The sequence below is a fragment of the Colias eurytheme genome, chromosome 1 (genome assembly GCF_061535395.1).
Source record: "Colias eurytheme isolate Ceu_HAF_F1 chromosome 1, ilColEury1 Martin Lab GWU primary, whole genome shotgun sequence".
In the NCBI taxonomy this organism is placed as follows: domain Eukaryota; kingdom Metazoa; phylum Arthropoda; class Insecta; order Lepidoptera; family Pieridae; genus Colias; species Colias eurytheme.
Genome location: NC_142980.1, coordinates 5122760 through 5266938, shown reverse-complemented (window position 1 = coordinate 5266938; position 144179 = coordinate 5122760). Strand labels below are relative to the sequence as shown.

General features: G+C 34.4%; 3 protein-coding genes across 5 annotated transcripts; 1 reads left to right on the top strand and 2 right to left on the bottom strand.

Annotated features, from left to right (window-relative positions):
- Positions 1-3091: 3091 nt before the first annotated feature.
- On the bottom strand, positions 3092-33348 carry LOC149910988 (uncharacterized). The gene is made up of 5 exons (XM_090107084.1): positions 33132-33348; positions 32361-33001; positions 22098-22124; positions 21594-21719; positions 3092-3163 (listed from the first exon to the last, which is right to left on the bottom strand). Exons 1-5 carry the CDS (start codon positions 33256-33258, stop codon positions 3092-3094), a joined length of 993 nt encoding a protein of 330 aa, XP_089963210.1. The 5' UTR covers positions 33259-33348.
- A 3247-nt stretch (positions 33349-36595) lies between these two features.
- On the bottom strand, positions 36596-37027 carry LOC149910987 (uncharacterized). The gene has a single exon (XM_090107076.1). It carries the CDS (start codon positions 37025-37027, stop codon positions 36596-36598), a length of 432 nt encoding a protein of 143 aa, XP_089963202.1.
- Positions 37028-44753: 7726 nt separating this feature from the next.
- LOC149910986 (homeobox protein caupolican-like) lies at positions 44754-137569 on the top strand. 3 transcript variants are annotated; one of them, XM_090101633.1, is made up of 6 exons: positions 44754-45178; positions 108065-108433; positions 121503-121615; positions 127122-127429; positions 132692-133277; positions 135428-137569. In XM_090101633.1, the coding sequence occupies exons 1-6, from the start codon at positions 45086-45088 to the stop codon at positions 135429-135431; spliced, it is 1473 nt and encodes a 490-aa protein (XP_089957759.1). In that variant the 5' UTR covers positions 44754-45085; the 3' UTR covers positions 135432-137569. The 3 variants fall into 3 exon arrangements, with proteins under 3 accessions (XP_089957759.1, XP_089957767.1, XP_089957775.1); XM_090101649.1 differs by lacking the exon at positions 44754-45178 and adding an exon at positions 83972-84223; XM_090101641.1 differs by lacking the exon at positions 135428-137569 and having other exon boundaries at positions 132692-133281.
- The last annotated feature ends 6610 nt before the right edge of the window (positions 137570-144179 follow it).

Here is a 144179-nt window from a genome sequence, read left to right as displayed (position 1 = left end):
GATCGATCAGCATCAGATCGACAGTGTGGTCGCGCAATGAACTAGCGATTAGCATTAAATTATTTAGAGACCTCACAATAACCGAGTCCCATAACTCTAAGTGAATTTATGTTTAGACAAATTCACAAATGCCCGAACCCGTTTTAGGGTCAATAAAACTATTCGACTTCCGACCACTTTAAAGTGTAAATTGTTATAGGTCATTTTATTTTGGCGTCGTAAAAAGCAATTTTGTGTTCTGTGACCGGACGCCGCTGTATTCACTTACCTCGACGCGTATGGTCGCTCATTAACGAAAATCACTTTAGTTCAGCTAAGTGAATTCACTTACGGTGTAGTGTTGTGCAGGTGACACTGTTTGCGCAACATTTTTCTACGCCGTTGCGTCATACGAAGTTGGGTGAAACAAAGTTTTTCCGACACGTGGAAATTTGACTTCAAAAAAAAGAGGAGGTTATCAATTCGGCCAGTATATTTTTTTTTTGTTCAGATAGTATAAAATGATGAATGATAGTGATAACATTTAATACCAAACGATGACGTACAACATACAATAACTTATCTTGTTTTCTAATAATTTATGCGATATGATTTAAATACATTTCGTGTACAACGTAGGTACTTTTAGTATCATTATTCAGTTAGAATAATGAAGCTTGCTATCATAGAAGACCTACTTCTACTAGAATATATTAAATATGTACATATATTACGAATGCGTGTATCGAATACAAACAGTATTCGTGCAGCTAATTGCATCCAAATTATATTCATTCTATTTATATTATATTTAGAATTTTAAATATTCTTCTATATAACATAATATTGTTCTTATCACAATAAATTAATGTCAGTTTCGACTTCTAATGCGTTTTTTGTACTTCCTACATACAAAGACTCACATGCAAGACTTACTTCCGACACGAAATAAATCAATACAATGTAGAAATCTATATCAAAGACTAATGGTCCGCCCCGGCTTCGCCCGTGGTACCCACATGTTTAAACTATCCTATCTCTCAAGTTGGATCGAACTGCACATGGTGTGCGAATTTTATTATAATCGGTTAAGTGCGGTTTAGGAGTCCATTGAGGACAAACATTGTGACACGAGATTTATAGGTATATATTAAAATATGTTATTTCTATTTATTTCCACATTTAAATAGGTCCTTATTTTTTGTAGCTTAATTTTGTGTTTTTATAGGCTCGTATTAGCATAATATTTCGTTCACAAGGACCCACAAAAACGGCTTCGTGGCTTGAAATTGACAGATTGGCTAGTTTTTATAAGTAATTAAGGAATATTAACCAGGGCGTTACAAACCTTGATTAGTATCTAGTACTAAAGTACAACCACCTTCAATGCCACTCACGGGATGGTTACGGTTACGGTCACTGTATAAACACCATGACCGTCTCCTTGTATCACGCGACATTCGTTAGGACATCATATAAATAGGCTATCACGTACAATACATATGTAAGATTTCGAGCCCAACCTAGCCAAAGTACCTACGGTCAGCAGCACACCCACACCTGAAGCGTCTAAGAGACGGTTACCGGTGACCCCCGTGACCGTACAACATCCATTGCGGCGTCATATTGATTGCGTTTGCATGTCCGTCAATTAAGATCCGCGAAACTATGTGTCTTCGGACGCACTAATTATCATCTTGTCAACTTGCCTAGATGTAATTATGCATACGGGCTGACATCGACGTTGATATACGCATCGTATTAGCCCACTAGCATTTGAATGATACCAGGATTACCAGTCATCTTTACTATGCGTGACAATGACGAATTCGATCTAGTTACTGCTAATAATATCTATAGGTACCTATACAGTACATGCGTACATGCCAAGATAGACATCTAGATATGTCTATGTAGATCCCAATATGATATAATATGTAACGCAATAAACATTTACCTAATTTACTACAGCAAAGTAGCTTTTGAATATTAGATACCTAAGAATTCAGATTTTGACGTGACAACGTCTTATAATTCGATAGAGCCGGCTGCACGCACGAAAAAACATGACTCATGCGGCGTTACCTCGCTCTGAGGCGTTCCATGTAAGGCTAGAAGTGCAAGCGAGAGCGCGGAACGAGCGACAAAGAAGCACAATCGGACGTTGTCACGTTCAACTTTCGTCAGTAAACCGACTTTACAGGCAACCAATTTTTTTACCACTTCATTTATCTAAAGCTCAGGTTTACATAAACAAAAAATCTACTGTTACGTTTTGAAACAATAATTTTAATTACACATAAAAAATAATCAATAACTCTCACATCGTTTGAAACTATTTTCCAAATATACCATTTCAATTAGGTAAAAACAAAATTTACCAACTTCCTAAAACGTGTTCAGTCATCTCCAATACGAACCTCGTTACATACAATAAATTAAGCAGTTAACGATTTAACCGAATTCATGTAACAATTAGATTAATATTTCGATAAAGTTTTAACAATTATGTAAAGGCATAAGCACATAATCCACTTAACGACGTTTGGTTTGGACAACCGTAAGTGAAAGCTGAATGAGGTTAAATCGAATCACTTATACGATTATAAGTATATTTATTATTTGTATTTTCATTACTGTGCATTTACATCAAACGAGCGAATGCTCATTCTAACACACACTGATACGTGTTTTCGTTTACACTAAAATATCATGAAATAATGCTCTAGCTCTCTATGTTCGTTGGATGTAAATGCACCGTTACTAATAAGAAAGTGAATACTTACACCCTGTTTGTTAAATGTAGAATGTAGATAGCCAATGGGTCATGAAAAAGAAATAAATTGTATACTTAATAATAGTTGACTATAAATAATTTGGTTTAGAAATTATGAAATTTATTTTTAATATTTTTCCCTAACTATATTAGTTAAATGAATTGCTAAGAAAATGCATTTAAAAGAAGAAGGAATAATAAAATACCAAGATGTTAAATTTGAGTGCTATGTAGGTAACCCAAAGAAAAAAAACTTCAACATTTTCATCGTAGCATGAAGTTATAAAACTAATACTTAAAATTTTATGTTTATTATAAACTTAATCTTGGCAGCACTTAGCAGATACTTCCATAAGATATTTCGTAACGATGAAGCAATGGAGACCAAGTACATACCGTGAAGGGGTCCTGAAACAAGGAAAAATACACTTTTATACAAATCTCTGTAAGATAATAAAATCTTAAACTTACTTAAACAATATTCAATGCGATAATAATAATATCTTAATAAATATAATATCTTTTTTCCAAAAAAGTGTAAGTAGGCGTATTGAAAAAGACCGGAAATACCTATGCATTTTAACGAACAAAATAAGCGCGAAGTTTTCGCAACCAAAAATATAAAGTGTTACATAATATGAGGGTTTTCCAATTTCATCACTATTTGTTCATAAGACATATTTTAAAGAGCATAGTTTATAAAATAGGATAAATGTGTAAGTAGATACTTTGTTTTCATATACATATTTGCCTTTCCAACTGGTAGGTAACTGTATATAATATGCGAATACATGCAAATTACGTGCCTACGATTGGCTTATGAAAATTTCCCAGCGTGTGAAGCAACAGGACCGTCTCTAGTCCGTCTAACAAATATAAACAACAACGGTTAATGTTCACCCCACTGTGACCCGCCCGTTTGTTTACTATAAAATATTTTCAAATAAACATCATTATGAAGTGGGATTTCGCGCGTGATAAGACGAGAAACATTACACAGTACATAAGCGTCATGATTACGTATTTTATTCACTTTAATTGGTATAGAAACCCTTTTTATAATGATCTAGCTCTTTCTAGGTTTACGCCTGCGGCTAAGCCTGTGTTCACCCCACATCATCAGGCGTTAGCAATTTCCCCTACAAATTTCCATGATTCTATTTCACCCGCTTTAAGTTTCCGCTATAAAAGAAACCTTATTTGTTGTTATCCGCCTATCGTATATCTTAAATCAGTTGTTCAGTGGTTAAGGTGTGAAAACGTAGACGACCAATAAACAGATTTGTTACAAGAGGATTACGACTTTTAAATGCAATTTATTTTTAAAAATAGTCTCTAGTGCATATAGCAATAGTTATCCATTTTCCTCTATTAGATCTAAATTCGCAGCAATGTTCATGTTCGGGCCAACATTGACCTCAACCATAATCTAATACCAATCAGATTGGATAAAAGGTACCAAAACTAATTATTACTGAACTAATTATATCGATCAAACACCGATCGGGTTAAGTTTTAGACCTAGCTATAAACTGAAATATTTTACAAACGTAAGTATCTATGTATTTAAATAATACAGAATCAGAAACAAATAATGAATAGATAGGTACTTGTCCTACGGTCGATTAAAAATTGATTAGGTAAGAAGTTTTTGAGTTGGCATCCGGCATACCTGATACTTATGACACAATATTTTTATTTGAATAAGATAGTAGAATAATAATTACATTTATAAGTATTTATAGTCGAATCGGTAGTTCTAGTGTTATTTATAAGCCAAGATGCCAACAGAGCCTAGATTCTGTATCGATCTGGACGAAATTAGTTCCGCTGATCATTATTTCAGTTCATAAACTCTGCATAATGAATATTCCTGAATATTCTATATGAAGTTATTAATGAGATAGTCTAAAAATAAAAAATCTATTAGGTACCTACTCATAACTGAAGTGAACTATATAATGTAAGTGTATAAAACAAGGAAATTGTAAATCCATTAAAAATCAGAAAGCCATAACGTTATTTAATGACGTTTAAAAAAGGTTTAAATACGAAGATCATCTTAGTTCCCATACTCCCGGCCGATACGTTTCGTCGGTTTAATGCAGCCATAATAGCCGATCGTATTATATGAAAATATGTAATAGAGCTAATAAGTGTTGGTGGGTAGCTACCTCAGCGGTCGGTCGTCGTCAATTTCGCGTTCGTAATAGCCTTAATATCTCATTAATGCGTGTACAAAGATGGGCCGGAGTAATGGTCGAGCGGGGCCCTTCCCATCGACGATAATTCACGTTTATTCAATAAATCTGGCTGGGCATGCCCGCGTTGTTGCTTTTATGAAGATGTTCTAAACATTAAGTGCATACGGTTTGTTTGGGATTAATGTTGCAACGAATATTTATAAATAGTAGGTAATAATGTTTTGAGTTAAATAATATATCTTAATTCCTCTTGCAACAGAAGATGGGTCGAAAAATAGAAGTCATGAAATATACTTAATTCATGAATCACCCTCTCTTTCATCTCCAAAATGATAAAACGGCTATACAAAATTTCTCGGTACCTACACTTCCGTACTAAAGTTAATTGTCAAAGACATTTGAAACGTGTACTTCATAACACGCGGCCCGCAACAAAACAAACAAATGGTGTCGGACGATTAATCTCAATCACAAAACCGCGAAACAGTAAATAATAATTAGTCATCGTGTGTCATTACGAGTAATATGTGTCGGCCGTGTAAATGATATTTTCGTGCGGATATGAAAATGGTGAATGAGGATTTCTAAAATAAGAGAGTAATTTATTAACGGCAGCGATGCAGCGGCGGTGACGCAAACACTCGTCGACAGATATTAAGCGCTAGAACACGGCATCGAAACGAACCCGATACGATCACATATGATACACACTTTGCGTGTGGCGTCCGCACGAAACTAACCCATACATCAACAAGTTGACAAATAAGATCGCATTACTCTTACACCAATCTAAAAGCGACCGAGCGCGTTGCGACCGCGATAAAAAACAATCAATATCGAAGAAATCAATGCTCGAACCGATATAGACATTAAATAGCGCATAGACGTTGTTACTTTAATTAAGACACGCGGAATGCGTGTATCAATTTTTTCTTTCACTCTCGGTCTAAAACATTGTGAATTTAATTGCGTGCCTGTTAGCGGTTCACCCCGCGGTGCCGTGGATGTGTCGTTAATAGAGCGTTGTCTCTTCATTTTGTTTGAACGTTCAGTGACTCTGTTATTTCGGAGCGACTAATAAATTGCGCGATGACAGGTGTCAGCTGCTCCAACGCCTCTGCACTCTTGTGTCGATGTCTCATTCCTCACGCTCTACTCCTAAATTCTCTTATTTCATCAACGCTACGTTCAATTTTCGTTCCGTTCTCTCGCCATTCTATTTGTTTTCATTAGCATTATAGTTTTAGTCTGGTTAATCCGTTTCGCGTGAAATAATCGAGCATGTTTCTTTAATGTCACGAACATTTTCTACTTCGCTTACGATTTCTACAGGCAATGTATCACTCGAACTAATTTCATTTCTGATAACAAGTATTTATTATCTTTTCATTTCATCTAAAAATTTTCATGTTGTGTATGCGTTACGTGCTTCAATAGAATAATATATTTTAATAACATGTTAAAATATTCATCATTTGAGCAATTTCATAAATATTTCATAAGCACACTTCAATAACATAACATGTAATATTGTATTAATATCAAATGTAGGTAAATTACGCATATGTTATCGTTTAAAGTTTGCTAATATTGGTTTTTTGAAAAATATACTTAATCAAAAATCTAATACGATAATAAACAAAAAAGGATATAACAAATCACTATCTTATAAATCGACACATTCAATCTACCATCGTCCTAAAACAAACGGATAAACATTTGGAGGCGTTTTCAATTATCAATCATTACAACCGCCAAACAAATGAATATCTAAAATTAAACTGATGTTTAACAAAAGGAGATAACGATTCTGTTTTCACCGAAAAACGACGAAAAAGCACGATAACGAATAAATCAGAGATATATGCATTTCTTTTTACTATCGTTAATTACAGAAGGGCGTATATAAATAAAGAACGCGCGTCCATTGAGGCGGGCACGAGGCGATCTCCGCGCCGCGCCGTGTCGCGACAAGCAAATGCACTTATCGTTCTGCCAAGTGAAAAAATGTTCCCACTCGCTGTCGTCGGTTAGTTGCGCCAACAACGCGCCCAGCGCACCGGAGTCATTGCCTTCCAGAGGTTCACTCCGGTTGGACACCCAAAAAAATAACCCACAACGGAAACAATAAGGATCCACTTTGGCCCGCTCCTTTTTTTACCCATTCGTATTCCACGACATTCCAAAATTTCATCAATGAACGTCGATACCGATCTCGGAATCGAGATAAAAAACGAATTCGATATTACCTTGTAATTAGCAATACATAAAACGGATTCCACATTCATAAACCCGTCATCGTTACGCGACTAAAAATAAACAGAAGCCTTTGATCAATATAAATAAATCGTTCGACCGAAAATGAATATCAATAAATTGAAAACGTAAAAACATATCATCGATTATTGTAAATAGCTGGAAGGCTTTTATGCAAAACGGCTCATTCATTGGGCCAATTCAACGACGGTAGCGAATATAAATATAAATGATTCTTACAGATTGCATCGCTACAATTCGAAGTAACACAAGGCGCCTTTTTGGACCAAATATCAATTCATATTCAATTAAAACATGCTCGTATCTATATATTTTAGTTAAACATTCATATAGCGAATGTAGTTTACAAATATAAATTAATCCTACATAAATTCAAGAGTAACATTAAAAAGAGAATTTAATATCAGCAATTCAAATTACTGGATGGTAAACGAATTTTGGACGTATATCAATATCCCCAAATACCTACGAACGTCAAACAGCAAACTTAGTAATTTACATAAATCCCAAACTTTCACTTGACAAAGGCCTTATTAAAATCTTCGGAATAATTTTAATTTGGGATGACAGCAACATCATCAATCTTACGCGTGATCTTACAACTTTACTATTTATTAACAAATACGCGTCAGGATATCCAAGCCAGACCAGACCGTCTTTACGTACGCGTTTTTACAAGCGGAGCATTAAAACAATTTGAAAATGCAAATTCCATAATAGCCTAATTGTAAAACAGTACCGAATATTGTTTAGGGGTCTACCCTATCTGTAGTTAATTCCATTTAGTCAATTGATTGTGGTACTTAACCCGTCCCGGTACAGCTGCGCGTAAATCTTTCTAACGGCCGCCTCGCAAATAAAATCCCGAGTCGAGAATTCGTGATAGCGGTTATCGGCCTCCTCATCTCACTTGTCCTTTTATTTCGTTAAACAAATAGAGGTCTTGTCGGGTCGGTAGGCAGGTCCTAATTAAAAACTATATCCAGTCGTAGTCGTATATTTCACAGATGGTGGCCCGCGGCCGTTCCTCACTCCGGCTGATTGTCTCCAGTCTCTGTTTTATTTATCTGTTACTGTATAAAGCAATGGATTTACTAAAATAATAGACTACAAATATCTCAACATTTCCCGATTCGATTCGTCGATGTAACAATGGTGTAAAAAAATTTTAGTACGCCCCAGAAAAGTAGTAACAAAAACTTTTGCTTAACTAATCTGATAGATGAGTTTAATATAAATGACTAAATTCTAACCACAACAATAATAACAAGTCACTTATCCTTTCACGCCCTATGACATAACAGTAAATATCTTCCATCCGTGATCAGAAGCCAATTTAAGAACTAATTACAAATAAAATTATTAACAGCACTATATAATTACAAACAATATTGAATTGAATGTTTGAACGGTACGCAATTAAAAACAATTGAAGATACAGAAATTATAAACGAGATTGAGAGAGTGGAAGTAGCCGGCATCCGATTCTTGTTTATACGGCGCCCGGCCCACTTCGGCTGTACTAAAAATTTGATCTTATCTCTTATACTTTAATAGGTTTCCGCGGCGGCACTTCGCCCAGTAATTGTATGAAATATCTCCGGAGGGATAAACTGAATGAAGCTGGAGCCGAACCGCGGTTACCTTCGCGCCGCTTCGTGATAAAGCTTAAATCAACACACGAAGTAATTACAATCGTGCCACACTTCATCACAGATGCGAATAGTGATTAACTATAGCCCGCCTTTGGTCCCGAGCGCGGGCCGTGTCTTCACTCGGAATTAGACTTGAAATCGTTTGCGAGCAAATCGTCCCGAGTCCCGACTCAATTTAGCCGACCCGTAAGGATTTGTTAATTTGAACGTTAGACATTTCCACTACCGATGGAAATACTAATAAATTCACAATAGCTCTGTGAAAGTATGAGGATGAAAATGACACAGATAAAATGCTATATGAACGTTCGACTGTTTGATACGTTAGATCGAAACAGTGTAGTTTGTTCGTCTATTGTTATGGACGGATGGGCTAGCTGACATGACAACAGCGACGTTTGAATTGATATTTGACGAGGTCTGACACGAGATATACGAAATAGCCTACTATGAGAAAACAAACAAAAAATGAATGCCACTTTCACATTGAGACGTATCGACATTTGCCTATCGCTAAAATAAAATTGTTTACAATACTCGAGTTTGGGTTAGACAACTCCGAGAATCTTTTAAATTTAATTAAAAGTTTTACATTCAAAAGAGTATTAACGCAAGGGTTGTACTAAACTTCTTTTGTGTTCTAGAAGAGAAGTTTTTCAGTAAAACAAAGCCGAATCTGCAACAAAATATAAAAGTTTTACAATAACGTATACGCCTCGGGCGAGGAGATCCTCAAACCTGAGAACAATCCCTAACTTGCCCATCTATTTACCAAGATCATTATTTAAAAGAAAGCGATAATATAAAAGGGTTAACAAAGGGACAAGTACTAGAAAATATTTGATCCTTGTTCACGGTTTTATTTCCTTCGATCACAATACAACTGTTGTTTCGAAAGAAAAGGGTCGAGGGAATTGAATATTTACGATAGGACGGCATCTTTTACTAGCTATATTTTACATAATTATTTCTATTTCGATATTAAACGAATACTTTTCTATGTTAATAAATTCTCCAAAATATGTAGGTACATTGCACAAATAATATATTTCTGGACAATTTAACCACCATAACATAAACACGAGTAGCACATATAGCGCTTCCGTTTCGTGCAATAGACAGTAGACACAATTCATATGGGTATATAATCCGTGTGTATATAATGAGGCTGTTACACAGCTCTCGAATTCGGTACTGCCGTGGGCGGGCGGCCTCTCTCACCTACTTCGCTGCAAGCGGCCTTCCCCAATTAGCCTTAAAATAATGAACATGTTTTATATTTTCACCGGAGTGCGCCGTGTTCATCCCCGTTTGCCCCAGGAGGTCATGCCTCGGCCCTCGTAACAAACATAAGTACAGTCAAGTAACATAATTACAAAGGGACACGACGGTTGAGCTTTGGTTCCGGATGTGTAACGTTTAGTGTGTAAAGCGATCCCCATAATATTCGACTTGTGAACTCCACCGCTCCTCATTAATGTACTCGCATTGTACGAAAGTGCGCCTATTGTCTGGGCCCTTAACAATAATGATGAGCCCAAATTAACCTCCTCACTGTTTCTAAGCAAACCCTAAACTTTATCATTACCTCGTTATAACATTAGGCTACATTAATAGATTCCACCGAATTGAAAGTTTAGGATCATCAGTCTCATTAACGTCACGTAACGCGTTCAATAAAATACGTCTGCATAATTGAAACTGTTACAAAAACCACACGGACGAATGAAGACGCGGCGCGCCACAATTAAATTTCAATAGCGTTTAACAGTCTCATGCCTCTTTAGTCTACAAATAACGCGACCGCTCTCAAAGATTTAACTAAGCCTGAATAAATAATCAATTTGGCGTGGCCCGCGCGGCTTCTGATCGATTGCCACAATAGCGGCCGGATGATATACTCCGCGTGCCGCGGCGATAAATATTCTAAGACAAATGTTTAGAGCGTCTCCGGAGAGTTGCGGTGACACTAAATTTAAAAGCTTCAATTGTACAGAAATAACTGAAACACGGTTAAGATCTTTCGAAAACAAATCGTATATCGGGCGCTTGACGACAATCGTGATTGACTGCGCAAGTGAACGGCTCTAATATAAACAAATTAATAGGGAGCCTGCGTGCGGTGGCGGACGTAATTTAGATCTCTCTGACGTATGGGGTATAGATGACACTCTGGATCACACTGGAGCGCTGTCATTACGGGAATAAAAATATTTGACGATACAGTTGTAAATCAGCCACGGCAGCGTCCTAAATACGAAGTAGATTTTATAACTTACACGTTTCCTGTCTAAAGAAGATGTTACGATTATGATTTTAAAGGAAACATAACTCGGCAGCGATAATTTTTATGAAAATAACTCATATTTTATTATATCTCTAGCTTGTTTTTTATTGTTTTATTATGTCAAATAACATTTTGTTATTTTAATGCGCCGTTCCGAAACGGTTTTGAGATTTCATTATCTACACCCATTAACGTGTTACATGTGTTAATCACGTTCTCCGAGGGGTTTTATCAAAACGGGAGTAATTTTAAGAATGACTGCGCCTATAAATAAAGCAGTCTTTACATTAATTATGAGCTTAATTATGTTAGAATCCCTTTGATTTACAAGCCGCTCATTGCCGCCGCAAACGAATTGTAGTGGCTTAACGGAGTTTCTCGCATTGCCTGCCGCTTCGCGCCTACAATTATTTTTGTCTTCTGATACAATTATAAGTATAGTTCGAGATGAAAGTGAATGCAGACACGTTGACGCCTGTACCATTTGCAAGGATTAGCCGTTGAATGTACCGAAAAAAACATGTGTTAGCTGCTATTTTAGTGGCAGGCGAGACTATTGTGCACTCGCCAATAATCGTTGTTCTTTGTAAAATTTCTAAGTGAGCGTAAATAAAGAGCAAACGTGAATTTTCGATTCCGCCGTATCAAACGTGGTTTCTGAGAAAAGTAGTTAAAACTATATGACCGATATCAGACGGGAGCTGTTAGCAATTTGGCCAGAGGGAAGGGCCGTGTACGCCGGCGGCCGACGAGAAATGAGGCTTTACGCCGCATTCAATGCAACCGTCAAAATACCTACACATGGAACATTTTTAGCGCTACCGGTTACCGCAATAACAACGGAGCGTTCAATTTAAGGGACCAACATTTGTATGATGTATATTAATTAAAACAAAGTCCATCGAAATTTGGATCTACGTTGCGAAAATATAAATGAATTGACTATTGAAAACAAAAGTTTAGTACGAAATCTCAAATCGTCCTCAAACCTATCAAGAAAATAAATATCCGCTTTAATGTCAATCAAACAAATTCATTTGCCATAATTGTGAAAGCTTTATCATCTTCCGTCCCATAACTTACGCAATCTCGTGAAAGTTATAACCAACAACCAACAGAACAAAACAAGAGCACACCCAAAGCGCATAAACAGCAGTCTCGATCGATCACAAATCAAAGATTCTAACGATGTGTCCCAACCGGACAATCGTAAGCCTAACTGGGAGCTCCATTTGTGCCGGTGTTTAGAAACAATAGCCGGGCTATGCAATTAGTTTATCGGATAGATGGTGGTCGAATGAGTCGTAAATCTACTCTTGCCACCAGTGGGCGCTGTACGTACCGTATGTAGATTCCGAGCGGTTAATTAATGTTGCCTGGTAGTACTTCCCTCGTCCCCGACGAGTTTAAATTGTGCACCCATCTCCCCGATGTACGATATCTCCGATTCGAGCAAATTAAAACTTCACGACTAAACACTGGTGACCGAAAATAAAGGATGGAACGCTAATTGTCTGTAGCTTGTGAGGGTTATGGTGGATTAAAAAAGTGTATTAATTTACTCTGTCACGACGTATCCGAATTTTCGGGGTTGAAAGCCAATTTTGTTTTGTATTTGTTATGGTGTGAAATTAGTCGTATAATCTATATTAATATTGTACAAGCGAAAGTGTTTGTCGCTTCGTCCCCCAATAGCACGCGATTATTGCATAGTATAACAGCCCGAGATTAAAGGGCCAATATTTATCCAGATTTTACGCAAACCAAAAATAAGAAAAAAAAGTTTTTCTTGATGTATGTACTTATATGATTTAGAAATTCATTCTTACATTTTTATTAAAAGTTTAAATAAGATGTAAAAAATGAAAACGCATTCTCCTTTAAATATAATTTCCCGATAAAGTAATATTTACACAAGAAAAAGACTGCAACACTAACAATATGGATATTGAATAAAAGCCACTGCTTCAAGGCACAACTTATCACGCTAATTATCCTCGAGAGCAGCTGCATTTTGTTACATCAACGCTCTGAAATATGAGCGGTTCCTTGCAAAACAATAGAATAACACCACGCTATTTCTTTTACAAGATAGCTTAGTCTAGATAAAAAAATTAACGTTCCTTATCAATTTATCGTGAGGGCCGCATATTTTTTTCAAAACTAAAGTACCGTAACAGATTATTACCGTAATAAAGACTGGATGCTTGTCAAATTGCTGATTTTATTACGAGGTATTGCGTGTAAATTGGTTCGGTTCAATTATTATTTTTCTTTGAAAATGACGTTATCGCAATTTGTTTTTAAATGAGCAACTACAGGGATCGCCGGTTGAAATATTTGATCATTCAATGCGAATGTTTGAATAAAATTACGCTTCAAGTCCTGTATAAATTTATTTTCCTTGGGTTATATAAAAATTTATACTTATAAATTAAATAAATTGTATAATTTTTATACATCATAATCCAATTGTTTTATTTCGTTTTTATGTACACGAATGTGTTCACAAAATCTTTGTAACTTCTTATAAATGAAATAGATAACGCTAAAATTTAAACATAAATTACTTAAGTCACAAACAAGTACAAACTGATTAATCACTTATGTGCATTAATTATACAAACATTAACGAGATACAAGGCCTTACCTATATAATGATATAGGTTAATTAAAATAGGAACTAAAACAAAATCTCATTTGCTAATTTTTGAGCCAAGCGCTTGTACTCCTACCAATAACACCGTATCCCCTCCAAGAATAAAGGAATAAAATAGCACTACGTACTCAACCTGTCTATTTACATTCGTCACTGCGTACATTACACCTTACACTATATGACCCATATAGATAATATCGCTAGCATATATTAGTGTGTAGTTGTCGCGATCTTCGGTGTATTGAGTGACGGCTTCTCCCCTTCATTATCCCATCCCTGGTGTATATCAAACATGCTTGTTTGCGATGGCACACGCAAAATCGAATTCTATATTAGGATAACAGTTGGTGAAATGCTCTAAGTGTGTGCTGTATTGAGGTTGGCACTGATTAAGGTAAGCACAATAAGCAAGGAACGTAAGAATTAAGATCAGACTCAGTGTCGAAAATTGTACGATGCGTACAATAAAAAGGAAATTAAAGTAGATATAATGAATGAAACAAATACCCTTGAACAATCTAAAACATGATATGACAATTATAATCTAAAACAAAAACATCTTAAAAATAACAAAACAAGGTTCAATCACTTGTTAAGTTGCAATTAAACAAGAGCTTATAAGAACCACAAAGCCGCAAAAAAAATACTTTATTTACCATTTTTTATACTATGCCATACTCAAACACCAAGAATCCCCACAAATTCAAAGCCAACAACAGTCACCAATCCTTACAATAATGCAAATATCTTCAGTTATATATTTGTCTCCAATAAACTGGCAAGCGTCGTCAATATATCGTCAAGTCTAGCGCAATTTGCGCGTGTTACAAATGTATAAGTCGTTCGGGACACTATTTATCCCCTTCCCGAGGCAACAAGCTCCGACCAAGGTCCCAAACACCCACATGCCTGCATCCTTTTGGAAATACATAAATCCGACGCGAACGAGACCTTTCTTTTTTAGAAGTTCGTTCATTCAGAGGTTCAACATACCTCTTTATACGATCACTTGTGACCGAGTAAAAAAAGCTTGAATGATCTGTGGCCTAATTCACGTGACAAACAACTATATCGATAACATTGTATTTAACCTTTTTTCGACGAGATTAAGTACATGAAACGGCTCCGGGCTATTATAATAATTTTAATATTTAAATTTCTTTAGTTTAATCTTCAAAGAACAACAAAGCATTTTTTATACCCTATTATTTTATGAAGGAGCTAGTAGCAAGTTAGATAATATTAAAAGAAAAGAAATGGTATCCTATTCTATTTTCTTAATAAAATGTATTGTTATTTATAAATTCTCTAATCGATATCAACAGACAATCCTATTTAATGTTCAATGAAATTTAGATATAAACTATCTACTACAATAATAATAGTATAGACATTCTTATACGGTAAATGTAGGATTTGAAATCTGAACATAGCTACGCCATTCGCATCTTTGTTGAATTTTGTATGTATGTGCAACAATCACTAACCATGCCACATTCGAAAATCAGTTTTTAAAACAGCAACGTTAAAAACGTCGCACATAAAATAATAGACAAACAATGTAAAACACAATTGAACAATAAGGAAACGAAACAATAAAATCCAAAGAGTAAGTTTGAATAGGGCACTGCCAACACCTCGTCCATGGCGCCAGAACCAAATTACCAAGCAGAGGGTACGCCAACCTGTCTTCTTTCAAATTTGATTGTGCCCAACATCACACGCCCATGAACTCTATAATGAAACGTCCTATAAAAACAAAACTGTAGGCATATATGATTAGTTCGATACACGAGTAAGGTAGAGCCACTAAACAAACAGCTATAATAATGCTTCGTCACCTTGTTCGAAATCACTTATTGTTTGAATGACTTGCAATCCCGCGCAAGTGCCTTATGCTGCGTCTTAACAATGTATTTAGATTCACCGTTTTATCGGTTCAATGCAACCTTTATTTTGTTCTAATTTCTGGTTGTTATTTTTTATTGGCGGAAATGAATTAGGCCCAAGATTAGATTAAGTTAACAGGACTGGTCGAGAAAGTTCATTATATTTTATTTATACGTAAATAATATTTAAAAAAAACCTAAATGGGTTATTAATAGTAAATTATCATACGAAATCAGCATAACAATCCAAAACATATACGAGTACAATCAACTAATTGATCATACAAAAACATTCCAAGCGACATCCCGAATGGCTTTTAAATATCATAATATGTCACGATAAAAAATCTATTCATACAATGCTGCTCCGGCTAACCTTTACTCCATTTAGTGTCAATGAATTCGATACTCATGATGGATGACATGCTAAAAAACTGTATAATATAGAAACATATTTGTCGGTCCCGCATTCGACAGTCGACACACAAACAAGAGCGCGCGCCTTCCACGGACGACGCTTCAAATGAGGCGCGGCGAAGGCTCTCGGGTTGCAGCGCGTTGGCGCCGCTCGACACATTTGAGAAGTTAGCACACCCATCGAAAGCGACAAAAAAACTACAACAATACACCAAAAGTTCGTCCGGGTCGCGCTTCACTTCACGACGTAACAGGCTAGCGGAACGAAAGGGCCGACTTCGAATCGATTATTGAAATATCTAACCGGAGAATAGCCTTATCTGCTCGCTATTTATAAACGCGAATAAACCGCAATCGCAGCGATGCAAGGCGAGTCGACGGATTTAATTGGCCGATTAAATTGCAATGTAAATATAGATGTGCATAAATCATCGAGTAAAATCAGTGTCTTAATTAGAGTGAGAGATGTCAACGGAGCCCGATGTCTCGGGACGGAATAAATCAGGACTTAAATTGCTTTCCGCAACGACACTCCCACCGTCGACTGGGCGTTAATAGCGCGTGCAACCGAAATTTTAGACGAATGTTTTCCATCTTTTTTTTAATTTGAAATAGAATCTCGGGCATCTGAGCGTACCCACATGTGTAAAAAAGATTAGAAAACCAAGATTTATTTAAATACAGCTCCGTAGGAGAGAACTAATTGGACGTTTAGCTCGAAGTACCTACACTCAGAAATGTAATACGTAACTACACATCGTTCAATTTACATTCCTTTAAAACTACGCTACTACATCATTTAATTATAAACCAGAGCTCGAATGGTAATAATTTGTTATGAAAAAATAATATTTTACATATTTTATGACTCAGCGAGCTCAGGAATTGATTAAAATCTCAGCCGAATAAAAGATATAAAGTTTATTCGTATAAAACAGGCTAATAATTATTGTATTGCGTTTTATTAATTTAATACAAGGTTTGTTAACAAACGTCAATTTCGATTTAATTATTCCGATCGGCCGGCCCGCGCGATCCGTCGTATATCAACCATAATAAAGCTAAGCTTTCGTCTTCTTTATTGACCAAATATACTTTTATCATGACAATTACATGGTCGTTAAGAGACAGTTATATAAATTTGATTTGGTATTTTGAGAACTGGTAATGGGGATGAAAAGCAAACAATCGTCATATAGTCGTAAACGGATATTAAAAGGCTCGACCCCATAACAATGCCTTCGGTATACTTAATAGATTCATTTAAGAATGAAGACATTATTTAATAGCATTATTATAAATATATTGTTGTATAGTACTATACAATATAAATGTTACAAAAATACTGATAACCTACCAATATTTTCCCCGACATTTGTATTCTCCAAAATCATAAAAACAAAAGAAAAATGTGTTATACTTTTTACTGCAATATTACATTTAGGTACATCCTGTAAAGAACACTCCATCACATAATTAAAACTAAACACTTATCTATAAAGACAACAGTGTCATTATCTATCATTCAAATACAGGCATTTAGGAGATTATCTTAAATCACGTTGTCTTGTTTGTAATACGAGAAAGGTATTTTGTTCTCCATCGGGAATAAGGATACGAAACTTGAAAAAACCGCATGTGCTTATCTCAAATAGATAAATTGCAAGATGTTTGTTTTTGTTACGTAGGGACAGGTAGTATTTCAAATGTACCTTGTTAAAAATGTGTTATACATTAAAATATTTTGTCGGAATGTGGTAGGTCGCATTTCTTCTTGACAATAATTTATAATTACGTGACAGAGATAAACCAATAGAATACAAGGAAGAATGTATTGAACATCTAAAATCTTATAAATATTTAGTTCAACACAAAAACGCTCGCTTTAAAGTGGATCAAATTTAAAAGGTGACTTAATTTCGTCGAATCTCCATGACGTTTAACTTGGAATTAGCTGACGTCATAACATCCTTAATTTTACACCCGTCCTTTCTATCTGATTACGTAATATTGTTTTAGAGTCAAACTGTAACACGTTTGACAGTAAAATATTTGTAAAAATATACAAAAAAATTACCAAATAGCCGTTTAAAAATTCGAAGAATGCCACTTGAACGGAAATCAAAACTTAGACTCGCGGCGGGCGGTCTTTAGTCAATTAATATCCGAGCTGGGATAGGAAGCAACGATGACATATTTAAGTGTCTCATTGCTGATACGAGTGGACCATATAAAAAAATGACACGCGGACCCACACAGAGATATTTCCACCGACGTATAACTCCATCAGCGAGAGAGGCAAATACGAAAATAATCATCAAAGTGTTTTTAGTAGAGAGACGACAAATGTCAAACAGTATGGTACAGTAGCAAACACGTGTTACATATTGTCTGACAATATTTACTGTTGCTTTATTAGGTCCCGGTGTATGAGAGAATGAAAACAGCCGCCTTTCGAAATTTCAAAGCAGATGTTATGTGCTGTAGACGCACTGATGGACTAATTGGAGACAAATTTTATATTATCATTAGCCGTGTTCCAGTTATATTGGTGACTTCAGATTCGCTTTTTATGTCGTGTCGCGTTTACAGTGTGTTCCGAATTAAACAACAAGCAACAGCGGTGAGTTTTCACAATATTATTTGCGAAAATAAATATTAAGCGAATCAAATAAATGTCCATTACATATGAAATGATATGTTCGTAAGCAAAGCTGTGAATATAACGATTTAAGTTGAATTCGTGAAATTTGTAATTCATGAAGCGTTTATAAATGAAATAAGGAACAGGTCAGAAGACCTCGTGTACGCACATGAAGCTATACATAAGAGACAAACCCGTGGCAATCCTCATTAAGTTCATTTAACAACTATTCGGATAGCAGAGGATGGCAATAAAATTCAAATCCAATTGCGTCGACTCTTGATTTACAACGAATCAATAAATGAGAAGGCTATCACAACAGTTTTTATTGCGTACACAATAAAAGTAATGTAGTCTCGCGAGCGCCAGGATGTCATATAAAACTTAATCAACGAAATGATTAAATACATTATACAAACGATCAATTAAAATCCTAATCCGATTAAGGGGCGGAATAGTGCAATCGTTCTCTATTTAAAGTTGAGCCATTTCCTGAGCTCATCCGATGCTTTACAGCGTTTGCAAAAAGTGCTTAGGTACATGTTGTCCGCACTTTCTATTTCACAAATTTTCGTGTGGTTCTACTATCCAATTATCCATTATTAATGGGTACGTATAAAATAATGATGTATATCGTGGATTACTGACACTATTTTTCCTAGTTTAATATTTATTTTCAAAGAAAAAAGTTGTTGCTTCATAAGGTTTTTTGACGTGTACCAAAATTTGAAGTTACGAAGATGGCACCAATATCGAAACCGATGAACCTATCATACGTTGTTAACCACAGTAATGATATCAATAGTGAATTATAAGCTATTACCGATAGCACTACAATAGTAATACATCACTATAGAACAATAAACCCACTTGCAGCATTGCAGAATTAGCAATCTCCGAATTATATGACGTCCATATATCAGACGGAATAAACAATAGTCGAAAAAAACGAGAGATGGCTCGTAAAAATAAAAGGGACGTAGATATGTCAAGATAGTTTGCGGCGGGGGGCTTGCGCCGGCGCCGGGATCTCGATACCCAATTAGAAGTACACCTTGGACATGTGCTCTCGAGGGACCTCCATCCGTTACCGTTTATCGCCTTTTTGACATCGCCAATTTTATTTACGGAAATAGTTTGGTCCCGTGTCACGGCGACCCGTATGTTGGTCCGGTGGAAGTTGGGACATTGAGATTGCAGGCTGTGCTGATTAATGTGCTAAAATTCAAAATTTTATTTTGGCACAGCTTTTTTGGCACGGCTTTTCTTAATATTATGATGAACCATAAAATCCCTAGGTAGACTGTATTATAAAAAAACGAAATGATAAATTCAAACCTAAACGTACATCTTATTCATACCATTCTTAACTAACTAACGGTTATCGTTAAATTTAATATAATATTTGAAGTAGGACCGAATTTTATCGCATCTTGTTAACGTGTATTAATGCGCCCAGTTATTTTCAACGTTGTTTTGATAAAAAATAGACCAATATACCTGGGATATATATGTTACGGCTAAAGGTAGGTGAGAACATAAACTTAAGATTAGCCGGCTAAACTTAGGTTTATTTTCGACGAGGTGTTAATGTTAGTTTGTTCTATCTTTAGCCGGCTAAACTTAAGTGTAACCGCAGGCCCGTGGCTAAAAATGTCGGGGTGGGTAGATTTGGTTACTATAATACATGTAAGGAACAGGGCGAGTGTTTTCTGGCACTTCGCCGGCTGCTGCCGCAGCACGCTCGCTGCGCTCGCTCGGCTCGTGCGGGTCTTAAGAGTTCTAACCTAACCTAACCTAGCCACCAGCTTTCTGCCCTGAGTCGGGGTGGGTAGATTTGGTTACTATAATACATGTAAGGAACAGGGCGAGTGTTTTCTGGCACTGTGCGGGCCCCTCAAGCCCTCCACCGGCCCGGCGCTAACCAAATCTACCCACCCCGACATTTTTAGCCACGGGCCTGCGGTTACACTTAAGTTTAGCCGGCTAAAGATAGAACAAACTAACATTAACACCTCGTCGAAAATAAACCTAAGTTTAGCCGGCTAATCTTAAGTTTATGTTCTCACCTACCTTTAGCCGTGACATATATATAGGGCTTGATGGCAATAATAATCCCATAAAAAAATTACACATCAAAGTTGAACGTTTAATCACGTATATAATAATGGAAACTACGTAAAAGCTATTAAGCGATCCAATTTAGTTTCGAATCCACATCAGAAAAGTATATCAGCTAACAAATAGGTTTGCCGTAAATATTATAACGTTGATTAAACAGTGAATATGACCTTATTTTATTTCAAAGTTATATGAAATGAATGAACGCGAGCGAAGCGAGAAAGGCAAGTTGAAAGATATGCTTTTATAGAATAGCGCGGGCATCCGAGTTAGAGCGTAAACGCACTATGCGGGTAGCCGCATTGCGGGTAGCCGTCCGGCTGACCGCAAGCACAATTATGTACGTAATATTCATTTCTATGCGCACTGCGATGCGGCTACCGCAGACCGCACAGTGCGCATAGAAATGAATATTACGTACATAATTGTGATTGCGGTCAGCCGGACGGCTACCCGCAATGCGGCTACCCGCATAGTGCGTATAGGCTCTTAGTGTTTCGCTTGATGGTATGCGATCACTACTGCCCATGTACAATAAGTACATTTCCAGAAGTACGGCGTCTGCAAATACATCATGTCAATCTCTTCAAAGCGGGAAACGCATTTGCAGACGCCTAACTTCTGCAAATATGCTATAAGAGATAAGGGCTAAGGGAAAGGAATATAAATTTAAAAAATCACTTACTTTAGTCTTAACCAATTTAGCGTTCTCCTTACACATCTTGGCTAGGACATGGTATTCACCTCGAGCGGCGCAGAGGATCCATTGCTTCTGTTTCGAGTCCAGAGGATCTGATTCCTTGTGATCTAACTAATAAATATGAGATATTTAAAATATTGGATGATACTTATTAAATTACCAGTTGAGCGAAACACACCAAACATCGTACTGCGATTTTTTTGCACTTTTTATTATTTTTAAAGGCTTCTAGTTAGAGTTACCCTGGTCTATTAGTGACACTTTACATGATATTTACTATTTATATTCTCATATAGGGACAACAAATTAGATTTACAAGTTATGACGATATTCTCTACATATTTTTTTACATTATTTACAAGAAGTTATTTGTTTTTTCCGATATTGAAATCCTTATCTTTTTTTTCTTTCTGACTTTCTCTAATTAATATTTAGTATTAATAGTTATAAATAGGTGGCTAATGGTAATTCTTATCATCTATTACTCACCGAAACTCTATCTTCCTCGTCGACACTCTGAAAATAAACAAATTTATAAGATATTGCATCACTGATTACGTATCGGAACACTTCAACTATTTATAGTCCATCGGTTAAGAGCGATAATACCGCTCCAGTCTGACCATATGAGACTCAATAACGACAATTTTATTGAACATTTCTAGCATTTAAACATGCATATTTAAGAATTATTGAATCAACTACACCGCAGCAGTCATCGTCTGAAAAAAATTAGTATTATAAATAAAGATGATATTTACATACATAATAAATATCTTAAAGACACATATAAATTAATCGGAACCTAATATTTCAAAATTAATAAATGAGTACTTATATTGTGAAAATAATATTTTGAATTAATGGTCAATAAATTCGAATTCTCCCGTCTTCAGGCTTGCGATGCGATTGACGGCGCAAATGGAGTGCCAGATGCGGCAGTTGGAGATAATGGGGATAATGATACTTATTGGCTAATAATAAGGTTTGATTTCGAAGTACAATTGGTAGCAGATAGCTCGGTTCGGCTCGGAGCAGTGGACGTGCGTTGCCCAGCATGACCACTTTACCACCTGTCGTTACATATTTATGTCTACACTATTGGCCCCACTGTTAGGGACTTCGATATTGACAAGATAACATCCTTAATGTGATGTGTTTGATTTAATAAGAAGATTAAGTTTGTACGTTCCCAGTTTTTAAGTACTTAGGTAACAACAATTAACTATTAATCTTAAAATGATGTATTGTTATACTTCCTCATTATATACGCATTAGTCATTGGAATATTCTGTCCGAAACACATTAATATTAGTTATTCTATTAGTAATTACTGTCAAGTCGTATTTCGCTTATCGATACATAATAACTCCGATACATTAGGAACCTAATACATAATATATCAAAATAATTAAATAGGCTTATTATACATATTATGTTGTTTTGATATCAATCGATATTAAATAATAAATAAATACCTCATTACATCTAATGTTAAAAAATATTTGATCTAATGCCATTAAAAGGGCTGTAAACATTTAACATGACGCAATTCCTTAATACAAAGTCATTAACATTTTCCCGAGTCTTAAGGAGGGTCTAAGCTTTAAGACTAGACGTCTAGGAAATTGTCTGCAATAAAATGGAAACAAGGCTAATTTGTTGCACCTACGTAGCAATAAAGCCTCAGTTCCTTGTTAACACGTAACTAATCTATGTGGTAATGAATAGGATTAACATGTAGTGCATGTCTCTTGAAGGTTGAATGACTGTTAATACCACAGATAAAAACGTTACATTTTTAAGTGTTGAACATTAGTTTTTGTCGATGTTGATATACGATCCAAAGTAGATACAAAGTTAGTGGTATTATCTTAATATTTTAAATTGTCGTACATTGAAAATTATCCTTAGCTTAAACGATGTGAATCGTACATAACTCCAACGGCATATGGTCAGCAGCACAGGAGCGTGCATAGCATCTAAATAAACTCCTATGAAATCCCAACTACCAGCACGCTCACATTAACGTCTACTCCTCGTTATCATTATGCAAAGGACAAACTTAGGTGACGTCTTAAAATTTACGAGAGGAGCACGACCGTATTGAAAGGAGTCATGACGCCAATGCGTCGCCGTAGGGCGTGCGTGCGTCACAACGGGACGCCGCGTCAGGGTGTGCGAAGCCACATTATGGTGGCGACGGCACGGCATTACGATCGATACACATAGCATTCGACATAGCCCTGCGTCCAGCAGAGACCAAGACGAGACGAGAACTACGTGACAGAAAAATTATGAAGGTCGACAAACGCTGAGGAAGTCATATTAACGAAAGGTGTAGGTAATCCTTATAGAGACAACATTTAGAAAATAAGAATACCTACTCTATGCATTGGAAACCTTCGTTGTGTTTGGGAACGTCAGTAAAAGAAGCAAACAAAATGTCTTATCATACATTAAAAGACAACAAATCATCTAGTAGATAAAATCTAAAGAAATACATAAACATCACGGCTATCATTTCAACACGTAATGTGAAGGTCGAACGAAAATAATCTAGTTCCAATGCTTCTCAGATTTTCCGCAGATTTAATGATAAAATTACCCAAGTTTAGTTTACTTTATACCAAAAGAATAAAACAATGGAATACACAATAGGAATTTAGAAAAAAATCGTTGTCAAGAATTGAATAAACACATGCACCTAAACAAACGTTCATTATTTTATCTATAGTTAACTATGATTGTCTAGTTATCTTTACATCTCATTAAAATACATCTATTATTTTTCGTAAACTCCTAACAACATTTATGACCATAATTTGCAACACGCGACGCTAAGGAAAATTACGTCTAGCATAATTATAAAATAGCAAGTAATTTTCAGTATTCATGACCGTACAGATGATGAGTCGAGACCTGTTATTAGAAACAAGATAAGACAAAACAATATTTACATAACTACAACCGATCAACACAATTGCAAACAACATTTTGTATCTGATTGTGTACGACAAGAATCATTATAGACAAGGGGATTAGACGGAGCTTTCGGTACACGATAAGATGTTATCGCACATCAGATATCCACGGAACTATCTTAACTTAATTCGACTATTAATTTGCAGGCCGTTCTTTATCGTGTATATGCAAATCGTTTCTATTGAACACTTTTTCTGTAGACTTCCTGAGTCCACATTCGATTGTTTCTCGCGGAGCGTATAATGCGTATCACCTCGTATCTTTCGATACGTTCCAGCTAATTCATCCGTTCCTATTTCCATAGGATCGACAAGGCTCGTTGGTCGCGGCATCCGCGCCGTTGATGGCTGCAAGTGATTCTCAGGCCGCAACAGCAGCGCGAGAACAATGAAATCGGTCATATTTTCCTGCCAGATCGCAACGGACCGTGATCGCTTATCGCTCGCATCGTGCATAACAACTGTGCTGCGTTCGTTCAAAACAATGACGTCCTGTAAGTACTGACGATGCTTATTTTCACTAACTTCTTGACGGATCGGTGTCAGTTGAACATCGCAGTAAATGGACATGCGGCAACCGTGAATTGATTTAATATTGGTAATTAATTGATATATGTAACGTACACGCGTTAATGGGAAAATTAATTAAGACTATTATTGTGTTACAATCGATGATAGAGTGGCGAGCTTGTCGCAACGCAGATGATTTGCTGTACAACAATACAGCTAACCGATTCACACGAGTGTCGGCTGGTGAACGACAAACTGCGGCGGACGTTCAAAATGTGATGGAAACAAAACCAAACTGCTTCGCAATTTATTGATCTAACGATTGTCGTTATTATGTTGTACTGCGAATAGTTAAACATACAAGACCGTTATTATTTCAAACATATCGCATTGTTTGCGACTTTAAACGGAACGTTGCAATATTTATGTACTGTTTGTTGGTTTGAAAATGTGTAAGAAATAAACATTTCTACGTGGATATTTCATACTATTATTTTTTTTCCAAAAGTCCAACAAAGTGTATTTTTATTCATATAAGTACGATCATTATATGGTTACTTACAATTACAAGAAAAAAAATATAAACAAACATTATTAAATACATTAATGTTTCACTGTTCAATAAAAAATAAACTGTAACAATGTATCTCCATCTCCAATCATGATGCTTAATTTTAGGACATGTTGTCAGAGCTCGTAATGACATCAGTAGCTTTAAAATTACCACAGTCTGTAGGGGCGATGGTAATAAAATCGTTTACAGGAGTAGTACACTACTAAAAAGGAATTGAATTTTGCGTTTAGGACTTACTTAGCAGAAGCTTTAAAATCATGACATTAAGCTAGCCTCTTGGAATACACATTAACTTGACAATAAAGAGGTTCGAATGTCATAAAAATGAATGTAAAATTAAGCTCGTGGCTAAATCAGTGGATATCAGATCGGGTAGAGCAGTCACGAAGAGTGTATTAAGAGAGCCAAAAGTACTGACGACAAAATGCACGAATGACCTTTTTAGAGTCCGATATTAACGCCGCACGTGCGCTTTGTAGTCACACTATGGTAATTGTCGAGGGACAATCGACCTCAAGTCACGAGGGTGTATTCAAAACACTATGCGCCATGAATAATGATGATGATATTGACATTATAGACAATATAGGCTCGAGCGCAGTCCATTACAGTTTGATGATCTGAGAATATATAACCCTGGCATTCAGGTGCGACGGCAAATTCACCTTTACGTGCACTCGTCTTACGGAATGTCGAGTGAATTTCACAAACAGCTGCTTATATGGATTGATAAATGTTGCGAATGAATTTTGGCACAATATTTAGAGATATGTAATCTTATCTTGTCTGATGTTTGAGATATGATTATTGCGACTCAATATTGCTAAATAAATCTGTTAGATTTTACAAAATGAAACATAAGAACTTGATACAGAATGTACTTCGTTTGTTAGGAACTTAAAACTTATGTATCGAATGAAGACATCGAGAGAACAAAGTTTCCGCCTCACTATCTTCAAAATGGACTAAGTGCCAAGAAAGTTCAAGCGTCAAATAATTGATTCTCTCTTTCAACATTGTAATTAGACCCTTGGGCTTATAATTAGGAACCAATCAACGCAGAAATTGTAAATATTAATATTGAAAATAATATGTATTTTGATATTATAGATTTTAAGTGCCGTGTCTTGAGCCTGCCCGATATTAGCACATGTTATACTTCTAATTTCGTCGAAATTTGTGAAATAATAACGAAATTACAGCATTACTCGCATTTACTGGATACCGTACGAGATTGAAAATCGAAATTGCTCTTCGAGAGGAAGCGGTTAAAAAAATAAAGTTAAAATTATAAGCCGCTCGGCTTTAAAGCATCCGTTTATAGCATAGGAGAAAGAGGACTACACTTTTATAAAGTCTTTGTAGATTAATTTTTTAGAAAGTATTTCAATTGACGAACGGATGCGAGCGTCGACGGTCTATTTTAGTGTTGATTTATGCGACAGGATCTCCTTGGCCGGGTGGCAATGTGGCATATTAGTGAGTGGATTGTTCCTTTATAATTTATTAGCTTCCGCGTCGGCCGTAATTGAACTTCTATATCACATAAACTCGTGTCAATCCTGTTTGAAAGCATGTAAGTGCGTCGCTAATTGTTAGATAGAGTGTTTAAGTATTTACATTGATGTATTGATGTCGCTCATTCGACCACATGTTCGTTAGCTGGCATGCAATATTAAACGTATCGTTTTCATTGATGCATGGAAAAATATTCATAATGATTAAAAGCTATTTTCGCGATAGGTACCTGCTTATTAAACGATTAAAGAAAATAAAATCAATTATTACAACTGAACTGAACAGATTATGATCCCAAAAAAGATCACATATTAATCTCAATGAGAATACAAAACAAAATGGAGTATAATGCAGTAGGTAGGCAATTGTCAAAGCCATTAGGTTCGGAGGCGTGCGAACTGCGGCCTAATATTTGTCATTAGATGCTTTTGTTTTTCGCATTGTAACCCTCGCAGGGGCTGCCCCATTCGTGCGTATTGAAGTTTTTTCTCCGTAATGGGTTAATATTGGGGTATTTTTAAATGTCCCCATTGGGATTCATTGCGTATCTCGTACATTTTTATTTATAATATTAAATTAATATATTCATAAAAATAATTTATGGCCGCTGACGGGGTCGGTGTGTTTAATAGAAATTAGCTTGCAGGTTTGTAATATTATGCAGGTTTCCTCGGGCGCCGCGAAGAGCGTTTAGCCGTTCGCATTACCTCCTCGATATCCCGGCGCGATCACGAAAAATTAATATCGATAATAATCTGATTCACGTCATTCCGACCGCCAAAGGGTCATGACGGTTTTACAATTCAATTAGCCGTGCCAGGTGTCGGCGGGTAGAAAACATTCGCCCAAACCGCAAAACAACTATTTATTATTCAAAAGAGCTTCATTAGAACAAACACGATTTTCATAGTTGTGACATTCTGGCCTTGCAGACGTTTTAAAACTAACTACTGTTATTAATTCCGAGTGCTCATTCCGATAATGTAATGTTTATAAGTTGTCGCCGTCTTCCTGATTATGTCGTATATTAGCTAGATGGCACTAATTATGTAATTAAAGATTAAATGTCACATTTGAATAAGGAGTTAATTTTAAAACTCGAACATAAATACGAATACGTTAGCGGTTAGTGATGAATTTTCATTACCATATAATCATTGCTTTCGAGTTAAGATAATTATGAGCATCAATTTAAGTACCTACCTACTGAATATTAAGATATTATTTTTCTCATAATGTTTGATGGCAATAAAATCTAGAAATTAATTCATTCAATTTGGCAAAGTAAGATAGTAGACTTATGGGAGTGTACCTAATAGGTACCTATACCTACCTATTGAATTAATTATGAATATTTTGTAATATATAGCTCGTTAAACAGTTGTAACGATGCAGGCAGCGAAGCTACCACCTTTAAACCTTTTAAATACTAACAAAAACCCTAAGCCAATTATATACATACATTGATGGCAATTCTGATCAACACAAAAACATAATCATGTCTCAATTCTAAATCCAAATCAATACAAAACATCGTGACACACAGTTAAATCATTTTAAATCATTATAACGACGGTTATCACGTCAAAATATTTCTACACAGCCGGCAAACAGGTGCGTACCTCAAGCAGAGGCCCAAAATTTATGTTATTAGACCGCATACAAACTTATAATTACCTAAGTAAATACATAACGATGCGAGTGAAAGTGCTAATTAAAATACGATTAGTTAGTACTACTTAAAACGTTTTTACGAGACGTTTGGTTTGACGATTTCGTAAACAAATTGGGTGGAACATGAACTGATGTTGAAGCCGATTCTGTTTTAGCGTTATTTAATATTCGATCTGGATTTTTTAAGAAATACTTTTATTAAGCTATTGCATAGCTTCGCGGGTATCGCGATTCGCGGGCCTTGAGCGCGGGGACCGAATCCAGAAATTCCGTAACGAAAAAACCTCACGCTCCCCACTCCGACGGGCGCGGAGGTGTGCCTTGAAGGCATAGCATGCAATAGCTTTACCGCGGCAGTCCCCGAGTGCCACACGTCTTTTTTTTTAATGTTTATTACTGTGATTAGGAATCTAATACATGATTATGACAAAAAAAACATCTCTAACCAAAACGAATAATTAATTAATCACAATAATTAATACAAAGGTAATGGTTTTTTTCTGGCCGGTTGGCTTAGTTGGTAGTAACCCTATATTCCAAGCCAGAGGTTGATTCCCTCCCGGGCAAATATTTGTGTGATGAACATAGATGTTTGCTATGTGTCCGAGTGTTAATTATCTATGTAAGTACATATTATATGTATTTAAAATTATATATTATGTATGTTTATCAGCCGTCTGGTTTCCATAACACAAGCGAAAGCTTAGTATGGGATCAGATTGTGCCGTTTGTGAAAATTGTCTTGAAATATTTATTTATTTTATTTTTTGTTGTATTTTTCGACATAATTTTTAATAGTAAAAAAATCCATACCTATATATGGGCAGCTGGTAGTGAGAGCAATTATTCAGATTTGCATTATGACTAAAAGATATACACATAGGTATAAGAGAAAAAAATGTGAGTGTAGTGGTGGCTTAGTGGTAAAGACAATGGACTTAAAGTCGATAAGTGGGGGTTCAAGACCAGGTGAGCGTGCAAGAAATAAATTTATTTTCAATTTATCTAAATGAATAACTAACTACTACTGTTAGGAAAACATGACTAGGAAACCAATATGTCAAAGAATGTTAAGTTCAACAACTTGTGACATCTAGCAACTTGGTGGATTATAGCCTGTACAGTCATAGGAGGCCCATGTCCCAGCAGTGGGAATGTATATTTAATATATGATGACTATGATGATGATGCATAAATCCTAAGAATATGCAATGATCATAGTAACCTATATCAGACAATGACTGAAACTATTAAATGTATGAACATGATAAAATAGAGTAAAAAAGCATATTATTTTGGACATGAAAATATATAAGGAGATGAATGTTCACATAATGCCTTGGTGTTCCCCAAGGCAGTATCCTGGGTCCCACTCTCTTCATTCTTTACATGGATGATATTCACAACCTCCCACTTAGCGGTGCTGATATTCTTTGTTATGCGGATGACACTGCTATCACTTTTCACGGTGGCAGCTGGGATGAGGCAGTGTTAGCTGCAAGGCAGGGAATGATACAGGTAAACTCTTGGCTCGAACGTAACTTGTTGACCCTGAATCTAGACAAGACGAATTTTGTCTGCTTTCATAAGACCTCTGCGTCCGCCCCATCACTGATCGAATTAATAAATGTATCTCCTGACGAATGTGCACCTCAATACATTGAAAGAGTTGAAGTTGTCAAGTACTTAGGTGTTTTGGTGGATCAAAATCTAAGTTTTAAGAATCATATAAATCTTCTGTCTGATCGCGTGCGTAAAATCATTTTCATTATGAAGCAACTCCGCCGATCTGCCGATTTCAAATTGCTCAAAACTATATATTTCGCGTTATGCCAATCACTAATTACTTACTGCATTGGTTCGTGGGGAGGCGCCGTTAAGACAAACCTAATTCGTATTGAGAGGGCTCAACGAGCGGTACTTAAGACTATGTTACAAAAACCTTTTAGATACCCTACTTTTGACCTTTATAAAGACGCTTGTGTTCTTACAGTTCGCCAACTTTTTATCCTTGATAAATTTATATCGACGCACAAATGGGTCATTACCTCTCCCAATTACAAGAATTATGTGAGAAAGCGTATTTACAAAATACCAAATGTTCGTGTAAATACTTCTTTTGCTAAGCGTTTCAATCCATTTGTTGGTATATTTATTTATAATAAAATTAGCTCCAATTGTAATATTAAAAACTGTACTTCTAGAAAAGCAAAGATCATCGTAACTAATTACCTTAATTCTCTGAACTACGTATCAACAGAAAATCTTCTTGCATCATTATTTTAATTTTAATTTGAGTATAATCGGCACCTATATTATTTCATATATTTTATTATATTTATTGTTATATAAACATTATCTATATATATATATATGTATATATAAATATATTTATTTATTTTATAAAATATTATGTTAATTGTATTATTTAGTATCTTCAGTATTTATTTTCCTGTAGCTTATAAGTGATAAAATGCCTTTGTACGTGTAAGATATAAGCGTTGATCATACCGAGGACATCTAATTTTGTTTTTTTGGTAAAACGTCTCAGTGCCCACGATACAGGCTTGCCTAGTGTGGGTACTATAGGTAATCCTTTTATAATAAACCTAGATTAAGCCAATATGTGTAAAGTGTGCAACGTCAATCAAAGTGTATCTGTGTAAAAACATATGGTTTTTAAATAAATATATTTTTCATTTTCATTTTTTCATAACCTAAATTTCAATATATATAAGTGTACATTTTGTAAAAAAAATATTTTATCGTGATTTTGTAACATAAAATCCTAACTTGGAAGCTTGACATAGGTACTACTTTATGACTATCATAATGTTTAGTTCAGTTAAATATAAGTATTTTTCACCAATATTGGTGCTATATAAAATGGATTATCTTATATATAAAATTCTCGTGTCACAATGTTAGTCTGCATACTCCTCCGAAACGGGTGGACCGATTCTCATGAAATTTTCTGTGCATATTGGGTAAGTCTGAGAATCGGCCAACATCTATTTTTCATATGTACCACGGGCGAAGCCGGGGCGGACCGCTAGTAATAATATAATATTGTTAAATTCTGTATCAAGAAGATAGTATGTAACAATTAATTTAAAGTTTGTGTTATAAGTTTTTTCGCTTTTCTTTTACCGTTTATTTTTATAAACATGCAATGAGTCTTTGTAGCCTGAGCACAAAAAGATATTTCTTTTAGCTTCATCCAACAACTAACCAATCCAAGATTTCCCAGTAACCAAGTTATTAACAATCACTATCACTATATACATAGTATAAAACAAAGTCGCTTTCTCCGTCCCTATGTCCCTATGTATGCTTAAATCTTTAAAACTACGCAACGGAATTTGATGCAGTTTTTTTTAATAGAAAGAATGGTTCTCGAGGAAGGTTTAAGGTTATTAGGTTTAAGACATAGCGGGCAAAGCCGCGGGCGGAAAGCTAGTGAACCATTAAGTGAAAAAATGTATAACTTACCGATGAATTGAAGCTTAGTTTATTAGATTTCAACACATCACTCTCCGAAGCCATCCTATTAAACATCTGCTTTCTTTCCTTCACTGAAATCTTCTGTTCACTATCAATAAGCATGCTCTCACTCCTGGATGATGTCAAAGTCGGTGGGGTTTCGTTCATATCCATACTATCATTTGGTATAGACATTCTTGGACTAATATTTGGCACACTCGGCCGTTTCTCAGTAATTGACTTCTCTGACGATTTCCTTCTAGGATGTACTTTTGGGGGCACGTCCTCTATTGCTTCTACATTTTCTTTTGATTCATCTTGCTCTTCTATTAGTGGTTGGATTGGTGATGTGGCCATAACAGTGTCTTGTAATATTGTTCCGAGGATGTTAAAATCTTGATTTAGTTGAAGTGGTGGAGGAGGTTTATATGGCGGCTCAACCACAGGTTCGGGTTTCTCCTCTGCTGCCGTTTCCTCATTCTGAGTAGTTACTGATTCATTTAATTTACTGTCAGACTGAGATACCCCTTCATTTTCCCTCAAATTGCTCGGCAAGTATTTCTTTTTCAATATCAGCCATTTCTCGTTGTTTTGATTTTTGATTATTGCTAGAGCATTGACATGTTTTTTGAAAGTGTTTCTTGCTTCATCTAAAAAGTTCAATAACATTGAGTTTGAAAATTAAATAGCCGTGCCATTTTCAACTTTATGTATAATGACATAAACGCTAGTGTGTTATACTAATAACCTAGATTATGTGTCATAGAACATTTCACTCACCTCTCATATTCGGGTTCATCAAAAATACTTTGAAATGTTTAACCAAATCATGATTTGTAACCTTTCCGTTGTGTGCTAACATAAATTTTAGTATTTCATCGAAACTTAATTCAGCCGGTGCAGACATATTGCTCTAATTTATTCAATATTCATGAATCACAGGTATACAGTTCATTTGAAATCAACTTTATTCATAGAAGTAAACTTGAATTTATACTTTGAAAACGTCAAATACATATTACATACAGTCAAAACAAAACAGCACAATTTGACATCTGTCAATGGTCACACGAAGCGCGTGTTCTTTTAGTATGCGTTCCGTTATATGAACTCTGTAGACAAACAAATAATTATTATGTGATCCCTTATATAAATAATAAATTATATTCTTGTTCTTATAATATATAAGAGAAATGGTAATAAAAAATAGTTACTTTAAGACAGTTCTTGTATATTTTTTCATTATTTTATCATTACGAACATAATAATATTGTAAATTGAAGATCTACGTTCCGTTGTATGCTTTGAAAAAAACATAATATTTTAGATCTATAGGTATGTAGTCTGGTAGGTAGTAATCAAGGTAGTAATTAAACATATTTTTTTTACTTCTGGCCATTTCTGGCACATGATACTAAACTTAACCCTTATTAAAACGCTGGGAGCTATACTTCCCACGTCTCAGATTGAAGTAAATCGTGTTTTATTTTTATATGCTTAAACATAATGCAGTGTAATACTTATCTAAGCAATCTTAACATTTTAGAGAACTTTTTTCATGGAAACACTTTTCAGAGAATTATTACATGCCATGGTAAACACACGTCAAAGTCAGGTGACGTGATTTTGCAGCCGAAAACGACCGTTATTTTTTAGTTTTTGGTGTAGTGCTCAAAAAAAATTAGATAAGTAGATTTGAGTTCTAGCTATGTAAACTAGACTATATTACGGTTGCGTGAAACGTAAAAATATGCCCGGAATCTTTCGTTTATACCTTGGTAGAGTCGATTGAAATTAAGTCTTTAAGTGGGAAGATATCATCCCAGTGTTCGTCACTGCACACGAAATTCGGAAATTCTATATATAAAATCCTGTGTGTCTAAAAAATCTATTTTAGTTGGTATAAGCAACTTATTTATTGTTATTCGTTATTTCTTGATCAGATAATTAGAAATCTTAACTTAATACATTAGTATTTACCTATTGTTTTTATTTTGTTTTAGAAAATTGCCATTTTTATGTTGAAGTCATTCATTTTTCAATTCCCAAATTCTTCCCTCAGTAAAAGAAACTTGCATTGATGATTACTTTCACCTCCTTTATTAAAAAACTTGATCTTTATAATTTTTTACGATAACATTAAATTCACAAGTGGAGTCAGGGCAACTAACTAGTGTTTTAAAATATTGATGTCTGGTGTGGACACTGGGAGCTATAGTTCCCACCTTTCCAAACTTTTTACAAGAGAGAACAGATGACGGGATATATACTTCCCACCGAAAAAAGGGTACTTCCCCCCCACTAACCCCTTTATTGTGTGTATTTTTGAAATCTACGACCCAAAATTACCCAGGAACGTATCTTACTTTTTTGTTAGCTCCTCCACAGGCTCGCGTTTGAATAAGGGTTAAATAGTATAATAATATTTTCTACTGACTAAGTATGATGTTAAAATAATAATAAATGTTCTAACACAAAAAAAATGCTTACTCCGCATTGGCTTCGTCTAGGATTTATATAGATTACCTAGCTGATAAAATAATATGTAGGTAGGTCTTACTCATATAATAATCCAACATCTGGTAAATTTTACGAAAATTCTAGGAAGTTCCAATCTCTATCTGCAGTTAATTTTTAGAAGTTTCTGTAGGTATCTATCAGTTCTATTTCCCGAGGTAAGTACACATATTTTTAATAATAATTGTCCTTCTTACAAATCGTAAAATATGAGTTACCATTAAATAGGTACTTAGATATCATATTCTATATATTCTTTTATTTTAACGTTTAGAGTACCTACGGACCTACCTACCTAACGTCATGATGTAGACCGCATAATAATTATTATTATTCCTCTCATCACGTAGCATTAAAAAAGAATGTACGTAGAATTAATCCATACTAATATTATAAATGCGAAAGAAACTCTGTCTGTCTGTCTGTTACTCAATCACGCCTAAACTACTGAACCAATTTACATGAAATTTGGTATAGATATATTTTGATACCCGAGAAAGGACATACGCTACTTTTTATTGCGAAATATGTACCACGGGCGAAGCCGGGGCGGACCGCTAGTTTTCAATAAGTTAGTACAATCGTCTAACAATGTGTCCCTATACTGTATACAGTATAGGGACACATTATACTTAATACTTTACAATTACTTAGGGTCCGAATGAAAACAATCGATGAGGTAGAACAAGCTATAAAAGCACTAAATCAATTAATTCATGAAGCAGCATACAAGTCCACATCCCATCATAAAACGAAACAAGTCAAAGAACATGTTTACCCATTGTCGATCAAAGACTGCATTTAGGAAAGACGTAAACTTCGCCAAATATGGCTAAACACTCACTATCCCAGTGATAAGACCGCGTTCAATAAAGCCTCACAACGATACGCCTCACAAATTAATGGAAAAGATTATCCTAAACAGAATGCAAGAACATTTAGCAAAGATAATACCAACTCATCAGTTCGGTTTTAGAGAAGGGCACGGCACCGTAGAGCAAGTACATCGGCTGGTGGATGTTATAGGTAGAGCGATGGAAAGTAAATAATATTGCTGCGCAGTTTTTCTAGACATAAGCCAAGCGTTCGACAAAGTGTGGCATGACGGGCTTCTTTTCAAAATTAAAAAAATGCTCCCACATTCGTTCTTCCCACTACTAAATTCTTACCTGGCTAAAAGATGCTACGAAGTAAAATATAATTCTGATATATCAGACATGCATGATTAAGTCAGGAGTACCTCAAGGTAGCATACTTGGTCCTGTACTTTATCTTTTGTACACATCAGATATACCAACTGATCCCAACACCATTACTGCTACGTACGTAGATGATACGGCTATTCTAACTACAAACGAAAACCCTGATACTGCTTCAGTTAAACTACAATATCACCTTACCCGCATCGAAGAGTGGCTTGATAGATGGCGCATGAAGGCTAATACAGATAAATCAGTACAAGTAACTTTCACACTTAGAACGAAAACCTGTCCACCTGTCAAACTTATGAACAAAGAGATCCCACAATCAGATGACGCAAAATATCTGGGAATGCATCTTGACCGTCGTCTTACTTGGCGTAAACATATATGGACCAAACGCAAACAAGTAGACTGTAAAGTACGTAGTATGTACTGGCTAATCGGACGTAAGTCAAAGTTGAATGATGCCAGTAAAATGGCTATCTATAAAACTATTCTAAAACCTTACTTACTTACTTACTTACTTCAACGGCGCAACGACCCAAAGAGGATCTTGGCCTCCGACACCAAAAGTTTCCAGGTTTCGCGCCTAAGCGCCCTGGTGTTGAGGTCTTCTACTTGGAGGATGTCCAGATCTTTTTGGACTTCGTCTCTCCAACGGTGACGAGGTCGGCCGACGGGGCGCCTACCGATCGGCTTGCTCATGTACACCCTCTTCGCAGCGCGATCGTTTGGCATCCTTTCTAGGTGACCGATCCATCGAAGGCGAGCAGCTTTTGTCTCACCAATAATGTTGGGTTCACGGATGAGATCTTCGATGTCTTGATTTTTCCTCATTCTCCAAGTTCCCTCATCAGATTTTGTAGGTCCTAAGATTTTCCGATAGATTTTCCTTTCCGCAACTAAGAGCTTCTGTTCTTCTTTCTGGCTTAGTGTCCACGATTCGCACCCATACATTAGGATTGGTCTAATAATGGTTTTATAGATTTTGAAGCAAGAAATAGAACTAAACAGCAAGAAATATCAAGGCAGATTGGGACATCATATAAATAAATTAGCTGCTGAGCTGAAGGGAGGGGGCACTGTGAGATTTTCTCGCCTGAAGAGAAAATATAGCATACCCGATCTTGCGATAAGATTCGCAGACAAATGATGAGCTTTGCGTCACTGGATGCGAATCTCAGTGTATAAACATATCTACGGATGAAAATCAGAGACCATATTAGATTATTGTTTACATAAACAGATGGCTAAGTTGCAGTATAGAGAAAAAACTGTATACATAATTATTTTAATGATTGATAAAAAGGGCAGTACTTTTTAAGACCAATTTATTGAAATGTTACTAAATAAAAATCAATGTAGCCTATGGTGGATGCTGTAGTAGTAACCTAATTGCAACCGACATAGGTCAGCTAACCGTCAATAGTAGATAATAATTTATACATATTGTATGTGCAATCAAATGGTTGTTAATTAATATCTATAAATTCAATTTCAGGTAGGAAAAGCTAATTATTAGGCACGTATTTACTATTTACCTTGTTATCAAACCAAACATTGATTTAATTAGTCCTGTAAATGTAATGTGAAATGAAATTGTAATTTTCAGTTGTGTTTCAGATATAAATACACAGAATTGTGTCTGTTTATTTCTACATCTCTAATTTACAGACAATACATTACATGCACAGTTTCGGAAAGAGTGTTAGTTTCTGATTAGGAAAGTTTCCGGACGTGCCGTACCTATGAGCTTAAACTTCCGATACCTAACCGACTAGCTGTGGACTTGAAGTTTAACAAGAATTAGACATTAAACTTTTAATTGGACGCTTGTAAGGTCTTCACAACTTCATTCGCCGTAAGTGTTTAATTATGTTATGCGCTACGGTTTTTTTAATGAACTCGTGGATCTGTTAACTAACCGGCTAGGCTGACGGACGTCATGTGTTGCGTTTTACAGTCAGGTTCGATGTTAAATGCGAGAAAAAAGGAAAAGATAAGAAGCATGTTTTTTGCACGGATCGAATTTTTTATTGAATTTACTTATATGTAGGTATGAAAATATGTTATTTCATAGTATTGTTGTTGTTATTTATTCGACTACCAATTATTGTAACATTGTAAAGACGTATTTCTCCATTCTAGAATTATAATTACCAAGGTGATAACAGACTAAACTTAGGGAATAAGAAGTTTTGTTTTGTAGACAACCGATAGGAAAAAAGACAAAACTGAATTATTGTCAGAATGTTAGATACTTATAAATGTTAATTTGTCCTAAAATAATATATTCCAATATCCTTAAAATGTCTGTATAATATAATCTAATTTAATATTACGTGCGTATGTATGATCTTCACGGTGAACGCTTCCGAGGGGTACATTGTCTATGAAAGCCCAGGGCAAAATGGAGTACCGGGGTAAAATACACGCGGAAAAAGTTGCAAAGCGAAGCGTTGCGAACTAATTTCTTCGCCTTCGAAGTTTATTCGTGGCGTAGATAATAGACTGTTATTTTGGTAACGATCTCATTGACTCGTTTTGGAAAATTATCATCATGTTCTTTAATCTTTATTTACCTATCTGTCTAGATATTTAGAGCTCTTCTGTTCCAATATCCGATAAGAAATTTGCTGACACCTGTTGATTCAATAAATAACCTTTTATCAAATGGTTAAAAAACATATCAGCAGCTATCTTTTCCATCATGCGTGATGTGCATAACTAACTAGGTAAAAATGTTGGTATTATGATGCTTTAATTGTTCTTTCCACATCACAAACATAATTGCTAACTTTCCACATCACTGTTTCCAATTTTTTTAAGCGCAATAAGAGCAAAACCATAACGATCTTACCTATAGGTATAAGTGTAAGAAGGTCACAGAAAAACACAGTTACTTACCTACTTAAGGGTCATTAATAGTCAATAATTAATAATACTCTAAACTTCTACACTTTATACTTAATTAAGGGCCCTTAGTAGGTGAAAACGGCAAAATTGACACACATGTGTGATGGGATCACTCTCAGTTTCCAAAACACGATTGGAAAAATTTTTCTCGATAAAAAAAATCCTGAAGTTACCTCTAAAATATCATATAAATGCTCATTACAACCGTATTTTACGATAATAATTCGTATAAAATCACAAATACGGTTTTTTTAATGAACGTATTTCTCGATTTCGTGACTGTTTTAGATTTAGAAAATACATACTACCTAAATATTTTCATTCACTTTTTAAAAAAATGTGAATGGCGCTTACGATTTTTAGTTTCTAGCACGTTGATTCCATACTAAACGCGGACCCCCTCACCCCTTTCCTAAGGCGCGAATAACTGAATTTTCGCTGACCGCCTAACCCCTCTTAACACTACATTTTGTTAAGTTGAAATCTTCCTTCCATCTCTGCTCCACCGCAAAAATTATATTTCTTATATTCTGATTTAGAGCTAATAATCCTCCTAAGTCTTATTTCCCAAAATTTATGTGTAGGTGGGTACCTACTTGGTCTATTTGCTTGACATAACACTGCCCATGTCGAAATATAAACAATATCAATGAAATACAGTACCTACTAAGTAAGCAATTTGTTAACGTTTTGTTTCTAGGCTAGATTATTATCTATTTTATTATTAGAGGCATGTACGAAGTGACACTAAAAATACATTGTTTGCTTCTGTAATTAATTGGCCCGGGTCGTATACCTTTTACGTAACAAAACATTATATTAGATAATTCAACCGGCCAGAATTTGGACTAAGTTTTAGTAAGATTATTATTTTCATAGTTTTGTAAGTATAGATAACTTAATAGTACCTACCTATTAACCTAAAATAATTTGAAGAACGTAGGTAAGCCACAACTAAGCTATTTCAACTGTGCTCAGAATTATTATCTTGTGAATCTAGACTCTGAGGTATTCCTATTGGACACAAGTCAAAATCGGAGCCAAAGTTCATAACACTTAGCATTTTAGAGTAATTTTGTTAGGAAAAATATTTTTATTTTTAGTAGCTAGCTAGGTATCTACTAGTTATTATTCTGTGGTAGAGGCCTTCCATTATTAAGGTCCTGCCTTCGCTCTCCTGTTTACCGTATGAAAATTATATTAAATCGATTAACTTTACATTATAGGTATGCCCATTTGTTGCTATAAAATTATTTAAATTCCTCGTATAATTATTAAAAAATATTTTTTAAATCTTCACTTGGCCAGGAATTACCTACCTATAATTTTCATCTTGTTGGTAAACAAATGAGCAAAGCCTCGCAATTTTAGACCATTTTCTTTTGAATTTGAAGCTTTTTAAATTTCATTAAATCCAACTTACCTACACCTATCTGGTTCTGAATAATTCCTTTCAGAAAAATCATGTTTTTTTCAGAATTTTATTCGAGAGAAGACACGCCCTTCAGATAGATATCTAGTGTAGGTATTAATCTTCTAGATCACTTCTATATACTTGCAAACTTTCATAATTCTCTTCTAATATTTTATAGCCGTGTTGGTTTGTTTGTTTGGTTGTAGCCATTAAACTCAGAAGCTCCTAATTAGAATTGAAAGCCCTTTTTTGTGTTGGTTTGTTCATTTGTCGAGAAAATGCGGGGCACAATTAGTAAAAAATATAATATGTATCTATACCTACATGATATCTACTGATTAAAATAAAACTTTAAAACTGTTTGTACCGTCATCTGTATTACAGATATACCTATGTACCTATTAAAGAAAAACTAACTACATATATTTAAAAATATTATAGCGTTAGTTAAACGAGCCTTATTTTCTTATACATATTAGGTTACGAAATTGAACTTTTCTCTACTTCACTACAGTATACCTACAAAGCAAAAGACCTACCTAATAATGTTATTGAATTTTAAATTCATTAAACAAAAAAAATAAATATTATAAGCAAACACAAAATCAACGAAAAGTTCTTGGTTTCAGCATTAACAATTTGGAACACACTTAAACACTGCTCTACAAGTAGAGCGCAGTATGTTCACGAAAGCTCTCGATTTTACAACAGTGCTCTTTTACACATATCCGACTGGTTTACTGCTAATAATTTATTATTAAATGCCAAAAAAACAACTTGTGTTGAATTTTTACTTCCAAACGTTAAAAAGTTAACCCGCCATTGGTGACGTGAATTTGACTTACACCGTTGGTGACCCCGGTCTCACGCACCGGGGTTTTTGACTACGAGTTTTTCTGTAATTTGTGGTTCATGCTACTTTTCATTGGGATGGATATAAAATTTGATCTTTTATTGTCAATAAAACATAGGTATTTCATAAATCAAATCTCTTTTATTGGCATAAGACAATATCTTTGGAATAACTAACATTTTCAAGTATTTTAACAAAGTTTTTTTAAAACTCAAAAATAAAGCAACAATCTTAATTATTTAACAATAAAATTAGGCTTAGTCAGTCTTATGACATTGAAAACATAAAATGAAGGAACATAAATGGTAATACTTCGACCAAAAAAAAATATATATATACAATACTAAAATCACTCATCTTCAACAGCAAAACAACTAGAGAAAGTTGGTACTACGTGCGATCTGGTTCGAAATTATCTGGTTCGAAGTCACTTCCAGATTCACTTTCCGATGACGTTTGTAATCTGTCCTCATCAGATACTGCTTCTTGCAAAAGAGCCTCGAGACGACGCTGATTACTTTCGTAAGACATGCTGAGACAATGTTCACAATTTGAACAAAAAACACGGAATTTCTTGTAAAATATCGATCAAATCTAGCAAAACGCTTACTAATAATAGAATTATATGATTAAACTATAAATTACAACAACAGCTTTATCAAAATTAATAAATAAAAAAAAATACACAATAACCATTTGACTTACTTAGTTGGTGACACCGGTCTCACGCACCGGGTTGGGGCCAAAACTCTGTAACGTGCGCCCGCGTCGCTGTCACGGGGTAGGGGTAGGGTAGGGGGCGCGAAATTAGGCAGCTACTCGAAACCACAGAGTAATTCGATAAACGGTGACAAAAATATTTGGGTTTATTTAACTGCCCGGTCTCACAGACATATAAGCTCACCAATGGCGGGTTAAGCAGAAATATTACCTTGAACGGGGAGGTATTACACCCTACAGAATCGACTGTATTTCTTGGGTTATAACATTGGACGAGAAACTACAGTGGGGAGCCCATGTCAACACCGCTGCAGGTTAGCTCAGTTCAGCAGCATATGCAGTCCGAAAGGTAAGGCATCTCACCGATGAAGATACAGTTAGATTGGTTTATTTCAGCTACTTTCGTAGTATTATGTCCTATGGAATTCTACTATGTCTATGGGGCAGGGCAGCAGATATATAATTTACGTGCTCGGGACTCACTAAGAGATCTCTTTAAGAATACTGGTACTGGTACTGTACCATCACAGTATATATTTAATAATATTTTGCATGTGGGACAAAAACGCTGACTTACACACAAGAGTAGGAGATAGACACTGTTATTCTGAATATGAAAGGTAGACAAAAATTATATCTGGCTTGCTTCCTATTTGACCTTTTGAAGACCAAACGCCCTGCTTACTTGTTTGACAAGCTAACGTGGCGAAAGGATCGTGGTTGTAACCCAATTAGATTCGGTACCAATACTTTATCTATTCCAAAACATAGAACAATGGCTTTCCGCGGCAGTTTCAAGTACTGTGCAACAAAATGTTGGAACGACATTCCTCCGCCCATACGCAACATTTGTTGTAAATCAAGATTCAAAACTGTCTATCGAGACTACCTTCTAGGAATACAAAAATCAGTTCCATAATTTTGATATATTTATTTATTTTTTCTTAGTTTATTTTTGTTCATTTGCACAGTCTTTCCGCCGTAAGGCGTAAGCCCACAGAGTTATCTACACCTTCTGTGGAATGCTTGTTGGTTCCTGAAGTTTATTATTATTTCTTATATTGTGTATTTCCCTTTCATTTGTGTACCTATATGTTTATTGATATTGTATACTATAATTTTATAAATATTTAACCTTTATCTCCCTTGCTATTCCATTTATTTAAGTTTATTTTAATTTTCTGCCCTCAAGAGGCATTGGCAGAATATCAGCGTCCGGGTTTCTTTAAAAAACTCAGACATTTATGCTGAGCCAAGGCCTGTTCGTAGAACGCAGTGCACATTAACGGTTTAATTGTTATACTTTTAATATTTCTGTGTGTATGAGTGTTTTCTGTATTGTTTACTGTTTTTTATCTTTTGTGTTTTATTTGTAAGTGTGATTGTGTTCTATGAATAAACGTTTTATCTATCTATCTATCTTATGGCACAAGGAACAGAAATAGAATTGAAATGCCATTTTTCCGATTAGCTAAAGTTAAAAATTCATTTATGGGTCAAGGTATACGATTTTACAATAGAATTCCTCATAATATTAAAGACACTATTAGAGTTTAGTAGTTCTAAATTTAAAACTTATATATAAAAAATGTACTAGTTCGATAAAAACCCATGGAGGGTTGTCGCGTAAAAACCACAGTTCTTTGGCATGTTATTATAATATAATATGATGTTACATATGTAGGTATTTTGTAAAATTGTAAAACTGACATGATTTAAAAGAGCAACTATGGAGTTTCTTGCCGGTTCTTCTCCGAAGATACTGCTTTCCGAATCGGTGGTAAATTTTAAAATATGTAATGACGTTTCAAAAGTGCTTCTATAAGAAGTCTAATTGAATAAATAAATGTTTGAGTTTGAGTTTGAGTTTAATATTTTTACAAGACATTAATAGCGCCAATATTGATAAGAATGTATAATTAAATTACTCCTACATTTTAAAATGAGCACAATATTATAATTTGATATGAAGTAATATTATGTTATTGTAAGAATTGGCAATTTATTACAACGTGTTTTATGATTTAATTAAATAGGTAATGTTTACTTTATACTTTATTGTATCGTAATGTATAATTATTGTTATGTTTTTTTACGGTTAAAAGGATTAGTAGGTAGGTACTATAAATGAGTCGATATTTTATGTTTAATTCTTAACCAAACTAAAAAATATAATAAACCTGCATTAAATAAAAAATAGTTGTAAATGGAAACTGTGAAAAATTTACAGAATATTATTTATTTTTATTATTTTGTATTCAGCCTTTTCTGAATAAATAACGTAAAGAGCTATAAAGAGCTGTTTCAGTATCAATATTTATAAATAACAATGTTGGACAAAAAAATAGTTGAATACGATATACCTACATAATATCGCGAACTAAGTTTTGGAAACTGGCTAGAAACAATACGTTCCGAGTTGTTACTTTTAAAGTCGGAAAATAGTTTCATCGGATATCTCGGAAAACTTTTGAAGAAGCTTTCGCGAAAAGTTGTCTATGGAAATTCCGCACTCTAGTGCGAAATATGGCATGATCTTTTTGCTGTTTCGAGTTGGTCGGTGATGGTCATACGCTGGTAAGTGATCAGCGGAGGTACGGCCATGTTGCGGCCTCGGACGGCAAATCGCTGCCGCCCATGGGAGGCGTGAGGCGCTGAACTGCGGGAGAGGGACGGAGCGATACGCGCCAGAGCGGCAAAAAAGAGAAAGACGCGAGGCGGCGCGACGCAGAGGGCGTTTGGCTTCGCGGATAGCCACGCACTCCTGTTCCGGTCGCGTCGACGGGCGGCCGGAATCCCGCTCCTCGCAACACTGATTCCGTACAAGCTGTTTACGACTTTTCCAAGTACGATATTTGAATGCGCGCTAAACGGCGGCCAGGTGAGAAGCCCGCGGCCGCAACATTTTCTCTTTCACACCCCGTGACGGTCGCGTCGCGTGCGAACTGCCCCATTTTCCCGCCAATCCCAGCTCCGAAAAAAGTGAGCGAAAAGTTTTTGGCGCGAAAGCCACGAGTCGGACTGTAGTGGTAGCCGATACGATGACTTTGGTTATGAGTGAAGATTGAGCTGACTGTTGTGTTTTGGCATTGTTGGCTTGGAGTTTATCATAATGGATGACTGGGAGCGACACGTGACTCCCCTTCTGCAGGACATGGGTTGCTCCAATGAGGAGCCACAAGATGACTTCTTTAATCAACAAGATGTAAGTGATAACGCAAACCACTTTACCTGTATCTCTTTTATTTGCTCTTCATCATTTTCAGATACTAATAACACAAATATCAGATCATGAAAAAGTTATAAAATTTTCAGATGGTAATAAGCTTTTATCACAAAGTTTTTAAAAAACATCTACACATAGTTTATTGCAATGCTACGTTCTATAATTAGTATGAATTCATTTAATTTTTATACCTATATCATATTAATACCACAGAACACATAGAAACCTACCTACCTATCTTTAAAGTAAATCGTTGCCTACAGAAATAATATTTATATATTTATTCTTAGATAGATACCATAATAAAGATCCTAGAATTATTTTACATACAACAGTTAAATAAGCTCTACCTCCATAAAATAATCATTAGGTACCTACATAGGTAGACCGAATACAATCATGAAGAGGGAGGTGGGTTTCAATTTAAACTTAAAGCAGACAATGTCGTAGCAAATGTCTAGTTATCTAGGTACCTCTGTGAGGTACCTACTCATACAGACTCGATCACTCGCTTTTGGGAATACATGCTATATTCCAATAAGAACTCTATCTTTACTTTTTACCTATTTAATGTTCTATATTCTGATTATTATATCTGTGTTCATTAATTATTTATATTAGACTTAAAGCTCAACAAAATTATTTATCATTTCCTATGTATCTCATTGAAAAATAATAATACAGTTGTAAACAAGTTCTGTAACTGATAAATTTTATTTGGATGTTATTTTAGTGTAAATAAATACTATAAATAAAAAGTTGTAATACATCTGCCACTTAAAAGGACGAATGTTTTCTGCATTCTAGAGACCGGACGATGTTTGATGACTTGACATCATAAGAAAATAAAAACAATATACAAAATATCAATCTAGAAAATAACAATAATTTAATGGATATAGGTAAATCAATCATTTATTATTTGTAATAATTTTTATTTTCAATATCGTTACCTATTAATTACTTGAAACGTCATCTGCAGTAAAAAAATCTGTTATTAGATATTAATTACCTTATATTTTGTTGAACGCATTTGGAAGAAGTATTTATTTATGTATATTTAAAGTAAAATCTGTTAAATATTATACCAAATAAAAACTTCATCCAAATGCGTTTAACAAAATATAAGGTATGACAAACAATCGTGCACGGAACTATAATCAAATGAAAAGCTCTATTTCAATTGACTACAATTAATTTTAAATTTTCCATTAGGAAAATGTCAGTGGAAATTCATTTAAACTGAATACAACCTGGATTTTCCTATATTAAGTAGGGTTCTCTACTATACCTATAGTATACCTACACAGAAAGGGCGGGTTGTCGTCAAAGGGTATACTAGAAGTAGGTATCCTACTACAACTATTAGCGGATACTAATTTCATAGGTTTGCTCTGTCTTGGCTTATTAAGTGAATCGAACTGCCTGTAATTGGCGCCAAAATAGCAACGCCATAATTAAAAAAAAAAGCTTTTAATATTTTTCGTAGCTCGTTTCATTTTCTTAAAAATATTAAAGCGCGTCACACACGGTGAATATACTATAATATTTTATCTTAAGATACTGTATTATTTTATATTACAGTATCTTAAGGTATCCGGTATCAGCGTTCTGACCATCATTTTTATTGTTGTCATTGCGTACCAAGACCCCTGTAGAACCGCCATCCTGTTACAAATGACGCGAAATTTTGTGGGTCATTTGTAACAGGAATAATAGGCGCTTAATACATACACAATTGACAGGCTGGCAATAATTATACCTAAGACAACCTAAGTAAGAATTCACGTCTCAAAATGAAAAACTGTAATGAAAGGTTCGTCTGATGCAGAAAAAAATATGTTTATTTTTTCGTATAATAAATCACTCTCTTGTCCCATTCTTACAGTATCTAAAGAGCGTTAGTGTGAAAGAGGCGACCGGTTATTTTTTGTGGGATCTTTTTTGTAAGTTTTCAATGCTTATCAATGGCACGCGATCCCATTTTTATCCTATCTCATCTTAATATTTAATTACTTTGATCAACGCCTAGGCGTGGATATCGACTGTGTAGTAGAGATAGAGCATATCAGATATTATTCACAAGTTTGATTCTTATTCTTTCATATTTTAAAACGTTTAATTCTTTTTGGAAGTAAAGTACCTAATTGGTAGATAGATAAAAAAGTATGAGGTTATAAATTTTAATTTTTTTTAAGCGTTATGACTTACTTTACCTATTTGGTATCTATAGGTACCTATATGAAATGCAGTACAAGTTGAAGTATTTATTTAATATATGATTCGATAAAAATAGAAAACACAGTAAATATAGTAATTACACATATGTTTTGTAACAATTAAAAAATCATTATAACCCTTTAAAAAATTTACACACCATTTACTGTATTGCTTGTAGCATATAATTTGAAGAGAATTAACACAATGAGTATTAATATTATGTAATAGAATTTTATAAAAAATTGGCTTTTTATAAGCAACAAGAAACTAACAGTGATAAGTACGTATTATTATTATTATGTTGGTACTTGGCAAGTTTTCAAATACCCAAATATCCTTCTTATAAATGCCATCAAGATTCACTAAATTATGTAGGAATTAACTTGAAAGGATCGTTTTGTATGTCACGATAATTTATTAGTTCGCTTTGTATCTATAACGTTTTCAATAAAAGAAAATATTTCAGCGTGACCCAAAATGAATGTCTTAAAATACCGTAATTAAAATTAATGCTTTGATTGTTACATGTAAAAATTTTTACAACACAAAGATGTCAAGCTCACAATAAAAACTGAAACATTGTTTTGAGATTGATGCTTTTTATATATTTCAAGGAATTCCGAGTGAAGCTTTGTTCACTGAATATTAAATATGGTTATCTCTTAGCTATTTTCACAATATCTGTTTGCTTCGTAACATTTTTCAGTCTTGCTTGCGGCAAAAATATTGCCAAGGACTGGGCAAAGTTGGAAATTTGTTGGAAATGGTCATAAATTCATCTATAATCTCACCTTCTTGTTATTGGCATTAATGTAGTTGAAATCTATATTTAAATCACATTTTAATTACCTACATAATATGTGTTTTCATGCTACGTTTATTTGCTTCAATTCTAACACAACACGTTCCTAAGTAATTACACACCTCTAAAATTTCACTACTTAATCAAATGACAATCTTGTAACACGTCCAAATTATTTCACTTTTAATTTACAAAGTAGCGTTTCCCATGCTAAATGTTAATAGAAAGTTTACAGAAATATATTGCAATTTAAACAATAGCCGCAACTTTACAAGTGGCGACTAAAAAAGCAGTCGAAATTCTCATGAACAATCGCATTAGAATAAATTCGCAATGAATAAACTTGGAAAGTGTTTAACAAAGTGAATACACGCTAGTGTTCGTTTATCCAAGCGAAAAGTGAATGGAAAATCGCTGAATTTTTTATCTTGTATTTACAAAATTTCGAACATTAAAACAAAAGTAGGTGTGCATTTGTAACAATACTGATATCTGAGTATTATGCAAAACGTGTTTTACAACAATTAACGATCTTTAAGTTCTTGTAAAGTCGATTACTAAGTGCATAAGTACTATTGATAATTTGTCCCTTGTAGGAAAAACGTTGAACGCAGCCACGCGTGGATATGCGTCTTCCCCGTATAATAACTGCTATGCGCAATGACGATTGACTTTTTCTTACCGTGAAAGTATTATTACACCTTTATTACCCACGCGACTATCTATTAACTGTCGCAATGTTGTTATACATTAATCGCACAATTGTGCATTTACCACAAGTTGACAAAGGACCCTTTTTCGCGCCACTATTTTGTCTTTATTTTTATGGTGTTTACATGGTGCTTTAATAACTCAGGCCCCGGAATCTCAGACACAATAGAAAATCTATTGTGTCGTGGACCGATCGGGCCGTTCGGGGCTCAATTGGTTAAAATATCCTTTATGGGTTTACACGTGTAAAAATAAATACAGTTTCATGCAATATTAAAATATATATAAAACACAAAGGTGACTGATATAGTGATCTATCAACGCACAGCCCAAACCACTGGACGTATCGGGCTGAAATTTGGCATGCAGGTAGATGTTAGGACGTAGGCATCCGCTAAGAAAGGATTTCCCGAAATTCTTGCGGGAATGGGGAAAAACGAATATGCATGTACAAAGTCGTGGGCAGAAGCTAGTGCAATATAAAAATGACCTAACACCGTACAAGTGCCAATTTAAATACTTGGATTATAAGGAAGTTATTTGTAGTCGTGCCGCTCCATCGTAATAAATTAACATGCTTTTATAACAAAAACAACATTTATCATAAAACTAGTCATACGCGAGAAAGTTCATTACATATTATTTACATTTTGCTTTTTGTCGCTGCGAGTGAGTAAAAAATGACGGTGTAATTAAGCCAACATGTATGTATCCTTAATTACATGATATATTTTTTACTTAACACACCTACTTATGTTTGCAACTGTGTATGGCTGGCTAATGATGCATAGCGGCCAACTCTGTGATTACTAAATTAGGTAAAAAATTAATTTTAAATTATTAATTAAAATTATAAACATTTTGAGTAATTATTTTAACATTTGTGTTTTTAGTGGGGGGTAGGTAATGTAATTAGATAATTTACTACATTAACTTTAAGTAAATGTTCTGTTCGGAGTTGCTTTTTAGAAAATTAAAATGATGATTTTTAATTATTGATGAGCTAATTATTAAATAAATGAAATTTTTTCGCTTATCCAAAATATATTTATTTATTTAAATATTTTATTGTACTGCCAACAAAAAAAAATATAAAAAGAAAACGTAACTTAATATAAATATTTATGTAATAAAAGTAGCACCTGAAAATTATCAATTGAATCACTTTTATTCTAAATACCTAATTATAAGCATAAAAATATATAACTTACCTATATATATTTTGATAGTTCAATTCCCATAGTTACAATAGAAAGAGTAAATACAACATGTAATAATGTTCCTTCAACCAACATTAACTGTTACCAAAAATTGATAGCATCAAAAAGCCTTGCTTAGTAATTTGGAGTAAACTATAATTTATTTGTAATAAGTGGTTTTAGTTCTGTGCTAGTTATACAAAACAATGATTTGTACTAAACAGCTGATGAAAACGTAAACGTATAGGGAAATATAATGAGCAAGCAATTTATGGGTATTTAACGATAGCTATGAAATGTTACTTGTTTCCTTTTAGTATTTAACTAGCGGTCCGCCCCGGCTTCGCCCGTGGTACCTACATGTTTAAATTATCCTATCTCTCAAGTTGGATCGAACTGCACATGGTGTGCGAATTTTATTATAATCGGTTAAGTGGTTTAGGAGTCCATTGAGGACAAACATTGTGACACGAGATTTATATATTAAGATATTATGTACATTGTAGGTGTGTAGATACTTATTTTTTTTAACATACTAATCGGTATTTAGTATTTGTATCCAACCAAGATCACGAGAAAAACAATCTTCTATAGAGATAGGACAAATATTTTTGTAATACTTCCACTAAACAAACATTTTTAAAATATTTTTTTTCTTTTTTAAAGTATTTTTTTTTCTTTTATTCGTATTTGTTGTCTATCCTGTGACTCTTACGTTATAGTCCCTCATTATCGATAATTCCAATGGCAATTTTCTTAAGCTAGCTTCAAATAACTTAACTACTTAGGTACATTAAATAATATTATGATTTGCTTTTAATGTGCACTAACAATGTGTAACAGTAGTCGAGTAATCGATACTTACCACAGCTTCTGTAATTGCTCATTGCATATAGTATGGAGAATATAGGTACAGAATATTAACACAAAATATTAATTTTATCTTACATGTGAAGTCCGAAATGATTTAGTTATACAGATAGAGCTATTTATTTTCGTTATACATTCAGTTATACTCTCTCTCCCTCTCTCTCTCTCTCTCTTCAGCCTTTCTCCGTCCACTGTTGGACATAGGCCTCCCCTAAGGTACGCCGAGCCATTGGGCTCGGTCTTCAGTTATACAGATATAGCTCTACAATACTTGTAGAGCAAAAGCTCTATCAATATTTGATATTGATAGAGCTTACATCTTGATATTTTCTAGTAAAATATTGTAATTTTATATAGTTAAGTTTTGGTTTATTTATTCGGTCCGCCCCGGCTTCGCCCGTGGTACATATTTCGCAATAAAAGGTAGCCTATGTTCTTTCTCAGGGTCTAAAGATTGTCTGTGCCAAATTTCATCAAAATCGGTTGAGAGGTTTAAGCGGGAAAGCGTAACAGATAGACAGACAGAGTTACTTTCGCATTTATAATCTTAATCTTAATAAAAGTTATTAAATATATGTATATAAATCTCGTGTCACAATGTTTGTCCTCAATGGACTCCTAAACCACTTAACCGATTATAATAAAATTCGCACACCATGTGCAGTTCGATCCAACTTGAGAGATAGGATAGTTTAAACATGTATGTACCACGGGCGAAGCCGGGGCGGAAAGCTAGTATTATAGAAGGGATGCTTTACTGTAATATAAAATAATGCATACCTAGTTATATAAAAAATTATGTAGCACATTCAATTGTGTTTTACATACCTAACTACTTACCTAATTATCTACCTCTATCACCCTTTATTCCAAATATTTTTCAAGGTAATAAAACTAATTTTTCACTTTTTCATCAGGTATTTCCATGAATGTCGATAATTATTTCGGTACATATACCTACGTCTCACATAAACTGAACTTTGATATTTATGAATTCTATAAAATTATATTTTAAACAGATTGAACATATTATTCTTAAAATAAATCGGCGTTAAGTAAATAATTATTAATACCTGCGTGTGGACAGATGAGTTTTTATTTGACGATTTATCTAAGGTTCTTGATTTCAACAAACCAACAGCTTTTTAAATAGCAAGATAAAAACATAGTTAGGTATATGCTTATCGCAAATGAGAATTCTCTTCGAAGAGAAAGAAAAAGTATAACAAATACAAGCCATTCGGATCGTTGCTACTGTTTTTTAGTATTTGTTCATAAACAACTTGTCAAAGTCACCTCTGTTGTGGAATTACGAGAATAAAACACGCATGAACCTATTGGCGGGGCTGTAAACCTTCGGTTCAACTTTTGCTTTTGAACAATCTATAAATTTTTTGTACAATCTATATTCTACTAAGTTCAACCTACTTAAAAATAATTCATAATGTAATAAAAAGTTATTTGCTCAAAAGTGATAGCAATCTTCACAAAATTTAATTTCCTATAAGTACAATTCATAAAGCCTCATCAAATAAGCTCATACTTCCACGAAATCGCACAAATACATACTTAGGTACTTATGATCGAGCCGTCGTAATAAACATACGTTTTGTATGTTGCGTTGTAAAGGTTTATTATCCCTGCTATAAATCATAAAACGACAGAGGTTTTTCAAATCGTAGTCAGCGAGCCTTAAACTTTGCGTGTCCGGGCTGCTATCGGACTTGCGAGGTCCAGAAAAAGTCTAACTGTCGCTCGAGAACTTATCGAAAAAGCCAATAAAAACAATAAAACAATCGACACCAAGTTCAATACATTTTTATGAGAGTAACTCGCTAATATACAATGTTAATTTTATTTGTTTCCACGCAACACTTATTTATTTGTTTATTGTTTAACAATTATAATAGCAATTACGTCATGTGGCGTTAAATTTTAATTATATTTAATTGTCACTTTATTAGCATTTATAAATTCGCTACTATCTAAATTAAAGGCACACGAACACGCGATTATCTACTGAAATTATTCGAAAATACCATAAACCCTATAACTAAAACTTATGTGGCAATAAATAGACGAGTAAGTACGTCTAATTATCGAACATTGCAGTAACATATAAAATAGTATTTATAATTTCAATAAAAATAAAATTGCGGAGCCTTTTTATGACACACATTCCTAACACATCGAACATACCTAATTTATTACAAGAAATACAAGCACATAGGTAATTGTTATTCCATGAACCAGCCATTCACAAACGTAGTTCTGTACCAAAAAAAGTTTATCAATATGTAACATGGTTTGATTGTAAAATTGTTGGTAATTTGAGCTTTATTGTTAAAGCATAAGGTTCATAGAAGTGGCGCTCTGTGACAAGTGACAGTCGTATGTGATCCCGGTGGCGAAGGTGTGCGACCGGCGCATTTATATGACCACTTAGTGTTAACAATCGCCAATACTTTAACACGTTTCTTTGGAAAATTTGCTAATCACATCGCGTCGGGTCGTTTTTGCGATATGAAATTAACAGTTCTGTTGTGTTCAGAGAAAACATTTATGGTTACAGGAGTGTATTTATATCTATCAATTGTGAATTATTGATAAAGGGGAAGCTGGTAATTTCTTTTTTATAATATACGCAATGTTTAGTGAGTCTTCCATAGAGTTTAAATTGTCTATAACAACATGTAAACGAGTCAGTAATTGGTTATCTTAAGTTGTAGACAAAGGATAGTTAAGTTTATGTATCGGCGTGCAGTGGTCTATAAGCAGGGGTTCGAGACAAAATAAGTCGGGGACATAGGTAAATCGATTTTTCAATTTATCTGCGCATCTGAACATTATCACTGATGATTTTGATGATGGTAAAGTATCGAAATAGTCATAATAACACGAAAATATAACAGATGACATCAAAAGCAAAGCATCTTTATACTTTTCGCGCTAAAAACTTGTTCTAAATAAATTAATCGTATTACGTAGACAGCCTTCTGTACCGACCACAATTTCATTGCCTCACAAGTCACAACAATGAGGCAGCCTCATTGTTGTAAAATACACAGCATTTATCACTTACATACACTCACCTATAATTATATACCCCTCTTGCAATGCATATAAAAATGTTTACGTAAAGAAGCCTTTTTTGTAAAACACCTTATTATTTCATGTCATCTATATAAACGCGTTTTTTTCCTAATTAGACAAAACAATTAAATACTTCATAAAATATATCCTCATTTGTATTTGTATCATCTATTTACCAACCAAGTAATTGTTTGTGAGTTCAATTCTATTACAGCCATTAAAAAATCTACTTTAATATTCATAGCTTTAAGGCTGTATTTTCAAAACGTTTGATCCAACTTCGTTTTATAAATAAGTGCAAACGCATACGTCATAATACTCGATATAATAAATTACGATCTTGTTTTCGTGGGAACCTTTTTCGAACGCTTTTCAGTATAGAGAAATAGCTAAAATAAAATCTGCCCGTGCAAACTTAATAGCGTAGATACATAGATATCGTGATAAGTCAGCAAATGGCATTTCACTGTCGATTTTATTTATAGAATTCAACATCTAAGCTTGATCTCATTTTCTATTTAGACCGCTGACATTCAATTATGCAATAACCGAAATATTCTGGAACAATCCAGAACATCTCAATGTTCAACCGCCGAATATAGGTACCTTAGAGCATTAAACCAACATACATTGAAATTTGCAACGAACATTCTGAACGGTGCTTTCGTTTCACATTAGTTGTCAGCGTGGTATATATAGCTGAAGTGGTTAAGTGGCAAGTTAAGTTTTCCATTATGTCTAACTCATTAGTGAACTGAATATTTAGCGGTCACTGGCGTGAGAAAGTTTTGTGCTATACATTCAGGTGGCACGAGGAAATGTTCCTTGGACACGTGTGTCCGCCAACCGATCGACTACCCGCATCATTTTTACTCGAGAACCGGTAATTTTAATGTAATTCTACACCCAAGTGCAGCTGTGCCACACTCCGCTGAATATCTTTGCAGAGGCGAATTAATTTCTTGCTCATCAAAACGCACATTGAATTTTAAATCCAATATAGACAACTGACAGTAATCCACTTTGATACACTGTTATTAAATTCCGTTTTTCCTTTTATATGATAACCGTCATAGTGATGATTTTTTCAAAATTTATTACCAAGAAAATGTATTTTAAATCTGTATCATCACGTATAAATACAACGAACAAAGACAAAAGATGAATAAAACAAAAATTACATAATATTTTAAATGTATCGATAAGTAATGCAGTCACTTGAGGGTTCTTCCATAATTCAATGGTAATATTACAATACCAAATATCTCTTTATTTTAGATATTAATTCAAAATAAACCTCAAATCAAACGGGTGCAAATAAAATAATACATAACGCGACAACAACTACAAACAATTTCAAAGAAAATGCAGTTTCATAAAACAGCCGATATCTACGCAAGAATTACTGATCCATAATAATTATGAACAAACTATTTGACAGACTTCTTTTATATAGCATGACATAAGATATTGCCGTGGAGGAAGCATTGCGTGCGATGCGCATACCTAAATGCTATGCCTATAAAAACATACGGGGACCTTATCTATGGAATCATTCAATAAATATTAAATAACATTGATGACTTTTACATGTACGATTAATACAATTTGCTTGTCCTTTGCGAGGCTATTTTACGATGATCTAGTGAACGAGTTTGTCAGTTTTCAGCATATAAATTAACGATTTGATATGGTCAATTGGTTGTGTTTATAATTTAAGAGATAGTCAACGCTTTATGAGAATAAGAGATATTTCTCAAAAGATTTAACAAGATAAACTTGTAGATACAGAAAACGTATTATCTCAAGTACAAATAAAGTTACTACGTATCCTCCATTTTTGTATTAGGAATCGAGTTAGAAGCTACGGAATAGTTGCGAAGAGCCAATTAGTTGCAAAGCAAAGCTACAGAAAGTTCCTCACATTTTTGCACCCATTGCAATTCAGCGGTTAATTAAAATGCAAACAAAATTACAAACTGCATCCGATCGATAGCGATCATATTAATTCGCATAATACTTGTAATAATTATCATACAAAGCTCGAGCACTTAGTAGATCCCGCGATAAACTTTCATTATTATCGAATTCTCATCACAGCGAGGCGAGTAACAATGTATTACAGGAGATCGTCAACATAGACAAACGATTACAAATTGAGGGTACAAAAAATATTGTTGCGTGTAAATTATACGGGAGACAACTCGTTGGCGGAATTAGCATTCAGCAGTCCGGGCTCGGCTTCGACGTTAAACTCGTATTGTTATCTCTTTATCGAGACCTAACCTTTCCGTGAGTGTTATTTAATATAATAACATAAATGATAATTAGCCTGGTGTATGGTAATTACAATATTAAAGGTATAAATAATTCAAAGGCCTATCGGTGGAAGCACGCGACGTACTTCCGGAGTGTTCTTATTAATGCGTGTCTGGGAGCGAACCTTTTGACGAACTACGAAAATTATACAATTATTGAATATCTATAGCTTCATTTGGGCCGTCGATTCACGCGCCAGCGACGCTCCCACTAATTTGATTCACATAAATATTGACAATCGACTTTTTGTCTGCAGTTTTACAGTTTTAAAATACAATGGTATCCATATTTACGATTCTTGATGTGATATTAATAGATCTGGAAGGTTTTTGCAGCTGAACTTAACAAGTTTGGAGAGAGTTGAATAAATAAATTAACACTTAGTTAATGCTATACTACAAGACTTTGCTCGCTACGTGGTTCGCGAAGAATCGGGATAATAGACTGTTTTTATAGAGTAACAATGGTACTTAATTTCATATTTAATATTATTACTTACCTTTACTCAAATCCAAAATAGTCTTAGGCTATTATATAGTATGAAAGCAGAAAATCCTTGCATACATACATATACACGTTCAGAGTTTCAACATTATAATATAGAGGGCTTTGAAATGTAAACAAAAAGCGCTCTGCCTTTGTATTTTTAAGATTAATACTAGGATTTATACAAATTCATCTCAACACGATTGTGGAATTGTGGGTAAGTTTCACCCACGCTTCATTGAAGATAATATATTTCTTAGGATCACGAAGTTTAATGACCCGTGTACTTCCTTACACCGCACCATATAAGTCTTTCCATTGCGAACTTTGATTGTCTTTAAATCCATTGCTAATTTCGACACTCGGAGATTACCAGATAAATTATCGTCAGACTTTAATTTTGTAAGGATACTTAATAGGACCCTTTAAAATAAAAATGCATGTATTCACACAGTTTTATTACGTATAATAGACCGGGGTATGTATTCTCGAGTCACGACAAATACGGGTCTTAAGGACATACCTTAATCACTGGGCCCTTGTAGTATCGAGGGCCTTAATTTATTGTTTACTCGACCAACATTATTACCTGACTTCGCGTTAAGGTGTTATATGCATCTGTTCGCTTGATGGCTTTTCAGATATTTCGGTTTTAGAAAACGTTATATTTAGTTCGAATTCAGTTCTATAAAGGTTTAATGAAGTGGAGTTCTGTTCAGTAGTGGTTAGATTTCCAAAATTAGAAACGTCTACAAAATTGGGTTGACAGGCTTTTTAGTAGATAAAAGTGGTATTTCTTTTTTTGCATAGGATCGTCCGCTATCAAAGCTACGTTTAAACGTAAAGTTATTTATGGCTATTCATTTGTAAAATTTCTGATGAAAAGCGTAGAAAAATTATTCAATAATTGTGGGAAATTTACAAATTTATACTCTGTCAATACTCTGTGGTCAGGAATTCTCGGTTTGCGCGTAACAGTTTTATTACGTGACACTTGAAGATAAACAACAAACATAAATAATATTTATTTTCCACTGCACTGAGTACTGAATGAATAATAATTATTGGGGTTGTACAACTGGTAGTTACATAAAAAATAATATGTTGATATTTGTTCTGGAGTAAAAAAAAATATTTAGTAGGTAGGTACTCTTTTACTGAAAGGGAGTCTAAGGACCAGAAACCAAGAAAATTGGGAGTCTCAATTTGTTGACATAATGCTGTATTTTGGCATATTCTTCACATTAATTGAGGAGCATTAGGTAACAATAAACCTGAAGATCAAACTGATTCAAGTGCTTCGACCACAGTTACTGTTGCAACTTCAATGAGTCAGCAGACTGCTCCGATTAACATGCCATGCCAGCTTTACCTTTTAGTAGAGCACTACTTTCCAAATTCCTCCTTAGACATACCTAGATATAAGACTACACACTACACAGGTCAGCATTATTCATTCTGACGACATAAATAATAAAGACATTACATTGGTCATTCATTATAATTACATACAAACTCCCAACTCATTTCAGTTTTACAATTACGAGATCATAATGTCCGATTAAAAACTGTTTGTTCTTTAAACATGAATTATTGAAAACGATTCAACATAAACTGACATACAATTTAATACGCGTAATGAGAAACAATTAATCGACTCCGGATATTTGTTTTCTAATCAATATTTAGATCGATAAACTTATAATTAAATGCGAATGATGGTGTGAATGGTCGATAAATAAATTCATATTTTTAAAATGAAGTATAGGACTGATAGACGGGGCGAGATAACGCCCAATTAAAACAATTCCATCAAAACATTTTGTGTCAGGTCATTCCACCTGCCGTGGCTTGATAATTTATTCATAAGGAGTCGACGGTGAGTTGAGCGTATTTGTGGCTGCCCTGTACGCCCGGAGTGGACAAGCCTCGATTTTTCCGTTTGCGAATTAAACAAGCGAGGAAGACAGAAGACCGCTTTGTGTCAGTTTTCCTAGGAGTTAATGCTGAGGCCGTGTTCACACGAGATCGTCCGAGATTTGTGTAGACTCGTATTGTACCCACTGGAACTGTGTCTATACAAGCAGTTTGGGTTTTATCGCACAAATAACTTATTACTATTCCTACTATTAATACTATAACCATAAATCTAGACAAAAATTAACTATATACTTTTTTATATTTAACTATGAACAACGTATTTAGTATTTACAAGCCCTTTAATACGCTCGCGGATCGTGTGGAGTGGCATTACAAACAACGTTGTACCTCCAAAAGTTGGCTAGTCAGTGTTGGCTAAACATTGTTTAGTTTTTCACCATTTGCTATCGGCGTTCGATCACCACAAATTAATGCGCTCTTATCCATATTGAATGTTTAATTCCCAACTTGTGGTTTAATTTTATATCTCTATTAGGGTATTTTTCAGTGGAGTTAAAGTTTCTTTGTTTATACAATTAACACTGTTTGAAAGGATTTAAGTGCTTTAACTGCGAGAGTGAAAATCAGTTTACTAATATTCGATTCTGCACTTGACATTTAGGATATTCTCTCAAGTTTTACATTGCGTGGAAGTGTAATTAAGACATCGTTTAATTAATTATCTGTTTGGTGAATACCATATTAATCTGAAGGTGTTAAGTATGGAAAATAAATACGAACGAACAAATTTGACAAACGTACTTTTCCCATATTATTCCGTTGGAACAGCCGCTGGTTCCAAGAGTAATGTTATAGCAGAGCCTCGGATCGGACCGGCCGCGGCCGTGGTACATTATACAATACCGTACCTATTGTCAGATTTATAGTGAGACGAGCGGATAAACTGAATTCGTGGCGAAATAAAACCATTTTAATGCTGTGTTAAATCGACTATTCTTATTTAGTTCGACGTTTATTATATTTTGTGGTTGAATCATCTATTTGGACGTCGTTAGTGGTCTATTACGGTTTGATGGGGGGGTATTTGTATTTTTGTGTAAGAAATACCCAAGCTATTTGTACTGTTTGCTTTAATAAAAAGTCTGTAGACTTCTCTCTCCTTCAGCTTACCTAATTAAGAACTGCGCGTTGTTAGATTTTATTTATTTCTAAAGAAAACGAACATTTTATACCATTTTAATACTCGATATTTATATTTAAATGCATAAACCTGCAATCTCTGAAGAAAATGAAACGACGTTTTTTTAATTGGACAATTTTCTTTACAAAGAACACATAAAACCTTTTACGTAGAGTAAGACTACTCTATTGCACCGTAAATGATCTTACAAATGCGACCAAGATAATATGTAAAATATAGAGTTTATAGGTGCACTCATATGTATTATAATTTCACAAAAAATACAATTAATCAAGACACTAGGTATTCTAAAACAATAAACAATCATACTCTGCATAACAAAAGCATACTTTATTATCAAACAGTACCTACTTAAAAATCTGAAAAAAGTACAGTAAATGTGCAATGTAAATCAGATCGCCCCATTGCTATAAATAAAAACAAACCTTAGGTACAGTTGGCAAGAACGAACTATAAAGTATAAACTTGGTATAAACCTATAACAATCATGCAGTGTACGAACGGAAATCGAATTAGGTACTTGCGAACGGTATTTTAAACAAAGCCTTTTACCTACTCGAAAACGATATATATAACGATATATAATAGGATTTTTCAATGAATGCGGTTTTTCAAAACAAGTCTAAAACTGTTTACGCTTTCATCGTTTGACCATGTTTGACTACGAAATATTTTGATTTAATGATTTTTTTTCTGTAAATCAATTATTCAATTAGAATCAAAAACAGTAACCTAATCAAACACAGCACCTTGGACAACCAACAACTTAGCGTTGTCAAAGTTTTTGCAAAAACTAATAAAAAAAAAAAAATTTATTCATTAAATTTAGGGTCCTTCCTGATAATTGAAATATGTATTAACATATCAACTAGGTATTCTATTTTCATTGTAATAAACAAATAAATAGTAGTTATTGTGAATATATTTCATTAACATATCAGATTGATTAGGTAATCATGATTCATGAGTCAGTCGTAATTCATCAATGTTCGTTTTTTCATCATGTCTAATCAAGCGCAATAAAATCACTTTCGCATGAAAACTATGAATAAAGATAAATTTGAGATGACTTGAGATTTCTTTTTACGTTTGTATGGAAAAGGGAAGGCAGGTGACGAAATTAGATGTTACTTTATTATAATTAAATTACAATAAGAAGAAAAGTCCTCATATCAAGCTTTTATATATGCCCCTATTCCAACGTCACTCAAATTACTTTTCTCTAAAATAACTCATAGCCTACGATCACCTATCTATACACAGTCTCTCTCTTCATTTCTATGTGTATATTTACATATAATGTATATACCTATACTGAATACTTTAATTATTCACTGCGAATATTTCCTTTCTTTTAACAAAAAACCTCGTAGTGGCGGTTTTTTTGTCGACACTTAAGAAAGAACATATTCGCAGTATATAATAAAATTATCAAAAAGAAAATTCAACACAGAACCGCTGAATAAAATTGCAGTACTTCATCCAAAAGTGATAAAGGTTAACAAGGTCAGCAGATCGTCGGTGAGGCGAGCGAGTCACCGGCCCGTCACGATAAGCATCTCATGTGATAACCCGGTAACTAGTGGACAGTCGCCCGCAGATATTATAAGTGACGTTTTAATTATGCTAGAACGTATGCTTGAGTGGGAAAGTGTTAAATTGTATATTATGTGATTATACGATGTTAGTGTATGTGGTTTATACTAATATATTGGTAAGCTAAATAGTCTGTGTCCTGCGGTTTTAGTTACGTTTTACGAAGGGCAAAAATTTTCACCCCCTAGGTTGATTAGATCCTCAATTATACATTTTTTTTTCATCACTATTGTATAGTTTAGCGGTGAAACCAGACAGACAGACAAACTTTCGCATTCATAATGTTAGTATGAATTGAAGCGTTGAAATAAGTTAATAAAAAGTAACAAATGTTTCTCCCTCCGAAATTTTAGGCACATTCGTTATTATTCATCATTTCTAAAGTCACAACAATTAACAATTTAAATAAAATATTAATATACACATTTAACACATTCACAAACAAACACGATAAAAGTTTTAATATACATATATACCAATTTATTGTAACGTTCGATATAAGTATTTAAAACCACTTATTGTTATAGAGATTGTGGTACGTAATTAGAATATAAATTTAGAACTCACCGTCCCTCATTATTTCCCGCCCGTTCAAAATGTGTTCAAACGCCAGACCACTAATTAGCCTCTTATTAATTTCCAAAACGTAGTAAAGTTGTTAGCGGTTGTGTCGACGACTGTACCCCCACTTATTGTAAACAGCATTTAAAACTTCGCTGTCCCTCCTTTATCTTTGTAGCAGGTAGGTACTAATTATATGTTATTATTTTATACAATGTCATTAACTAGGGACCGGCCGGCTCATACACGTAAGTACGTGCGCCGATAGTGTTGAAAACAAAGGAATATTGAAACGAAAATTAACAAGTACCGTTTTGTTATCTGCCGAGAACTTCTAACGTGTACTTAACGCTTATTCTACAATTGAGTATTTGCATTTTTTATTATTCATGAATTTTAATTATCTGTCCAACTGACGTTGTAAGTCTAATTATGCTACTTAATACGGGAGGTTAAAAATTAAAATCGTATCGTATGCAGTTTATTTTATTGATTGCGCGCGGTATTCGATAATTATATTTTTATGGGGTTATAATTTCTTCGCATTAATACCTGCCGTTCGCAATGGTTCGCTTGTGTATTTAAATGGTACATCTTCAATCATGCTGTAATGAAATTCACATGTACTTGTTTTAAGATGTTATTGTGCTTATTATTAAAGATATTAATATTTAAATTTCACTTGATTAACTCTGTCACGAAATAATTTGCGTATTAATGGGTTTCGTTTATTGCTATTGTAATAAGGTATTCATTATTGCAGTTTTCTTGAGTAACATGAATCGGATAAATCGACTAGCTTATCAAAAGCATAAATAATCATATCGATATCTATACAGTGTGTAGAAAGCATTCAAATCTATTTATAAATTATATTTCATTTCCATCATAAATATTTATGGTATAGAAGTACTTAAACGAACTCAACATAAGACGTTAATTATAAAAACAAATTGGAAATTACGTATCAAGGAGCACTTAGGGCGATATTTAATAATGCAGCAAAAGCGCTGTGGCCCGCTAGTTATAATAATAAAAGATCGAAACAGAAGCCAATCTCTGTAACGGACTTGGCTTCAATTATATACAGCCCCGGGCTCTTCACATTTCAAAGACAATTCTGGGTTCGCCAACGCGCTCAGGGCAGTTTTATTTAAGAATATTTTTCTAACTAATTAAAAGCGTTAAAATAAGAAGATAAAAACAGGATTGGTTATCGAAGGCATCGACCGGCGTTGTGTCGTGGCCACCAGGGCAGGCAGGGCTTAGCTGTTCTCAATAATTAACTAAAACCGACGCACCAAATAACAAAGAGTGCAACTCGAATAAAACGCGGCGACAATGCTGCGCCTCTGCACATGCTATAAATTATAGTCACTGCATTTTTCCTTAACTTTGCAGGTCTAATGCGCTATTTTTAAATTTTTGCTCGCATATTGTTCAACGCAAAAAGGAAGAAAAAAATTATTTTTAACATTCGCTACATTACATTTACTGAATATTATCATTTAGTAATGAAAATATCTAAGTCGTCTAGTTTAGTCCGCTCTTGACAAGGTTCACTCAATTTAAATTTATATGTTTGATCGTCTAGGCACTTTCAAAATTTTAATACATTAATGTGTCAGATTATAAGATAGCGTTGCTTTTTTAATTTATGAAAGTGATGAAATTTATTCGTTCCATGTGCGTTTTACTCGTGGAAACCATCACAATTTCAGCGTTTGTACTCAGATTTATAATACAAAACTGTACCCGAACGTAAAGTTTTTTCAATCAGCCCGCACCTCATAATCAATCAAAGTAAACTCGTAAAAGGTCCACTTTAGTAGGTAATTTTATTCTTTTGTTTTTACAAAAATCCGTTTTTTATCTCCGGAGACGATGGTCGATTTTATCGTGATATAAATCCAGATAATTAAGTAGTGTAACAAAAAATGTAGGCGTTATGTGTTTTCGGCCCGTCGCGTCTTATAAAAATAGATGGTAATGAATGAATGTAGATAAGCGGAGATGAAGGGAGCCTGGCCCGAGACGCGACATGTTGGCCTTTTGTGAATGAAATAAAATTTCTCAGAGTGAGTGTGATTACAGAGACACGTATTTTTACGCTACATGAACTTTGACTTAAAATTAACGTGAACAGACACCTACAGACTGGTTTTGGACGAATAATGGGCGCCAATTTTACAGTCGCCATTTTAGTGTGGTGTAATAATGAATATTGGGGTATAAACTCCAAATTGTTTAAACCAAATTAAGTAATTATATTTTGAATTGGCCCAAAAACGGAGTTACGAATGGAGTTTATGTAATTGTTCAATTATACTTCGTATCATAACTTTTGTTGAAAAGTTTACGTTATTTGCAGGTACTACAAATAACCGCATATTTCCTTATCTCGCATCTCAACTTGTATTTATAACAAATATTTTAGGTAGCCAAGTGGATATTATGTTAATCGATATTAACCCCACAACACATGCTTCAAAATCGTTAGTCTGCAGTGTAATTAAAACTTTATAAACATTTAATGTGTAACATGAAACTACGTTATCGTCATCGGAATTGTTAAGTAATTGAATTGAAAGTCTCACCTGCTTTGTATTAATCTGATCTCCAATTATAATGGAGTAATCGTCCCTACCCCGGCTTAATATTATAATCTTATTCTAAACAAGGAATATATTAAGAAGATTCCGGCCTAAGTTGTAGCTCCGGCTGACGGGTGAACCGATTGAGGAAGGGTGTATGGGAAATTAAGTTTGTAGTGTTTTGCATAGTAACTTCTAGTAGTTCTTTGTAATTTTACTTCTAGTCATTTTGATGATAAGTCATACATTGATTATTAGTCAGAATAAGGCTACAATATAGGAGATAGTTTATGCAGATGTATGTTGCAAATTCCAGCCAATACTCCTATTCTCAACTTAAGGCGTTACCTGGCAATTTCGACTATGTTCAACCTCTATAAAGTCTGGTACAACATAAAGCACAATACCGAAAAAAATATATAAAATAGGGTGGTCTTTGGTCTTTAATTGCTCGCGAGAACTTTTTTCCAAAGTTAATAGATTTCTAGAAAAAAAATGTGCCGTGGTCATCGATTTTTCCGCAAATACTCTATAAACTTCGTAACCTGCTTACTTAGAGCTCTGAAAATTTTATGTTTAATAAATTATCAGTTGCACAACAGTCCCTGACGAGGATATTTTGTTTCACTGATTAGTTTCTTTTTAAATACAAAATGCGAGGAAAAAAGAAGGTGCGGCGGGAAAGGTTTGAGATCCGTCAAGTATGGTCAAGGTTATTAGCGCATGTAAAAGCCTTAAGTAGGTACAGGCAAAACCCATGGCTTGAATAGTATCTTAAAAAATATTGAACACATTAAAATATTGAAGAATCGACATAACGAGTTGAAATTAAAGCAATTATATCTAAAGATGACAAACTATTATAGAATAATATTAGTATATTTCATAAATGTGGTACTCTGCTTTACATATGTTATGATAATTAATTAAGGGTGTAATAGTGGCAATAAGTCATTAATTATTTATTCTAGAAATTATATTTAAATTATTATCTATCGTTCATCTATAAAACCAGTTTGAAATATAATTTGCGTCATCAAAGATGCTAATTTCTGGAGTCATGTGATAGGCAAATGATTATAAAATGAAAAATTAATTGTTAAAACTTCATTTAAAATTGTATTGAGAAAAGTAAATTATACCTATATTAAAGGTAAAGAATTAAAAAAAATACTAAATAATAACCTTCCTATAGCGAGACCATTTTAATATTATGTAAGTATCACCTACACAAGCAAAACCTCAACCTATTCCTACACTACAAAACACAGACATCTATTAGGCAAATCGAAATGAAGTAAGATCAATAACGGCACATATACCTACATAGAACACGACACAATCAAGCAAGTGTACATTCTCCCAGAGGATCTTGTGACATGTAAATGCAGTCCCGGCACGATCATCTCAAAAGCTCTTATGTGAAACGCGTACCTTAAGGTTTCACTCGAATCTCGATGCTGTAAAAAGTTTGTTCGCGACACGTCTTTGTATTGCTTCTGTTTGCGAGTTATTTACGGAATATTGAGACTTGTTTTTGAATATGGTTTCGGTTGTTTTACGGTAATCCGAATGTATTTCCTTACTTTTGTATATTATATACATATACATAAGTAAGGAAATACATTCGGATTACATATTATTATATACATATACATAAGTAAGAATTTCCCATATATGGGAAATTGGAAACAAGGAATCTTTTGCCGTCTTATAAAAAAGTATTAAGTATAAAAAAGTACTTGACCCATACAAAACTATTCTATCTATAAAAAAAATCTGCTTTTATATGTGTGAATAACATTTAGAAACAGTTCTATATATAATATTCCTGATTTTACATTACTGTGCGTCGTTAATCCGTGCTTAACTTCGAGTAATGCCCTTTAAAGGCTATTTTTTTCCTTTTAAATAACCTACATTATATATAGTAAACTTGTATTTTTAACCTCATTTCCTATAGAGATAATAATTTCACAATTCATTTTTAAATTATAACTAGCGGCCCGCCCCGGCTTCGCCCGTGGTACATATGAAAAATAGATTTTGGCCGATTCTCAGACTTACCCGATATGCACAGAAAATTTCATGAGAATCGGTCCACCCGTTTCGGAGGAGTATGCAGACTAACATTGTGACACGAGAATTTTATATATAAGACTAGCGGTCCGCCCCGGCTTCGCCCGTGGTACATATGAAAAATAGATGTTGGCCGATTCTCAGACTTACCCGATATGCACAGAAAATTTCATGAGAATCGGTCCACCCGTTTCGGAGGAGTATGCAGACTAACATTGTGACACGAGAATTTTATATATAAGATAAAGGTAGGCTAAATGACAAATGAAACAGATTTTATTTGTGTACACCGTGAAACTGGAGAAAAAAGTAAAAAGTGAAATCAAACATTCCCACACTAAAATCTACTAAAAAGGAACGTAATTAATAAATTAATGAGAGACAGACTGAAACTTATACACTATTTCATTACACGATGCGTGTATCATTTAATTTTATATCACAAAAAATTGCATGTAATCTCATAAACTATAACTTAGTTAAAATGTCATATCAACAAGAGTAAACATTCAAAAAGTGCAAGTGAAATAGATTAAAAATATGTATGCTATATGATTTATTTAGAAAATAATATACCTACCAATTTCTTAATCTAAAATTGTACACTAGTCAAATTACGCAGTTCTAATTTTTAACGCACAATGTCCCATATAACAGTGTGAAGCTAGCATTGAAGTCACATGAAAACCATTACCCTATAAGCATACCTATGCGTTTCAATGAACTGAGTAACTAGGTAATGAGATTTGCGCGTAACCGCTCTTAATCCAATACCAGAGTAAGCGGCTCACATGCGATGCGATGAGATGTAATCGGCTTATGTCCGCAAAGAGTTAGCTTTTCTTCTAATTGGATAATAAACACCATTTAATTATCGTGTAAGATGTCCGTGTACAGTGATATTTGTTCGTCGTGTTTATTTATGTAGTCTATTATAGAATAGATTGTCTTTTATGAGCCTTAGAGGAAGAATTCATAGATTTCTAGTCGTTAGAATGTAGAACTCTGTTCTCTCTTGTGTTTAGCGACTGCTCTTCTTGCTTTACGCAAGACATCCCTGATTATGATTCTATCAAAACTAATAGAATTTTGAAATGTAAATATTCATAATCGTAGTACGTACCTTTATTGACCTTGTATTTTTAACCAAAATTTGCAAAGGTTTTCAATTTATACAGTTTAGCCCATTATGATAGTATGGATGTATATCTTTTGTCTGAGCTACCCTGGTATAATTCAAACGATAGTCAATAGTTTATTCGAACAGATATTTCGTACGATTGTTTCTTTCGGAATTCCTTAACATACACAGTTAAAGCATTCGTATGTACTGTTTATATATTAACAACGTTTATCGTTCGTTATCTCAGAGTGCGTGAATATTTTAACATATACGCGACTTAATGTTGATTCCATTTGAAAGAGAAATTATGTTCTATTTCGAATATATATTCTAAGAGTTATTAGAACTGAAACTTTAATGTTATGGTAATAAAGATACCTATTAGTACATTTTAAATAAACAGGTACCTACTTATCTATTTAGGTAGTTAAAATACTGTTCACAGTTTATATGGATAATATTATTATGTGCTTTTGTATTTAATTTTTTTATACAATTGAATAACTATCAGTACGAAATAGCCCATTAACTTAGTTTCTTTTACAAGAAAAGTGTTTAAACTAGCAGGAAATCTAAGAAACTACAATACTACCTTCTGAATAAAAAATTTTGTCTAAAATCTAGATGATCAATATACATCTAATGTCATACTGATCAGATATTCAATATTCTCTAATCACTGTCATCATCGTATGTGAAGGAAAATCAGGCATCACTAGAGTGAAATTAGGCACAGGACCAAAGCTTCATTAATTGCTTATTTAACTCCAAACCTCGCCAACTTCATGTCTCTGAATACCTTTGAAAGTTAGTAGGTACCTAGGTACTATCGATGGAAAAATCAAAAGTAATTTGTTTCAGAAACTCAATGCAAATATTAGTTCGTATAATTTTAGTCTAGACAGTTAAATTGCATATGATGCACCGATATGATATGATATGATGTCTTGCGATTTTCAACAGTGATACTGTGTGTTACAATTAAATATTATTAAGTGTGATAATAATCTTTTGATAAGTAGATATAATATGCTCTACTATGGTAATTTCTAAATAAGTGTGTACTGAATTATAAGAAAAGCTTTGATTTTTGTGAATTTATGTTAAAAAACTCTTCGGATTCCTACTACACCATAATTGTATCAACGTCTGCATTAAAAAGTTACCGTGTATAACCAAATAGGCAACAGAAAAGAGCCCACTTTATTCCGGATATTTTCGGTGAAAATGGTAAAGTTTCCATCAATTTAAATTAACTAGAAGTAACGTAACCTTAAGCGACGCTTTAAAAATGCAAATTATTGTCTATGAGGTAAATTAGACAACGTAAATTTATTTAATTGTCGTTGAACCTTACACAATTATAGAAATAATCATTGAACCAATTTGCGTGTATCGAAAACTATTAATAAAAACCATTCAACTAATTCGGAACACGTTTAACATATATTACGTGGCTGGTAAAAAATATGATAAAGTATCGAAACCTCGTGTATCGATCCAAACATATAGGGATGTAATTATCGATGCAAAAAAACTACTTACACGCGATGGAAGCGAGGCAATTATTGCGATAAATACAGTCTTACGCACTTATGTTAATTTTGAGACACGATAAGGTAACGGGTGTAAACATTTCTAACACGTGTAAGTGGAATATGCGACAAGGAGCTTTTTTGAGCGCTTCCTGAACTCATTTAGTTAGGGACAATGGAGATAAGGCTGACCGCGGACGGGAGACAGTCGGAGCGGGTCGGTTATCTGCGGTAGTTATGAATCAATTACGATTATAACGGTGAAATGGTAATGTTAAAATGTTATGTTATGATAGTTACATTTGTTTTGTTATAATAAAGGTTGGATAGAAAAACGTGGTCAGTATAACGTAACCTGTAAGTAGGTTGTTAGGTACGTAGAATATTTTCATATATACAAACTGGGTTCGTAGATGTGCTACCTATACTATCTGCAGGACAAGGATACGGCTGAGATGAGGTTGTCATAACAAATTCTTGAAACTACCTTTCCATCCTACAATAAAAACATACATCTAGCATCATCATCATAATATTATACATTTTACCATAATCATACGTACCCAATACATAAATATTCCTCTAGTTGAATAAAATTCAAGTAAATTATTAAAATAATACAAAAACAAGTCGCAACGTAAGTAAAACCTAAAAACACAGATGCGTACATTTTTTCCGATTTGGTGTTTGTTTGATATGCTCACTGCCACACCCCGTCCTAACTTCTAGCCACTTATGTTTTTTGCCCTTGTGTATTTAAGTGAAATGCTACTTTGTTTCCGACACTCGAAGCGTATTTTTCTATGTCCGACAAGATAAATTGGCATATCAGAATGTTATTGAATTTTTTCCTAAAATATACAACAAAAATAACCGGTTTTGTTCTTACCGTGATTTATAATGTCCACTACAAATTAATAATTTAAATCAATTTATTACCGTAATACAATAGTGCAATAAATCTATCAAAACACCATACGTAATGAATTACGACATTTTCACTTTATCATGATAATATACCGATGGAAATTATCCTAAAATCTCAACTAAGTGCTTGTTTCGTACGATGATTAATGATCACTTTATTAAACAATGAAAAAAATGTGTAACGCTCCAAGATAATGAGCGTTGACTTGATAAAATTAATGATTTCGATGTTAAAGATAACTCTAGAATAATCGATAGCCCATTTTAATGTACCTGTGACGGATTGTCCTTACTAAATTAATTACTAAACGATGTGTTTTGACCTATTTGATGGAAAGCTGAAGGTTTCTAGATAAAATTTAACAAGTCATTGAAATATACTTATTAATGTTACGAAAAAACAGTATTAAATGAAGAATTACGAATAATGCATAATGCAGTTCATTTTATGCATTGGAGGGCAGTGCCGTTCTTGCGAAAGAACAGAATTGAAAAATTGTTTTCTTCACCACGATGACTAAGTATATTATTTTATTTAGGTACAAAGTCAGACTTTTTAAACTCACATTATTTAAAATATAATCAATTTAATATAAAGTAATAGTATTTTTGAATATTATAAAATACAACACGTTTATTATAAATTAAATAAATATATAAAATAGGTATAGTCTACATTACCGAAGTAGAAAATTAACAATAGGTAATTTGTTTTCATAATTATTTCCAAGGTAAGTACACCATCGTTAAAGTATCTACTTGAACAAATCCACGTGTAGGTAATATAAAAAAGGTAAAACAAATACCTCCATGTACACTTAGTTTCCAATTTAATTGTAAATAAAAACACCATATCTACGAAAGAACTAACGTGTATGTAAAATAACGTTCACGATATCAAAAACAAACATGTTCCAAATTCTAATAACCAAAACAGATACAAAAATGGCTGCCGGAGCACGCTCTGAGAAGACACGATAAACGGTCGAAACGCAATTCAGCCTGTGCCTATTCTACAGGCGAATTCAATTAACTGTACAAGGCACGGGGGTAATAAATTCTCTAAACAATCAGAATTCGAGCCCTAGTAATATGTCCGTCCGCTTGCATACGCATTGCGGCCGCGGCTGTTTAATCAACGGATAAACACGCAGCGCCTACAAGCCTACGTTGTGTACTTTTTCAGTAGAAGTATGAATTTGCTCTTTGTCGTGGCTATCAATACTACTTGGGAAGAAATTATAAAAGGTCCAAAGTAATTAGAGCTATTGATAGAAAAGAAATAAGAGTTATTGATGTACTTTTTCGCTTGAATTTTCTCCTACAATTTAATTATTACTCTACTTGGGAAAATAATTATAAAAGGTGCAAACTGCAAAGTAATAAGAGTTATTGATAGCAAATTAATTAGAGTATTTGACGTACTTTTTCGGTTGAATTTGCTACTACAATACAATGTAATTACTCTACTTGGGAAAATAATCATAAAAGGTGCAAATTAATAAGAGTTATTGATGTAAGGATGAGATGGATTCAGTTTTGAAGAAAAACGAGTTTAAGGATCATTATTACTTTATGTAGATTAGAAGGAAACTGTAATTACTAGTTTCTTGCTGGCTCTTTCCGTAGAAACTACTTTCCGATTACAACACATCATTGTTACAATATAATGAGGATAGAAAAAATATTTGGCAAGAGTTCTTTTGAATATTTAATGTTAAATGTATGCGTTAGAGTTACGCGAATGGTAGATAATTACAGGGTTTACAATTTTGTTATGAAAACTATATTTATATTTATTTTAACTAAAGATAGCATGGAATTTCATGTGGAGTCCAAATTTGAAACCAAGGATAGATCCAAAGCAAATATCTCTGTCTGTTACCAGGCTGTATCTCATAAACAGTGATAGCAAGAAAGCTGAAATTTTCACCATGATGTATATCCGTTGCCGATATAACAACTAATACTAAAAAAACTATTAGAGGGAGTCCGCATACAATAAATGATTTTCTATTATAGATGATAGTAAGGAACCCTTTGTGCGCGAGTCCGACTCGCACTTGGCTGGCTTTTTAAAGCTTACTTTTAGTTAGTCTGTAACTGTTACTCCTATAGTTAACGTTTTTAGATACTAATGTTAGTAATCCAAGTAAATAGATACTAAAGTATTTTCAGACCTATAAAATACCTACATTAATTAAATATATTTTAATAGCAGTTTTTAGAGTACCTATTTTGAATTCTATGGAAATAGGATCTATATTTTAATAATAAGTTTTATCTTATGTTTATTTTACGAGACTTTAAGAATTAAAGACTTTCCCTAACTATAATGAATAAACCGGGTTTTAATAGATCCGTTTATAAGTAAACTAGCTGCTCCGCGTGGTTTCATCCCCGTGGCTCCTCTCCTGTTGGTCGTAGCGTGATGATAACTTCCTCGATAAATGAGCTATCTAACACCGAAATAATTTTTCAAATCGGACCAGTAGTTCCCGAGATTAGGGCGTTCAAACAAACAAACAAACTCTTCAGCTTTATAATATTAGTATAGATAATTCCTAAGTATTATCTTAGGAATAAAATACTGTAATGATTATTCCTAAAACAATTGTTATCATGGATTGAATAGGTATAACGACGGAGCAATATAATATGTAAATATGTCCGTGTATTCCACATTAACAACCAATCAATCAAATTATACTCAAATTGTTTGTTAGTATTCTGTAATTGAGATCATATCCATAGTAACGGTATCATGAAGGTTAATTGTATTACAGATAATATATTACAATATAATATTGTTAAGCGCGTCACACACGGTGAAGATACTATAATATTTTATCTTAAGATACTGTAATATTTTCTATTACAGTATCTTAAGGTATCCGGTATCAGCGTTCTGACCATCATTTTTCTTATTGTCATTGCGTACTAAGACCCCTGTAGAACCGCCATCCTGTTACAAATGACCCACAAAATTTCGGATCTAACCAATAAATTTAATTAAAAATAACATTAATTGTTAGAGCAAAACCTAAAGTAAAAAACCCTGCTAAAGTAAAATAGTTTACTGAGTCTTATCTTATCTTACTAATATTATAAATGCGAAAGTTAGTGAGGATGCGTGTGTGTGTGTGTGTGTGTGTGTGTGTGTGTGTGTGTGTTTGTTACACTTTCACGCAAATTCTACTGAACCGATTACACATAGGATAGGTTTTATCCCGGCAATCGCACGGGAACGGGAACTAGCAGGTTTTCCTTTGAAAACGCGGGCGAAGCCGCGGGCGGAAATCTAGTTACCCATAAAATATCCTATCTAAGGTTTTTTATAAAAGTGATAGTTTAATTGACAATAGCGTTAGCTACCTACTATTAAGTATTCTGTGACAAAATATCAATCAGACAATCACATATCTACTTAGTATTAATTAAATAGGTACCTACCTCAGTTCGTTATAAGGAAATCCATTTAGAAGTCATAATGCGAATCAAGTACATAGTTAAATGTAGTTGAAGTTTTCATTTCGTTAACATTTATTGTGAAATTTAGTTTTACTGTTAACTTTAAATCCATCAATGAAACACTTTTACAAAATCTGTTTCGATTTAAATAATTAGTACTTACTGATTATTTTATGTGTGTACTAAGTAATAAATGTTTCTGTCTTTGATTTCAAATACCATGTACCTCATTAGAGGGCGGGGTATGATCGATTGGCTAAAAATAATTCTTCGTAAAACGTAGAAATTTTTACTATATTTTCTTGTTCTTTACGATTATTGAGTTTATTATTATTATAAAGAATGAACTTTTATAGTTTTCTAATTAAATGCGTTTGCAAAATAATCATACCTTATTAGGTATAGGCATTGTTCAGTTCTTTGTATGATTCATTCCAATTTGCCTTAAATGTAAAAAATTGCCGTAAATATGCTTTTTGAACCTGTTACAGAAAGGATGTATAAAAATTTAATAAATCTCTATTAACCTATAAAGCCCCGAACGGCCCGATCGGTCCACGACACAATAGATTTTCTACTGTGTCTGTGATTCCGGCCTCCGGGGCCTGAGTTATTAATAAATATCTAGTTACTTGATTTATATTGCACGCCTCATAAGCGAAGCGTTGAGGTGGGTACTACTGTCACTTCGCGCAAAACATCTGATTTTTCAAACTTAAAATGTCTTTATGTATCATACATTGCACTTGTAAGATAATACATACACACACATATTAAGAAAAACACTATTTTTAACGTTCATGATATTTTTGATGTCATTTTTGTTATTTAAACTAGTTAAAAAACAGTTTAAAAAAGTTCTGTCTTGGTCGTCCGTGTGTCTGTATGTGCGGATCCTTTTTCTTGTTAACACGATAGCGACCGAAATACTTTACTAATCGAGTCTTTTTTTTTCTCTTACGCTTGAGTATGCTCAGGAATAGAACCCTTTCATTTTTCAGGGTCTGATTCGATGTGGTTTAATTGTTATTAAATAAACAAAAATAATAATTAATAAATATTTATTAAAAAAAAATTATGAGGCGTGCACTTTTGGATTTTCCAAATTATTTTTTACATTCCACTACTTACACGTGAAAAATTTATCCATCTTTTATATTGGTATAATTAAAAGCTCAAAATTATACTAATAAAATAACTAATTTCAAATGGACAGTAAGCTTGAACTCAAGTGCACATAATACCTACTGTGATGCACTCTGATGTCTATACGTGATTGCTCTCAGAGTAATGCCTACTGTCAAATGGATTAGACAAGAACGAGACAATTCAATATGTACATACATATAAATCCATACTAATATAATTATAAATGCGAAAGTAACTCTGTCTGTCTGTCTGTTACTCAATCACGCCTTAAGTACTGAACCAATTTGCATTAAATTTGGTATAGAGATATTTTGATACCCGAGAAAGGAGATAGGCTACTTAGGACATAGGATAGGTTTTATCCCGGAAATCCCACGGGAACGGGACTATGCGGGTTTTTCTATGACTGCGCGGGCGAAGCCGCGGGCGGAAACCTAGTATTAAATACATAGTGACTCATCTTAATTCCTTTTTAGGGTTCCGTACCTCAAAAGGAAAAAACGGAACCCTTATAGGATCACTTTGTTGTCCGTCTGTCCGTCCGTCCGTCCGTCCGTCTGTCAAGACCCTTTTTCTCAGGAACCCGTGGAGGTATGAAGCTGAAATTTATATCAATTACTCAGGTCTACTGTCCCTTGAAGCTGTGAAAAAATCAAACTTCTAAGCCAACGCAATCAAAAGATACAGTCGTTTATGCCGCAAATTTTCGACACTTGCAAGGGAATCAAAACCTACAGGATGCTTCCCGTGAACTCAGAATCTTGAAATTTGGTACGAAGCAACGTCTTATAGCATAGATAAAGGAAAAATTACGAAAACCATAAATTTTTAGTTACATCACATAATATATATTTTTTTAATAATTTTAAACTTACTACCACGGAACCCTCGGTGCGCGAGTCCGACTCGCACTTGGCCGGTTTTTTTAAATTTCAAGTTTCGAAGTAGCTACAGTTATTTGACGAAATTTTTATTTAAACGACACATCCTAAGGACACATCACTAAACATTTTTGGTAATAAGACGATAGAAGTAAACAAGATGATTCGACATATTCCCTGATTTCGTTGTATTCTAGCTTTCGTGAAATCTCTGATATACTCCCTGCGACATGTTATGTATATTGAAATGATTTTATAAGAGTAACTATGAAGTTTCTTGCTAGTTCTTCTCCTTAGATACTGCTTTCCGAATCGGTGGTAATTGTTAAAAATATATAATGACGATTCAAAAGTGCTTACTTACTTTAAATATATGTTTGAGTTGTGAGTTTGAACTTACTAAACTTTTAAGCATTTATTTCTAGTCCAGTGTCACCTGTTCATAGTAATAGTTAATTAAGTATGAACCCAGGCATAAGGTCATCGCATCAACAACTAAATGTGGCAAGGAAGTGACCATGCGGGCTGCCAGATGTTACATACATATTATCCCATATTTTGAATTTTTTACATAAAACAGTTATGTCTTAATCCAAGGAATAACTGAACCGTGATAATCGTTAAGGCAATGTAGAAATGTTAATTCGGATTGTCCCTCCTTGTCAAATATACTATCTGTACCAAATTTCAATGAGATCAGCCAATTATTGATAGAGCAATATCTATCTATTCTCACAAAATTTAGCGTTAAAATAGTTAAGAGTGGTTTGTTTAACCACGTCTGTAAAAAGACGATAATATTGTAATGGTTTAAAGAATTGGTGCTTTTCCTCTATTATAAAAGAAAGTCTTTGGCCGTTAACTACATTGATTAGCGTTTCAATCAAATCTTAAAAAGAGATTGTTTAAGCTTCAAACTGCGGCATCTCTCTGTACTTGAATGAAAAGTGCAATCTAGATGGTATGTTTTCCAAGTTATACATTATATATAGTGTATACATTTTCCATTGCGCATTGTTAAAAGAATATGAAAACAACAAAACAACGGTTATACTAGCAGGATATGATTAATGACAAAACATATCTCTTTTGCGATTCAGGACTTATTATAAGTTGAGGGCTACAAGCAGTGTTAACCTATATAGATAACGATAGTTATCTACTACTAGTTATTATGAATGAATGAATGAGATATAAGAAAACATTTTGCTATCTAGGTCCATGGATTAGCGTCGCTTTTTCTTAGTTACACTACTTAACCTAGTACTTATCCTAGTATTACGCAATACGCAGTCAATACAAAGCTACCTAGTGTTGTAATTTCATACGAGCGTGAACTAATTTATGCTGCTGCATGCTTGATTCTCAATATGGTTTGCTCATTGTTCATTGGTAAATTATATAGAACCGAAGTTCTTACAGTGACAGTATGAGGAAGTGATATCAGTTGCCTTGGACTAGTGAGATAACATCTGAGAAATTTAGCATCACCATTGAAAATGTATAGCAAATAAATATAATATTGGATCTTTTAAAAATACATCGCTGAATTTGGATGACTTATAAGGCATAAAATTGTTCCTAAGCATCGGTAAAATTTGGAAGATACACTTTAGTCTTTATATGGTGTAATATATAATACGTATTAAATGCATATAATAGTTTTGTTGCCATTTTTTCAACAGTTCCGGAATAGAAGTTTAACCCCGAACCTTCTTGACATCACTTATTCTTCCGTCCGCGACGCCAGTCACACGTCCAACTTTTCCACACAAAAACAAATAAGTAAATTTAAAAGCTCATTAAAATTCGTCGTCAGTATTAGTAAACGTATTCTACATTTATGGAAAAACGTTTCCTAAACATGCTTACACGTCAGCGATATTGTATTGTCTCGGCGATTCGTGAAGTGACCTTTACAACACAAGCGTAGCAGCCGACTGCTCCTTATCTGATGCATCGTAAAAATTAATTATGTACACATGTTCATAAATATCTAAGCTGAGCGTTTTCCAACGTCCGTTCACGCAAGCCTTAATGCTTTGTCCACACGGAATTGACGAGGTGAACGCATGAACTGCCCTCGGTGCGTTTCTTATGGTTTCGTATCAGCGACGATCGTTTGGCGCGACTCCTGTGAATCAGTGAATTAGGGTGCTCTTCCACTAGAGATGTATGAGGATGCGTTGCGAAGGATATGTTTGTACAGAACCAATAATATCGCATCCACTAGAGCTGTGCTGATGAAGTAATTGGCAAACTCGCCAGGATTGGTTCTTTAAAAACACAAGTCGCCAAGTCGCCAAGGCCTCACGGTGTAGACACAGCATAATGTTAACACTTGTTTTATAATTAGTTGAGCTAGCCGCCCACGGTACTGTTCGTGTAAAATTGTCATGTTAAATGATTGGTGAAAAATATCTCGAACAAAATATGTCATAGCACTTGCTGCGAAATTGGAGCGGTGATAAATGATCTTACTTGTGAAGCGGGTCTTTACTATTTAATAATTAATATTATGTGTCGTAATCATAATGTACATTGTACATGTTTATTTTAATGATGCTACGCAATTTTCATATAATTAGTTAAAAAAATTACTAAATTCACAACGTGTTAACATCAAAACCGTTTTGAAATTGAACGATTTGTTTAACTATGCATAAATCATTTTGTTCACGCAATTCTTATTGTATTTTTTAAGCGTCAAATCACATTATTTTTAATGCTACATATAAATCAACAGATTTTCTTTAGTTCTCTTGATAGGAGCTATCAGCTATTATCTGATAATTTGAATTTCTATATTTTATAAAAATATTTTTTCATTTAGGTACGCTTTGATAAACTTGAAGTAGGTACCATCCTCAGTTATATGTGGTTATATCTAGAAAATTGACATAAATTAATTTTGGCACCTGTGCAATAAGAAATCCATACTAATATTATAAATGCGAAAGTAACTCTGTCTGTCTGTCTGTTACTCAATCACGCCTTAACTACTGAACCAATTTGCATGAAATTTGGTATGGAGATATTTTGATACCCGAGAAAGGACATAGGATAGGTTTTATCCCGGAAATCCTACGGGAACGGGATTTTCTTTTAAAACGCGGGCGAAGCCGCGGGCGGAAAGCTAGTTGACGATAAATATGGGTTTATATGCAAATCCCTCTGGACCGTGAATTTACATGTAAACACATTTTATAGAAAACGTTTTGCAATAATTCAATTTCATTGCAACATCTGCAAATATCTTTATCAAGCTCAGCACTAAATAACCACTCGTAATGTCTTCCAAACGCCAAGTAGGCGTTTCACACAAAAACTACGAGTTGTCAACCGGCGTATTATTTAGTGCTTGTTTTTATTAAACTTCCTGTGGTGAGAGTGAGACGCATGGGCACTCAGTTAAATTCCAAAAATGCGAAATTAGCTCAAATTGCTTCTTATTAACGATGACAGATGTCTTGGCGCCAGGCGCGCGGTCCTCACCAAGTAATTACCAACCCTATTCTATTAGCGCTAGGTTCATTTTACCGGGGTGCGATCTGGAAATCTCTTGCAGCGAGCGATCGGATGTGTTGATACTAGGGGCTATGGATATGCAATTAGTGACAAAGTTTTTTTATTGTTTTTCTTTGGAAGTAAGATGTAAAGATATGTTTAGTTAGCGTGGTCGACGGGACGCTTACGTTAATGTTGTGGTCACAGGACGCTTCATTACCGTTGCTTTTAGGCGTGTCATACATTTCACTGCGCACCTGCTTATTATCGTATTCGATAGTTTTGTTGTTCGCCGATCGATATCGAGTTCAAGGTGATTATGTGCTAAGTAATAAAATTAATAGATGTTTGTAAACCATTACGATAGCAAGTGTTTTGATTTATCTGTTTCCAAAATATTGTATTTGTTTTTTAGATCTATCAATATATATTTTTTTGTTTCTGTCTAATTTTAACAAATCTCATCAAAGCCTAAAAGCTATGTTTAAAAACAATCTTTATAAAAGTAGTTTCTTTAAAAAAAAATCTGTAAAATATTAAAAACCTAAAAACCTTACGGATCATCTAATTAAAAACTTAACTGTCTAAATACATAATATTCTAATTAAGACCCTACATAAGTACCTAATAGGTCTGATATTAACCAAACATTCAACAACCTAAAACCATCTCATAAAATAGTAAACTAAAACAAAAGTACATACAAGTCCATCCAAATATTTTTCAAGTATTATAATATATAAATTATTGTCCCTGCATTAACGTGTATGGAGCCACAGGGGCGAAGCCGCGGGAGGCCATTATAGAATACGCATATATTTTTTATACAATACGGGACTTAGTTCACTCGATAAACTCATTTTGACCTTTTTGGTCTAGAATGATTTGCGCTTATGTGAATGACTTTCTTTATATTTGTACAAATAATAGAACTAGGTATATTACCTTCCATTTGATTTTTGTGATATCATAGGTAAATGTTAGGTAACGACGAACATTACAATGATATAATTAGTTATGTTTCTCTATAGGTTTCTTAAACATATGTACATAATATCTTTTACCTATCTATGAAACATTTAAATGTTCACACTCAATCACAGAAAAAGCAGCAAGAAAAGCAAGACCAAATACCTACCTAACTTGTCAGCTATAATACCATAAATAGATAATTTTTATTCAAATTAAGAAGAATCCCCCCACTACAACTTTATTAAACTATCTAAATTCTCAATAATTACACAGGTCTTCACGAAGCTATTATCATCAACCGTCATATTTGTTTAAACCAATATGCCATAAGCATAACCCTTCAAGAGGTTGGAAAAACAATAAATACTTAATTACCATATATCGAGTTGTCCAATAAGAAATCTAAGTGCACTATATTATTTTTTTATTAATACGTGGCACAAATATCGCGTGAAGAACACCTTCGTGATAACATATGTTTTTTGAAGTTAATTTTCTACTTATTTTTTAAATAAACCAGTGGCAATGCTAGACATACGTTTAATGCATGCATTATGAATATTTTAATTAACCGCTACATCAAGTTATGGCGTTATTACCTTTGGTTTGTTTTTTATTGGAAAGAATAATATACAGAGCAATTATATATTGTTATTGCATACGATAGTATAAACAGAACTAATAAAAATTAAAAGCCTGTAAAGGTTTTCATGATTCATAATACAACACAAAGGAGCGCAAATCTTGAATTTCAATTAATTTAGAAACTTAGGTATAGGTACCTAACTATAATAAATAAGAAACTAATATCAATTACAATAAATATTTATCCTTAATCTATTTTAAAGATAAAGGATAGGTAGATTAAAAAATTGGGTGTTCTATAAAGTAGGTAATATACCTACATGTAGATATACCTCTAACTTTAGTCGCGTTCAAAACTACCACGAGCTTTCCTTGAATTAAACCGAACACATGAAACTACATTTAAATACATTAATACTACTACATGTAATATCACTTTTATTAATCTTTAGGTACTTATATTGTAACACATGTTATAATTATAATAATTAATGTATTAAAGCAAATCATTTCCTTAACTGGGTAAAGTCATCAGATTATGAAAGAATAACACATTAAATGGACGAAAATATAAGATACGGTTATCGTTACATCTGTACATTAGCAATTCCACATTAACACATGTATCGATTGATCGATAAACACAAACTTGATAAAAACAAGCTGATTTTGGCGAATAAATAATAAATACACTACCTATAGTTAAGAAACAAAATTTTCGTCTCACAAATAATATCTATATTCAAGAAACGTCACCCGAAAATTAAGTTTCAAATTGGTTTCAAGTCATCTTTCCACGTGACTAAATAAAAAACAAAGAACCAATTTATTCGTTATAACTGATGCCGTTCAAGTACCGATGTACGTAATTAAATAAAAAAATAAGTTCCTAAGCAATTATAAGTCAATTACGTATTCAACAGTTAGCCACAAACTAACGAGAGCTTTATCAATACAAAATCTCACATCCTTATTAACGATATACATATGCACATGTATTTTAACAGTGCTCGGTTTTAGTGTAACCTAATTTACTTCTAATTATAGTGCAACAGGGTACATTATAGCGTGCATAATTATGATGTATTGTTGCATACATTTGTAAATGTTGTATTCAGTGTTTATCACCTATTTTCAAGTGCTGTAATTAAATGCGTATTCAAAATACCACTTTGTAAAATACAAGTTGTTGTAAGGCTGCAATACTTCGCCGGGAGGCCTGCACCGTGCACGCGAAACTTTAGTAATGTTAAAATTACATATTATTTACTTTTGTAAAAACGGTTTTCAAATGCAATGGAATTATTGCTATATTAATATGGAGAAAGTACATTTTTTTCTAGATCATTCCAACAAGCTTAGGTATTGTTTTAAAAGAATGCTGTTTAGTCTCGCTGTAAATTGCAAAAATCTCACTGATATTAAATGTTTTAAAGTGAAACTTTTATTACATCGTCTCAAACTTTTTGGTCTGTGTAGCGCATGTCGCGTGTATCGCGACCGCCGACCGTCACGCGACATGCGCTACACAAAGCAGTGTTCGGAACCGTTCGAACAGTTTCACTTTTACCGTGGTTTCATAAAACCACACAACATTTTTTATTATAATTTAAAATTTTGCATTTATGGTCTCGCGAAATGAACCATTTAATTTATTATGTGTAAATTTGACACAAAAGCTTGCATAAACATATTTATTTATGGATATAATTTGTTAAAGCCATCCATTAGACATTTAAAATTTCATTTTTTTCATTTTCATTTTTTATTTACAAAAAATAATAATGTTCTATTAATAGGTTTCTATTATACTCATAAAATAACCTATCAATTTGTAGAGAACTAAGTTATCACCAATGGGTACATCCCGTATTTTATCTCAACACTTACTAAGTGTTTTAGTGCATTCATTACCTCTAAACACTTACCCACAGGCCACAAACACAAAATACAACGTAATAATCCGGACAACTTTAAAACACCCCAAAACCGTGGTACGTTCCTATATTGGCAATGCATTGCAAATAAGTTGAGTTGCGCAATAGGAGCTTGGGATTTTTAGTAAATGGTAGAGCGCCATCTACCTCATACAGCTGGAAACAGTTGAGCATTTCAGAAACAATTGAAAAGTGGTAAAATTTACTCAAACGTCCGTGCGTCGTACGGAAAATCTTTTTTAACGCGACTCTACGTTTCATAGTTTTTATGTAGAGCTAGTAGAGATTTTGTGAACGTTGAGGTAAGTATGTGAATGTAATTTTTAATTAAGATTTATGATTCATTCTTAAATAAATTTTAATACGTGCTAAAATAATAATGTACCTATCTAATAGGTATATCAACATAGCTACATAACTATATCTTTATTAATTATGAAAATTGAATTAAATAACTGACTCTATCTTATCATTATTCAATTAATAAAAATATTAAAAAAATACTTTTTATGTTCAATATGTGCGAAAAACACAGTTCACAATTAGTTAAGACTAATCCGAAATTCAATTTATTACAATAAATATCTAAATCAACTTTCTTTTCAAAATGTAGAGCTCTTAAAAAATGAATTAAATTTGTTTATAATACCTACAGAATTTTCTTTTTAAGTGTTTCACTTGTTAAGACAATACGACGCATACATCTGACAAGGTGAAAAAACTTGTCCTGAGTCAAGTCATTTTTTTGCCACTACAGATTTGTTTGCTCGTCGAACACTCCACGACTGCGTCGCCGAAAACCCATAAACATCACTCTGACTATACCGCTTTTTTCTCTACCCCCCACCTCGCACGCAGGGAAGGCTGCGAAAGGCGGAGCTTGCGCATGGTGGGGATATATCAGCCAATCGGCGCGCGTATTTTCTGATGCCACTTCGAAAAGGATAGAAAACTGGTTCCGTGATTGGGCGATACGCGTTCGCTCCGCCTCGTGGGTGGGGCGTAAATAGTTTATTCCTACAGTGGAGGGGCGTTTACGGTCTGACGCGCGCCAGTCTGTGTTGAGAGCTAAACGTGTAAAGGTGTTCGTCGGTCGGACGAATGTGGTCCGTCATGCGAGTGCGAGATTCACCCTGACGCGCGGGGATGGCAGCGCGCAACCCGCCGCGCAAACAAACTGTGATAATATAAATTATTTACCGTATAGACATAGCGTAACCGTCCGTGATAGACTTTGAGAGACAGTGTATTGTGAAGCCGCCCATATGATCGTCCCTATGGCAGCGTACGCTCAGTTTGGCTACTCATATCCGCCCGCCTCGCAGGTTTGTTATCTAACTTTTAATTACCCCTAATTCTATCATGGAAACAACTATTCGTCGTTATTATTATATAAGTAACTATTAGTAAATAGTCATATTAGTAAATATAAATATTATATACTGTTTACTTATTAAATCTTAAGGACACTCAACAAGTATAAAACTTGTACAAAAGTAAGGTATAGAGCAAGCTTTATTTTAACTCTACATTGAAACAAACTCTTGATTTTTTTAGCGTATGTAGAGTTCTTGTAGTTTATTTTTACTGTGACAGTATGTGTTTATTAAGGCTTTTACATGCGCTAATAACCTTGACCATACTTGACGGATCTCAAACCTCTCCCGCTGCACCTTCTTTTTTCCTCGCATTTTGTATTTAAAAAGATACTAATCAGTGAAACAAAAAATCCTCGTCAGGGACTGTTGTGTAACTGATAATTTATTAAACATAAAATTTTCAGAGCTCTAAGTCAGCAGGTTACGAAGTTTATAGAGTATTTGCGGAAAAATCGATGACCACGGCACATTTTTTTTCTAGAAATCTATTAACTTTGGAAAAAAGTCCTCGCGAGCAATTAAAGATCAAAGACCATCCTATTTTATATATTTTTTTCGGTATTGTGCTTTATGTTGTACCAGACTTTATAGAGGTTGAACATAGTCGAAATTGCCGGGTAGCGCCTTAATGTTCTATTTGATTTTAGATGAATAATTAGTCAGTTAATTAAATACAATATTAAAATTATTGGTTCAATAATGATATTTAAAGCGTAGTGCGTATTTAGTGATAAATTCTACCGACGGACGCGTGGAGGCTTTTATCATTATAATTTCCAACTTATAATTAAGTAATACATATTGGATGTTATTCATTTCACATATTTTGACGATTTTAAACATTATTGTTATAACGTAGACACTTTAAAACCTAAATGGTTTTAAGTTTTAACTATACATATTATTGAAACATATTATTTGAATTTATATGCTGCACTCAACTCTACCATTTATTATTGTATTACAGTATTATTTCAATCATATATTTTATTATAAATACTTAATTATTTATTGATATTATAACAAAATATATGATTAAATATAATGCTATTATATTTTATGTTTAAACACAGATGTCAAATGGTCATACTTAATTAATTTGTGTTATAACAAAAATTACCTATAGGTAATCATTGGTATTGACGATTGTTTATATTACATTCTATACTTAATTTAAATTGATATTAAAAATAATTAGCAATTAAAGTGTATTGGAAACTACTTGGAAAACTACTTGAACATGTTTTGTATAAGTATAATCACTACATAGTATAAAACAAAGTCGCTTTCTCTGTCCCTATGTTCCTATGTCCCTATGTATGCTTAAATCTTTAAAACTACGCTACGGATTTTGATGCGGTTTTTTTTAATAGATAGAGTGATTCAAGAGGAAGGTTTTAGTATATAATTTATTATGTTTTAAACAAAGCGGGCGAAGCCGCGGGCGGAAAGCTAGTATAAAATAAGTGATCAAATGTAATATAAAGAATTTTACTATAATCTTAATTTATAAACAAAAGTAGTTTTATATAATAATTAATAACGTAATAATAACCCCTTAATATAAGTAAGTAAAACTAATGTGTAACAGTGATCTATTTTTAATATAACTACATTATTTTATATTCATTTTATTTTTTTTATATTCATTTCATTACATACATATATTTATTTTCATTAATATAACTATTAACTACATTCTATTATATTGATAACTTTAGGTTAAGATATCAAATTATCAATATAAATAATATAAAATATAATAGAATGTAGTTTTTTTTTATGGGTTATTATTCATATTTATAAAGTTTACCTATATTAATTGTTTCAGACAAAAATTTTTTGATTTCTTTTACAACAATTGAATATAATTATGATGTTATTAAGTATTATAATAACTTATTTATTATTGTGTCTTTATTTACATCTAATTAGGTATATGAAGTATGAACTCTAGGTAAAACAAAACAAAAAAATATATTGAAAGTATCCAAACACATACCTACAGTAGGTAGGTAGGTATCAATAAAATTTATTCTACCTACTTACATTAAACAATAAAGTTTATTAGTTTAAATAAAAATTGATTGATAATTGAAAAAAAAATTACTTGTACTTTGTGTAGGTATACTAATATAACAATACTTAATAAATCACTTTTTAATTATTGTTAGTTGTTCATTTGGAACATTTTAAATTTATATCTAAAAAAAATCATTTGATTTGTTTTTATTTATTAAAATCAAATTGGAAATACTTTTACATTGTATTAGGTATAGATACTTTCTTAAAAAAATTATGAAGCATGTGGAAAATATGGAATTTTTACAATAGATTTCATATCGGCCAATAAATATTCACAAAAATTAAAAAAAGAATCAAGTTATTTATTCAATAAGGTACAAGAGAATAAGATTATTTATTTTAACAACAAGAATATGCTCTTTTAATTTACCTACTTGAAAAGTTAAAAAAAATCGTGAAAAATTTTCATTCATTAGTAGGTAGTTCTGACGTTAATAAATATATCACCGAATATTAATCTCAACCTTACTAATTAAATTTATAATTAAAAAAAAATCATATACTTTCATCATAGGGTATTGGAAAAGGCTTAACTAATACAGTAGGTACTTACATTTCAAAATATAATTATAAGTCTTCCTGAGAATAAATTATTAATAATTGTTCTAAATAGTGTCAAAAAAACTTAGTTATAGCACAGATTTTAGTACATTGTGGTAATATTAATTATTATTAGGTATTATATGTTATCCCATGACATTGCTCCCGGCTCCCCCCCATTCTAATTTTAGCTTACTGTATTGATTCTGTGGTTTTTGTAGTAATAGATAGGTAACATTACGTTATTTAGCTTTACCCAAATATGAAATATACGGAATTTTATTTTCATTAAGCGCATTATTTTGATATAGAATTAAACTGCAGAGGAAAGGTAGGGTTTTAACAGATTAAAAAAAAATACTTACGAGTAATATTCCAATAGGTAGATAATATTCTAATAAATGATGTTCAAAATATTTAAGGATGTCTTAGGTTATTTAGTTTTTATGCATCTAATTAGTAATTAGGTACTTCAATATCGCTATACCTAACATTATGTAATTATTTTATAGATGTTCTTGCAGCTTCATAATCTATATTGAAATTAAAAGTTAAAATTTGTGTAAACTTTTCCTGCAGCTCGTGTGGCAATTGTCACTTAATTTCAAAGGACTTTTTTTTATTAAACATCATGTCTAAGTTTTTATGATAAAAACTAGTTTTTCATTATTATATGAAGGAAAGATTATTATTGGAGATCTGTATGCAGGTATAGTTAATAGTATAGGTACTTGAATAATTTTATAGGCTACCTACTAGTGGTCTGCCCCGGCTTCGCCCGTGGTACATATTTCGCAATAAAAGGTCTAAAAGGTCTAAAGGTAGGACTATGTCCTTTCTCGGGTATCAAAATACATATCTCCATACCAAATTTCATGCAAATTGGTTCAGTAGTTTAGGCGTGATTGAGTAACAGACAGACAGACAGAGTTACTTTCGCATTTATAATATTTGTATGGCTTATTGTAACATGCATTTGATATACCTAAGTTAGTGTATGGCATTTCATATGTTTACCGCTTATTAATTATTTTGGTACCTAATATAAATTATCAATAAATAAATAAATAAAAATAAAAATCATTTATTGAGTAACAATACATTGACATAAGTTATACAAACTCGACGATCGCCTCAACTAGGTATAAACCTGTGCTAGAGACGACCGACGCCTTCCACATTAGTCTTAGCCATATAGTACAGTGTATTGTACTATGCAAATTTAAATTTGTACATTATTAATTATTGAGAAAATGTACAAAAACAAAAAAATTAGATGTGCTAAAACAAATAACATAAAATTGAAATTTTATTCATTTTCAATAAGTATTAAAAGTTGCAAATATGTAAAAATGTTTCCTTAAAGAATTACGAAGCTCGTCACCCGAGATGCCGCGAACCGTACGATGCTTCTTCGATTTCCAAAACAGTATATTTCACAAAATGGCTGCGGGTACAAGTTCAATACAAACCACTCTACATATCGAATTACTTTATCAGTTATCTGACGTGGCATTTTATCAATAAGTACGCCATCTTGTCGGCTTTGCGCAAAGGGTGTTATTAGAGCACTTAATATGAAATTATCGATAATTATTATTTATCATATACATCCCTACGTTATATACATTTGTTTTAGGATATTCCTATTGACATTTGATATGGAATGATAATATAAGTGCAAGCTTTATGAGTTGTAGGTACCTACCTATCTATCTACCATTACTTTAAATAATATATAGGTAAGTATTGTATAGGTAAGTAATAGATATGTATAAATATTAAATATGAACATGTTGTTTTTTACTTTATGTGATGAAATTGTTGTTGTAAAAGAAAAATATGAGATATTTGATTATTAATTATTATCTGCTATAGTTTATAGTTAGTTTAGTTTTGGAAAGAAGAAAATAAATCAAGTTATTGTAGAACTGTTCCTTCACTTTCGTAGTTTTTGTTTGTTCTAAATAGGTATAATTTCCTTTTTAAAATAGAAAAAAAAACATTTCTCACTGAGATCCTTCTGGGTCCAGGAGAAATTATTTTCGATATAAGGATTAATTAATTTCTTACGCGAGCGCAAATCGCTCTACCACGAAGAATTTACTATCCTGACCTTCTCATAGACTTTATAATTTATATGCTTGTCACGTAACTAAAAAAATGGTATTCCTGATTACCACATACATACTGTATACGTCTTTAATATTAATATCATATTCCACGCCTTGTGACGAACAAAAACCTGACCAACACGGTACACAGAGCGTATATGAACAATATTTCTTACTACATATCTGAATTCCCTTGCAATATTACGATGTCTTGTACAGTGTACACAATGCTGTTCCCAGTACTGATTGGTGATTAAAATATTTTTAATACAATACATCGTTGGTCCATGTAGACTCGCGTAAGTTGTCAGAGAGTTATGAAGTGAACAACGCATCAAGTAAAAACTACCGAACGGATGCATTTTTTTCGATGTTTTCGATGTTAATTGAATAGTTTGCGCTTTGCGGTTATTATGTGTCTAGACAAAATGCTCTCTGTTAATCTGGATTGGTGTAAAAAGTAATTATTGTGTTTCATAGAAATAGGTAGCGGAGGAATGGAGCCGCTGTAGCATTGAAGATATCTATTAAATAAAAGTTTTACTATGGTTTTACTATATTGTGTAAGTATTCAGTAGGTAAGTATGTTACTTGTAGCTTGGAGTCGACCCTATGCCTATTGGTATGTTTTATTGTTAGTAAGTTATATAAGTACCTAGGTATATAATTTTCATAGAGAAGTGCCGTTTCGATTGAGATTAAATTAATAACACAATTGAAAGTTTCATTGACTTCTAAACATAAACATTAGAAGGAAATTATTCTAACAATTCTCATTAGTTGATAATAAGTAGAAAGAAAGAAAGAAACTAATCAAATCTACTAACTAATAAAAAGTATGTACCTACTTACAGTCAATTTTATACCTAATTAAATAATTCTTATCATCAATATAGGTACCTAGCACATGAACAAAGAAAAACAACTAAGTAACATGGCAAATAGAAAAACCAATATCCGCTACAAAGCCGAAAGCTAACAACAATTTCACAATACGTTTCATATGAGTATAAACAAGGTAATACCAGTAACAATTTTCCGTCTAATTGAACGAATTAAATTGAGCATTCAATTTGACTCGGCGCAGTTAATAGCCATTATACGATTCAGAAGTAAACGCAAACAAACCCGTAGGATTGGACTAGCATTCCTGGAACCAATGACGCATTAAATTTCACACGCCTCCAATTGCTTGTTACGTTTTGATAAGTTTTTACTGCGTTAACTACGGGTTGAATCGAGTTCATGTTATGTAACAAAACAGCATTACCTGTACCTATGTTAAGTATAGTTATAGTTGGACCTAATCCTACCCTTTTAATTCGTATACGGTATGGAAATAGCCCTAAGCAATTATTTAATCTATTTACAATATAGAGTAGGACTTGTAAAGGTGATTATAGAAATTGTCATAAGTACACAATTTTAGTACCTAATAAAAATTATCGATGCAGACATCTTGACTTAAAAGATATGAGAACTAATTTTTAAGGGATGCTGTTGAATGACTAATTATGATCGATCGTTGATCATTTTACGACATAGGTACCTAACAGCGTTGATATTTTTAATCATTAATTATAAAATTAAATTAGTTGAGAGCCAAAAAAACATACATTGCTATTATCATATTAAATATACGTGTTACCCGTGCTATGCACTAAAGGTACCCGACCTTTAGTGCATCAGACGTCCTTATTAGGTTTCTATTTTTAACAAAAAATATGTCCATTTACTTTGAGTGACGGAATCCGACTGAAATATTAATGGTAAAACACCTCGTGGCTACTTTTTATTTTAAAGTAAACATGTATTGAATTATTTATACATAATACCGTATCTTCTTAGCTGTATGAAAAATGTATTACTTGATATCGTACACTTAAATGGCACATCGGTAGGTATATTATAAATACCTACGTAGGTATATGAAAGCGAAAAGCCATTGTTGCGCATTGTCTCTTCGAATAACAAAATTAACAGGTTAGCTTTATTTACAAAACAAAATACTACGCTGAATAAATTTAATACAAAAGATGAAAATTTGGGTTAATTACTCTTTATTATAATAAAAACGTTTCAACAATACTACTCTCATCTTTCGCATAGTTTTTGATCATTGCAGATGTGTTGAAACAAATTAAATTTTCATATAATGCGCTGTCATTTAAAAAGAACGTTTTAATGTCCTTATGGAGTTAATTTAAGCATGTATTTTTATTATTTCACTAACAAGGTAATAGTGCACAGGTGTGGTAGTATTATTATAATTTTATACTCGACGATCACGCTACGACATCACAAAACAACGTAGATACGTAAGGACGACATTAAAGGGGATTTTGCAAACGCACTCTGCGTAAAGTGAGTCCATTTATTTGGAAATCCGGTGGGAGGTCACAAAAGTCCACAATAAAAGCCGGGTCCGGTAGCACAGTTTAATTGAGTCCTCCGACCTCATAATCCGGCATTCCCGCCCCTCCCGCTAAATGTTATTTATAAACCAAACTCGAAACACCCGCCGGCCAGTAGGTACCTTACCAACAAATAAATTTTAGCCTATTTCATTCCACGGGTCGGCCGCCTGTTACACCGTTCAGCTTACCCACTTTTTAATCAGCTAAAAGTTATTGAGTTGAACATGTTTTCTGTAGTAATAGTAATTACTTACAAGCTTTTCTTTAACAATTTGCACGGGTATGTGATTAATTATTGTAACTAACTTACGTGAACTAGCAATTAATGTGTGGATTGATTATTTTCTTGATCACTTCTTTTTTTGCTGATTGGTACATTGTATTCTTTTGTAGCTCTTATTATTTTGTGTAAATAATATTTATCTGAGTTTCAAGTCTTCAACAAAACCCACTTCCTATTGAGTAGATATTACTTATATTACCTAAGCCGCAAAATATCACAACAACAGTTTTCTATTCATACATTATTGTTTAAACATATTAAACTCACCACACCCATGTAAATGTTCTATTTAAAGTTTAAAAGTCAACTACCATTTTGGTATAATTTCAATTGCTAATTTAAATCATTATTAAATTCACGCGTTACGTGCTACCTATATTGTCTTTTTTATTCGTTTACGTCACTAATTATTCATAGTGCGTTTATAAGCTTGTTAGCGCAGTTGTCGATTATAATTTAAGATGGAACATGGTTCTCAAATTGCTGTGTTTCGCCTGATTGCGTTTCGTTTAGATTGTGTTCGTCGCGATCGATTACTCGACGCTTTTCCATTTTACTTGTTCGATATGAATGACGCACACGATTATTCGCAGATACAGATTCGAGTAAGTCGACTTTTTCGTTTTTATACGTTACATTTTTTCAACTATTTTTTTTTGCATTTTTAAACAAGTTTCACGAATTTGTTAAAGCTGTCAAATTGAATATTTATTCTAATTAAATTATAGCAATTAATATTTAACTCGGAGACATAAAGCATTGATCTTCGACCTCTGTAAACTTCGAATTGAGTGGGCGACACACGTCAAACAAACAAGTTGAGTGGTTCGCACGTCGGAGGATCCATAAATGAAGTATTGAGTATTAACTATTGGGAATTTGGCAATTAGTATTATCGATGCAATACGCCTGCCGATAATTGAATGGAATCGCGTTAAATAACCATTAATTGGTGTTTCGGGCGCGATTGATATTTATCAGCGCGCGATGGCACCCGGGGCGACAGGCGCGTTGCATGCATTGCTAATGTTGTTTGTCGCGTGTCGGTGTGATGGCGGTCGTGTCGCGCGTCATTCACGCACTATAGTCGTGACCATAATGTATCACGGATTCGTTCTGACCTTTTCGGTGTGAGATGTATAATGCATGCAATTAGATTGTCGAATTGTTGCAGAAACAGTAGCAGCACTGCTTGTCAAGGTACAGACGGTTCTGTGGTTCAGCCATACATGTCATTGGTTTCTAAACATAGCCTGAAAAGCATTTAATGATTGAACTATTGACAGAATAAAAAAAATTATTTGAATAATCATACGTTGACTTTTCATCTTGATCGAGAATTAAACACATATTATATTCATTAATATTTTCAACAATACAAACGTTAAGAATGAACACATCTCTTTATTTCATTTAAATTCATCCCATATTTTACAATAATACCGACCCTTTAAGAATCACGCCAAGTTTCCAAAGGCGTTATGCCAAGCAATCTGAAACGCCTCAAGGAATATTAAGGCCTCAATTTTTGAACTAATTGACATTACAAAGCTAGAAAATATGTTATTAAAAAAAAATAACAATAAAATTTTGGTGTACATTAGACAACTGGTGTAACATCTATTTTTAAGTAATGGTCTATAAAAATATTCATCTAATAATAATCAACGGTGGTACCTGATAGATATGAAAAACTGATTCTTTCATGGTTGAAAAATTTTAGTACCTATGTATTAAAACAAATAGAACAAATGTTTACGATCATTTTATGTAAAGAAGAAATAATTGTAGGATATTTCCTACAATTTCTTCTCAATTAATAAATACGGTAAGATTAGATAACATGATAGCGTGTTATCATGAGAATATAATATTCTATACAATCAAATGTATGACAACAATTTATTTAAAAAATAATATTATTTTTACAAAGAATACAGCTTGTGTTACAAAGTATGTTATATTCACTAGTAAAAGCCAAATATGTATTGAAAAAACAAAAACATCTCATCTTCATTATCATATCACATTACCTACAATAAGTATTCATAATTGACATGAAAGGTCATAATCGTATGTCTTCTTTTGTCGTTAGCGGCTACTGTAGATCGCTGCTTACCAAAATTACTTGGCTTTTACCTCGAGGGCACCCGATATCCATCTTGAATGCAATCGTGACGTACTAATTCCATCATACGAGCCCACGATAGTCTACGTAAGAATTTAATTACTTAATTTTTATTTTATCACTCTCTTGATAAGTTTCCGATTTATAAACATGCAATTGTAAACAGTACATTTTTGCAACAATCTTGCACGTAATTTCAACGACTATGGATAACTAACGCGAATTTCAATTTTTTACCATCACTCGTTTCCAAGTAGACATTCACAATTAAAAATAATTTAATATTCATGAACATTTTAATAAATTCCCCATTGTGTAGTAGGGTTGTTGAGGAAGTGATTATGAGGAAGAGGAGGAGGAAGAGGAATTTTCAACGCAAATTTAGGGGATGCGGATGAGGAAGAGGATATTTTTTTGAGGAAGAGGATGCGGATGAGGAAGCGGAAGAGGAAGCGGATGAGAACGAGGATGAAAACTTTTAAAATAAAAACAAAAGCCACTCTCCTGTCTGTACATATTGATATTCTAAATACTAGCAAAATTGCCCGTTTGATATAAACTACAAAAAGCATCTTACTCAATGTTCATATTCAATAAAATATATTAATTTACAAAGCCTATACCTGTGCCTATAGGTACACACTATATGAGTCACGAGTCCGGCTCAGATGAGCTCTTGTTTATGCATATTACCTACTCGACAAAACCTAATCTATCTCAGAAAAAAAAGTGACTCAAATGGATTAGCTTTTGTGGAGATATTATCAAAAATTACATACAAACAAAACCTAGCCGAGTAGAGACTTACCGCCATATTTATATCTGTGTTCTCTGTCTTCTGATAACAAATTTTGTAATCCTAATGTAAGTTTTGTCGAGTAATATGCATAAACAAAAGCTCATCTATTAGAGCGTATACGCACTATGCGGCTACCGCAGACCGCACAGTGCGCATAGAAATGAATATTACGTACATAATTGTGCTTGCGGTCAGCCGGACGGCTACCCGCAATGCGGCTACCCGCATAGTGCGTATACGCTCTTAGAGTACGACTCGTGACTCAAATATTATATAATATAGGCTTTGTAAATTCGCCGCCCGATCCGCTGCCTTATTACGGATCTTGCAGACGATCAGCAACAACCAAAAATTGCACAATAGCTGTTGTCAATCGTCTATTTCTTATTACGTAAAAGCAGACAACAAGCAGACAATCTGCCGTCAACACTGCTGCCTCTGTCGAGCAACTGAAAAACTAAAAATGCAGTTGTCGCTAATGTAAAGTCAAAGGTTGCTTTGCAAACGGTATTATCTATGACTTGTGACAGCAACACGACAGCAACAACTTAGCAATTCATCTGTTAAATATGCGACAGGTCTAATGCTTGTTGTTGACTAGTTGCTGCTTGTGTTATTATCACTAAAGTGTATAAAAACGCCAAATTACTCACAAATATAGTGTTTTTTATTGATTGTTAACTAAGATCATCAAATATTTATAAATATTATTAAAATATATTGCGGTAAGTGTGCAAAATGTTTTAGGTTAACATTTTCGACAAGTTTTCTAACATAATTGTAGCATTGTACCAATAAGGAGGTATTAAATTTTGTCGTCGCATACATTAATAATATCTTAATTTACGGTTTTATAAACAATGACACGAACATGTTTATTAATTAATAAATGTTAGAGGGAGAACTACGAGTGTCTGTGCTTTTTTATAAACATACGTAGTACCAACAGTTGCCACTTGATTGTGAGTGGCGCTGCTTTCCATACAAAATCAAGTGCATCGGTCGAAGAAAGCAGATGTTGTGCGACAGCGACGCAACAGCTTACATAATACGAATTTTTTTGACGTTTTGCGACCAGTCGCGAACCTGTCGCGCTGCTGTTGCGCGGTGGTCGTTATCTGCTGAATTTTAGCTAATAAGGCCGCCGGCCGCGGCATCGCACTGCAGCAAGTGCGTAGATACGGCATCCTCATAAATTTCCTCTAAATTTTGAGGAAGCGATAACGGAAGAGGATTTTTTTATTTCTATTTTTGAGGATGCGGTAACGGTTAAGGAACCCAAAATATTGCGGAACTTCCGCATTATGGGGAAGCGGAAGAGGAATCCTCAACAACCCTATTGTGTAGGTGTGCCTCGAAGAAGTGAACATGAACTTTTTTGGCGCTTACAACAATCGTACGAACATGTTTCATTCATCTACCTTCCCACAAATCGTACCTACTCCGATGCATTATAATTTTCCGACGAAAGTAGTAATTGTTAGGCGTCATTTTGTGGGTAGTCGGTGCACGCATGGAACCCTGCACTAACCCAAACTCCCGTTCGTCAAGCGGCGCACAATAAAAAAGTGAGTTGATACAGACCAATCATTATAATGATTGGTTATCGATTTGAATAGTGTGTTTAAAAGGACCCACGTTTAGAGCGTACGATTACGCAGTTGCCGACGGCTATTCCTAATCTACGGCAACTCACGATATTTTATCTTACTCTTATAATTTTCGGAAATTCATATAATAACGTTTGATAACAATCTAATTATTATAACGTCCTATTTAACATATCCCATTTGTCGACAAACCGGGACAAAATTGTAGTGGAGGGAATGCGTTCGCTAATTTAATGGGTATTATAGTTATAATTACGAGCGTCTCTATACCTTTTAGCTCTGCTTTCAAAGTTTAGTGTTCGACGTTTTTTATAGTGTAAAATGGTGCATATAACACAGGAGGTAGTCTGTAATTCCATTAAAATAATCTGAAACAGTTGTTTTTTAATCCAGTTGGTTAATTAAGCTTCGTGAATTCGTGGTTGGCATTTATATTCCAATTAAAGTACGTAATATTTAATGTAGTTTGCACAATACAATTTTTGTTTGAGTATAAAATTGTTATTCATGGTGTTATTGGTTGGTTTTATTGTTGTATTTTTTGCGTTTGAATTTTATTTCATCCACAACGTGTAATAACTCTATAGCCTTAGGTATTCAATAATGTTCATAATTAAGTTATAATACTTACTATACCATTTTTAAATGGTTTGACCGTAACATTCAAGATTTCGAATTAGGTATTTAGATGAATCATGAATCATGGATCATGGATCATAACATCATAAACAAAAGTTATCTTATTTTTTGAGATTTGAGACACAATGCATTTTTTTATAAAACATCCTTACATCAGCATGCGAAACATTAGAGAAGGGTACCATTAAAAATGCAAGGCAAGCAAAACTACAGTGAAAATTGCTTGATATTTTATTTAGAAGCGATGGTCAGCCTTCAGTCGAGGCAGTGGACGGGCGGATCTCATCAAATATTGACGGATCGAAGGCCTCCGCCTGGCCATTGGTTGCCTACGTCACAGCCTACGTCACTAGGCGCATTTGTAATGTACCCACACCACGCCCAGACGCAATTACCAAGTTTTGATACAGAGCTATTTGACTAGACGAATTGATGTGCTCGTAATTACTAGCCAGAGTAGAGTTCATTATTTAATAGACCCCGCTCTAACAAATTATGTATTGTGTGGAGCTCTACACCATTCTGAATAAATGGTTTTTTTCCGTTGTCCAGGTTATTAATAGTCCTTAATTTGTAATCGCAGATCGAAAAACACGTAAATGCTAAAAATCAATGTTTTTTTGAAAAAATCAAGCTATAAATGTGTTTTTAAATCGATATCGTTTCCATAATATGTTTATATTATACATACCTATCTACTAGAATAAATAGATTTCTTATATTTCCTAATTCAATGCTTATTCGATTCTGTTTTTACAACGCTATTTATACTGGTTTTTTAAATAGATTTAATACAAAATGTTCGATTTATATGGTAAAAATCGTTTCAAAAATGCTAATACGTTATTTATAAAGCAAATTTAAACTGCCATTCAAATATTAAATATGTTGTTTAAATGTATATCTATGTATCTACGTATACATATAATATAATACATATATTATATGTATACGTAGATACATGCTAGATACATGAAAAATGCTAGAAAAATACAAACGTTCATGATATTTTTCCTGCTATACTTATTATTGATCTTTATTGCACTTACTTCTATTCACAAATAATGAATATATATTACCTAACATTATTGTAACAGAGTTTAAATTTCAATAGCATTCGTAATTTAATCAATCAACTCATTCGTATTTGGATTCCACGAACCTTTGTCGCGGGTTTGACACGAGTTATAGCTCCTAGCACCTTCGCGAATGCACCTGAGTTATCTATAACATTTACAAAACAGTATCTAACGGGCCCTCTTTACAATGGGCAGCGTTGGCCCAACAAATGATCGTCGATGTTGGCTGCCACTACGGCGTTTATGAACATCTACAATGAGGGCCGCTTGATATTTAGGCCCTCTACACTATCATGATTGCCTCTTCTCGCCCAACGCTGCCCATTGTGAAGAGAGCCCATAATGTAATCCTTCGAACAATGTAAAATATAAAAGTCCTGACATATATTTGGTGCTCTATCACAGAAAAATCTGATTTGATTAATGTTTATATTTGTACCTAGAGAAATTACAACCCGGAACTACATAGGCTGTTTTGAGTACTAAACAAGCAAAGCCACAGTGTTATACAATAAACCCAAAGCATATCAAATTGCTGATCACAACATACTATCGAATAGGCCACAGTGTGATAACCTATACCACAGATTTGTAAATAGTTACAGCTATACTACTAAAACACGGTAATGCCACAGAATGCTATATCTATACTACTATAATATTATAAAGCTGAAGAGTTTGTTTGTTTGTTTGTTTGAACGCACTAATCTCGGGAACTACTGTTCCGATTTGAAAAATTCTTTCGGTGTTAGATAGCCCATTTATCGAGGAAGGTTATAGGCTATATTTCATCACGCTACGGGCAACAGGAGTGGAGCCACGGGGGTGAAACCGCGCGGAGCAGCTAGTATACTAATATGGTAATGCTACAAAATTTACGCGTCAACAAAGCCTCAATATTTCGAGGAAAGTTTTCATCAACTATTTCTTTGACTGCAGTATAAACAGACTTAGCTATCGATAGCCGGTTCTTCCATAGATACTGCTTTCTGAATTGGTGGTAAATGTTTAAATGTTATGACTTATGACGATTCAAAAGTGCTTTTATATGAAGTCTAATTGAATAAATAAGTGTTTGAGTTTGATACACCTATTCAAAGGTATGTACTAACGAACCGATAACTAACCATGCTTACCCAAGTACACATGTAGGTACATTTTTATTATTACCCATCTACTAAAATTGTACTTTTTATAAATAACTACATGTAACATTAAAAGTTGCAATAAAACCAATCAACATATCATTAATACTAATGAGCTGTTAATAAAATAACACCTTCAAATGTGATAAATTATTCGAAGTTTTATCTGATCGCGAACCTGGTGACTGATGGCTGTAACATATCCTGTATTGTGCCCATACGAGTTTGTTTGTTTGTCCATAAATTATATATAACGTGTGAAACAAAGGTTAATGTCACGTGATCAATTATGTAAATTTTTTGATAATCTCAGTTTGGCTCTACATAATAATATAGAACAATGACGTTGCTGATTTTTTCGATAGCTTGAAAGGTAGATTAAAAAGTCATATTCGTAACTTAGAGGAAAATTCGTATTTTAACACCTGAAGTGTCATTCATGCATCATATATTCTAGAAGTTTGAAGACCGATTTATTAAAAAAAAAGACGGATTGCACTCCGGGAGTGCCGGCAGAAGTGAAAACTTGATTATTAACGATTGATATTTTGGAATGGTATCCGTCTTACGCATGGAATAATATAAGGGCTAAAAAAGGGCGTCTTACGCTTTTTCGATCAGGCCACGTGTCCTGACGCGAGTTTAAGATTTTATACCCAACGCCGCTAAAGAAGTTTTCACTTCAAAAAGGAAACTTATGACTGTGTCATCAGTTTAATCGTTTTCCATAATCACTACATAGTATAAAACAAAGTCGCTTTTTCTGTCCCTATGTCTCTACTCTCTATGTATGCTTAAATCTTTGAAAGTACGCAACGGATTTTGATGCGGTTTTTTGTAATAGATAGTGATTCAAAAGGAAGGTTTTAGTATATAATTTATAAGGTTTTAGACAAAGCGGGCGAAGCCGGGGGCGGTAAGCTAGTTAGGTAGGTATGTTTTAAACATCAAAATATACAAATATAATAAACGTATAAATAAAAAAATAACATTATTCGGGCACCTACTTAATTAAAATTAAAAAAATAATAATATATCACTAAAAGCGTGTTAATAAACTAGATGACCCGTGCCTACTTCGACCAAATAATTATTATTAATTCAATTAAGTATAAAATAAACTATTTAATAACTTATTTATGTTTTTAGCATATTTAAAGAATTTTACATATTTAATACAAAACTTCCATTTGAGTCAAATAAAAAAATAAAAAATAATCCTTATGACGTGCAAGATAACAGGAATAATCGCTAATTGTATCATAAAAATATACATGTCATAGTATATATCTACCCATGTATCTAAAATATCAATAAATGTTTCACTATCAGTTGCATTAGCACTTTTAAAGTATAAATTAATAAAAAAATACAAGACATGGGAAGTCTATTATAGATCGTATTATAAGATAACTCGATAACATCGCATGTGTCCTTGCTAGAACTAGATTTGAAGTTTATCTTACAACATCTCTGACATTTTCTAATCGCCCAATTATTTTTCCTAGATTATGTTTATTTTAAAATGACACTCGTTTTTTAATCGTTTTTAAGATTTCTATTGTGGTTCCGTACATTTTTTTTATAATATCCATAAAGCCATGTAATATTAATACTCATTCAAAATTCATGTTTAACGAAGCAGGGGTAGATAGATACTAGAAAAAATATTAGTAACTAGCGGTCCGCCCCGGCTTCGCCCGTGGTACATATTTACGTTTTCTCTACATAAGACCCATCCTCGTACTTCAAGGAATATAATAAAAAAAGAATTATCAAAATCGGTTAAGCCGTTCTCAAGTTATGCGCTTACCAACACATTTTGGGATTCATTTTTATATTATAGATTATGAAAAGGTTTTATGCATCATATATTTTTTGCATATTATACAAAAATAACTCTTTACCATACAACTCTTTACATTAGCCATTTCTAAAACAAAAGTAAACGTTAACAGAAACAGTATAAGTAGCCAGCACACAAAGCTTCAAAGCAACTTAATAACAAATAAATCCATTCCGATTATCACACGTACCCTACATATTGTTTCCCACCCCATAATATCCCATATACGCCCATAAAACATTAATTCGCTCCCCTCTCTTTACTGAACACTTTCCTTTTGACAGATTCAACTGAATAACTGCAGCTTTTTTATTTAATTTAAGAGTAATAGAGATGCTAGTGTTTATTCTGTCCTCTTGCTAGTTTTTATTGAAAATTGTGTTTACAGAGTCACCCCCAGTTGACTGATATTGCTTCGCTTTGATTTGATCGTTCTTAGATATTTGTTGTTTGATTTGGGTAAATTAAATGGTGAGTTTTATAATTACCGTTATAGCATAGTTGTTATAGTACATATTGATTATAAGGTTTTGCATACATTGAGCTATATAAATCGAATGAGGCCTTTTTAAAAAATTGACAATTTTTTATTTTTTATACGTCATTATTTCAAATTAAGCTTTTGATTGAACCCTAAATCTAGGAATCAAAATCGTATAAATTTGGATTAATGCGTGGATACCGTTGTTTCAGATTTAAATCTGATAAGATCTCAATCAAAGAATTTACAAAAAATCTCAAATCCTCTTGTTTTCAAGGTCGACCTGTGCTTAAATCCTAGAATATATATTATCTCAAAAGCTTTAAAATTATATTAAGACGTATTTAAAAATTAATAATATACATACATCTTGCAAAATTATCTATATTTAGTCTTATCTTCTTGTCTTAAGCTAAATAAATTTGTGCTCTAAAAATAGTAAAATATACATCCTTAAACATTTTTATTTATTTTTTGTTTCGCAATGGAAACAAGAAATCAAGCTTTTTGTAGTATTTAATTTAACATTTTTCTTCCTATTCGTTCTACTTTTTTAAAAATTATGAGTAAACAGTAGTTGATTTGCTTTTTTGTTTCGTAAGACTTTCACATAAATTAATTCATTACTTATTGTCTTATTTACCTATGTAATATTGTTGTTTGATAGTTCCTTGAACGTTTACTAGCTTTCAGTAAAATAAACAGATCAATAAAAGTTCAAAGAAACAGTTTAAAACATCGCATGTTCGATTCTCTTGTTCTATCTATTGTATCTATTTATAGCGGGAAAATACAAACCGCATATCGATCGTTGATACGATTGTTTGATATCAACGAGTACATAGAAACTATCACTAATGACACCGTTACATCTAACCTATTATTACACATGCTATATAACAGCCAATATATGGGTCCATTTTTAACGTCAACCCTTTCAAATACAAACCTTATTCACCACTAATAAGGTCGATATTGTGTGGTGATGGTTTGTATAACGTTATCTATGTTTGAATGACAACGGAATCAGTGATACCTAAATATCACAGGCCGTAATAACGTGGTGTGTCGCATGGTATTACCACGTATTACTAATTACTGGTATGCACGCAACCAATAGTCGCTGGGGTATTAGCTCATGACGCATTTATCGAAGCTCTATATATAAGGTAATATCTCTATATATAAAATTCACCACACTCAGAACGGCTGGGTCGATTCTCATGATATTTGGTGTTCTTGTTGGGTAGATCTGAAAATGGGCAAACATCTATTTTTCATATTCTTAAGTGATAAGAGCAAGGCAGAATAAAATTTGCCGAGACAGTTGTTGTAGGAATTATACTTAGGTATATAGATAGTTTACACAATATGACGTGATTTGTTTTGGTCTATACAATTTTAGTTCTTCTGTTGAGATTTAAATTTTAAATCCATATCCGAATATGATTTCAAACTTCAAATGAATGTTTTATTGTTCTTGTAGAGCTTAGAAAACTTTAACTTCTCTACAATAGTTGTATGCTCCAAGCCCCAAAAGTAAACATGGTGTTCTAGAAATCTATTTTATTTCCCCTAGGACGAACACTGCTGTTCGAAGTAATATACAGAAAGTGCTCTTACAATAACACTATCGATACTGCTTTGAAAATCTGAATTTCCACCTCAATCACATCAGCTACCTACCTATTACCTAGCATTTTTGTAGCAATTGTTGAGATGAAGTAATTTTAATTTTTTACTAGCTTTCCGTCCGCGTAAGTAAAACAAGCATAGTTCCCGTTCCCGTGCATTTTCATTTCATTTCAGGGACAAAACTAATCTATGTTCTTTTTCAGATCTTAAACTATCTTTGTACCAAATTTTATCCAAATCGATTCAGTGATTTAGGTGTGAAGAATATACAGACGTATAAGTGTAGGGATAATTTTTAAAAGCTCTGTTTTCTCAATTAAGCGGTAATAAGCCGACGACAGCGGCTGTAATTATTGAGTTCAATAGCCTGAACCTATTTAATTATCTTCTTTATTATAAAGTTAATTTAACGACATTATAATAACTAGTCACCGTGTTGTCTTTTTCTCAGTTATAATAAATACTTATTAATTGGCTTGGAATAATAAAGTTGTCTTTACTAGTATTGGGATTCACTTTAATAAGCAACTAAAGATTCCAGGAATGAAATTCCATTTGCTCGTCTTTTGTAACGTATTGAGCCAATTGTTAGTTTCGTTTAAGTACATAGAATGAATACATTGTCAAAAGAAGCAATACCGAAAGTCGAGCCTACAATAAACTAGACAAAGCACACTAGACATAGAAAAACTTGACCACAACATATCAAATAATTTGCCAACGCTATTAGAAATCAAACAAAACTCACATTTATTACAATACTCTAACATTCAATTTGGCCTAACTATCACGAATAACGAGGACGAAATGCTAGAGCTTAAACCTGCAGTTTTATCTATACAGAATGATATCACACAAACAAGGCATCGAGGCAATTCGAATTGTTAGGTGCCACTCTTATCCGATCGATGGCAGGCTTAGTGTCCAATTATTGCAATTGATATTTAGAACGGTTAATTGTTATTGCAATACTATTGTAAATGGTACACCTCTTGATATGCTCAATGCTTCTAACGACCTTAAAATTACATACATAGCTGGAAGTAAAGTTAAAAGTGAAATAAATCCAGAATGATATTGTGAATTGCGTCTTACAGATTATCTATATAGTATAGAGTTCATTATCCAGAATCCAGCATTGAGTACTTATCCTCCAACCACAATAATTAATAGTTATCTGACTTAGACATAAATTTGATTTTACTCAATCAACTTCTTCTGCAGATTATCTCCAGAAGATTCTGAGCAACATTGACATTTCTATTAGAAGTTTTGCACAGCTATCACTTTTGCATAAATCTGTAAGATTCATTGGAGAATGCAATGGCATCTTAATCAATTCAAAATCGCTATTAGATTACTCTGGATTACTCCATAGTTAACGTCATTCTTGAACAGATTTTGACAGCTTACGCAGATATCAAAACCTTGATCAAAACGATATTCCATTTTATTTTATTTCATCCACTTAATCGAACAGCTCTTGGTTATGATAGAAAGTAATAAAGACTAAACTTTAATAGCCGATCAAAGACATTTAGATAGTAATAGGCACTTAATTATCATTAACATTTTCTTAGCTCAATATGCAGCAGATAATATTATGGTCCCTCAATCGAGTGTCATTGCTGTACTATATAGGATTAAACTTTGGTGTAAATTTTTATGACCCGTTTAAATCTCCATGTGAAATATGTGGATTAAGTCATAGATATGCTTAATTATTTTATGTCTATCTATCCGTCTCTGATTATCGCTCTAATTTCCATATCAATAAAGATGAAGATCGCATTAACCTATTAGATAATATTTGAAATAAAGGCGCGCATGAGGGTAATTAAAATTATGATAATCATAAGTAAACCATTACATCATCAACAAAATCGTAATAGTACACGGTACGTTAGGACCCGTTCATCCATAATGTAGTATATTAAACAAGAATCTTCAAAGACGTCTCACTTTGTTTAAAGAAAACATCGGCCTACAAACGGAGCATTAGTGCTTCAAGTGTGTACATACTTACTTGTGCTATTATTTCAACTCTACCCCAATATTTGACCAAATCTTTGGACGTCCTTTCGACCTCTCCACTCCCTTTAATCTTTTACCGCCAAAAGTTTAAGTATATATGTTAAATAAACATGTTTTTATTTGTCGTATTGGGCTGGAGGACGCGGAGGGCACTTTGGAGTATGATTGCACTCCACAAATATTGCGTTTTCAAATTGAACAGTTTAAACGGGCTTAGATTTTAGTGTACGATTACTAATTAATTTAATGGATTCGGTTTTTTTTTTATTTGGTATACTTTGTATACAATTACCCATTGGGCGAGCTACATCTATTGCTACTAACTTCTAACTGCATAATAGCAAAATTGCAATTGTAATTAATAAAGATTATTAAACTGTTATCGGTAGCGTGGCTGTTATCAAAACTCGTGACATCTATCTTAATCCATCCATAAATCTTAATTAATTTAAAACTGTTAATGCGTCAGCTTATTTAAAATATCACAATTAATGAAAGACGTGGGTCGATTTCTAAAATATCTTTATCTCCGTATTGAAATCTAAAAATTGGGTAATACTGCGATATTTATGGTGTTGATAATGTAACGAATTGTTGAATTCTCTTAGGTTTTAATTAATTAATTGTTTTGTATTAGTCGATGTTCTGCTGTGTTCGGTTCGTCTTGTGGTTTAAGTAAATTAATAATACCATATATCTTATAAGAATAAAGGATGTTTTTATTGCAAGTGGCAATTCATCGCCAACCAGTGTATTAATATTATGTAGAAGGACCTTCATATAATAATTACCTGATTATTTACCATGTTCCACTTCCAGATATATTCAAAAACATTTCACAATATATTAAGATAAATCTTAATCGTTTACATTGTAGATACGAATGTTGATTAAGCGTAATAATTAAAGATATAATTTGTTAAATCATTGAGTGTTAAACGACTTTAAATATTTATGTATCCTATGTTATTACCTATACTGTTATTTAATAATATTGAATTATAATATACGAAATGGAATGATTCATTATTGGTTAAAGGTGAATTGCTTTTATCCTTAAAAAACGTTCCTGTTTTCATTAATTCTTTGTTCAATTTAAAGTAAAAAGTTTCTTTCTCTTTTCCAATATTCTATCGATATAAATCTATTCGAATCGTTTCTGGAATATTGTTGTTTGAAACGTTTTTAAACTCGCTTCAGAGTGATGCCTAACGTTACAAAATAATTTGATAAAGGCACTAACACCTTTAAAATGCGATATTTGTTTGAACTGGGCCTTAATGGACTTAACTAAACGAGTGGGTATTCAACACAGAGCCGTATAAAAAGAGGATGTGCTGACGTTCTGACGCTCGGGCAATGTGGTTGCATAACAGTTTTATTGTCAGATCAAGGTACCTACAATAAAAACAATGATCAATAGGATTAATCGAATGCAATGCGGGAAATTGATACCTTACAAGCGAGGCTAAAGGCTTTATAAAAATAAGCCTATTGTATTGTTTTGTTACGGGCATTCATAAGATTTGATGTAGCTGTGAGCAGACAATTAATAAACTGCCTGATGGACTAGTTAGAGTTAATTTGTCTGTTTTGTTATGTGTTTGTTCTTCTTATTTTTTTATTTCCTTTCAGTTTTTCTCTTAATAATTCGTAAAATTTTATTTCTTTGCAAGTTTACTCTTTTAAGTTCGTAGATATTTATTTATACTCAGGTGTTAATAATCACACTCAATGTACTTTTCCTCATTTAAAATTAATAAACGAAATCAGACATCTTAATCAATTACAAGATATTTTAATATAATGCAAATTTAGTTTTAATTAACAATATTTTACCGATCAAGATAAAACTTACGGACTTGAAATAAAGCATAAAAAGTTGATCCTGTTTACAAAAACGTCAAATATTCCGACATAATGTGAAATTGTTTTACATGAAAATCGCTCTTATGTCATTAGCATTAATAGTTAGAATAGCGTGAAATAATTTGAAGAAGTGGGCAGGTGTGTAACCGCAAACCTATCGAGATTATTGACACTGTATTTTTATTTTGTTTGCTATCGGTTTGATGCTTAGCCTCAACTATAAAGGCAATGTTTAAATTATTTAAAATGGTTTATTGTGTATTAAGTTATTAATATTGTAAGAATTGATAGATTAACTATTTATTTAAGAAACAATAGGAATAACTAACAAGTGTAGGCGGAAACTAATAAATGCTTATACTTACTATTTAAATACCAAAGCTTGTTTCCACAAGCGAAAAATATAAAATCAATTCTTTGATACAAATTCTGAAAATTAAAAATAAATCCAGCAATATAAATCCCATAACTTCAATACGAATACATTTTATAATTTCGTGATATATCTAACGATGTCGATGAAACGAGAACCGACATAACGACGACAATTATTTATTTTTATAACGTGTTTAATGCCTCTCAAATTTAACAATAAACATCGGTCTGAATGAACGCTGTTTTCACTTTTCTGATCTTATCTTCCTCGTCTACTTCAAAAGAGGTTAAGTTTATACGTCATTATCGTAAAATAGCCTTTGTGATGACGAATAAAGATGTCGTCCATTCTTATTTCGTGAAATCAAATAAGAATAAACGGACCGTTTGAGAATCGAATTTGAATGTATATTCTCCTTGATAAAAATAAACCGGCTAAATGAGTCGTTACCGGTTGATAAATGTTGTTATGTGCACATTTCTGTTGTTCAATAATTAAGTGATAGGAAATTTAGTAGCAATATTTCAATTTTTACTTGAGCGTTGAAAATTGTATTCATCGTACTCATAGTTCAGACAAAAGTCTAATAAGAAAATGATTGGGCCTATGAAATGATTAAATTTTTAAATCATTAAAAGCTAGCTATATTAAATAAATATTAATATTTTAGCAGTTCCAAAAAACTAATAAGGAATTATTATTTTCAGTTGCTGGTCGGCAGTAGCGGGGCGGGCAATGGCGGGGCAGCCACGTCGCCAGACGGTGGCTCAAGTTCTGCCCCACCATTGTCGCCGGGAGGTTCTGGCGTCGTCGGCGGCGCCCTGTCGCCCGGCGCGGGCAGCCACGCCAGCACCCCGGCCGCCTCGTGCTGCGACACCCCTCGGCCCATCATCACCGACCCCGTCTCAGGCCAAACGGTCTGCTCCTGCCAATACGACGGGGCACGACTAGCCCTGTCCTCGTACCCTCGCCTCTCCAGCGCCGCTGTCGGCGTGTACGGAGCTCCCTACCCATCTACAGACCAAAACCCGTACCCTAGCATCGGCGTTGACAGCTCAGCGTTCTATTCACCTTTGGTAAGTCCTCCGCCCACGTGGCCCGACTTTCCTATTCAATGGCGATACAGTTTGAAACTATTACCAAAAGTGAACATTGCAAATAGGTTAGAATAGGTTCATTCGAAGCGAGGTTTATCGTTCTCCAGCCCGATACATGTTCAGAGTTGGCGATAGCGTGGCGTGCATGGCCTCCAACCGGTCCGTGAGCGCTGGGCCAGAAAATCACCGACACCTCGAAACTCGCGCCGCCGCCCTGTCACGAAACATTAATATTTAAACTTGAAAATAAATTCGAAAAGCGACCGCCATTATTATACCAATTACACTTCACCGTTCAGCCTTGAACGCTTGCTATTCGACATGACCAAGTTTCTCGCATTATTTTTCAGTAGCGTCAATTCCGTTGTGTCATAAAATTCAATTTGCGGTCGCGTCCAAGATGGGTAACAACGGTTTAGCACCTTGTCTGCTTGAAAAGGGGACAAATGAGCGGTTACTGTATGCGGGATCCTTAATCCTTATAAGGGGCTTCGGCCGCATCGCACTGTACATATACGCACTCTATAAAGAAAAACTGGGAATACTTTAAAAACGATTGTAGCGTTATTGTGATGGAGATCAATTCGATTCAATTCGTACGATTTAAGCTCATGACACGTAGCACATGTGAAATCCACTAAGCCCCGAAAATCCTATCGAACGAAAGATGATCCGGTTTTTGTCAAGTGTAAAGAGGAAGTTTCTCGCCTTAATCTTGAAGAGGTGAAATATTTCAAGGAAGTTTTGAGGTGCGATGTTCGACTTTATAATTCTGTTCCCTTCATTGTTGTTCTCGGTTCGATTTTCTGCTCGGGGCAGATAGCGTAAACCGAAAATTATTCAAGATAATACGCATAAAATATGAGTTCGTTCAACTCTGCGCGTAATTATAATATCACCGTGCTCGGTAATTGTGGATGCATCCTAAATCGCCAGCAGAGAGATCTCTATCTGTCATTGTATTTAACGAGGTTTGTGAGTACCTACACTCTGTGACCCTGTGCATGTTTAATAACAGGTGTTTAAATGTATGTATACTGTCATTGTGTGCCGTGTGCTCATACCTAACTCACGACAAGCCCGGCCGGTTCCGTGCAAGAGACAATTTAGCGAACAATGATGACGCTCCGCCACAAATATACTGTGTCTGACTTCATAAGTCTTCCTGCTGCTTTACACGATATTCGACTTATATGTACTGCATTTAGGTTTCAATTCTGAACAACACGAGCTACAAACCATTGCGAGTGAAAATATTCAACTGCCATTTTAGTATACGAGCGACTCCGGTGGCGCCGTCTGTCGCAATGGACTTAACAACAATGAGCAGCGCCATCTTTTATCTATTGTGTTCTTTTGATAATCAATAAAACAGTTTCATTTTTTGTAGCGAGCTTTTATTGAATTCAACGCGCGCTATGAATCATTAGCAATCATATTAGTGTTAAAGTGTAATGATGAATTAATAATGAGATGACATTCAATGTTAATTATAAATAAAAATATGTTATTATATTTACATAACAATATTTAATAACGCAAGCACTAGCGGTAGCAAATGCAACTATAAAATCTTTCACCAAATCCAAGCGATGTGCAGCTGCAATGCATTTCTCGTTCCCTTATTGCAAACGGAAATATTCGAAGCCCTACCTTGCATCCCTTCATTGATTGACATACAACTTTGACATCCTTCTGTTATAAAATCCTTATTCAAGTTTATAAGCTTTAAATCTCAACGTCGTCGCGTTCTCAACCAAATCGAATAGACTTTTCTAAACTCATTATCATGACTAAATTAAGAGTGCGATAAGAGAAACGAAACTCACAGCGAGCGAGCCGATCAGATTCGTAACAAAACGCCAATTTAAATACATCACTAATCTTATGTCAAAGAGAATAAGTTTAGAAAAAGTCGACCAGAATTTCAATTAAAGGGCGACCGAGCAGGACAGCGTGCACGCAACCCCGGGCGGTGGGAGAGAGATGAAAAAAATAAATAAAACTGAAGCGAAATCAAGCGAATTGAAAATAGCCATTAAGGTGTTAATGAGGGTCTTATTAAGCCGTCTCCCGGTGGGTGGTCCGTCTTTGCTCTTTTGTTCATTAATCACAACAGATTAAGTTTGGACCTAATTATCAAATTAACATGAAAACAACTAGTTTAGTTGTACACGTAGTTTGTACTGCGGTAAAATATAATAATTGTGTATTATTGTAGTAATGAATTGGTCTAAATGAATAGTAGGTATAACAAATGAATTATTGTTATTAACGTTCATTTATTTGAATAGAGCTTATAAATTATTATATTATTTTTTTTATTTCATGATTAATTAAATAATAATATAAATTTTAAAGTAATTTACTTTGTCATGTAAATAATTAAATAAAACGTTTGCGTTTATTGATGTACCTATTATTAAAATCCACAGATGCAAAAGTAAAATGTTTCTTAAATACATTAAAACCAAATAGACTAAAATAAGGGCATACAGTTAAGCATTACTCTTTCATCAATTACCTAATTAGTGTTGTGACCTTGCTTTCCTCGTAATGGTTTTAGGTCTAATTATATTCAATGGGCCGACGGAGAAATGTACAGCGTTAGTTGGTTATGTTTTAATTATAAAAGGTACAGTTACGACTTTACAAGGGCCTAATTGTGAATTATATTATTTCGAGATGTGTCACTAATCACTATGTTAGGAAATTGTGTGAGATTTCAGTATAGGATGAGTATAGTAGGTAAGTACAAATTGTAAAAATATTTGGTGGTTTTATGAAACCACGGTAAAAGTGAAACTGTTCGAACGGTTCCGAACACTGCTTTGTGTAGCGCATGTCGTAGGTATACCTACTCGGCAGCCGCGCTACACGCGACATGCGCTACACGGACCAAAAAGTTTGAGACGATGTAATAAAAGTTTCACTTTAAAAATTACATAGTTTGTAAATAGAGAGTTTGACGTGGTAGAGTCAGTATATTTTTTTTTTGTATTGGATGATTTTTTAATTTGATTTGAACACTAAATATGTATGTTTTATTTCAACATACAATATTATACACAGAATTAGGAATTCTAATAAGTTACTTATTATACTTATGTACGTTACTAATTCCTATTCATTAAATTCAATTTTAATAAAAGGATATTTTTCAGCAAATGTTAATATTGAATATTGAATTGAAATTGAATATTGATTTGAAATTGAATATTGAATTCGAAATAAATTTGTAAATTTTAACATATTTTGCAAAAATAACCAATAGGCTTATTAAATACTGCTGTAGGTGTGACTTCTATTTCCTTGTATTCGAATTATACTAATACTTAATTTGTCCTCAAGCCGTATCTATGCGATTTGCCTTGAGATTGATTATTATATACACGATCTGATAAAGCGATACAAATAAATATATAGCGAATAAATCACACTTACAAGCGCTCTACATTAATAAACAGGCTTTTCATGGTATAACTAGAACACTGTCAATTATAGTACGATTCGCTTTCGTGACATAGGTTCTCTAATGCGGCCATGATGCATTTACACGTTACACATAATGTACTCGTGTCCGTACTCCGTACGCACACCAGCGTGTCTTCGCCATGACGCAACGAGAGCCGTGGGTGGGCTTATCGCTAGGTACATCGACGATTTGACATAAATGCGTTAGATTATATGACAACTGATAAAATGTTGTAAGGCACCGCCTCGCCGTGATTGACACTTCGCATGTTTACACACAGATATCCAGACGTACACTTCTGTGGCGTTATCTACCGGCGACACATAAGCGCTGCGCTTATCCGCGCCCGCCGTACGGTGTACATGGGTGGACAAACAAAATCTGTCAGTTCGTCGGTTTAACAGCGTAATCATCGGCAAACAATGACCGCCCCACTACCCTCGTCGCACCTCGAAGCGTTAATTGCTCCGCAAATATACTCATCTTCGCACTAAACGTTTACTTGCCGACTTTAATGACTACGCAAACAGTGGAGCGGTCAGTCGGCCTGCGGTCGCCCGCTAATAAATCTTCGGCTTTTCCCCGATTTCCCGACGTCCCGCGGTGGCCGCGCGCCCTCGCACTCACAACTCTTATAAATTACCTACACGGTTCGACCATAAATCACGGCGCTGTTGGTAAATGCATTTATTGTATTCGGCCACACTTCCCACACCGCACTGACCGCGCTCCGCAATCATAGCTCGATTTGCGGACGAAGCAGTCCCAGTTCCAGGAAGCTGGCTGCGACCCTTTTATTGGAGCCGGAATCGAGGATATTGCGTGTCTTCCGCGCGGAGACGTCGCGATTAATCGAACGATTTATTCTCGATTCGCGGAAACCGCTCTAATGTAGGCTAATTGAAAGCTCGGAGGGAAGGGAGCGATTTCATTTTAATATAAACAATTATATGAGTCGTGGCGTCCTAAGCGTTTCGAGGCCCTTATTAACGACATAAAGGTGCTTATTCTGACCGTTATCTCGGCCGGAAGTTGAAAAAAGGTGATCCGAGCATAATTTTTGTCCGTGGCCATTCAACAGGCATTAGGCGGATAAAAAACGAGGTGTCGATTGAACGTAAGATAGCTTGTTACTGCGTTATTATTTCATTTGAGTTTGTTTTAGAATTGTGTTGTGGGTTTAAAGAAACGTTTTTATTAGCTATTAACGGAGCTGTGTGAAGTGTAATGAATTATAGCGACGAAAATAATGATCGTTGCTTATTCGTGTGCCCACAGTTATTATTTGGGAACCGGTTATTTAGAAGGCTCTTTTTAAAGTTTATTTCCTTATGAATGGATACGCACCTTGTTATTTATACGATTGATAACGATTTGACGTTTGATTGGTCCTGTAGCAAGAAAAATTAGTTTTCATCGACAAAGGTATAACTTGTTTATTATAATATATTTGGAAGGTATCTATTCAAAACGATTTTTTAAAACCAAAAAAGATAAACGCCACATTTATAAGTCATATTAATAATGTATTTGCATATTTAAAACCCATTTAAATCCATATCAAGATGTTATTTAAACAAATGCATGATTCTGATAGGTATAATTTAATTAAAAGTTTTATCTATAAAGATAACTATGTACCACGTCTGACAGGTTAATTCTTTAATTATATATTTGTGTATTTAAATAACATAATACAAATTAAGAATATAATGATCATCCACTTTCTAAACTCCATCATGATATAAGTGAATAAATTAAAAAAGTAAACGACATGTAATATTGTACGTAGCATGCGCATAATTAGTAAGTGAGAAGATTATTATTCAAATTAAGTTTACATAAAAGCATATGATAATAATTGAATAGTTTTCTTTTTTGTTTGCCTTCTGTGTTTGTGCCTTGTCTAAAAGGAGCACGTTTTTCTTCTGGTGTTTATGCAGAAATGACACCTTGTAGTCATTAGTTTTATAATTAACTAGCTTTCCGCCCGCAGCTTCGCCCGCGCAGTCAAAGAAAAACCCGCATAGTTCCCGTAGGATTTCCGGGATAAAACCTATCCTATGTCCTTTCTCGGGTATCAAAATATCTCTATACCAAATTTCAAGCAAATTGGTTCAGTTGTTAAGGCGTGATTGAGTAACAGACAGACAGACAGACAGAGTTACTTTCGCATTTATAATATTAGTATGGATTTTATACAATGCATTGTCCATTCTTTGTTTAAATGAACAATTTGTCAAAACGTCAATCAGAAAAACCTTCAGGTTGAATGTACTTACATAATCGGACAATATTTTTTTTAATTTCTAGCCTGTACTTTGACACAAAAAGGTACAACTTCACAACTCATTTTGAATAGGATAAAGTCGTCCAAATGCTGTCATGTCATTCGTATAATCACAATCATCCACCTTGAAATTGCAAAATTTATCACCTCATACAATATTGTGACACGGTGACTCCGGAGCCTTCGCCATTTAGTGCTGCGGACCACCGGGGTACCGACGACCCCAATTCGGAATAGAATAAATGATATGTCACTGACAACAATGCCGTCAATGAAGACGCCTGCGAATGCTGCCGCGTAATATTTTATGTTCAGTGGAAAATAAGCGGAGTAGCTTTACATTTGGTAAATTCGGAGTGAGTTTTTTGCGAGTTATTGTAGCGATTCGGACAGATGTCACGAACAGGGAATCCGCGGCAACAAAAGCGCCCCGGGGGCGCTTTGTCCCCGCCCGACCTCCCCGCGTCCACCGTTACACCTCTAACACCACTCCACTATCCAAATTATTTATTCAATTTATTTATAGCCATTCACTGGAATAGTTATTGCTCTAAATGGTTTTTAATGTCCTTATTTTATAGATAATTTATACCTACGTCGTTTACAGCTGCTCGGCGCTCACCCTTCTGACGGCTATTAGCGAGACATCAGATATCAGTCCGGAAACTCGAGTCGATTGTTCAGTTATTAATTCAGATGGGTGAGCTTTCGATTGATTACGAACTACGGCCGCGGCGCGTGGTGAGATTACGCGCCATATAATTTGGGAGTGAAACGGAGCGAAAAGTCTTGAGCGTAGAGGTATGTCGGGAGGCGGCGGATTACCGGAGGTCGCGCGGCGGTCGGAGGCCGCGCGGCGACGAGAGAATCAATCAGCGCGGCTCTATAATTGATTGCTCTCGGTGCTCCCTCGACCTAATTACCTCACTCCCGCACGCGTACGCCTCATTAAATACCGTCTGTTGTTTGTTCTCCTAATTAAAGCAGAACTTTATCGGTCCCGAGCCCCGTCTAATTGACATCATTGCGAGCGTTTACGATCATTGAATTACGGCTATAGGTTGCCGTCGGGTTCGGTTGTTAACCGAAACCGCACATCGTCTGTGATCTCCAATTGAACTGTGTAATCCCAGTTTATTGTTTATTTATTTACGAGCGGCCGTCTGCCTGTCGCGACGCCTCTTCAGGTAACGACAGACGTTGCCGTCGATTAATTATCTATATTTACACTCCGCTCCTATAAATTATTTTTATCTAATTCATTAGCTAGGCGCTCGATTTGACGCCGTTCCGACCGATATCGTCGAATTATAAGCTACGACATAATTTAACGATGGAAAACTCAATTTGCGTTTCAAACGAGACGTAAAAAACGTTTTCGGCCATGAATAAAAATACAATATCACGCGTAATAAAATAATATTAACTCGATGCCAAATCGCATCGTTATAATGCGACCGAAGTGGAAAATGAGCAATTTCGCTTAAATCACAATCTAGCAATACTTTGATACCCGTGAAATTGCCGTAACGAAATAAATGTTAAATAAAACGTAAAATAAAATTATTGTGCCTCCATCTCTACAAACAAATAATTGGTACTGGGAACGTACCTACCCGAAAGGCCGCGGCCCGATGCCGTTCGTTTTATAGCTTATTTGGGGGAAGCTTTATTGAACTTAGCCACGTTGTCTGCTTGTTCGACAAATGTAGACCTTAAACTTGGCTCGGATAGGACACAAAGTTGTGTATAGTGAACCAATTGCGTCACCGTGCGGCATGAAATGACTGTTTCGTTTGTATTCGCTCTTTATCCACTTATAGTCATTCTTTTTTCCACTCGCTACAATTCACTTTCAGATTTCGCTAGTCGTGCTGTGTATCGTTATTATTTTATGGCATGAATAATATTGCCTTTTTGATAGTTTTGGGGGCGTTCAAATCTGATTGGCGGATTTAATACTGATTTATTTTATTTTATGCTATCCAATGATGCGAATTATAATACTAAAAAATACAACTGGTAAATGCACAATTGATAAAATCACTAATAACCAAATCACAGAAAAATAAATTGTAACAATTAATAATTTTTGACTTCTATTTTTAAAAGCTCTACCACTTATCTCTTCGTGGTTTAATTGTCTAGTTCCAAAAGCTGTATTAGATATATTTTTATTTTTTATGTTTCTACAAAATAACAAAATATCTAATCTTTACAAAATAACAAGACATTGTTTATTCCAGAAGGGACAGAAAAACCATCATGTTTTCGACTCGAATAATTATTCTGAATAATATATTATTTTATATTTATAATATTCTAATTTAAATATACTTAGAAAGTAGGTAGATACGTGAAATGTTCCTCAATTAGGTAAAGCCCAATTATCGGTTTGAAGAACAAATGGATTATAAATAGCGATACTCTTTATTGCACGCCTCATAAGCGAAGCGTTGAGGTGGGTACTACTGTCACTTCGCGCAAAACATCTGATTTTTCAAACTTAAAATGTCTTTATGTATCATACATTGCACTTGTAAGATAATACATACACACACATATTAAGAAAAATCACTATTTTTAACGTTCATGATATTTTTGATGTCATTTTTGTTATTTAAACTAGTTAAAAAACAGTTTAAAAAAGTTCTGTCTTGGACGTCCGTGTGTCTGTATGTGCGGATCCTTTTTCTTGTTAACACGATAGCGACCGAAATACTTTACTAATCGAGTCTTTTTTTTTCTCTTACGCTTGAGTATGCTCAGGAATAGAACCCTTTCATTTTTCAGGGTCTGATTCGATGTGGTTTAATTGTTATTAAATAAACAAAAATAATAATTAATAAATATTTATTAAAAAAAAATATGAGGCGTGCACTTTTGGATTTTCCAAATTATTTGATAATAGTGACGACCCCAAGTCATAGAAATCATAGAGCAAAAAATGTAGCGTTACATTATTTTTGATAATATCCCATTAGGTAGAGCATATTTCAATAGGCTCTACCCAATGATTAAATTAAAGTTCTACTCAGATAATACTATTATTTGCAACCAATATTTTCTTCTATATAAAAAACAAGGCCAATTTAAATCCCTAGTTTCTTCAAAGACCTACTTTACATAGCTTCGTAGTAAATCTAAAAATCTCTACTTACTACACCGCTATTATACTATCCCTTACTTTAAAATCTATAATATCGAAAGTATCTTAATGGTATAAATCGATTGACTAATTCCCTTGCGCCATCTAATAGTTATCTAATTCAAAGCCCAGTGTTTGTTCACTCTCGATGTGACTTACTCAATATATTTACACGAGCCTAAGTATGTTCGTCTGTCTTCAGCTCGTTTATCAGTAATCTAGCACTGATGCTAATGCGATAACCAAAATATGCATTGCCCTTTCGACTACACGCGCCCGTATCTCACCGCGCAATCTACGGGCTTCTGAACCCTTTACAATCCACATTTCGTATGTTAAAATATCGCTAAATATTTATTTGAATAAATAGTAATATCGCCAACGATTAATTTCGTATTCACAAGGTCAAGGGACCCCCGCGGAGACACATATGTTCGCATGGTTATTAAATTTATTGTCGCCCTATAAAACACCTTTGCGTTCATTTAAAATTCTTCGCAATAAATTGCAATCTACATAAGGCTAGTCTTTCTTATCAATTTGTTTCGCTCGAAACTAATGAGTGAACAACCGACTATGAGGGTTAACCGTAAACAAATAATTTTTTACAACGATCCTCCGGCTCCCTTCTTATTAATACTGTGAAAATAATGTTTAATGCAAAAACAAATGACTAATAAAATTTGAATTGTGTGCTCTAAAATGCGCATGTTCGCTGATAAAATCTAAATACCTAGACAGTGTTGTTGAAGCTAATTTACCGTCAGATAATGTGCCTCTACAAAGACACTATACCTAAGCTGCAACCATTGGTCCGCTATTTAAAGTTAGTGCACAGTAAAATTTATCTATTGGCCAATTTCAAGCGATATTTGGCGTTCGCGCCGAGAGCCGTCGTTGTATACGCAGTTTATGAACCAGAAAATGGTATCACACAACACGGCCCCAAGTAAAATCAGAGCCTTAACTGCGTTCAGTAGCCAGAAAGCCAAGTTTGCGAATGATGGAGAGGCGACAATTTGGCAGAGACGCGGGTCGCGGCGGCGCCTCGGGCGCTTCGGCCGGGGCGCCCAACGCCTGCCGCCCGACGCGAGAGGGTACCGCTTTATGAACCGGCAAATAACTTAACACTTAAATACACAGAAATGAAGCTAATTTATGAACCGCACTGATTCTAACTTTGTTTTTTGCACGCGCATTCGGGAACGGAGTGGCGCGTGTGAATAACGTTAATAGTGGGTCAGGCCCCTCCAGTCTCCACTACTGTTTATATTTATTTGGGGTCGCCGTAATGAGTCTGTCTAACGCGCTGACTCGCGAACTCTGTGGAGAATTGATTAAAACATTGTTACGTTCAGTCTTACGGAAGAGTGGGGTGAATTGGCTCGGATAAGATTTTTAAGGGTTAATAAATGAGTTTTATCGCACAGTTAACTCAAAATAACGGTTTATATAACTCGGAGGAGGTATTAAGGTCGTTAATAGCTCCTAAAATACGCATAAACAAGCGGTTTGAGCGTGTTTCTTATGTCGAATGCGTGCTCGTTTTGTTCACTAATTAATGGTAGTTCATGGTAGTAAAATGAAAATGTCGACAATGTCGAAAAAGAGTTGGTACATTATTGTGAACATAGATTTAATTAGTGGGAGAATTAGCTAAATTACCAACGAGCAGCGAACAGTGACCTACAAAGTTACATTATATATTAATAATAATGTTTATGAATGCGGCCCAAAGTTATGCTAATACATATAATATAATAAAGCTAATTAAATTCAATATGAACATTGAATACTACAACAGTAAAGCTTTAAACAAAAATGAAATCATATCGTAAAAAATATTGACCGCAAAGCCACCCCCAAAGTGACAATAAATAATGATGCAAGGGAAATTCATAAGAAACATCCGTATTGCAATCATGGAGGTCGTTAGGCGGAACACGTGACCTCTAATGCTGGGGCTCTCATCGCTTATAGTTAGTCTTCTGGCTGTCATGACCACGGAAAGACACAATTTTTATCTCGCCCCCACAAAAGAGTTGCCATCACGAATTTGTCACTGGCTTATTTGGGGAAAAAAGCGCTATGTTTAGCCATGCAATGATAGATATTAATGATTCGGCCCGAAATCCGAGTGTTCTCATTTTTCACAATCAGCAACTTTGGTTTTGTTAATGGGAACCTTAATTTATTTGAACATGTGTATTTATAAAGCCGTTTATATTATTTTACTTGTGTTGTGAAGCAAATGTAATATTTTATGGAAATTGTCTTTATGATATTTGATCGGGTTTTTAGCAGATGTCAGTTACACCGAAAATTAGGAATCAAATGTTCATCACCCTAAACAATGCCACATAATTCCAAAACGGCTGTACCAGATGATCATCTTAATGAAATAACAAATAACTTGCTTCGTCTATTATCACAAGCTAGTTCTGAATAATCTGACAATTATCTCCGAGTACCTACTACGATGATTTGAATGCTAATTACAGTTATAGCTAACCTTTAACTGTGCCGTGCATATTGATATCCAGTAATTAAGAACGATTAATGAACCAATGCGTTTTTATATGCATTGCTAATTATATAAACGGGTTATTGTGAGCTTCAGCTGTTACATTATCATTGCGTGTGTTTACTCCATTCAACGCAATATAGAAAGTTTTTAAAGATATTTTGATTGTGTCATTGATGTTTTGGTAAAATAAATAAATAAATAATTCATTGGATGAATCAGATAAAAACGTCGACGAGATTAAATTAAAAAACATAAAAATAAATCAATTTTATTTACAAATCAATAAATTTTAAAGTTATTAATTTATAGTAAACTAGCGGTCCGCCCCGGCTTCGCCCGTGGAACATATTTCGCAATAAAAAGTAGCCTATGTCCTTTCTCGGGTATCAAAATATCTCCATACCAAATTTCATGCAAATTGGTTCAGTACTTTAGGCGTGATTGAGTAACAGACAGACAGACAGAGTTACTTTCGCATTTATAATATTAGTATGGGTAGTTATTTGTATATTACACACCTGACTGGACAAGCCCTGCTGAGTGTGACAACACAATTAATGAAGCATAACAAACATTAAAAAATATATAATACTAAAACTCAAACCGAATAAAGTACAAAATAATGCACAAATTTTCCCTCACACCACCGTAAAAGAGCAACGAACAGAAGTGAAAAAAAGCTCGAAGACAATCTCGTCACTTTCGCCAAAAACGGAGGGTAAACAGTCTTCCCTTCATTCAGTTATCACGACGCAAACACCACTCCATATGTATCGTAATACTTCTCATTTTATTATCAGACCTGAGGGCCCGAGACAAGGGATAAGGTCCCGGGGCGAATCATTCACACTTTTAATTTAGTTGCTCCTAATGTATGCGAATAACTCAGTAAAGAGGGTACGATTCCCTCGCAGCTAAACAACTATCGGGCGAGGGTGCGTAAGGCTTAATAGTTTTCCCTCCTACATCCATACATTATGCAAATACGTTAGTGATATGTCAGCCCGTACACTTGGGACTTTTATTGTTCATGAGTTTATTCCCTTTTATTAAGTTAACTTTAATTAAATTCAAGGGGTATTTGTTGGGCCGATTGACTGAAAGGAATTATGTGTTGTGATTTATCTCGCCTTACACGCGTTGTCGGTTCTGTGGACTTATTAATATGTTGAGTGGTGTTCTTAAATGGATTTGTATTGATATCAAAATGGATATCGCGGATTTGTAGTCGCATCTGAATTTTCAATGTAAGAGTTGGATTTGAGTAGATGGATGATGCGTTAATTAGTAATATGACAAGTAATATTTGGAAACTATTCATGTTGTAATAATATTAATGACATAGTGCAGTTTTTTAACTGAATATTGTGTCCATTAGATTAAAGAAAAACAACATTATTTTGTTTAGGACTCCTTTCTTTTTCAGGTACAATTTGTTGTAAGCACTAGATATCAATAATAGGATTTGAAATAAAATAAATTACAAACTTCATGCTTGGATTTATTTACGTAATAAGTTACTTAATATTTGACACAAACCAAACTGTATCGCCTTTGAAAGCTGTACACACGAATCATAACACTCATTATATGCACCAATTTTTCCAGAGTAACCCTTACGCGCTCAAGGAAGGTGGCGGCGAGATGTCAGCCTGGACCTCCGCGGGCCTGCAACCCTCCGGGGGCTACTACCCATACGATCCTACATTAGCTGCCTACGGGTAAGTCCCAGGGGCCTATCAGACCGAGGTCCAACGGCCCTACCGCTTTAGATAAAGCCAGCGCAGCGCAGATTAACATAACACCGCCCTCGACAAACGTATCTCTCTAATAGTCGCATTGCGAAAGGCTCATGTTTGTTTTTAACATCCATATTCACTTTAACGAATTGTGTCGTTTTGTGCACATGTACCCCCCTTTGTGTTCGGGATTGAGTCACGTTTTTTTGACCGATACAAATCTGTTTATTATGCATCTTATTCAATGTTTCAACTATTTCAATTTGGAACTGCAACAATTATATAATTCCACATGTAATAACGAAATACGCAATAATTAATGGCATCTGACTAAATTATACGAAAATAAATTTTTAATTGTAATTGCTCTTAAAAAAGTTAAGTGGATTACTCAAGCTTATTTAATATCGAAATATAGGTAGTCTATACTTAATAATTTTTATTTAATGTGATCAATTAAATAAGCAATGATCGAACAAAGGCATTTGGGGAACGTGCAATTAAAATAATACACGTTCAATTTATGATGAAGAAACGCGAAACCTTGGCTTAAATATTTAAATTGCATAAAAGTTAAATTGTTGAGATGAATGTTTGAATTATTTTATACGAAATAGCGAGCACAGATATGCAATTAAAATCGGAACAAATAACATCGTTTGAACACGATTCTAAAAACCTGGTTCACAATAATAAATTAAAAGTCCATACCATAAAAGAGCCTACGCCATCCCACATCGAGTTAATGTACCTGTATTACTTACTGCGCAGTTTTTCAATCCAGGATATCATAAATCGTAAAGTCACGCCGTCATTGGTGCGTTTTTCTAGCAGTGGGTAATTAAAAACCTGAATGGCATTGTAACAGATCTTGTAAGCTTTGTGGTACCGAGCTGTGTGGTCGCTGCCCATATGCAGTTCATTACGGAAGACATCTTTGCTTTTTACTACAGTTTAATTTATTAACGCTCACATATACAACCGTAAGAAGTAAATAATCCTAGATAAGTGCGACATAATGCGTGTTTATAAAGAGATTATTTTGTTTCCTCACAATCAATTAGCAGTTCTTGTGATAATGCGCGACGTATACAGTTTTTAGCTATAAATAATTTAGCATGATGGATGTCGATATCGATTCGCGAACATCGTTGCAGTTTTTGAACAGCGCTGGTGTGGCGGACGCCACAAGGGACAAATGACCGGGTAACCACCGCCGGGTTTTTCGTCGTCTCATTTTGATACATGGCCACCCTCAAGTGTGACAGAGACGAATGACGCCACATCCATTCGCGCTGGGGTTTGATTAATTCACAGTTTTTCTTCGAAAATTCGAAATGCGAACACGACGCGTTGCGTTGACATTTTTCATTCGATAGCGCCAAACGCGCCCATCCGCAACACACGATCTCGACTCGAAACCGACCGTAGCAAATGAACACATCTGTGAAATCGTCAGTGTCATAACAACGAATTGTAGACGCATCAATTTTAAGTGAGCTTCACGCGCACTTGAAAATTTATCCAGCCATGAATCACACAGCGACCGTCTGAAAATAAAAACAAATCATTGGTACTTACATCAAAGCGAAGTTATGCTGACAATTCGGCTGCGTTCGACTTAATATATAGCAGGCGGTGCGTTATAATCTAAAAATAATTAGGAGCGACATTAGTTTTTATGCGTAAAAAAGACGAAATGATTGCGTCGGAATGGGACGAGCACGGAAATACATCGTGATATATCGCGTTCCCCGCTCGCACACAATAGTTCGCTAGGCGAGCCTCGCTGACACCGTATACAGGATGATCTTCATACGAGCGTTATTAAATCGCAAACAGTGGTTTCGCTACAACACACGGAACAGCGCCAACAAAAACAAGCGTAATTGCGCACCAGTGACGGACGACAAATTGCATCAGTAAACATTTAGTTTCATGGGGTTTTTCATGGCAAATTTTTATTTATCCACTGAATAATTATAAGGGAATAAACCGTTTCGAGAGCGGCAATAAGTTACCCGGTGGAATTATGAATGGCACAAATAAAAGTGCACGAGCCGTCGCAAGAATAACAAAAGTCGGTCGGTGGGCGCTTCAGTTAAGTACCGTTAGCGTATTATTTGGAAGAGCCTGTAATATGCCACGCCCGCCGAGCGTCGAAATGAAAAATTACTCGGCTATTTTTAACACAAGTCTCGAGCATAGAAAACGTACAAAAATTAGAGAAAAGAGCCGAGGGAGCACTTGTATCGCACCATTGAGATCAAAATACGTAGGAAATTACATCGCTCGGGGCTCGCGACGTTCTAAGGGAATTATTTGTGTGCCAACGATTTGGGCTGTTACATTTTAAATAAACCGAATAAGGAGCGCTCGTTAGCGAGACGCGGATCTCGAGCGACTCGTTCTGTGCGTACCAATAGGCATAGAGATAACGCCGCGTATTTACGAGACGTGTGTCGCGTAATTAATGAATCTTGATTGAGTTCCATCGGGGTAACGTAATAAATCCGATACACGTGCAATTAATCGTGGAAGGTTCGCGTCGCGGGCTCTCTGCGTTTGACCGTTCCTAAATAGTCGTGAGCGATGCGATCGTTCATAATTACCGTTGGAGCGCGCAGACAAAAAGTATCGGGAAGGTGCGGTGGGACGTTTGCGTAAGGAATCCTAATAGGGTTTCTCCCCGAGAGGGGGTGAATTACTTATGTACGTACTCGTACATAGTGCCGAGTGCGGGTCGGGGAGGGTACGTAGGCCGCAATTCCCCCGGCGGCAGATCGTACACGCGATAGAGCCGGGATTCAATGCGTACTCGCCGTACAACGGAGGCTGCTAACCGCCCGTCCGCAAACGCTTCCAATACATCACCCTGAAACATGGCTGAACATTATTATAACGCTTTATTTTACTTGTAAAAGCTCTTTAAGTCGATCGAACTCGTATGTTATGTTACGGATGCGAAGTTTAGATTGTATTTATCATTCGGCTGTTTTCAAATTGGATTTGTTATGTAGGTACTGAACGCTATAATTTAATCAACATTAACTTTCTTGCTTAGATAATTAAACTTATATTTTATAGATTATACACTGTTATTAAAATGTATTGCTATTCGTTAGTTATATTGAGAAGTAACAAAATATGCTAATTAAATAAACGTTCGTCTAATTCTAAAACAATGTTTGAATGTAGCGTTTAAATGTTTAAACCGCTATTTCCATAACGTGCAAAATGTCATGTTTACTCTAAATAATAGCGAAACGAGCATTTGTATTGACATACGTCTACAATGTCGTTTTGTGGTTGTGAATGTTATAAATAAATACTGAATATAGATAAAACTTTATATTTTATATATAGACCTGCATAAAACAACGCTCGAATATGAAATCAATAACTGGTTTCAGAGATACGATATCACATGATGTACATTTTTATATCGATAAAAATTAATACGTCAAATCTTTATCATGTGTAGGGTTTCGTTTATTCCAAAATTGTTCAATTGCATTATTCATTAACATTAGGTAACTATTCTTGATACATAAAATAAATTCCCCGACCGCGCCAACATTACTCACTAAAGAAAATCCAATTTATGTGGCACCCAAACTAATTTAAAACCATACTGAATACTTTCAAATTCATATTCATTTACATCTATTTCACGTTAACAAAAATGCACGAAACGTGTTTTTACATGTTAAACCGATATAAATTCAAATTCTTTTATTTCAATGGTATATGATCGAATAAATTTTCAGTATGTTTAAGCTCTTTCGTAAATAAACGTACCGGGGCGGGTGCGTCGAGTAAGTGGACTGTCTAAATTAATTACAGAGCCTAACAAAAACAGCGCTTTTAGCCGCTGTACTGATATTCGTCGGAATATAGAGCCGTCGACTGAAGCGCTGTGATTTTCTTTTATATCGCTGTCTTCGCTAACCGCGCAGAATTCTGAAGAGCTTATTCGTGTAAAACTAATGTGGTTTAGTTTCAAAGGCTTTGTGTGGATTTTGCTTTGACAGAAGCATTTATATGTTTCAACACTATTTTATCGAATGCGCTTGTTAATAAAAATAAATCGTTTCACTCTCGCAATCGGTGTAATGTCGGTTTTAAAATAGCTCCATTTTAGGCTGTAATTACGAATGACATGAACGACAATTGACAGGTACGTGCCCATTTAAACGTTTACAAATAAATAAATTCTAAAAGATACGTAAATTTTCGATATGGACACGGGGAATAAGTCGAATACGAGGAGCGTTAAAGAAAAGTGACTCCAAAAATTGGAACGGGTTTTCGCGCGTCCACCTTTAAACTTAGCCGATGACTTGTAACCTGTGTCCAGTACGCAAGATGGCGTCGCGATCGATGGCAAGTGAGCACTAACGCCTACACTACCACGACCCACGCGTGCGCTGCGCCGCCCTATTGCACTGAAGTGCAACATTAAGTAACCGCCCTCTAACCATTACCTTTAACAAGTGTCACCTTTGTACCTCAATGAAAACTCGACACGAAATTCATCCCGCCATTTTGAAACGAGGGAAACACAAACTTCGGACATTTAAATTTTATAGCGCCAAATAAAAAGTTCGTGTCTCCGTGCGGACATTAAAGGTGTGTTTCTTTCAATGTTACCTAAATCAAATCGTCACAACAAGCGAACTCGCATTCGTGTCACGTAGGAAGATCGCGTGCAATATTTTTCGACATACGACCGTGCAAACGGCGCACAAGGTATCAATTTGTGTGAACGTATGAGCTCACGGGACTATTTTTTTAACTATTTTCACCCGCGGTACCTATTTATTGCGCTCTCCAGACTCGCCTTTGTCATGTCGGCAAAGAAATCGAAGTCGAAGGTACGATCTTATTCGGCGCTGAGGGATCAAAATTCACCTCTCCCCAAAATTACTCCTGAAATTCGGATGCAAATGGAACCGAGGGCCTTAAAGCTGCTTTCAATGCCGCAGCTGTTTTATTTTTACCGCGATATCTATTACTCCCAATAAAATGTCTATCTGCTTCGAATTTAAATATTGATCGTTGGAAATAAACGCTTCGGGAAAGGAACTGAATGCATAATCGATGTTTATGTAAAGCTTTGTACCTAATAAGTGGCATACATTGATTTTCTCATGAGATTTCTCTTATTTTTAGTTGGTTTATACTTCGTACATATTTGTATACGCTGAGTAGATGTAGTTTGTACATTCTAATATTTTCTCTTTACATTGTATTATACAAATTTATTTTAATATATTTTATACCAATAATACTAACACATTTTTTAAACATACATGCTTATCGCTTTTCCATAGATCATTTCATAAGACCACATAATTGATTGTATCATCTTAAAAATGTGACTCATATCCAAATAACATGTGCACACCGTTTGCGAATTTGTAGAATAAGGGCGAGAAGCGTTTTCACATTTTAGGTGTATGGATAAATTTATGTTTGTTAACAGATATGGTGCTGGGTACGATTTAGCCGCCAGGAGGAAAAATGCTACGCGGGAATCCACAGCGACGCTCAAAGCGTGGCTGAACGAACATAAGAAAAATCCATATCCAACGAAGGGCGAGAAAATAATGCTCGCAATCATTACAAAGATGACTTTAACACAAGTGTCCACGTGGTTTGCGAACGCCCGCAGACGCCTCAAGAAAGAAAACAAGATGACGTGGGAACCCAAGAACAAAACCGACGACGACGACGACGCGATGCTCTCCGACGAAGAAAAGGAACAAGACGAAAAAATAAAGAATAGTAAAGGTGCGTTAAGTTCTGTCATATATTCAACATCCAACAGTCAATATGGTATCAAAGTCGATCGCGATACAAATTGGATAATGCATCGGACCGTTGACTGTCGGATGTTGAATCATATTTCGTGCTTACGTTATGTCCCCAATGTATTGATGATGATTGCCTCGCGAATTGCAACACAACTATTTAACCTGCGCTCTGTAATGCGAATGCGAATTTAACGAATTATTGTTACTAATGTACTTTTACAGATTGCGTGTCGTACAACGTTCGAACTGTGCTCGGTGTATCGTTTAAAATTGTTTTAATTTTGTCGTTGTATAAATCGTAAAGTGAATTGAGCGTAACCCAGTTGAGGGCTGGAGGGTGTACGGGCTCCGCAGAGGAGTTCGGGGTGGGGTGGGGCGTGCGAGGCGCAGGGGGGACGGTCTCAGGCGTGTAACTGTGCGTAACCGCTGCTCGCTCCCGGATTTCCTATTTGTAGTAAAGTGGGCGGCGCCCTCACCCAAATTTCATATAAAGTTTCTTCCGTTACGTAGGTACAGGCTGAAATTCGGAGGTCCCGTTCAGCTTGTCTGACGATCTGCCCTACTCGATGTTCTCGCCGAAGGATTTGTCGACTCCGTGGATCGTTTCTTTTATGATGCTTCGAACGTAAGTAAATACGCTTTGTAGGATTTATAATATGCGCCAATTGAATATCGGCTGATATTTTAACGTGACGGTCTCCGTTTGGAGTAAGGGCGGGGGCACACGATGCGTTGCGGCGGCGGTGCGGCGCCGGAGCGGTGTCGCTGCGTCGTCTTACATAGAAATATCTGTGGCATGTCACACGATGCGCTCCGGCGCCGCACCGGACTTGTAACCACCAAGACGAGGCGGGGAGGGGTGAATGCGGTGCGACGTCGGAGCGGCACCGCTCAGTTGTTTTGCATCACAAGGAAGGACACGCTGTGCAACCCTGCTACGACGCCGCTGCGACATAACAACGTTACGGCGCCGCACCGCTCGTGTGCCCACTGACACGGTGAAATCTTTGCGGTGCGGCGCCGCAACGCATCGTGTGCCCCCGCTCTCACGCGGAGTGCGTGTCGGTAATGTCGTGGATTATGTCGGACATAACATTCAGGCGCGGCGTGCGCTTTTAGTCTCGGTTGTCGACAACATAAATAGGCATGACGAAAGATTTTGAAATTCTCTTCCATAATGTGTGTATACGTTTACTATACAAGAAAAACCCTATATTTCGGTAATATACTTAAATTTAACGAAGATTAAAGCCATTTTTCAAAAAATATTTAATATCTGTGCCAAAACAGCTCGCAGGTGTCATGGCGTAGGCGTGACGTCAAACTTTGGTAAATACGTAATTATTTGTACGCATTGCGAAGAAAATTAAAAAAGTCTTTATTTAATATGTGTTATAGAAAGGAATTACAAAGTTTATAAGTGGTGTGCAGTATTGCAGTGTGAATCCACATAAAAATAATGCTCAAAAATGTGTTAGTAATTATTTCAAGCGAAAAAATAATAAGAAATTATTGTATAAAGTTGGCGCGGAGAATCCCGAACCATGTATTCGTGAATTCGCAATTATATTTCTGTTCTGAGTCGATAAAGCATACGTGAAACAATAGAAAATAAATAAAAATGCGTATTCTCAACATATTCATAACAACAAAATACATCTGACGTGAGTTGTTTACTTATGCGTGACGTCACGCGTGTTTTAGTCAAAATGGCGAACTTCAGAATTTCAATGTTTTATTTTATTGATAATCTCATTAATCTTAATGTTTTTAAGATTTCTAAGTCGCTATATTTAATTTATTTATTATACATTTTCCCTTAAAAACACTAATACGATCATTTATGGATACTGTCGTCATGCCTATTGTAAGTAGGTATTGTTGCAACAGAGACGGTTCGGGAGACGAGTGTTTTCATTGAAAACTTCACGCGTTTAATGGATGGAGGGGGTCACGGGTAACGCGTGGCATACGCTGGCTAATGAAGCTGGCTATTGTTGGGAAAGAAGTGCACTCAGTCCGCGAACCACATTGTCCTCGCCGACACCGCCGGGGGTCATAAAATGTCGATAATAAACAGTGTCGATGTGAACGACGCTAATGTTTTGATCACAAACATTGTTTATATATGGAACCGAGCCATTTTAATGGAGCATATCCAGCCAGTTGTCCTACAAACATTTAATGTAATCAGATAAAATGTAAGAAACATAGTTAGCGGAAATTTGAATTTTCTGAATTAAACACAAGTAAATGCCAGTTTGATATGTAAATATGCTACTTTTTAAAGAAAATTACATGCAAATATACAGTGTAATCTAATAAACTTAAAAGATAATTATCTAGTTTTTCCATAATTTTAATAAAATTGTCCAACTTAAATGGGTAGTTTTTGTAGTAAATAGGGCTGACACAAATAAGTTTATTAAATATAATTATAAAAAGTAATCATCTACATATTTACGACATATCGTAAATATGTAGATGATTCACATTTATAATAAAATTTTGTAAAATATAAATTTTCGGGCTTCCGTAATTTTCTGTAGAAAAAACAATTATGCGTATTAAACAAAATGGGCGTTACCGTAAACAATTAATTGCAATAGTTAAAAAATATAGGAAATACGAGGTGTTTAATTATAAAGTCATATCCAAAAGGCACGTTAGGGGAACAACAAAGTGGCAAGATACAATAGTAGCGGATTATAGCCACGTGCTCACAGTGCGACTTCCGTACTTAGTGCATTATAATTCTATATTATTTGTATACGGAACTATTTTCTTTTAATTATTGGGGATATGGTAATTCAATTTTTATTAAAAGTGACAGTTTCTTAAAGCGAAGGATTTAGATAACCATCGCTCGGATTTATATGAATGTAATTGACGAAATTCGTTTTAGATAGCTTGTTAAATTTTATCCCTAGTTTTTGCTTTAAAGATTGTTTTTAACAAACAAGCTCATTCTTGTATTTTAATACCTATACTAAAAAAACAACAATACCTAAATAAATAAATAATTCTACCTTCAATTTAAAATTTAAAAGTTTCTTTTTTAATTTGATACTTATGCTACCAAAAATAAAATACCCACAACGTATCAAAACCTCCTTAACCATTAACGGAATCAATAAATCATCGTTATGAGACACAAACATGGATTGCTTAATCTCGCTCGCTAATGCGCTCATAAATGCAGTATTGGCGATGGCAAAATTCAATAAGCACGTTGACCAAACAGCGTGCTGACTCTAATCCCATAATCCTAATCTCGTCATCTCAACGCGATTCCCAGGGCCTAACCAAACAAACCATAACGCATAACCGACGAGCATAACGCACATTCTACAAAAATGTCAATGTTCGCGACATGTAATATATCATTTTAAGTCGCAGCAAACAAAGCCAATATAAAAGGTTTCACACGCGATCCCCAGTACGTCGTCGGTAAACAAACAGAACTATCTCGGGTTAAGCCACTCATGAATAAAAGCGTTCGGACCCCACCGATAAATGTTAATTTTTGTCGTAAGTACACGCATCGCAAACAAAATATTAATCCAGCGCGTTAATGGAAAATGAGTACAGGAATACACACAAGTGTCTGCGCTGACGTCGCTCGAGATGTAATAAATTGCAGTGTTCTCGGTTAGTGTGCAGCGTGGGGTAGGGGGTCGCCCCACGCCGAGACGACTTTTTATTATGTCTCATTCGCCCCTGGCTTCGGTGACTAAAGGGGAAAACCACTCTGTATCAAGCAGAACTTCGATTTTCACGTTCGCTCGCGGCGTTCCACGGGATAAATCTATCGTTTGCATATTCGATAGAGGGGAACGTTTTTGTCTGGTTAGCGTTCATTTGTTGAAACACGTCCTATAGGTATTGATCATTTAAATACGGATACCTAACTATATAATGTGAAGTTTTATACAACTAAAGTGTTTCTATCTTTTTTAAACGACTTCATATTCATGTAATGCAGGTACCTGGTCCCGACTGAAATTTTAATTTTAAATATACCTAAAACAAGCATTTACTTTATTCATAAAATACTATATTAAACACTTTTAATTGTTGCCCAAATATAAATATTCTAAACTGAAACACTTTCAATAATAATTAAAATGAAATGAAAACAAACAATTCATAACTAATTTATAGTGTTTATAAAACAGCCATTACAATTTGTAAAGCAATTGCCATAATGAACACGTTAAACGTATTGCGATGGCACAAACCTTACAAAATAATCAAATTCCCGCTTATCTCTCGGCATTGTGGGTCTATATTAGATTAATACAATGAAAATTAAAACAATTTGCCGGATAAATATCTTCGCGCGCAGTATCAGTGGCATCCCCATTTATCCCTAGTGAAGGGCAATGCGGATAACCCCTCTTAAAAGCTAGGAGCAGTCAGCATTAAATGGAATAAAGCGAATGAAGTCGAGCGGTCGTCCCCCCGCGCCCCGCGCACGGTCCCTGAATTTCATTAGACTCCCCGAGCCCTTCACGCCCCCGAAAGCCACTTTACAACGGCAAATGGTATTATGATAATACTTAGAGCTTTATAAAATTTCGCTGAATAAATATTTCGGCTTAATTGTAAAACACTAATGTATTCACCGCCGAATATGAGACTCGATTCGATTCAACGATATCGCCATAATAAATTTCAAAATTTACATTGGAAAAATTTACGTTCCGGGCCGTTCTTTGTAAAAAAGAAATGTAGAAAAATTTCCCACAAAGGGCAAAATAGAAAGGACGAGAGCGAGGTTGACCATTAATTGTGTGGGTCGAGCGCACATTCCGCGGAGGAGTGCGGAGCCGCGGGGCGAGCCGGGAAATGCGAAATAAATGCTCAGCTCAATATGAAAGGGATCGGCCAGCGCCCGCGGCGGGGGAGTCGCGCCCTAAAGTGGTATTTTCACTTCGCTAATCGGATAACCACTTAACGAATGGGTCAGTGTTCGCCAAACGTATTTTCACACGACTTTCCCGAAGGGAGCACGAGATACAACTACATCTTACGAGCTGAAACTTACGTCCCCGGTGTAACGGTCACGTCGGATACAATGCGAATCGTATTGGTTCGGGAACATAAATACTTTAAGCTCTTTTTTATAGTCATAGTGTTAGTAACGGTATTTGGCTATTGCGATAAATCTGTTTGTTATGTTTCACACACACGCTTCGAACGCGGAATATGAACGTGAATTTAATTATCTTTACAGATGAAGAGCGGAAGGGTGACGATCTGCTACAGGGTATGCACAATCAGCTGCTCGGTTATGGAATAAAGGAGGAGTCGAAACGCGGTACGTCGGAATGTGGCGTGCCAATCCCAGCGTCGAAGCCTAAGATATGGTCATTAGCTGACACGGCCGCTTGCAAAACGCCGCCGCCCGCCGCCCAACCGTGGCCGCAGCACGGCTACGGCGCCGGCCCCGAAAGAGCCTCTGCCGCTGACGGGAGTTCCAATGGCTTCGTATTGCCAGCGACCGCCGCAGCGAGTCCCGCTAGTGGGTCTTACGGGCGCTACGGTGGCTTTCCTGGAGGACAGTATAGCGGCCAGCACCCTTGTATACACCCGGCCGCCTTCCCCGACGTCCAAACCGACACTCCGCCCCAAACGCCTCCAAACATGAAGGTGCACAGTGTTGCCAACCCTCTCGGCAGCGGCGGCTCCGGCTACTGCTTTCCCAGACACCAACAGTCGCCGCAACGAGACCCGTACCACAACCCTCATCACGGAAACAACCATCAACCTAATCAACACCATAACGAGGGATCAGCTGCCTTCAAACCGTTCTATAAAAGGTAATTGTTTTTTGTTGTATTATTTATAGTGTTTACCTTACTAAGCAACAAACGTTAGCAAAACATCTGCAATGTGTCACCTGTGCCCACCCCTAGTATCAAACGTGTAACCTTCATTAATCTCATTCGCACAGTGTTGAAAGCCTCATCTCAAATGAAATGCCGTGATAGGATTTCGCATGCAAATAAAATTGAACAAATGGATGATTGTAGTAGAGATATCGAGAGGGCCATAAACAGAGTTGCGGTTTCATAGTGGAGGCTCGCACCGATGTGTCATGTTGGTAATTGAAAACAATGGAGGCGCGTCGAGGGGAGAGGGCGGGAGATTGCAATCTTGTGTCATTTGTCAGTGTCAGCGCTACCAACCTGGCTACGTGAGCTGACCTGCCAAAATTAGACGTCTCCATGATTTGAAAAAGTACACTCGTTTATACCTAAACCCCATTTTAGACTCACACATTTCATATCCGATAACAACATTTCATAGAGGTCAACATTTCATCTTATTTGTATGTATTGATGATTGAAATATTATCACTCTCAAATAACATTAATGTGATTGGGTAGGTACACAATATACATATACGTTTTATCATTATAATTTTACGTATCTTCTCATAAATAAATACCGGTTTAAAAATACCTAGAAATATCTTAATTATTACGAATAATTAAATGACTTCTTGTGCTAAGTTTACCTTACATACTGATTTGAAATAAAAAAAAGAATCCTGTTTTCAATCAGAGCGCATAGCTAATACCTACTTGAACATACCTACACACATTCACATGTACTATTAATTGAGAAGTGGATACACCATGCGAAGACGGGTTCTATAAAAATTTCCGATGATACGTCTAGCCGCATTTTTCTAAGAGTCGACAAAGGATTTCTTAGAACTAACCGCGGTATCTTAGTCTCATTACAATAAATTGCGAGGTCGACATCGCCCCACACGGTGGCTTCGCGAAGAATTCTGTTTTAACCAAACGCTCACAAATTCACATCTATAACTTTTTGTATTATTTTCGTTTTCACGCCTTTTTGCCCAGTGAATTCCTTGACGCGAAAATAACTCCTTATCGCGGCATTCCTTTAAAGGAGTCCCAAAAAGAATGCTTCGAATCCGACAGTTCTTGTTTTCGGCTTAAATAACATACCTGTGTCGTTTTTATTTAGCCAAATAATGTCGCTACCAAATCGATTCTCCCTCATAAATTTTCAAAATTTAATCAGAATAACATTACAAAGGATAAAGTTTCAGCGGCTCTTCAATATATTATTTTTATATTCAAAAGCAAACTAAGATAAACATTACACAATAAAACAAACATGAAATCTGTCCCCGACACAATACCATTACGCACCGATGCATAATTCATTATTCATAAAAATCTAGTAAAAATCATCAATGCTTTGTAATCCGGGCACACCTAGCTCTAATTCCATTCAGACCGTCTCATTTGAATAATACCTACTAAAAGGAATTGTTCTTAAGACAAAAAGTTTATGAATGTAAAAGAAGCATTGTTCGTAGTAGTTCGCCGAGTGGCCAGCAGTCGGCCGGCGACGCTCCTGCGCTCCGAGCCCTTAGCCCTTAGTCAGATAAGTTGAACATGCGTGGGCGCGACCTCAATGGGACTTCATTCACAACACTACCTCCGCATTAAAACCGCTTTTTTTCGAGGCTCTAATCTTTCCTCTTATCTTTCGATCCCCGGGTCCTTCTCTGTTTCATTCAGTCGCGAGTCCAGCTAACCTGTTCGATTATATTTTTTTTTCATTGACGCCGTACAAAGTTTAGATGACCGCGGGCGAGGTCGAATTTTTATTTCTTTCACATTTCGGTTTTCCGGTCGGGCCGATTCGTTAATAAATTCTCAGATAATGAGACTGAACGTTTCGTCACCTCGTCTCGATTGGTTTAATCTTTTTTTTTCGGCCGTTATGTGTGAGCGCGGCGGAGGGCAACGATAGAATCGAAGCGGCTATCGAAACTAATTTTGTTTATTTTTCGATAATTTACTCGAGCTATTCTTTTAAATGGATGAATGGGATTTGGGGGAATCGCTTCGGGACCGCGGGTTAAGATAGCTATTGTGCTTTAATGAACTGTTTAGTAATAAATGAATCGTTGTTGTTACAGATAAAGCATGTGGAAGCTGGGTCGCTGCTTCGCCCGTCAACCATTAGGGGACAATTTAACTTACAGTGGCACAGTGCTTACATGATTTGATACAAACTGCAAACAACGTAAAGGCGACACTTTGCTGAAAGACTACACCCGGGGCCTGCTTCACGGAGTACTGAAATAATAAAGCAATTACTTAAGATTAGTTTGTTTCCTATAGATAATTGTACGATAATTGTCACCATTTTAGTCAATACTTTTGACACAGAGAGCAGTGTGATTATTATTTATTACACTAATTCATATTATTTTACGTACTTACATAAGTTAACTGAACGTGAAGCGGGCGCCTCGAAAACGAATTAATATGTATTAAATTAATTTCATACTTTTGTTTATCTTGTAGTATAATAATTATTGAAATAATAAATTATCGCACGTTTTATTATAATGTAAAAAGTACATTGTTAACTTTAATTTTCACTTGGCTTAGAGTGTCGACGGTTGTTCTTAGTAAAAAATGTATGAAAATCAACATTGCTCAGTATTTTTTTATAGATTTAAGAATATTGCGGATGTATTGTTATCCAAATTATTTATAGAAATCGAAATTGGAAGGTCATGTGAAACGTAAACTAGCCATTGGATTAGTGAATTGTTGTAAATTATTAATTAGTGAAAAACAAAGAAACGTTTGTGACTCTATTTTCCTATTATTTCATCAGTTCTTCCATTTGATTTTGATCATAATATATTTTAAGGTGTATAATTTTATGGGCCCGTCGCGTCGACGAGATGGGGTCCGCAGTAGGCGCATTGTTTATTTTGTTGAAAGGTCTCGCAGATAAGTGATTGGCAATCGTCGATTCGTTTATTGTTGTTGTCTTTGTATATAAGTAAAGTTTTGTAGATTTTCTATTTTAGTTTCACATCAAATGTACAAAGTAATTAGTGCTTTTTCCACTTTGATGCAAATTTTGAAGCATCTGAACGAATTTTATAAATATTGTTTTAAAAGTATTATTAGAGTACATGTATATATACTGAATAATATTTTATTAAAATCGATCGCAATCCTAATAATATGTTCTGATACGAATAGCGCATGCCTTCGGTGTTGTTTTCCGTCGAGTGTTAAATAATTAAATATAAGTTAAAATCGATTTTATTTCCAATATTATCGATGAATTCACGATGGATTATTTCATGTTAAATGCAATAATAAAATAAGTATCTATATTAAATATAAACAATTTTGTCATCACTACATAGTATATCGAGTCCGTTTAATTCAGGTTCAATGTGCATTTAAACATAATCAGCATACATTTTAATATTTATAAATTTAGTTAAGTACACACATAATATCTCCTTAGTTAATTACTTAGTGCAATTTTCGTTTACTACATTTTGATTTTATTGTAAACTACATATAATTTCGCTTTTAAATTATTTATGACCAAAAGTTGTCATATTATATAGAATAGTTATATGAAAGTTCAGTTAATTGTACATAACTAATATTATATTTTAAATGTACTAAAACCACAGTACCAGACTATGTTCGTTTATGTTTGGCGGTAGCGAATGAAACGAGTCTAAATATATGCGTATATTATGGCCCTAGGGTAGATAAATGACTTGTAAAGTTTCCAAATTGCAATGTGTCAATTACATAACAATACATCGAAAAATATATTATATCGATTACCTTTCCTTCTTCAAATTGAACTAAGCAAGATTATAAGAGATTTAAGTTTGAGTTTTGTTTGAAATGGGCCTCATAATATTACGTTTGCTTACGCTGTGTAAACTACTTGGACACAATATTTCGCTATCGTCACAACTGCCTAGAGGGCGTTCAAATAGGGTTGATTGATAGATTTTTAAGATAATTTAACTAAAATAAGATGTGTTATACAATATCTGTTCAACACACCACTTGTAATAATATTATGTAAAGTATAGGTCACACGTTTTTAATTGCAATATTTTGAGGCTTGTAAAATTATAAGACTCGGTATGTAAAATAATTGTGACCAAATCGAATACATTTGCTTAATATTAAATGTCCTATATAGATATTTCTAAATAATGTACCTATTAATTATTATGATTAAAATTATGTAACGATTGTAATTAAATCTTTATTTGAAATTTGTTTATTTTATTTTTAAATCCTTAAGTATTCGAGTCAGAGCAAGATATGATGAGTGAGGCAATCGTTGATAACTGATTTTCACAATTTACAGTCTCACCATTCTACATTCAGAAGTATAAAGAAAACCATCAAATAACGCAAAAAGTATATAAAATTAAGAAATTAATGTACAAAGGTTGAAAATGTGGGTATAAATTGTTGAAAGGGTCGATAACGAGTCAGTAAAAGTCGTCACTTGTAAGAGGGTGCCTCCCTTTACCTCTCAACTCTTAAACAATGCTTAAAGGCTAATAAAAGAACCGCTTTTTTCAACTTTTAAGAGCCGCATTAGATACGGACCCCACTGAGTTAAGAGTTTAGTAATTTGGATTAATTAAAAGGAGCTTAATTAATGAACCCATTGGAAATCTTTAAGGAAGTAAGAATGAAGTTGTTCTCTACAATCTGGTTACGAAATGTAATTAAAGTGAACAAAATGAAAGTAACCGTAAAACCTCTTTTTTAATTATGCGATATTTCGCTCTATGTACTTGGCTGCTAATGAAATAATATCTAAAATATATAAAATAGAAGACTGAATTAGTTGAACTTTCTAGAACGTTGTTAGATATGTTTTAAAATATATTTTTACTATCTATGCTTCTGCCTTTTTGTAATAAATAATATAAATAGAGAAGATTAGATAATAATAAATAAGGAGGTAATCAAGTTTTAAGTAATAAGGTGCATGCTAAAAAAGGATACTCTATACAATTAATACTTAATCTTAAAACTAAATTAATAGGAATATAGCCAATAAATAGAATAAACAAATACACGGTTTACTTAATCAAATCTCTGTCTGTAGCAATTGAATATGTAATAAAACCGCCAGTACTCATAAAATGGTCATAAACATTGACAACTCAAATAGAGCCTAATAATCCACGGGACCAATCAGAGTGGGGCCAATCCGAATATATTTTATAGTTCACCTTTATGGGAAGATAGCATTGCACATGATTGCCGCAATAAAATTGTTTGCTGTTACAGTTCTTAATTAATTTCAGCTGTACAAAGCATATATCGACACAACGCAATATTAAAAAACGCTTTTAAATCATCGTTCTCAATTAAATAATAAAAATGTAGCGTATTCAACTGATCGCTTATCATAATGTCATTATTTCTCAGTGTTAAGCTGTAGGATAGTTCACACCATCTGATTTATTTCGTAAGGAGGCAGGTACACCGTGAAAGTTGGTTTATCGTCAACTAAACAGGTTACCGCTGTAGCGCACCAGATGGCGACGCTGGCTTCGTTTGGATAATCGCCGCAGTTTGTCACGATTTTTGTGTTCGCCTTAAAAAAGGACGCATCATTAAAAGGGTTAGTGAATAAAATATATTATTTACGCTCGCTAAATGTTATGATATTTATTCGTAATATTATTTTATAACGAATACGAGTGGCGTGGTGAGATGTCATTAAGTTTGAATTATTAAATTATGTTATTAATTTTTAAATTGTATTATAATCATTTTAAAAACAATTTGATATCCAAAAAAGGGGTCATAAAAGTGTAGTCTATAGGGTTTTGATCAAACATTTTATGGCTGGATAACGCATTTAAACACCTTTTTCATTGGGTTAAGTAATAAAATATAATTTTGGGTTAATTCTGACCTCGTCCAGCCTCAACTTCGCGGTTGAACCGAAGGGTAAAGGGTTGCGAATTACCCTCCCACTTGGAGCTATTTAAATAAATATTTGGATCTTCCTACACCGTTTACGGGAACGAATTATTCCATTTTTAGGGAATATTCGGCGAATAGATATTTTGTTGGTTGTAATTTTATTTGTGAGGTAAAACGCCTTTGTGTTTATAAATAATAGGCATACCTAATACAAAATTTATTTTTTCGATGCGATGAAAACATAAAATGCTTAGGTTATGTCATGATAATTTGTTTAAAAATAATATAAGGATTGTCTTCATAATATAAAGAAATAATATTTAAGAAACAATAAAAATCAATTAATACACTTTAAAATAATAGATGATAGAGTTTTCAGAAATATTTGCGTAATGTTTTTATAGTATAAACATTTTCACTGTTTATCATTTAACATTTTATCGTTTATATAATTTTTATCAAGCTCTATACGGGAATAAATTTATTACACATTAGTTGCAACGTGTAACAGAAATCACCTGTTTTGCCTTAGGAACTTCTAATCATTCTTGGTAAAACGTTGGAAAATTAAATTTGCATTTAATGTCCTTTTATTCCAAGATTATAATACCGGAAGAAATTAATGACTGGCTCTGGATAAGGTAAGGTATGTTGGAAATAAAGAAACAGCTTACATATAATTCAAGCCATCAGTACCTAGTGTTTTTTCTGGTACAATTTATAAGTAAATTAATAAAATAATGTTGCAGACAGCGATTTTACAATTTCATTCGACTATTTGGGAAATATAGATGATTGTAGGTACGTATAATTATACCTAGATACTAGATAGGTATAAAAGATTTGTACCTATGTCCTTTTAAAATAAATACCTACGTACCTCAAGGCATTGCACCGTAATAAAAAGTACACTACATCTTTCTCTAGACGGATAACTATCTTCAGAAAAAAATCATATCATGAAAACACTCATTTACAACGTGAAGGTAAGACAAACAAACACACTTTCACATTCAATATTAGTAAGGATTGAAACAGAGGCTTAGCGTTTCAAAAATAACGAACTAAACCGCATGCATTCGCTTGTACCTAATTACTCTAAAACGAATCTAATTGAAAGTAGTTAGAAAAGATAAAAATCACGCGCGTGAATCTGAAATACGATTGTGGATGGATGTGCGATTTTGGGATTTTGTTCAGCTAGTTTGAATTCGCTTTGGTAGTTTATCGTCTACTCTAATAATTTTATTATCTATATTCTGTTTTGTTTTAAATTAGGTAAACGTTTCGCTGTATTTTACATGTATTCTTTAGATACTATAGAGCTGAATTGTTTGAACGCTTTAATCTGAGGAACTACTAAATTGAATTCAAAGATTCTTTTACTGATATGTTATAATAATCGTCATCGATGAGTGTTCAAGGTTGTTTTGTACCACGGGTGAAGCCGGAGCTGACTTATAAATAAATACGTATTACTTGAACTAAATTTTCACTATTCCCCCAGATATCCCATATCTCATAGATTAGAATGTTTTGCCCAATTAGGGAAATTTCGCGTCCCTTTTTAATTGAGAAGCGTAAAGGAACGATGTATTTACTATATCCTATTTTTGTATAGATACATATAGGTATTATCCTTTTCAATATAAAACAAAAGTTGATGGACGATGGTTAGTTAGGAATAGGTTAACCAAAATAAAGCATTACCTACTGCTCTAAATATTTTAACAGATTAAGGAAATCTAATACCTAAATCACAATGTTTTCCATAATTTTGGAAGTTTCGCCGTTAAGCAAAGCACTATTTAAAAAATTGAAAATCTTGCCATTGCCATGTCTGTACATTTTAGAAATATGTTTATTTGTTAAAAAAAATATTAGCTTCTTTGATAAATATGACAAAACAAATAGCACACGACATATAGAGAAAGATTGCGATCACCTAAAATTCGCCTTGCGCTCTATAGGAACAATGCGTATTGCATGGCAATCACTATTTTTAATCACTTACCGATAAAAATTAGGGAATTGACATCGAATATTTTTTAAAATAAAGTATATAGACTGCTACAAGCTAAAAATTATTATAGTGTTAAGGAATACTTGAATGATAATGACATTAATGTATGAGTTTTGATATAGTTTTAATTGTAATTTTATATGTATTTTGTAATTTATTGTCTATTTTATATTAATAAAATTGAATATATTAATGTGAACCTATATTATTAATAATTTAATTTGTAATTTCAAAAAAATTTTGGACGCCATTTACAATGGCAGTATAATATTATGTGATATAAATGGATATAAATTATAAATACCTACTAGCTTACCGTCTGCGGCTTCGCCCGCTTGGTCTAAAATCTAATAAATTATTTACTAAAACCTTCCTCTTATAAATAACTATCTATTTAAAAAAACCGCATCAAAATCCGTTGCGTAGTTTTAAAGATTTAAGCATACAAAGGGACGTAGGGAAATAGGGACAGAGAAAGCGACTTTGTTTTATACTATGTAGTGATGATAACTTATATGGTTTAACATTTAAAATTGCAATTGTTTTTGAGCATTAACTTTTGTCATGTGTATTACCATACTAGAGGTCCGCCCTGGCTTCGCCCGTGGTACCTACATATTATTATTTCGAAATAAAAGGTAGCCTATGTCCTTTCTCGGGTATCAAAATATCTCCATACCAAATTTCATGCAAATTGGTTCAGTAGTTTAGACGTGATTGAGTAACAGACAGACAGACAGAGTTACTTTCGCATTTATAATATTATATAGTATATTATAGTATGGATTAACACCTTTGTACGACCATATACGAGCAAATAAACAAATTTGATTTGATTTGATTTGAATACTCATAATAATTGAGAAGTAAAGATTTTTAATTCCCTATGAATACAAATTTTGATACCTACATGGCATCAATCAACTGTAGCTCCTGAATTCATATCGATTTGCCATTTCTAACTAAAGATAAGACACTTGTGATGTATTTAAATATTCAATCAAGAGCCTCCACTTGCCGATATTTTGGACACGTATAAAAACAAAACGCTCCCATATTTCAAATATTCAAAGTTGGGGGTAGAGAAAATTGCGGACGAGGAATTCCATCACGTAAGGGAGGGCTGACCTTTTGCACCTTGCGAAACCGATAAATCAACTATTGCGTAATAACGCCTTTGTATGCATCGATATCCTCTTAGTTATTTATTACTTCAAACAGATTTCGCAGCGCTTACCGGTGCCCGCTGAATATTTTACCCAAATATTTGCACTGATTTAAATTTCATTGTTTTATCATCGTGTTTTGATGCCAAAGTTAATATGTCAGTGCAGTAAAAGCTACTCTATTAATATGTAACGGTTTAAACTTTAAAACGTAACGGTTTATACTCAACGTAAATTTTATACACCGCTCTCAGTAAAAATATTCCTTAAATTATACACAGGTTTAATTCTCTATTCTGGTACACCCGTCACTTAAAATCCTTCGCGGCCGGCAGGTCCACGTGTCTACATATTTAATGGAACGTCAAGTCATAGGTTATTCACACCAGGGCACAGAGAATCCACATCCAAGATTTGCCTCATTAATATTTTCCCGAATCAAATATCCAAGTTCCGAATACTTTCACGACTCCACCGTGGAATGAAGATTCCATCTGTACGAGTTTAGAATCTAGAACTTCGTGTTTATTAATTCTGAATATCCACCGTGATTATGCAAATCGTTTTGAAATTGGCCCGTGAATTAAATAAATAATAAAGATCTGAAACTATAACCATAAACTTATAAAATTTAAAACGTGAAATTGGAATGTACCTGAATTCACACGTCAACTGTGAACTGATATTATAGACTCGCCGGTTGCAACATTAAGACGGCGCCGAGTCGCTGTTTCTTCTCACGAAACAAACGCCAGCCCTTATTTAATTTTCACATTAACAAAAATGAACAAGCTCATATAAAACATAAATCGGATCCCGCCGCGAGAACGCTCGGCCTTACGCCTTGTGTTCGTATGAAAGAATACTTTATTGAGAATCACAACTACACGCTGAGATGAGTTACGGTGTTACGTTGCTGTCAATTTCGCGGTATAAAATTCCTTTTCGGACATGACAAAGGCAGCTGTCATCGCTCGCTAAAGGGTCTTCGTCCCTCGGGACTAAGCCCCTGACCTCAGATGGAGACACGCACGACCACACGGCCTAATCTCACCTACTCCACACATAAACCCATCTAATTGATAATAAAAGGAATTCGAAAGCGTGCGGTTACATATCATGAGAGTTGTTAATCGATTTTTACGACATCTTGCATCGATTGAGGAACAGTGCTAATTGAAATAGGGATGCGGTGTCCTGTGCAATGAGGGTTCGTGCGCCGAAATAATTAACGCCATTTCATTATTGGATACGTTTCAAAAAGCTAAAAACTGAATGTCGAATAATCCCGCGACTGAAGCTATATGCCGACCGCTTAGCGCTCCTAAAATATTAAAGAAATTTCCGTTCGATCCAAATCAATACCATACCAATCGGGCCCAGATAACTCGCTGTGACGCATTTGTCCAGGCACTGATATATTAAAACGTTATTCCATTCTTAATCCAAATTCATATGACATTAGTCAAGTAAACAAACACAAAAGACATCCGACCGGCGTCCAGCGGGACGTTAGAATTGGACTTTTTCTATTTTCGTCTCATCTTAATAACTCGGACAATATTTTTTGTTAAATGTCTTATTTCCTAGTGAATGAGAATTTGTTGGGAGTTCTTGAACGTGTACAACATAATGTTATTATAATTTATGTCATACTAAGCAGGTGAAGATATACGGGGGAGTCATTCATTTTATTAAACATGTTCGCTAAGTCGATTTTGTTATTTTTTTGTCGTTCGA

Excerpts from the sequence above, each read along its gene's own strand:
- LOC149910987 (XM_090107076.1), bottom strand. The coding sequence starts at position 37,027 with ATGTATGGGTGCGAATCGTGGACACTAAGCCAGAAAGAAGAACAGAAG.
- LOC149910986 (XM_090101633.1), top strand. The coding sequence starts at position 45,086 with ATGGATGACTGGGAGCGACACGTGACTCCCCTTCTGCAGGACATGGGT. Across the intron at positions 121,616-127,121 it reads CCTACATTAGCTGCCTACGG|ATATGGTGCTGGGTACGATT; the intron begins GTAAGTCCCAGG and ends GTTTGTTAACAG. Across the intron at positions 127,430-132,691 it reads AAAAATAAAGAATAGTAAAG|ATGAAGAGCGGAAGGGTGAC; the intron begins GTGCGTTAAGTT and ends TTATCTTTACAG.
- LOC149910988 (XM_090107084.1), bottom strand. The coding sequence starts at position 33,258 with ATGTCTGCACCGGCTGAATTAAGTTTCGATGAAATACTAAAATTTATG. Across the intron at positions 22,125-32,360 it reads AACTAAGCTTCAATTCATCG|AGTGTCGACGAGGAAGATAG; the intron begins GTAAGTTATACA and ends GTTTATTTTCAG. Across the intron at positions 21,720-22,097 it reads ACGAGGAAGATAGAGTTTCG|TTAGATCACAAGGAATCAGA; the intron begins GTGAGTAATAGA and ends CATATTTATTAG.